Source organism: Meriones unguiculatus (genome assembly GCF_030254825.1).
Source record: "Meriones unguiculatus strain TT.TT164.6M chromosome 13 unlocalized genomic scaffold, Bangor_MerUng_6.1 Chr13_unordered_Scaffold_34, whole genome shotgun sequence".
Lineage (NCBI taxonomy): Eukaryota > Metazoa > Chordata > Mammalia > Rodentia > Muridae > Meriones > Meriones unguiculatus.
This window is the reverse complement of record NW_026843646.1, coordinates 12,062,085-12,206,263: the sequence shown is the minus strand read 5'-3', so window position 1 is coordinate 12,206,263 and position 144,179 is coordinate 12,062,085. Positions and strand designations below refer to the sequence as shown.

Below are 144,179 nucleotides of genomic sequence, written 5' to 3'. Positions count from 1 at the left end.
GTTTAGGTTAGGGCTGGGTAAGGGATAGGGTTAGGGTTAGAATTAGGGTTAGGGTTAGGTGTTAGGGTTAGGGTTAGGGTTAATGTTAGGGACTAAGGGTTAGGGTTAGGGTTATATCACTTTTCAGGTTTCCTGTTATAATAATTGAACAGGCGACACATATGTGAATTAGTTTACAAAGTTGTGCTTTGCGTTTCTGTTCTTTCAATGGAAACTTGTTTCTGTGCCTTACAGTGCGAGATAAAACTTTTCAGTTTTCCTGTATTCCTAATTGAGCGAGCGACACACAGGTGATTCCGTTTAAAAGTAGTGCTTTGCTTTTCTGTTCTTTCGTTGGAAACTTGTTCTTGTGCTGTAGAGTGAGATATATCACTTTTCAGTTTTCCGGTATTCCAAATGGAGCAAGTGACACACATGTGATTTAGTTTACAAATTAGTGATTTTCTTTTTTGTTCTTTCATTTGAAACTTGTTCCTGTGCTGTACAATATGATATATCACTTTTCAGTTTTCCAGTTATAATAATTGAACAGGCGACACGTATGTGAATTCGTTTACAAAGTTGTGCTTTGAGTTTCTGTTCTTTCGATGGAAACTTGTTCCTGTGCTGTACAGTGCGTTATATAACTTTTCAGTTTTCCTGTTATAATAATTGAACAGGCGACACGTATGTGATTTAGTTTAAAAAGTTGTGCTTTGCGTTTCTGTTCTTTCGATGGAAACTTGTTTCTGTGCCGTACAGTGCAAGATAACACTTTTCGGGTTTTCCTCTATTCTTAATTGAGCGAGTGACACACATGTGATTCAGTTTACAGAGTAGTGCTTTTCATTTACGTTCTTACGTTGGAAACTTGTTCCTGTTAGGAACAAGTTAGGGTTAGGGTTAGGGTTAGGGTTAGGGTTAGGGTTAGGGTTAGGGTTAGTGTTAGGGTTAGGGTTAGGTTAGGGCTCGGTAAGGGATAGGGTTAGGGTTAGGCTTAGGGTTAGGTTTAGGTTTAGGTTAGGGCTGGGTAAGGGATAGGGTTAGGGTTAGGGTTAGAATTAGGGTTAGGGTTAGGTGTTAGGGTTAGGGTTAGGGTTAATGTTAGGGACTAAGGGTTAGGGTTAGGGTTATATCACTTTTCAGTTTTCCTGTTAAAATAATTGAACAGGCAACACATATGTGAATTAGTTTACAAAGTTGTGCTTTGCGTTTCTGTTCTTTCAATGGAAACTTGTTTCTGTGCCTTACAGTGCGACATAAAACTTTTCAGTTTTCCTGTATTCCTAATTGAGCGAGCGACACACAGGTGATTCCGTTTAAAAGTAGTGCTTTGCTTTTCTGTTCTTTCGTTGGAAACTTGTTCTTGTGCTGTACAGTGAGATATATCACTTTTCAGTTTTCCGGTATTCCAAATGGAGCAAGTGACACACATGTGATTTAGTTTACAAATTAGTGATTTTCTTTTTTGTTCTTTCATTTGAAACTTGTTCCTGTGCTGTACAATATGATACATCACTTTTCAGTTTTCCTGTTATAATAATTGAACAGGCGACACGTATGTGAATTAGTTTACAAATTTGTGCTTTGAGTTTCTGTTCTTTCGATGGAAACTTGTTTCTGTGCTGTACAGTGCCAGATAACACTTTTCGGTTTTCCTGAATTCTTAATTGAGCGAGTGACACACATGTGATTCAGTTTACAAAGTAGTGCTTTTCATTTACGTTCTTTCGTTGGAAACCTGTTCCTCTTAGGAACAAGTTAGGGTTAGGGTTAGGGTTAGGGTTAGGGTTAGGTTAGGGCTGTGTAAGGGATTGGGTTAGGGTTAGGGTTAGGGTTAGGGTTAGGGTTAGGTGTTAGGGTTAGGGTTAGGGTTAGGGTTAGGGACTAAGGGTTAGGGTTAGGGTTATATCACTTTTCAGTTTTCCTGTTATGATAATTGAACAGGCAACACATATGTGAATTAGTTTACAAAGTTGTGCTTTGCGTTTCTGTTCTTTCAATGGAAACTTGTTTCTGTGCCATACAGTGCGAGATAACACTTTTCAGTTTTCCTGTATTCCTAATTGAGCCAGCGACACACCGGTGATTCCGTTTAAAAGTATTGCTTTGCTTTTCTGTTCTTTCATTTGAAACTTGTTCCTGTGCTGTACAGTGTGATATATCAGTTTTCAGTTTTCCTGTTAGAATAATTGAACAGGGGACATATATGTGAATTAGTTCACAAAGTTGTGCTTTGCATTTCTGTTCTTTCTTTGGATACTTGTTTCTGTGCCATACAGTGCGAGATAACACTTTTCGGTTTTTCTGTATTCCTAATTGTGCGAGCGAAACACATGTGATTTAGTGTACAAAGTTGTGCTTTGGATTTTTGTTCTTCGGTTGGAAACTTGTTTCTGTGCTGTACAGTGTGATATATCACTTTTCAGTTTTCCTGTTGTAATAATTGAACGGGCGACACGTATGTGATTTAGTTTAAAGTTGTGCTTTGCTTTTCTGTTCTTTCGATGGAAACTTGTTTCTGTGCTGTACATTGCCAGATAACAGTTTTCGGTTTTCCTGTATTCTTAAATGAGCGAGTGACACACATGTGATTCAGTTTACAAAGTAGTGCTTTTCATTTACGTTCTTTCGTTGGAAACTTGTTCCTGTTAGGAACAAGTTAGGGTTAGGGTTAGGGTTAGGGTTAGGGTTAGGGTTAGGTTAGGGCTCGGTAAGGGATAGGGTTAGGGTTAGTGTTAGGGTTAGGGTTAGGGTTAGATTAGGGCTGGGTAAGGGATAGGGTTAGGGTTAGGGTTAGGGTTAGGGGTTAGGGTTAGGGTTAGGGTTAGTGTTAGGGACTTAGGGTTAGGGTTAGGGTTATATCACTTTTCAGGTTTCCTGTTATAATAATTGAACAGGCGACACATATGTGAATTAGTTTACAAAGTTGTGCTTTGCGTTTCTGTTCTTTGAATGGAAACTTGTTTCTGTGCCATACAGTGCGAGATAACACTTTTCAGTTTTCCTGTATTCCTAATTGAGCAAGTGACACACAGGTGATTCCGTTTAAAAGTAGTGCTTTGCTTTTCTGTTCTTTCGTTGGAAACTTGTTCTTGTGCTGTACAGTGAGATATATCACTTTTCAGTTTTCCTGTATTCCTAATGGAGCGAGTGACACACATGTGATTTAGTTTACAAATTAGTGCTTTGCTTTTCTGTTCTTTCATTTGAAACTTGTTCCTGTGCTGTACAGTGTGATATATCAGTTTTCAGTTTTCCTGTTGTAATAATTGAACAGGCGACACGTATGTGAATTAGTTTACAAAGTTGTGCTTTGCGTTTCTGTTCTTTCGATGGAAACTTGTTCCTGTGCTGTACAGTGCGTTATATCACTTTTCAGTTTTCCTCTTATAATAATTGAACAGGGGATACGTATGTGAATTAGTTTACAAACTTGTGCTTTGCATTTCTGTTCTTTCTTTGGAAAGTTGTTTCTGTGCCGTACAGTGCAAGATAACACTTTTCAGTTTTCCTGTATTCTTAATTGAGCGAGTGACACACATGTGATTCAGTTTACAAAGTAGTGCTTTCATTTTCGTTCTTTCGTTGGAAACTTGTTCCTGAGGAACAAGTTAGGGTTAGGGTTAGGGTTAGGGTTAGGGTTACGGTTAGGGTTAGGGTTAGGGTTAGGGTTAGGGTTAGGTTAGGGCTCGGTAAGGGATAGGGTTAGGGTTAGGGTTAGGGTTAGGTTTAGGTTTAGGTTAGGGGTGGGTAAGGGATAGGGTTAGGGTTAGGGTTAGGGTTAGGGTTAGGGTTAGGGGTTAGGGTTAGGGTTAGGGACTTAAGGTTAGGGTTAGGGTTAGGGTTATATCACTTTTCAGTTTTCCTGTTATAATAATTGAACAGGCGACACGTATGTGAATTAGTTTACAAAGTTGTCCTTTGCGTTTCTGTTCTTTCGATGGAAACTTGTTCCTAGGCTGTGCAGTGCGTTATATCACTTTTCAGTTTTCCTGTTATAATAATTGAACAGGGGATACGTATGTGAATTAGTTTACAAAGTTGTGCTTTGCGTTTCTGTTCTTTCCATGGAAACTAGTTTCTGTGCCATACAGTGCTAGATAACACTTTTCAGTTTTCCTGTATTCCTAATTGAGCGAGCGACACACAGGTGATTCCGTTTAAAAGTAGTGCTTTGCTTTTCTGTTCTTTCATTTGAAACTTGTTCCTGTGCTGTACCGTGCGTTATATAACTTTTTAGTTTTCCTGTTATAATAATTGAACAGGCGACACATATGTGAATTAGTTTACAAATTTGTGCTTTGCGTTTCTGTTCTTTCGATGGAAACTTGTTCCTAGGCTGTGCAGTGCGTTGTATCACTTTTCAGTTTTCCTGTTATAATAATTGAACAGGGGATACGTATGTGAATTAGTTTACAAAGTTGTGCTTTGCATTTCTGTTCTTTCTTTGGAAAGTTGTTTCTGTGCCATACAGTGCGAGATAACACTTTTCAGTTTTCCTGTATTCCTAATTGTGCCAGCGACACAAATTTGATTTAGTGTACAAAGTAGTGCTTTGGATTTCTGTTCTTCGGTTGGAAACTTGTTTCTGTGATGTACAGTGTGATATATCAGTTTTCAGTTTTCCTGTTGTAATAATTGAACGGGCGATACGTATGTGATTTAGTTCACAAAGTTGTGCTTTGCATTTCTGTTCTTTCGATGGAAACTTGTTTCTGTGCCGTACAGTGCAAGATAACACTTTTCAGTTTTCCTGTATTCTTAATTGAGCGAGTGACACACATGTGATTCAGTTTACAAAGTAGTGCTTTCATTTTCGTTCTTTCGTTGGAAACTTGTTCCTGAGGAACAAGTTAGGGTTAGGGTTAGGGTTAGGGTTAGGGTTAGGTTAGGGCTCGGTAAGGGATAGGGTTAGGGTTAGGGTTAGGGTTAGGGTTAGGGTTAGGGTTAGGGGTTAGGGTTAGGGTTAGGGTTAGGGACTTAAGGTTAGGGTTAGGGTTAGGGTTATATCACTTTTCAGTTTTCCTGTTATAATAATTGAACAGGCGACACGTATGTAAATTAGTTTACAAAGTTGTGCTTTGCGTTTCTGTTCTTTCGATGGATACTTGTTCCTAGGCTGTGCAGTGCGTTATATCACTTTTCAGTTTTCCTGTTATAATAATTGAACAGGGGATACGTATGTGAATTAGTTTACAAAGTTGTGCTTTGCGTTTCTGTTCTTTCGATGGAAACTAGTTTCTGTGCCATACAGTGCGAGATAACACTTTTCAGTTTTCCTGTATTCCTAATTGAGCGAGAGACACACAGGTGATTCCGTTTAAAAGTAGTGCTTTGCTTTTCTGTTCTTTCAGTTGAAACTTGTTCCTGTGCTGTACCGTGTGTTATATAACTTTTCAGTTTTCCTGTTATAATAATTGAACAGGCGACACATATGTGAATTAGTTTACAAATTTGTGCTTTGCGTTTCTGTTCTTTCGATGGAAACTTGTTCCTAGGCTGTGCAGTGCGTTGTATCACTTTTCAGTTTTCCTGTTATAATAATTGAACAGGGGATACGTATGTGAATTAGATTACAAAGTTGTGCTTTGCATTTCTGTTCTTTCGATGGAAACTTGTTTCTGTGCTGTACAGTGCCAGATAACACTTTTCGGTTTTCCTGCATTCTTAATTGAGCGAATGACACACATGTGATTCAGTTTCCAACGTAGTGCTTTTCATTTACGTTCGTTCGTTGGAAACTTGTTCCTCTTAGAAACAAGTTAGGGTTAGGGTTAGGGTTAGGGTAAGGGTTAGGTTAGGGCTGGGTAAGGGTTAGGGTTAGGTTTAGGTTTAGGGTTAGGGTAAGGTTAGGGCTCGGCAAGGGATAGTGTTAGGGTTAGGGTTAGGGTTAGGGTTAGGTTAGGGCTCGGTAAGGTATAGGGTTAGAGTTAGGGTTAGGGTTAGGGTTAGGGTTAGGTGTTAGGATTAGGGTTAGGTATAGTGTTAGGGACTAAGGGTTAGGGTTAGGGTTATATCACTTTTCAGTTTTCCTGTTATAATAATTGAACAGGTGACACATATGTGAATTAGTTTACAAAGTTGTGCTTCGCGTTTCTGTTCTTTCAATGGAAACTTGTTTCTGTGCCGTACAGTGCGAGATAACACTATTCAGTTTTCCTGTATTCCTAATTGAGCGAGCGACACACAGGTGATTCCATTTAGAAGTAGTGCTTTGCTTTTCTGTTCTTTCGTTGGAAACTTCTTCTTTTGCTGTACAGTGAGATATATCACTTTTCAGTTTTCCTGTATTCCTAATGGAGCGACCGACACACATGATTTAGTTTACAAATTATTGATTTTCTTTTTTGTTCCTTCATTTGAAACTTGTTCCTGTGCTGTACAATATGATATATCACTTTTCAGTTTTCCTGTTATAATAATTGAACAGGCGACATGTATGTGAATTAGTTTACAAAGTTGTGCTTTGCATTTCAGTTCTTTCTTTGGAAACTTGTTTCTGTGCCATACAGTGCGAGATAAAACTTTTCGGTTTTCCTGTATTCCTAATTGTGCGAGCGACACAAATGTGATTTAGTGTACAAAGTATTGCTTTGGATTTCTGTTCTTTGGTTGGAAACTTGTTCCTGTGCTGTACAGTGCGTTATATCACTTTTCAGTTTTCCAGTTATTATAATTGAACAGGGGACACGTATGTGAATTAGTTTACAATGTTGTGCTTTGCATTTCTGTTCTTTCTTTGGAAACTTGTTTCTGTGCCATACAGTGCGAGATAACACTTCGGTTTTCCTGTATTCCTAATTGTGCAAACGACACACATGTGATTTAGTGTACAAACTAGTGCTTTGGATTTTTGTTCTTCGGTTGGAAACTTGTTCCTGTGCTGTACAGTGCGTTATATCACTTTTCAGTTTTCCTGTTAGAATAATTGAACAGGGGACACGTATGTGAATTAGTTTACAAAGTTGTGCTTTGCTTTTCTGTTCTTTCTATGGAAACTTGTTTCTGTGCCGTACAGTGCCAGATAACACTTTTCGGTTTTCCTGTATTCTTAATTGAGCGAGTGACACACATGTGATTCAATTTACAAAGTAGTGCTTTTCATTTACGTTCTTTCGTTGCAAACTTGTTCCTGTTAGGAACAAATTAGGGTTATGGTTATGTTTAGGGTTAGGGTTATGGGTAGGGTTAGGGTTAGGTTAGGGCTCGGTATGGGATAGGGTTAGGGTTAGGGTTAGGGTTAGGGTTAGGTTAGGGTTGGGTAAGGGATAGGGTTAGGGTTAGGGTTAGGGTTAGGTGTTAGGGTTAGGGTTAGGGTTAGGGTTATATCACTTTTCAGTTTTCCTGTTATAATAATTGAACAGGCGACACATATGTGAATTAGTTTACAAAGTTGTGCTTTGCCTTTCTGTTCTTTCAATGGAAACTTGTTTTTGTGCCGTACAGTGCAAGATAACACTTTTCAGTTTTCCTGTATTCCTAATTGAGCGAGCGACACACAGGTGATTCCGTTTAAAGGTAGTGCTTTGCTTTTCTGTTCTTTCATTGGAAACTTGTTCCTGTGCAGTACAGTGTGATATATCAGTTTTCAGTTTTCGTGTTGTAATAATTGAATAGGCGACACGTATGTGAATTAGTTTACAAAGTTGTGCTTTGCGTTTCTGTTCTTTCGATGGAAACTTGTTTCTGTGCTGTACAGTGCAAGATAACACTTTTCGGTTTTCCTGTATTCTTAATTGAGCGAGTGACACACATGTGATTCAGTTTACAAAGTAGTGCTTTTCATTTACGTTCTTTCGTTGGAAACTTGTTCCTGTTAGGAACAAGTTAGGTTTAGGGTTAGGGTTAGGGTTAGGGTTAGGTTAGGGCTCGGTAAGGGATAGGGTTAGGGTTAGGGTTAGGTTAGGAATGGGTAAGGGATAGGGTTAGGGTTAGTGTTAGGGTTCAAGTTAGGGTTAGGTGTTAGGGTTAGGGTTAGGGTTAGGGACTAAGGGATAGGGTTAGGGTTAGGATTAGGGTTAGGTTAGGGCTGGGTAAGGGAGAGGGTTAGTGTTAGGGTTAGGGTTAGGGTTAGGTTAGGGCTGGGTAAGAGATTGGGTTAGGGTTAGAGTTAGGGTTAGGGTTAGGGTTAGGGTTAGGGTTAGGGACTTAGGGTCAGGGTTAGGGTTAGGGTTATATCACTTTTCAGTTTTCCTGTTATAATAATTGAACAGGCGACACATATGTGAATTAGTTTACAAAGTTGTGCTTTGCGTTTCTGTACTTTCAATGGAAACTTGTTTCTGTGCCGTACAGTGCGAGATAACACTTTTCAGTTTTCATGTATTCCTAATTGAGCGAGCGACACACATGTGATTCCGTTTAAAAGTAGTGCTTTGCTTTTCTGTTCTTTCATTTGAAACTTGTTTCTGTGCTGTAGAGTGTGATATATCAGTTTTCAGTTTTCCTGTTGTAATAATTGAACAGGAGACACGTATGTGAATTAGTTTACAAAGTTGTGCTTTGCGTTTCTGTTCTTTCCATGGAAACTTGTTCCTGTGCTGTACAGTGCGTTATATCACTTTTCAGTTTTCCTGTTAGAATAATTGAACAGGGGACACGTATGTGAATTAGTTTACAAAGTTGTGATTTGCATTTCTGTTCTTTCTTTGGAAACTTGTTTCTGTGCCATACAGTGCGAGATAACACTTCGGTTTTCCTGTATTCCTAATTGTGCGAGCGACACACATGTGATTTAGTGTACAAAGTAGTGCTTTGGATTTCTGTTCTTCGGTTGGAAACTTGTTTCTGTGCTGTACAGTGTGATATATCACTTTTCAGTTTTCCTCTTGTAATAATTGAACGGGCGACACGTATGTGATTTAGTTTACAAAGTTGTGCTTTGCTTTTCTGTTCTTTCGATGGAAACTTGTTTCTGTGCTGTACATTGCCAGATAACACTTTTCGGTTTTCCTGTATTCTTAAATGAGAGATTGACACACATGTGATTCAGTTTACAATGTAGTGCTTTTCATTTAAGTTCTTTCGTTGGAAACTTGTTCCTGTTAGGAATAAGTTAGGGTTAGGGTTTGGGGTTAGGGTTAAGGTTAGGGTTAGGGTTAGGGACTTAGGGTTAGTGTTAGGGTTAGGGTTATATCACTTTTCAGTTTTCCTGTTATTAGAATTGAACAGGCGACACATATGTGAATTAGTTTACAAAGTTGTGCTTTGTGTTTCTGTTCTTTCAATGGAAACTTGTTTCTGTGCCGTACAGTGCGAGATAACACTTTTCAGTTTTCCTGTATTCCTAATTGAGCGAGCGACACACAGGTGATTCCGTTTAAAAGTAGTGCTTTGCTTTTCTGTTCTTTCGTTGGAAACTTGTTCTTGTGCTGTACAGTGAGATATATCACTTTTCAGTTTTCCTGTATTCCTAATGGAGCGAGTGACACACATGTGATTTAGTTTACAAATTAGTGATTTTCTTTTTTGTTCTTTCATTTGAAACTTGTTCTTGTGCTGTACAATATGATATATCACTTTTCAGTTTTCCTGTTGTAATAATTGAACAGGCGACAAGTATGTGAATTAGTTTACAAAGTTGTGCTTTGTCTTTCTGTTCTTACGATGGAAACTTGTTCCTGTGCTGTACAGTGCCAGATAACACTTTTCGGTTTTCCTGTATTCTTAATTGAGCGAGTGACACACATGTGATTCAGTTTACAAAGTAGTGCTTTTCATTTACGTTCTTTCGTTGGAAACTTGTTCCTGTTAGTTAGGGTTAGGGGTAGGGGTAGGGTTAGGGTTAGGGTTAGGTTAGGGCTCGGTAAGGGATAGGGTTAGGGTTAGGGCTAGGGTTAGGGTTAGGTGTTAGGGTTAGGGTTAGGGTTAGGGTTAGGGTTAGGGACTTAGGGTTAGGGTTAGGGTTAGGGTTATATCACTTTTCAGTTTTCCTGTTATAATAATTGAACAGGGGACCCATATGTGAATTAGTTTACAAAGTTGTGCTTTGCCTTTCTGTTCTCTCAATGGAAACTTGTTTCTGGCCGTACAGTGCCAGATAACACTTTTCAGTTTTCCTGTATTCCTAATTGAGCGAGCGACACACAGGTGATTCCGTTTAAAAGTAGTGCTTTGCTTTTCTGTTCTTTCATTTGAAACTTGTTTCTGTGCTATACAGTGTGATATATCAGTTTTCAGTTTTCCTGTTGTAATAATTGAACAGGCGACACATATGTGAATTAGTTTACAAAGTTGTGCTTTGCGTTTCTGTTCTTTCGATGGAAACTTGTTCCTGTGCTGTACAGTGCGTTATATCACTTTTCAGTTTTCCTGTTAGAATGATTGAACAGGGGACACGTATGTGAATTAGTTTACAAAGTTGTGCTTTGCTTTTCTGTTCTTTCTATGGAAACTTGTTTCTGTGCCGTACAGTGCCAGATAACACTTTTCGGTTTTCCTGTATTCTTAATTGAGCGAGTGACACACATGTGATTCAGTTTACAAAGTAGTGCTTTTCATTTACGTTCTTTCGTTGGAAACTTGTTCCTGTTAGGAACAAATTAGGGTTAGGGTTATGGTTAGGGTTAGGGTTATGGGTAGGGTTAGGGTTAGGTTAGGGCTCGGTAAGGGATAGGGTTAGGGTTAGGGTTAGGGTTAGGGTTAGGTTAGGGTTGGGTAATGGATAGGGTTAGGGTTAGGGTTAGGGTTAGGTGTTAGGGTTAGGGTTAGGGTTAGGGTTATATCACTTTTCAGTTTTCCTGTTATAATAATTGAACAGGCGACACATATGTGAATTAGTTTACAAAGTTGTGCTTTGCCTTTCTGTTCTTTCAATGGAAACTTGTTTCTGTGCCGTACAGTGCCAGATAACACTTTTCAGTTTTCCTGTATTCCTAATTGAGCGAGCGACACACAGGTGATTCCGTTTAAAGGTAGTGCTTTGCTTTTCTGTTCTTTCATTTGAAACTTGTTCCTGTGCTGTACAGTGTGATATATCAGTTTTCAGTTTTCTTGTTGTAATAATTGAACAGGCGACACGTATGTGAATTAGTTTACAAAGTTGTGCTTTGCGTTTCTGTTCTTTCGATGGAAACTTGTTTCTGTGCCCTACAGTGCGAGATAACACTTTTCAGTTTTCCTGTATTCCTAATTGTGCGAGCGACACAAATGTGATTTAGTGTACAAAGTAGTGCTTTGGATTTCTGTTCTTCGGTTGGAAACTTGTTTCTGTGATGTACAGTGTGATATATCAGTTTTCAGTTTTCCTGTTGTAAAAATTGATCGGGCGACACGTATGTGATTTAGTTTACAAAGTTGTGCTTTGCTTTTCTGTTCTTTCGATGGAAACTTGTTTCTGTGCCGTACCTTGCAAGATAACACTTTTCGGTTTTCCTGTATTCTTAATTGAGCGAGTGACACACATGTGATTCAGTTTACAAAGTAGTGCTTTTCATTTACGTTCTTTCGTTGGAAACTTGTTCCTGTTAGGAACAAGTTAAGGTTAGGGTTAGGGTTAGGGTTAGGGTTAGGGTTAGGGTTAGGTGTTAGGGTTAGGGTTAGGGTTAGGGTTATATCACTTTTCAGTTTTCCTGTTATAATAATTGAACAGGCGACACATATGTGAATTAGTTTACAAAGTTGTGCTTTGCCTTTCTGTTCTTTCAATGGAAACTTGTTTCTGTGCTGTACATTGCCAGATAACAATTTTCGGTTTTCCTGTATTCTTAAATGAGAGATTGACACACATGTGCTTCAGTTTACAATGTAGTGCTTTTCATTTAAGTTCTTTCGTTGGAAACTTGTTCCTGTTCGGAACAACTTAGGGTTAGGTTTAGGGTTAGGGTTAGGGTTAGGTTAGGGATCGGTAAGGGATAGGGTTAGGGTTAGGGTTAGGGTTAGGGTTAGGGGTTAGAGTTAGGGTTAGGGTTAGGGTTAGGGTTAGGGACTTAGGGTTAGGGTTAGGGTTAGGGTTATATCACTTTTCAGTTTTCCTGTTATTAGAATTGAACAGGCGACACATATGTGAATTAGTTTACAAAGTTCTGCTTTGCATTTCTGTTCTTTCAATGGAAACTTGTTTCTGTGCCGTATAGTGCGAAATAACACTTTTCAGATTTCCTGTATTCCTAAGTGAGCAAGCGACACACAGGTTATTCCATTTAAAAGTAGTGCTTTGCTTTTCTGTTCTTTCGTTGGAAACTTGTTCTTGTGCTGTACAGTGAGATATATCACTTTTCAGTTTTCCTGTATTCCTAATGGAGCGAGTGACACACATGTGATTTAGTTTACAAATTAGTGATTTTCTTTTTTGTTCTTTCATTTGAAACTTGTTCTTGTGCTGTACAGTGCCAGATAACACTTTTCGGTTTTCCTGTATTCTTAATTGAGCGAGTGACACACATGTGATTCAGTTTACAAAGTAGTGCTTTTCATTTACGTTGTTTCGTTGGAAACTTGTTCCTGTTAGGAACAAGTTAGGGTTAGGGATAGGGTTAGGGTTAGGGTTAGGTTAGGGCTCGGTAAGGGATAGGGTTAGGGTTAGGGTTAGGGTTAGTGTTAGGGTTAGGGTTAGGGTTAGGTTAGGGCTGGGTAAGGGATAGGGTTAGGGTTAGGGTTAGGGTTAGGGTTAGGGTTAGGGAGTTAGGGTTAGGGTTAGGGTTAGGGTTATATCACTTTTCAGTTTTCCTGTTATAATAATTGAACAGGCAACACAAATGTGATTTAGTGTAAAAAGAAGTGCTTTGGATTTCTGTTCTTCGTTTGGAAACTTGTTTCTGTGCTGTACAGTGTGATATATCACTTTTCAGTTTTCCTGTTGTAATAATTGAACGGTCGACACATATGTGATTTAGTTTACAAAGTTGTGCTTTGCTTTTCTGTTCTTTCGAAGGAAACTTGTTTCTGTGCTGTACAGTGCCAGATAACACTTTTCGGTTTTCCTGTATTCTTAATTGAGCGAGTGACACACATGTGATTCAGTTTACAAAGTAGTGCTTTTCATTTACGTTCTTTCGTTGGAAACTTGTTCCTGATAGGAACAAGTTAGGTTTAGGGTTAGGGTTAGGGTTAGGGTTAGGTAAGGGCTCGGTAAGGGATAGGGTTAGGGTTAGGGTTAGTGTTAGGGTTAGGGTTAGGGTTAGGGTTAGGTTTGGGCTGGGTAAGGGATAGGGTTAGGGTTAGGGTTAGGGTTAGGGACTTAGGGTTAGGGTTAGGGTTATATCACTTTTCAGTTTTCCTGTTATAATAATTGAACAGGCGACACATATGTGAATTAGTTTACAAAGTTGTGCTTTGCGTTTCTGTTCTTTCAATGGAAACATGTTTCTGTGCCATACAGTGCGAGATAACACTTTTCAGTTTTCCTGTATTCCTAATTGAGCGAGCGACACACAGGTGATTCCGTTTAAAAGTAGTGCTTTGCTTTGCTGTTCTTTCGTTGGAAGCTTGTTCTTGTGCTGTACAGTGCGTTATATAACTTTTCAGTTTTCCTGTTATAATAATTGAACAGGCGACACATATGTGAATTAGTTTACAAAGTTGTGCTTTGCGTTTCTGTTCTTTCTTTGGAAACTTGTTTCTGTGCCATACAGTGCGAGATAAAACCTTTTGGTTTTCCTCTATTCCTAATTGTGCGAGCGACACACATGTGATTTAGTGTACAAAGTAGTGCTTTGGATTTCTGTTCTTCGGTTGGAAACTTGTTTCTGTGCTGTACAGTGTGATATATCACTTTTCAGTTTTCCTCTTGTAGTAATTGAACGGGCGACAAGTATGTGATTTAGTTTACAAAGTTGTGCTTTGCTTTTCTGTTCTTTCGATGGAAAGTTGTTTCTGTGCTGTACATTGCCAGATAACAATTTTCGGTTTTCCTGTATTCTTAAATGAGAGATTGACACACATGTGATTCAGTTTACAATGTAGTGCTTTTCATTTAAGTTCTTTCATTGGAAACTTGTTCCAGGTAGGAACAAGTTAGGGTTAGGGTTAGGGTTAGGGTTAGGGTTAGGGTTAGGGTTAGGGTTAGGTTAGGGCTCGGTAACGGATAGGGTTAGGGTTAGGGTTAGGGTTAGGGTTAGGGTTAGGGTTAGGGGTTAGTGTTAGGGTTAGGGTTAGGGTTAGGGACTTAGGGTTAGGGTTAGGGTTATATCACTTTTCAGTTTTCCTGTTATAATAATTGAACAGGCAACACATATGTGAATTAGTTTACAAAGTTGTGCTTTGCGTTTCTGTTCTTTCGATGGAAACTTGTTCCTGTGCCGTACAGTGCGTTATATCACTTTTCAGTTTTCTTGTTAGAATAATTGAACAGGGGACACGTATGTGAATCAGTTTACAAAGTTGTGCTTTGCATTTCTGTTCTTTCTTTGGAAACTTGTTTCTGTGCCATACAGTGCGAGATAACACTTCGGTTTTCCTGTATTCCTAATTGTGCGAGCGACACACATGTGATTTAGGGTACAAAGTAGTGCTTTGGATTTCTGTTCTTCGGTTGGAAACTTGTTTCTGTGCTGTACAGTGTGATATATCACTTTTCAGTTTTCCTCTTGTAATAATTGAACGGGCGACACGTATGTGATTTAGTTTACAAAGTTGTGCTTTTCTTTTCTGTTCTTTCGATGGAAACTTGTTTCTGTGCTGTACATTGCCAGATAACACTTTTCGGTTTTCCTGTATTCTTAAATGAGAGATTGACACACATGTGATTCAGTTTACAATGTAGTGCTTTTCATTTAAGTTCTTTCGTTGGAAACTTGTTCCTGTTAGGAACAAGTTAGTGTTAGGGTTAGGGTTAGGTTAGGGCTCGGTAAGGGATAGGGTTAGGGTTAGGTTTAGGGTTAGGGTTAGGGTTAGGGCTCAGGGTTAGTGTTAGGGTTAGGGTTAGGGACTTAGGGTTAGGGTTATATCACTTTTCAGTTTTCCTGTTATAATAATTGAACAGGCGACACGTATGTGAATTAGTTTACAAAGTTGTGTTTTGAGTTTCTGTTCTTTCGATGGAAACTTGTTCCTGTGCTATACAGTGCGTTATATAACTTTTCAGTTTTCCTGTTATAATAATTGAACAGACGACACATATGTGAATTAGTTTACAAAGTTGTGCTTTGCGTTTCTGTTCTTTCGATGGAAACTTGTTCCTGTGCTGTGCAGTGCGTTATATCACTTTTAAGTTTTCCTGTTATAATAATTGAACAGGGGACACGTATGTGAATTAGTTTACAAATTTGTGCTTTGCGTTTCTGTTCTTTCTTTGGAAACTTGTTTCTGTGCCATAAAGTGCGAGATAAAACTTTTTGGTTTTCCTGTATTCCTAATTGTGTGAGCGACACAAATGTGATTTAGTGTACAAAGTAGTGCTTTGGATTTCTGTTCTTCGGTTGGAAACTTGTTTCTGTGCTGTACAGTGTGATATATCCGTTTTCAGTTTTCCTGTTGTAATAATTGAACAGGCGACACGTATGTGATTTAGTTTACAAAGTTGTGCTTTGCTTTTCTGTTCTTTCGATGGAAACTTGTTTCTGTGCTGTACAGTGCCAGATAACACTTTTCGGTTTTCCTGTATTCTTAATTGAGCGAGTGACACACATGTGATTCAGTTTACAAAGTAGTGCTTTTCATTTACGTTGTTTCGTTGGAAACTTGTACCTGTTAGGAACAAGTTAGGGTTAGGGTTAGGGTTAGGGTTAGGGTTAGGGTTAGGTTAGGGCTCGGTAAGGGATAGGGTTAGGGTTAGGGTTAGGGTTAGTGTTAGGGTTAGGGTTAGGGTTAGGTTAGGGCTGGGTAAGGGATAGGGTTAGGGTTAGGGTTAGGGTTAGGGTTAGAGAGTTAGGGTTAGGGTTAGGGTTAGGGTTATATCACTTTTCAGTTTTCCTGTTATAATAATTGAACAGGCAACACAAATGTGATTTAGTGTACAAAGTAGTGCTTTGGATTTCTGTTCTTCGGTTGGAAACTTGTTCCTGTGCTGTACAGTGTGATATATCACTTTTCAGTTTTCCTGTTGTAATAATTGAACGGGCGACACGTATGTGATTTAGTTTACAAAGTTGTGCTTTGCTTTTCTGTTCTTTTGATGGAAACTTGTTTCTGTGCCGTACAGTGCCAGATAACACTTTTCGGTTTTCCTGTATTCTTAATTGAGCGAGTGACACACATGTGATTCAGTTTACAAAGTAGTGCTTTTCATTTACGCTCTTTCGTTGGAAACTTGTTCCTGATAGGAACAAGTTAGGGTTAGGGTTAGGGTTAGGGTTAGGGTTAGGGTTAGGGTTAGGTTAGGGCTCGGTAAGGGATAGGGTTAGGGTTACGGTTAGGGTTAGGGTTAGGTGTTAGGGTTAGGGTTAGGGTTAGGGTTAGGGTGAGGGACTTAGGGTTAGGGTTAGGGTTAGGGTTATATCATTTTTCAGTTTTCCTGTTATAATAATTGAACAGGCGACACATATGTGAAATAGTTTACAAATTTGTGCTTTGCATTTCTGTTCTTTCAATGGAAACTTGTTTCTCTGCCGTACAGTGCGAGATAACATTTTTCAGTTTTCATGTATTCCTAATTGAGCGAGCGACACACAGGTGATTCCGTTTAAGTGTAGTGCTTTGCTTTTCTGTTCTTTCGTTTGAAACTTGTTTCTGTGCTGTACATTGCCAGATAACACTTTTCGGTTTTCCTGTATTCTTAAATGAGAGATTGACACACATGTGATTCATTTTACAATGTAGTGCTTTTCATTTAAGTTCTTTCGTTGGAAACTTGTTCCTGTTAGGAACAAGTTAGGGTTAGGGTTAGGGATAGGGTTAGGGTTAGGTTAGGGCTCGGTAAGGGATAGGGATAGGGATAGGGTTAGGGTTAGGGTTAGGGTTAGGGTTAGGGGTTAGGGTTAGGGTTAGGGTTAGGGTTATATCACTTTTCAGTATTCCTGTTAGAATAATTGAACAGGGGACACGTATGTGAATTAGTTTACAAAGTTGTGCTTTGCATTTCTGTTCTTTCTTTGGAAACTTGTTTCTGTACCATACAGTGCGAGATAAAACTTTTCGGTTTTCCTGTATTCCTAATTATGCGAGCGACACAAATGTGATTTAGTGTACAAAGTAGTGCTTTGGATTTCTGTTCTTCGGTTGGAAACTTGTTTCTGTGCTGTACAGTGTGATATATCACTTTTCAGTTTTCCTGTTGTAATAATTGAACGGGCGACACGTATGTGATTTAGTTTACAAAGTTGTGCTTTTCATTTACGTTCTTTCTTTTGAAACTTTTTCCTGTTAGGAACAAGTTAGGGTTAGGGTTAGGGTTAGGGTTAGGGTTAGGGTTAGGTTAGGGCTGGGTAAGGGATAGGGTTAGGGTTAGGGTTATATCACTTTTCAGTTTTCCTGTTATAATAATTGAACAGGCGACACATATGTGAATTAGTTTACAAAGTTGTGCTTTGCATTTCTGTTCTTTCTTTGGAAACTTGTTTCTGTGCCATACAGTGCGAAATAGCACTTTTCAGTTTTCCTGTTATAATAATTGAACAGGGGACACGTATTTGAATTAGTTTACAATGTTGTGCTTTGCATTTCTGTTCTTTCTTTGGAAACTTGTTTCTGTGCCATACAGTGCGAGATAACACTTTTCGGTTTTCCTGTTGTAATAATTGAACAGGCGACATGTATGTGAATTAGTTTACAAAGCTGTGCTTTGTGTTTCTGTTCTTTCAATAGAAACTTGTTTCTGTGCCGTACAGACCGAGATAACACTTTTCGGCTTTCCGGGATATTAGTCCTCTGTCAGATAAAGGGTTAGTGACGATTCTTTCCCAATCTGTAGGCAGTCGTTTTGTTTTGATGATGGTATCCTTTGCTTTACAGAAACTTTTCAGTTTCATGAGGTCCCATTTATTGATTGTTGCTCTTAGAGCCTGTGCTGTTGGTGTTCTGTTCAGGAAGTTGTCTCCTGTGCCAATGAGTTCTAGGCTGTTCCCCACTTTTTTTTCCAATTGATTTAGGGTATCTGGTTTTATGTTGAGGTCCTTGATCCACTTTGAGTTTAGTTTTGTGCAGGGTGATAAATATGGATCTATTTTCATTTTTCTGCATGTAGACATCCAGTTGGTCCAGCACCATTTGTTGAAGATGCTGTCTTTTTTCCATTGAATGGAATTGGCTTCTTTGTCGAATATCGAGTATTCATAGGTGTGTGGATTTAGTTCTGGGTCTTCTATGTGGTTCCATTGATCCTCCTTTCTGTTTCTATGCCAATACCATGCAGTTTTTATAACTGTTGCCCTGTAGTACAGCTTGAGATCAGGAATGGAGATACCTCCAGATGATCTGTTGTTGTACAGGATCGTTTTGGAGATTCTGGGTTTTTTGTTTCTCCATATGAAGCTGAGAATCTTTTTTTCAAGGTCTGTAAAGAATTGAGTTGGTATTTTGATGGGAATTGCATTGAATCTGTAGATTGCTTTTGGCAGTATGGCTATTTTCACAATGTTAATCCTACCAATCCATGAGCACGGGAGATCTTTCCATCTTCTGATATCTTCTTCGATTTCTTTCTTCAGAGACTTGAAGTTTTTCTCAAACAGGTCTTTCACTTGCTTGGTTAGAGTCACACCAAGGTACTTTATGTTATTAGTGGCTATTGTGAAGGGTGTTGTTTCCCTAATTTCTTTCTCAGCCTTTTTGTCTTTGGTATATAGGAGGGCTTCTGATTTTTTTGAGTTGATTTTGTATCCTGCCACTTTGCTGAAAGTGTTTATCAGCTGAAGGAGTTCTCTGGTTGAATTTTTGGGGTCGCTCATGTATACTATCATATCATCTGCAAATAGTGACACTTTGACCTCTTCCTTTCCGATTTGTATCCCCTTGATCTCCTTTAGTTGTCTTATTGCTCTGGCTAGGACTTCAAGTACTATGTTGAAGAGATATGGGGACAATGGACAGCCTTGTCTTGTCCCTGATTTCAGTGGGATTGATTTAAGTTTCTCTCCATTGAGTTTGATGTTAGCTATAGGCTTGCTATATATTGCCTTTACTATGTTTAGGTATGTGCCTTGTATCCCTGATCTCTCCAAGACTTTGAACATGAATGGATGTTGGATTTTGTCGAAGGCTTTTTCAGCATCTAGGAAGATTATCATGTGGTTTTTTTTCTTTCAGTTTGTTAATATGGTGGATCACATTGATGGATTTCCGTATGTTGAACCACCCTTGCATGCCTGGGATGAAGCCTACTTGGTCATGGTGGATGATATCTTTGATGTGTTCTTGGATTCGGTTTGCAAGTATTTTATTAAGTATTTTTGCGTCAATGTTCATAAGAGAGATAGGCCTAAAGTTCTCTTTTTTTGTTGGGTCTTTGTGTGGTTTAGGTATTAAGGTGACTGTGGCTTCATAGAATGAGTTTGGTAGTGTTCCTTCTGTTTCTATTTTGTGGAATACCTTGAGGAGAATTGGAGTTAGCACTTCTTTGAAGGTCTTCTAGAATTCTGTGCTGAAGCCATCTGGTCCAGGGCTTTTTTTGGAGGGGAGACTGTTAATAACTGCTTCGATTTCCTTGGGAGATATAGGGCTATTCAGTCTTTCTACCTGATCTTGACTTAGTTTTGGTAGATGGAATCTTTCAAGAAAATTATCCATTTCATTCAGATTCTCAAATTTTGTGGCATATAGGCTTTTGTAGTATATCACTTTTCAGTTTTCCTGTTATAATAATTGAACAGGCAACACATATGTGAATTAGTTTACAAAGTTGTGCTTTGCGTTTCTGTTCTTTCAATGGAAACTTATTTCTCTGACGTACACTGCGAGATAACACTTTTCAGTTTTCCTGTATTCCTAATTGAGCGAGCGACACACAGGTGATTCCGTTTAAAAGTAGTGCTTTGCTTTTCTGTTCTTTCATTTGAAACTTGTTCCTGTGCTGTACAATGTGATATATCACTTTTCAATTTTCCTGTTATAATAACTGAACAGGCGACACTTATGTGATTTAGTTTACAAAGTAGTGCTTTGGATTTCTGTTCTTCGGTTGGAAACTTGTTTCTGTGCTGTACAGTGTGATATATCAATTTTCAGTTTTCCTGTTGTAATAATTGAACGGGCGACACGTATGTGATTAATTTATAAAGTTGTGCTTTGCGTTTCTGTTATTTCGATGGAAACTTGTTTCTGTGCCGTACAGTGCGAGATAACACTTTTCGGTTTTCCTGTATTCCTAATTGAGCTAGTGACACACATGTGATTCAGTTTACAAAGTAGTGCTTTTCATTTACGTTCTTTCGTTGGAAACTTGTTCCTGTTAGGAACAAGTTAGGGTTAGGGTTAGGGTTAGGGTTAGGGTTAGGGTTAGGGTTAGCGTTAGGTTCGGGCTGGGTAAGGGACAGGGTTAAGGTTAGGGTTAGTGTTAGGGTTAGGTTAGGGCTGAGTAAGGGATAGGGTTAGGGTTAGGGGTTAGGGTTAGGGGTTAGTGTTAGGGTTAGGGTTAGGGTTAGGGTTAGGGGTTAGGGTTAGGGTTAGGGTTAGGGTTATATCACTTTTCAGTTTTCCTGTTATAATAATTGAACAGGCGACACATATGTGAATTAGTTTACAGAGTTGTGATTTTCGTTTCTGTTCTCTCAATGGAAACTTGTTTCTGTGCCGTACAGTACGAGATATCACTTTTCAGTTTTCCTGTATTCCTAATTGAGAGAGCGACACACAGGTGATTCCGTTTAATATTAGTGCTTTGCTCTTCTGTTCTTTCGTTGGAAACTTGTTTTTGTGCTGTAGAGTGCATTATATCACTTTTCAGTATTCCTGTTAAAATAATTGAACAGGTGACACGTATGTGAATTAGTTTACAAAGTTGTGCTTTGCGTTTCTGTTCTTTCTTTTGAAACTTGTTCCTGTGCCATACAGTGCAAGATTACACTTTTCGGTTTTCTTGTATTCCTAATTGAGCGAGCGACACATATGTGATTTAGTTTACAAAGTAGTGTTTTGGATTTCTGTTCTTCTGTTTGAAACTTGTATATGTGCTGTAGAGTTTGATATATCACTTTTTAGTTTTCCTGTTCTAATAATTGAACGGGCGACAAGTATGTGATTAATTTAGAAAGTTGTGCTTTGCGTTTCTGTTCTTTCGATTGAAACTTGTTCCTGTGCTGTACAGTGCGTTATATCACTTTTCAGTTTTCCTGTTATAATAATTGAACAGGGGACACGTATGTGAATTAGTTTACAAAGTTGTGCTTTGCATTTCTGTTCTTTCTTTGGAAACTTGTTTCTGTGCCATACAGTGCGAGATAACACTTTTCAATTTTCCTGTATTCCTAATTGAGCGAGTGACACACATGTGATTCAGTTTACAAAGTAGTGCTTTTCATTTAGGTTCTTTCTTTGGAAACTTGTTCCTGTTAGGAACAAGTTAGGGTTAGGGTTAGGGTTAGGGTTAGGGTTAGGTTAGGGCTGGGTAAGGGATAGGGTCAGGGTTAGGGTTAGGGTTAGGGTTAGGGGTTAGTGTTAGGGTTAGGGTTAGGGTTAGGGTTAGGGTTAGGTGTTAGGGTTAGGGTTAGGGTTAGGGTTAGGGTTAGGGGCTTAGGGTTAGGTTTAGGGTTATATCACTTTTCAGTTTTCCTGTTATAATAATTGAACAGGCAACACGTATGTGAATTAGTTTACAAAGTTGTCCTTAGCTTTTCTGTTCTTTAGATGGAAACATGTTCCTGTGCTGTACATTGCGTTATAACACTTTTCAGTTTTCCTGTTATAATAATTGAACAGGGGACACGTATGTGAATTAGTTTCCAAAGTTGTGCTTTGCATTTCTGTTCTTTCTTTGGAAACTTGTTTCTGTGCCATACAGTGCGAGATAACACTTTTCGGTTTTCCTGTATTCCTAATTGAGCGAGCGACACACATGTGATTTAGTTTAAAAGGAGTGCTTTGGATTTCTGTTCTTCTGTTTGAAAGTTGTTTCTGTGCTGTACAGTTTGATATATCACTTTTCAGTTTTCCTGTTGTAATATTTGAACGGGCGACAAGTATGTGATTAATTTACAAAGTTGTGCTTTGCGTTTCTGTTCTTTCGATGGAAACTTATTTATGTGCCGTACAGTGCGAGATAACACTTTTCGGTTTTCCTGTATTCCTAATTCAGCGAGTGACACACATGTGATTCAGTTTACAAAGTAGTGCTTTTCATTTACGTTCTTTGGTTGGAAACTTGTTCCTGTTAGGAACAAGTTAGGGTTAGGGTTAGGGTTAGAGTTAGGTTAGGCTTAGGGTTAGGTTAGGGATGGGTAAGGGATAGGGTTAGGGTTAGGGTTAGGGTTAGGGTTAGGGGTTAGGGTTAGGGTTAGGGTTAGGGTTATATCACTTTTCAGTTTTCTTCTTATAATAATTGAACAGGCGACACATATGTGAATTAGTTCACAACGTTGTGCTTTGTGTTTCTGTTCTTTCAATGGAAACTTGTTTCTGTGCCGTACAGTGCGAGATTACACTTTTCGGTTTTCCTGTATTCCTAATTGAGCGAGCAACACACATGTGATTTAGTTTACAAAGTAGTGCTTTGGATTTCTGTTCTTCTGTTTAAAACTTGTTTCTGTGCTGTACAGTTTGATATATCACTTTTTAGTTTTCCTGTTGTAATAATTGAACGGGCGAGAAGTATGTGATTAATTTACAAAGTTGTGCTTTGCGTTTCTGTTCTTTCGATTGAAACTTGTTCCTGTGCTGTACAGTGCATTATATCACTTTTCAGTTTTCCTGTTATAATAATTGAACAGGGGACACGTATGTGAATTAGTTTACAAAGTTGTGCTTTGCATTTCTGTTCTTTCTTTGGAAACTTGTTTCTGTGCCATACAGTGCGAGATAACACTTTTCGCTTTTCCTGTATTCCTAATAGAGTGAGCGACACACATGTGATTTAGTTTAAAAAGTAGTGCTTTGGATTTCTGTTCTTCGGGTGGAAACTTGTTTCTGTGCTGTACACTGTGATATATCACTTTTCAGTTTTCCTGTTGTAATAATTGAACGGGCGACACGTATGTGATTTAGTTTACAAAGTTGTGCTTTGCGTTAATGTTCTTTCGATGGAAACTTGTTTCTGTGCCGTACAGTGCGAGATAACACTTTTCGGTTTTCCTGTATTCCTAATTGAGCGAGTGACTCACATGTGAATCTGTTTACAAAGTAGAGCTTTTAATTTAGGTTCTTTCGTTGGTTAGGGTTAGGGTTACCTTTAGGGTTAGGTTAGGGCTGGGTAAGGGATAGGGTTAGGGTTAGGGTTAGTGTTAGGGTCAGGGTTAGGGGTTAGTGTTAGGGTTAGGGTTAGGGTTAGGGGTAGGGGCTTAGGGTTAGGGTTAGGGTTAGGGGTTAGGGTTACGGGTTAGGGTTAGGGTTATATCACTTTTCAGTTTTCTTCTTATAATAATTGAACAGGCGACACATATGTGAATTACTTTACAAAGTTGTGCTTTGCGTTTCTGTTCTTTCAATGGAAACTTGTTTCTGTGCCGTACAGTGCGATATAACACTTTTCAGTTTTCCTGTATGCCTAATTGAGCGAGCGACACACAGGTGATTTAGTTTACAAAGGAGTGATTTTCATTTCTGTTCTTTCATTTGAAACTTGTTCCTGTGCTGTACAATGTGATATATCACTTTTCATTTTTCCTGTTATAATAATTAAAAGGCAACACGTATGTGAATTAGTTTACAAAGTTGTGCTTTGCATTTCTGTTCTTAATTTGGAAACTTGTTCCTGTGCCATACAGTGGAAGATTACACTTTTCGGTTTTCTTGTATTCCTAATTGAGCGAGCGACACACATGTGATTTAGTTTACAAAGTAGTGCTTTGAATTTCTGTTCTTCTGTTTGAAACTTGTTTCTGTGCTGTACAGTTTGATATATCGCTTTTCAGTTTTCCTGTTGTAATAATTGAACGGGCGACAAGTATGTGATTAATTTACAAAGTTGTGCTTTGCGTTTCTGTTCTTTCGATGGAAACTTGTTTCTGTGCCGTACAGTGCGAGATAACACTTTTCGGTTTTCCTGTATTCCTAATTGAGCACGTGACACACATGTGATTCAGTATACAAAGTAGTGCTTTTCATTTACGTTCTTTCGTTGGAAACTTGTTCCTGTTAGGAACAAGTTAGGATTAGGGTTAGGGTTAGAGTTAGGGTTAGGGTTAGGGTTAGGTTAGGGATGTGTAAGGGATAGGGTTAGGGTTAGGGTTATTGTTATTGTTAGTATTAGGGGTTAGGGTTAGGGTTAGGTTAGGGTTAGGGGTTATGGTTAGGGTTAGGGTTAGGGTTAGGGGCTTAGGGTTACTGTCAGTGTTAGGGGTTAGGGTTAGGGGTTAGGGTTAGGCTTAGGGTTAGGTTTAGGGTTAGGGTTCGGGGCTTAGGGTTAGGGTTACGGTTAGGGTTATATCACTTTTCAGTTTTCCTGTTATAATAATTGAACAGGCGACACGTATTTGAATTAGTTTACAAAGTTGTGCTTTGCGTTTCTGTTCTTTCGAGTAGAAACATATTCCTGTGCTGCAAAGTGCGTTATATCACTTTTCAGTTTTCCTGTTATAATAATTGAACTGGCGACACGTATGTCATTTAGTTTACAAAGTTTTGCTTTGCGTTTCTGTTCTTTCTTTGGAAACTTGTTTCTGTGCCATACAGTGTGAGATAACACTTTTCGGTTTCCCTGTATTCCTAATTGAGCGAGCGACACACATGTGATTTAGTTTACAAAGTAGTGCTTTGGGTTTCTGTTCTTCTTGGAAACTTGTTTCTGTGCTGTACAGTGTGATATATCACATTTCAGTTTTCCTGTTGTAATAATTGAACGGGTGACAGGTATGTGATTTAGTTTACAAAGTTGTGCTTTGCTATTCTGTTCTTTCGATGGAAACTTGTTTCTGTACCATACAGTGCGAGATAACACTTTTCGGTTTTCCTGTATTCCTAATTGAGCGAGCAACACAAAGGTGATTCCGTTTAAATATACTGCTTTCTTTTCTGTTTTTTCGTTGGAAACTTGTTCTTTTGCTGTACAGTGAGATATATCAGTTTTCAGTTTTCCTGTGTTCCTTATTGGAGCGAGCGACACACATGTGATTTAGTATAAAAATTAGTGCTTTTCTTTCTTGCTCTTTCATATGAAACTTGTTCATCTGCTTTACAGTATGATATATCACTTTTCAGTTTTCCTGTTTTAATAATTGAACAGGCGACACGTATGTGATTTAGTTTATAAAGTTGTGCTTTGCGTTTCTGTTCTTTTTATAGAAACTTATTTCTGTGCCGTACAGTACGAGATAACACTTTTCGGTTTTCCTGTATTCCTAATTGAGCAAGTGACACACATGTGATTCAGTTTACCAAGCAGTGCTTTTCATTTAGGTTCTTTCGTTGGAAACTTGTTCCTGTTAGGGTTAGGGTTAGGGTTAGCGTTAGGGTTAGGGGTTAGGGTTAGGGAGAGGGTTAGGGTTAGGGTTAGGGGTTAGGGTAAGGGTTAGGGTTAGGATTATTGTTAGGGTTATATCACTTTTCAGTTTTCCTGTTATAATTATTGAACAGGCGACACGTATTTGAATTAGTTTAAAAAGTTGTGCTTTGCGTTTCTGTTCTTTCGAGTGGAAACATGTTATTGTGCTGTACAGTGCGTTATATCACTTTTCAGTTTTCCTGTTATAATAATTGAACAGGCAACACATATGTGAATTAGTTTACAAAGTTGTGCTTTGCGTTTCTGTTCTTTCAATGGAAAATTGTTTCTGTGCCATACAGTGCGTGATAACACCTTTTCAGTTTTCCTGTATTCCTAATGGAGCCAGCGACACACATGTGATTCAGTTTACCAAGTAGTGCTTTTCATTTACGTTCTTTCCTTGGAAACTTGTTCCTGTTAGGGTTAGGGTTACGGATAGGGTTAGGGTTAGAGTTAGGTTAGGGCTGGGTAAAGGATAGGGTTAGGGTTAGGGTTAGGGGTTAAGGTTATGGTTAGGGTTAGGGTTAGGATTAGGGTTAGAGTTCGGGGGTTAGGCTTAGGGTTAGGGTTAGGGTTATATTACTTTTCAGTTTTCCTGTTATAATAATTGAACAGGCGACACATATGTGAATTAGTTTACAAAGTTGTGCTTTGCGTTTCTGTTCTTTCAATGGAAACTTATTTCTGTGATGTACAGTGGGAGATAACACTTTTCAGTTTTCCTGTATTCCTAATTAAGCGAGCGACACACAGGTGATTCCGTTTAAATGTATTGCTTTGCTTTTCTGTTCTTTCGTTGGAAACTTGTTCTTGTGCTGTACAGTGAGATATATCACTTTTCAGTTTTCCTGTATTCCTTAATGGAGCGAGCAACACACATGTGATTTAGTATACAAATTAGTGCTTTTCTTTTTTGTTCTTTCATTTGAAACTTGTTCCTGTGCTGTACAGTGTGATATATCACTTTTCAGTTTTCCTGTTATAATAATTGAACAGGCGACACGTATGTGAATTGGTTTACAGAGTTGTGCATTACGTTTCTGTTCTTTCGATGGAAACTTGTTCGTGTGCTGTACAATGCGTTATATCACTTTTAAGTTTTCCTGTTATAATAATTGAACAGGGGACACGTACGTGAATAAGTTTACGAAGTTGTGCTTTGCATTTCTGTTCTTTCTTTGGAAACTTGTTTCTGTTCCATACAGTGCGAGATAAATTTTTCGGTTTTCCTGTATTCCTAATTGAGCGAGCGACACACATGTGATTTAGTTTACAACGTAGTGCTTTGCATTTCTGTTCTTTCGTGGGAAACTTGTTCCTGTGCTGTACAATGCGTTATATCACTTTTAAGTTTTCCTGTTATAATAATTGAACAGGGGACACGTACGTGAATTAGTTTACAAAGTTGTGCTTTGCATTTCTGTTCTTTCTTTGGAAACTTGTTTCTGTGCCATACAGTGTGAGATAACATTTTTCGGTTTTCCTGTATTCCTAATTGAGCGAGTAACACACATGTGATTCAGTTTACAAAGTAGTGCTTTTCATTTACCTTCTTTCGTTGGAAACTTGTTCCTGTTAGGGTTAGGTTTAGGGTTAGGTTTAGGGTTAGGGTTAGGGTTAGGGTTAGGTTAGGGCTGGGTAAAGGATAGGGTTAGGGTTAGGGTTAGGGTTAGGGTTAGGGTTAGGGGTTAGGTTAGGGTTAATGTTAGGGTTAGGGTTAGGAGGTTAGGTTCAGAGTTAGGGTTAGGGTTACGGGGTTAGGCTTATGGTTAGGGTTAGGGTTATATCACTTTTCAGTTTTCCTGTTATAATAATTGAACAGGCGACACATATGTGAATCAGTTTACAAAGTTGTGCTTTGCATTTCTGTTCTTTCTTTGGAAACTTGTTTCTGTGCCAAACAGTGCAAGATAACACTTTTTGGTTTTCCTGTATTCCTAATTGAGCGACCGACACACATGTGATTTAGTTTACAAAGTAGTGCTTTGGATTTCTGTTCTTCGGTTGAAAACTTGTTTCTGTGCTGTACAGTATGATATATCACTTTTCACTTTTCCTGTTGTAATAATTGAACGGGCGACACGTATGTGATTTAGTTTACAAAGTTGTGCTTTGCGTTTCTGTTCTTTCGATAGAAACTTGTTTCTGTGACGTACAGTACGAGATAACACTTTTCGGTTTTCCTGTATTCCTAATTGAGCAAGTGACACACATGTGATTCAGTTTACAAAGTAGTGCTTTTCATTTACGTTCTTTCGTTGGAAACTTGTTCCTGTTAGGAACAAGTTAGGATTAGGGTTAGGGTTAGGGTTAGGGTTAGGGTTAGGGTTAGGGTTAGGTTAGGGCTTGGTAAGGGATAGGGTTAGGGTTAGGGTTAGGGTTAGGGTTAGGGTTAGGTTTTAGTGTTAGGGTTATGGTTATATCTCTTTTCAGTTATCCTGTTATAATAATTGAACAGGCGACACATATGTGAATTAGAAACTTGTTTCTCTGCCATACAGTGCGAGATAACACTTTTCGGTTTTCCTGTATTCCTAATTGAGCGAGCGACACACATGTGATTTAGTTTACAAAGTAGTGCTTTGGATTTCTGTTCTTCGGTTGGAAACTTGTTTCTGTGCTGTACAGTGTGATATATCACTTTTCAGTTTTTCTGTTGTAATAATTGAACGGGCGACACATATGTGATTTAATTTACAAAGTTGTGCTTTGCGTTTCTGTTCTTTAGATGGAAACTTGTTTCTGTGCGTAAAGTTCGAGATAACACTTTTCGGTTTTCCTGTATTCCTAATTGAGCAAATGACACACATGTGATTCACTGTACAAAGTAGTGATTTTCATTTACGTTCTTTCGTTGGAAACTTGTTAGCATTAGGGTTAGGTTTAGGGTTAGGTTACGGCTGGGTAAGGTCTAGGGTTAGGGTTATGGTTAGGGTTAGGGTTAGGGGTTAGGTTTAGGGTTAGGGTTAGGGTTTAGGGTTAGGGTTATTGTTAGGGTTAGGGTTAGGGTTAGGTGCTTAGGGTTAGGGTTAGGGTTAGGGTTATATCACTTTTCAGTTTTCCTGTTATAATAATTGAACAGGCGACACATATGTGAATTAGTTTACAAAGTTGTGCTTTGCGTTACTGTTCTTTCTTTGGAAACTTGTTTCTGTGCCATACAGTGCAAGATAACACTTTTCGGTTTTCCTGTATTCCTAATTGAGCGACCGACACACATGTGATTTAGTTTACAAAGTAGTGCTTTGGGTTTCTGTTCTCCTTGGAGACTTGTTTCTGTGCTGTACAATGTGATATATCACTTTCCAGTTTTCCTGTTGTACTAATTGAACGGGCGACACGTATGTGATTCAGTTTACAAAGTTGTGCTTTGCGTTACTGTTCTTTCGATGGAAACTTGTTTGTGTGCTGTACAGTGCGAGACAACACTTTTCGGGTTTCCTGTATTCCTAATTGAGCGAGTTACGCACATGTGATTCAGTTTACAAAGTAGTGCTTTTCATTTACGTTCTTTTGTTGGAAACTTGTTCCTGTTAGTGTTAGGGTTAGGTTTAGGGCTAGGGTTAGGGTTAGGGTTAGGGTTAGGGTTAGGGTTAGGTTAGGGCTGGGTATAGAATAGGGTTAGGGTTAGGGTTAGGGGATAGGGTTAGGGTTAGGGTTAGGGTTAGGGGGTTAGGGTTAGGGTTAGGTTTAGAGTTAGGGGGTTAGGCTTAGGGTTAGGGTTAGGGTTATATCACTTTTCAGTTTTCCTGTTATAATAATTGAACAGGCGACACATATGTGAATTAGTTTACAAAGTTGTGCTTTGCGTATCTGTTCTTTCAATGGAAACTTATTTCTGTGACATACAGTGCGAGATAACACTTATCATTTTTCCTGTATTCCTAATTGAGCGAGCGATACACAGGTGATTTCGTTTAAAAGTAGTGCTTTGCTTTTCTATTCTATCGTTTGAAACTTATTCTTGTGCTGTACAGTGAGATATATCACTTTTCAGTTTAATTGTATTCCTTAATGGGGCGAAGGACACACTTGTGATTTAGCATACAAATTAGTGCTTTTCTTTTTTGTTCTTTCATTTGGAACTTGTTCCTGAGCTGTACAATACGATATATCACTTTTCAGTTTTCCTGTTATAATAATTGAATAGGCGACACATATGTGAATTAGTTTACAAAGTTGTGCTTTGCATTTCTGTCATTTCGATGGAAACTTGTTTCTGTGCCGTACAGTGCGAGATAACACTTTTCGGTTTTCCTGTATTCCTAATTGAGCGAGTGACACACATGTGATTAAGTTTACAAAGTAGTGCTTTTCATTTATGTTCTTTCATTGGAAACTTGTTCCTGTTAGTAACAAGTTAGGGTTAGGGTTAGGGTTAGGGTTAGGGTTAGGGTTAGGGTTAGGTTAGGGCTGGGTAAAGGATAGGGTTAGTGTTAGGGTTAGGGTTAGGGTTAGGGGTTAGGGTTAGAGTTCTGGTTAGGGTTAGGGTTAGGGGTTAGGGTTAGGGTTAGGGTTAAGGTTAGGGGCTTAGGGTTAGGGTTAGAGTTAGGGTTATATCACTTTTTAGTTTTCCTGTTGTAATAATTGAACGGGGGACACGTATGTGATTTAGTTTACAAAGTTGTGCTTTGCGTTTCTGTTCTTTCGATGGAAACTTGTTTCTGTGCCATACAGTGCGAGATAACACTTTTCAGTTTTCCTTTATTCCTAATTGAGCAAATGACACACATGTGATTCAGTTTACAAAGTAGTGATTTTCATTTACATTCTTTCGTTGGCAACTTGTTCCTGTTAGGAACAAGTCAGGGTTAGGGTTAGGGTTAGCGTTAGGGTTAGGGTTAGGTTAGGACTGGGTAAGGGATAGGGTTAGGGTTAGGGTTATGGTTAGGGGTTAGAGTTAGGGTTAGGGTTAGGGGTTAGGATAAGGGTTAGGGTTAGGTTTAGGGTTAGGGGTTAGGGTTAGGGTTAGGGTTAGGGGCTTAGGGTTAGGGTTATATCACTTTTCAGTTTTCCTGTTATAATAATTGAACAGGCGACACATATATGAATTAGTTCACAAAGTTGTGCTTTGCGTTTGTTTTCTTTCAATGGAAACTTGTTTCTGTGCCTTACAGTGCGAGATAACAGTTTTCAGTTTTCCTGTATTCCTAATTGAGCGAGCGACACACAGGTGATTCCGTTTAAAATTAGTGCTTTGCTTTTCTGTTCTTTCGTTGGAAACTTGTTCTTGTGTTGTACAGTGAGATATATCACTTTTGAGTTTTCCTGTATTCCTAATGGAGTGAGCGACACACATGTGATTTAGTTTACAAATTAGTGATTTTCTTTTTAGTTCTTTCATTTGAAACTTGTTCCTGTGCTGTACAATGTGATATATCACTTTTCAGTTTTCCTGTTATATTAATTGTACAGGGGACACGTATTTGAATTAGTTTACGAAATTGTGCTTTGCGTTTCTGTTCTTTCGATGGAAACATGTTCCTGTGCTGTACAGTGCGTTATATCACTTTTCAGTTTTCCTGTTATAATAATTGAACTGGCGACACGTATGTCATTTAGTTTACAAAGTTTTGCTTTGCCTTTCTGTTCTTTCTTTGGATAATTGTTTTTGTGCCATACAGTGTGAGATAACACTTCTTGGTTTCCCTGTATTCCTAATTGAGCGAGTGACACACATGTGATTTAGTTTACAAAGTAGTACTTTGGGATTCTGTTCTTCTTGGAAACTTGTTTTTGTGCTGTACAGTGCGTTATATCACTTTTTAGTTTTCCTGTTATAATAATTGAACAGGGGACACGTATGTGAATTAGTTTACAAAGTTGTGCTTTGCATTTCTGTTCTTTGTTTGGAAACTTGTTTCTTTGCCATACAGTGTGAGATAACACTTTTCGGTTTTCCTGTATTCCTAATTGAGCGAGCGACAGACATGTGATTTAGTTTACAACGTAGTGCTTTGCATTTCTGTTCTTTCGTGGGAAACTTGTTCCTGTGCTGTACAGTATGATATATCACTTTTCAGTTTTCCTGTTGTAATAATTGAACGGGAGACACGTATGTGATTTAGTTTACAACGCTGTGCTTTCCGTTTCTGTTCTTTCGATGGAAACTTGTTTCTGTGATGTACAGTATGAGATAACACATTTCGGTTTTCCTGTATTCCTAATTGAGCGAGTGACACACATGTGATTCAGTTTACCAAGTAGTGCTTTTCATTTACGTTCTTTCGTTGGAAACTTGTTCCTGTTAGGGTTAGGGTTAGGGTTAGGGTTAGGGTTAGGGTTAGGGTTAGGTTAGGGCTGGGTAAATGATAGGGTTAGGGTTAGGGTTAGGGTTAGGGGTTAGGGTTAGGGTTAGGGTTAGAGTTAGGGAGTTAGGGTTAGGATTAGGGTTAGGGTTAGGGGGTTAGGTTTAGGGTTAGGGTTAGGGTTATATCACTTTTCAGTTTTCCTGTTATAATAATTGAACAGGCGACACATATGTGAATTAGAAACTTGTTTCTCTGCCATACAGTGCGAGATAACACTTTTCGGTTTTCCTGTATTCCTAATTGAGCGAGCGACACACATGTGATTTAGTTTACATAGTAGTGCTTTGGATTTCTGTTCTTCGGTTGGAAACTTGTTTCTGTGCTGTACAGTGTGATATATCACTTTTCAGTTTTCCTGTTGTAAGAATTGAACGGGCGACACCTATGTGATTTAGTTTACAAAGTTGTGCTTTGCGTTTCTGTTCTTTTGATGGAAACTTGTTTCTGTGCTGTACAGTGCGAGATAACACTTTTCGGTTTTCCTGTATTCCTATTTGAGCGAATGACACACATGTGATTCAGTTTACAATGTAGTGATTTTCATTTACATTCTTTCGTTGGAAACTTGTTCCTGGTAGTAACAATTTAGGGTTATGGTTAGGGTTAGGGTTAGGGCTTAGGGTTAGGGTTAGGGTTAGGGTTATATCACTTTTCAGTTTTCCTGTTATAATAATTGAACAGGCGACACATATGCGAATTAGTTAACAGAGTTGTGCATTGCGTTTCTGTTCTTTCGATGGAAACTTGTTCCTGTGCTGTACAATGCGTTATATCACTTTTAAGTTTTCCTGTTATAATAATTGAACAGGGGACACGTACGTGAATTAGTTTACAAAGTTGTGCTTTGCATTTCTGTTCTTTCTTTGGAAACTTGTTTCTGTGCCATACAGTGCAAGATAACACTTTTCGGTTTTCCTGTATTCCTAATTGAGCGATTGACACACATGTGATACAGTTTACAAAAATGTGCTTTTCATTTACGTTCTTTCGTTGGAAACTTGTTCCTGTTAGGAACAAGTTAGGGTTAGGGTTAGGGTTAGAGTTAGGGTTAGGGTTAGGGTTAGCTTAGTGCTGGGTAAGAGATAGAGTTAGTGTTAGTGTTAGGGTTCGGGTTCGGGTTAGGGTTAGGGTTGTATCACTTTTCAGTTTTCTTGTTATAATTGAACAAGTGACACATATGTGAATTAGTTTACAAAGTTGTGCTTTGCGTTTCTGTTCTTTCAATGGAAACTTATTTCTGTGCCGTACAGTGCAAGATAAGTCTTTTCAGTTTTCCTGTATTCCTAATTGAGCGAGCGACACACATGTGACTTAGTATACAAAGTAGTGCTTTGGATTTCTGATCTTCGGTTGGAAACATGTTTCTGTGCTGTACAGTGTGATATATCACTTTTCAGTTTTCCTGTTGTAATAATTGAACAGGCGACACGTATGTGATTTAATTTACAGAGTAGTGCTTTGCGTTTCTGTTCTTTCGATGGAAACTTGTTTCTGTGCCGTACAGTGCGATATAACACTTTTCGGTTTTCCTGTATTCTTAATTGAGCAAGTGACACACATGTGATTCAGTTTACAAAGTAGTGATTTTCATTTATGTTCTTTCGTTGGAAACTTGTTCCTGTTAGGAACAAGTTAGGATTAGGGTTAGCGTTAGGGTTAGGGTTAGGTTAGGGCTGGGTAAGCGATAGGGTTAGGGTTAGGGTTAGGGTTAGGGTTATATCACTTTTCAGTTTTCCTGTTATAATAATTTAACAGGCGACACATATGTGAATAAGTTTACAAAGTTGTGCTTTGCTTATCTGTTCTTTCAATGGAAACTTATTTCTGTGACGTACAGTGCGAGATAACACTTTTCATTTTTCCTGTATTCCTAATTGAGCGAGCGACACACAGGTGATTACGTTTGAAAGTAGTGCTTTGCTTTTCTGTTCTGTCGTTGGAATCTTGTTCTTGTGCTGTACAGTGAGATATATCACTTTTCAGTTTTCCTGCATTCCTTAATGGATCGAGTGACACACATGTGATTTAGCATACAAATTAGTGCTTTTCTTTTTTGTTCTTACATTTGAAACTTGTTCCTGTGCTGTACAGTGTGATGTATCACTTTTCAGTTTTCCTGTTATAATAATTGAACAGGCGACACGTATGTGAATTTGTTTACAAAGTTATGCTTTGCATTTCTGTTCTTTCTTTGGAAACTTGTTCCTGTGCCATACAGTGCGAGATAACACTTTTCGGTTTCCCTGTATTCCTAACTGAGCGAGCGACACACTTGTGATTTAGTTTACAAAGTAGTGCTTTAGGTTTCTGTTCTTCTTGGAAAATTGTTCTTGTGCAGTACAGTGCGATATATCACTTTTTGGTTTCCTTGTATTCCTAATTGAGCGAGCGACACACATGTGATTTAGTTTACAAAGTAGTGCTTTGCGTTTATAGTCTTTCGTTGGAAACTTGTTCCTGTTATGAAGAAGTTAGGGTTAGGGTTAGGGTTAGGGCTAGTGGTTTAGGGTTAGGGTTAGGGTTAGTGTTACGTTTATGGTTAGGGTTAGGGTAGGGTTAGGGTTACGGTTAGGGTTATGGTTATATCACTTTGCAGTTTACCTGTTTTAATAATAGAACAGGCGACACTTATGTGAATTAGTTTACAAAGTTGTGTTTTGAGTTCCTGTTCTTTCGATGGAAACTTGTTTCTGTGCCGTATAGTGCGATATATCACTTTTCAGTTTTCCTGTATTCCTAATTGAGCGAGCAACACACATGTGATTTAGTTCACAAAGTAATGATTTGCATTTCTGCTCTTCTGTTGGAAACTTGTTTCTGTGCTGTACAGTGTGATATATCACATTTCAGTTTTCCTGTTATAATAATTGAACAGGTGACACGTATGTGAATTAGTTTACAAAGTTGTGCTTTGCGTTTCGATGGAAATTTGTGTCTGTGCCGTACAGAGGGATATAACACTTTTCTGTTTTCCAGTATTCCTAATTGAGCGAGGGACACACATGTGATTCCTTTTACAAAGTAGTGCTTTGCTTTTCTGTTCTTTCATTGGAAACTTGTTCCTGTGCAATACAGTGCGATATATCACATTTCAGTTATCCTGTATTCCTAATTGAGCGAGCGACACACATGTGATTCCGTTTACAAAGTAATGCTTTCCTTTTCTGTTCTTTCGTTGGAAACTTGTTCCTGTACTGTACAGTGTGATATATCACTTTTCAGTTTTCCTTTATTCCTAATCGTGCGAGCGACACACATCTGATTTAGTTTACAAAGTAGTGCTTTGAGTTTATGTTCTTCTGTTGGATACTTGTTCCTGTTAGGAAAGAGTTAGGGTTAGGGTTAGGGTTAGGGTTAGGGTTAGGGTTAGGTTTAGGGTTAGGGTAGGGTTAGGGTTAGGGTTAGGTTTAGGGTTAGGATTAGGGTTAGGGTTATTTCACTTTTCAGTTTTCCTGTGATAATAATTGAACAGGCGACACATATGTGAATTAGTTTACAAAGTTGTGCTTTGCGTATCTGTTCTTTCATTGGAAACTTGTTCTTGTGCAGTACAGTGCGACATATCACTTTTTAGTTTTCCTGTATTCCTAATTGAGCGAGCGACACACATGTGATTTAGTTTACAAAGTAGTGCTTTGCGTTTATGTTCTTTCATTGGAAACTTGTTCCTGTTAGGAACAAGTTAGGGTTAGGGTTAGGGCTAGGTTTAGGGTTAGGGTAGCGTTAGGGTTAGGGTTATTGTTATTGTTAGGGTTAGGGTTAGGGTTAGGATTAGTGGGTTAGGGTTAGGGTAGGGTTAGGGTTAGGGTTAGGGTTATGGTTATATCACTTTGCAGTTTACCTGTTATAATAATAGAACAGGCGACACTTATGTGAATTAGTTTAGAAAGTTGTGTTTTGAGTTTCTGTTCTTTCGATGGAAACTTGTTTCTGTGCTGTACAGTGTGATATATGTCTTTTCAGTTTTCCTGTATTCCTAATTGAGCGAGCGACACACATGTGATTTAGTTTACAAAGTAATGATTTGCATTTCTGCTCTTCTGTTGGAAACTTGTTTCTGTGCTGTACAGTGTGATTAATCACATTTCAGTTTTCCTGTTATAATAATTGAACGGGCGACAAGTATGTGAATTAGTTTACAAAGTTGTGCTTTGCGTTTCTGTTCTTTCGATGGAAATTTGTGTCTGTGCCTTACAATGGGAGATAACACTTTTCAGTTTTCCTGTATTCCTAATTGAGTGAGCGACACACGTGTGATTCCGTTTACAAAGTAGTGCCTTGCTTTTCTGTTCTTTCATTGGAAACTTCTTCCTGTTAGGAACAAGTTAGGGTTAGGGTTAGGGTTACGGTTAGGGTAGGGTTAGGGTTAGGTTTAGGGTTAGGGTTAGGGTTTTTGGGTTAGGGTTAAGGTTAGGGTCATATCACTTTGCAGTTTACCTGTTATAATAATGGAACAGGAGACATGTATGTGAATTAGTTTACAAATTTGTGCTTTGTGTTTCTGTTCTTTCGATGAAAACTTGTTTCTTTGACGTACAATTCGATATATTACTTTTCATTTTTCCTGTATTCCTAATTGAGAGAGCTACACACATGTGATTCATTTTACCAAGTAGTGCTTTGCGTTTCTTTTCTTTTGTTGGAAACTTGTTCCTGTTACGAACAAGTTAGGGTTAGGTTTAGGGTTAGGGTTAGGGTTATATCACTTTGCAGTATTTCCTGTATTCCTAATTGAGCGAGTGACACACATGTGATTTAGGTTACAAAGTAGTGCTTTGCTTTTCTGTTCTTTCGTGAGAAACTTGTACCTGTGTTGTACAATGCGATATATCACATTTCAGTTTTCCTGTTATAATAATTGAACGGGCGACACGTATGTGAATGTTTACCAAGTAGTGCTCTGCTTATCTGTTCTTTCGATGAAAACTTCTTTCTTTGCCGTACAGTTCGATATATATCACTTTTCAGTTTTCCTGTATTCCTAATTGAGCTAGTGACACACATGTGATTCCGTTTATAAAGTAATGCTTTGCTTTTCCGTTCTTACGTTGGAAACTTGTTCCTGTGCTGTAGAGTGCGATATATCACTTTTCAGTTTTCCTGTATTCCTAATTGAGCGAGCGACACACATGTGATTTAGTGTACAAAGTAGTGCTTAGCTTTTCTGTTTTTCCGTTTGAAACTTGTTCCTGTGTTGTACAGTGCGATATATCACATTTCATTTTTACTGTTATAATAATTGAACAGGCGACACATATGTGAATTAGTTTACAATGTTATGCTTTGCGTTTCTGTTCTTTCGATGGAAACTTGTTTCTGTGCCGTACAGTGCAATATATCACTTTTCAGTTTTCCTGTATTCCTAATTGAGCAAGTGATACATATTTGATTCTGTTTACAATGTAGTGCTTTGCTTTTCTGTTCTTTCATTGCAAATTTGTTCCTGTGCTGTAGAGTGCGATATATCACTTTTCAGTTTTCCTGTATTCCTAATTGAGCGAGCGACACAAATGTGATTTAGTTTACAAAGTTGTGCTTTGCATTTCTGTTCTTCTGTTGGAAACTTGTTTCTGTGCTGTACAGTGTGATATATCACTTTTCAGTTTTCCTCTTATAATAATTGAACGGGTGACACGTATGTGAATTAGTTTAAAAAGTAGTGCTTTGCTTTTCTGTTCTTTCGTTAGAAACTTCTTCCTTTGTTGTACAGTGCTATATATCACATTTCCATTTTCCTGTTATAATAATTGAACATGCGACACATATGTGAATTAGCTTACAAAGTTATGCTTTGCTTTTCTGTTCTTTCGATGGAAACTTGTTTCTGTGCCATACAGTGGGAGATATCACTTTTCAGTTTTATTGTATTCCTAATTGAGTGAGCGACACACATGTGATTCCCTTTACAAAGTAGTGCTTTGCTTTTCTCTTCTTTTGTTGGAAACTTGTTCCTGTGCTGTACAGTGCGATATATCACTTTTCTTTTTTCCTGTTTTCCTAATTGAGCGAGCGACACATATGTGATTGAGGTTACAAAGTAGTGCTTTGCGTTTATGTTCTTTTGTTGGAAACTTGTTCCTGTTTGGAACAAGTTAGGGTTAGGGTTAGGGTTAGGGTTAGGGTTAGGGTTAGGGTTATATCACTTTTCAGTTTTCCTGTTGTAATAATTGAACAGGTGACACGTATATGAATTAGTTTACAAAGTAGTGCTTTGCTTTTCTGTTCTTTCGTTGGAAACTTGTTACTGTGCCTTACAGTTGGAGATAACACTTTTCAGTTTTCCTGTATTCTTTTTTTTTGTTTGTTTCTTTTTTTTTATTTTTTTATCAGTTACATTTTATTAACTCTGTATCCCAGCCGTGTCCGGATCCCTCATTCCCTCCCGGTCCCTCCCTCCTTCCCTCATCTCCACCGTGCCCCTTTCCAAGTCCACCTGATAGGGGGGACCTCCTCCCCATTCATCTGATCCTTTTTTATCAGATATCTTCAGGACTGGCTGCAAAGCCCTCCTCTGTGGCCCAACAGGAGTGCTCCTCCCTTCGGGGGTCGGGAGACCAAAGAGCCAGTCATTGAGTTCCTGTTAGAAATAGTCCCTGTTCCCCTCACTTTGGGAAACCAATTGGTTACTAAGCTACCACAGGCTACATCTGAGTGGAGGTTCTAGGTTATATCCATTCATGGTCCTTGGTTGAATGTCAGTCTCAGAAAAGACCCTGTGCCCAGATATATTTGGTCCTTGTGGAGCTCCTATCCTTTCCCCATCAGACTAATTCCCCTTCTTTCTTATGATTCCCTGTACTCTGCCAAAGGTTTGGTCATGAGTCTTTGCTTTGAAAACACTGCTAGTTAGAGTCTTTCAGATGCGCTCAGTAGACTCCTGTCATACGTTCAATGCACATCCCATCTGTCTTTCTAAACGAGGATTGATCATCTTACCCCATGTCCGCTCAATTGATTATCTTTTTTAGGTGTATAGATTTCATTATGTTTATCATATCTTATAGGTCTATATAAGTGAGTATATCCCATGTTTGTCTTTCTCCTTCTGGGATATTTCACTCAGAATGATCTTTTCTAGATCCGACCATTTGCCTGCAAATTTCATGATTTCCTCCTTTTTCATTGCTGAGTAGTATTCCATTGTATAAAAATACCACAATTTCTGTACCCATTCCACCGTTGATGGACATCTGGGTTGTTTCCAGGTTCTGGCTGTTACAAATAGAGCTGCTATAAACATGGTTGAGCAAGTGTCCTTTTTGTGTACTTGAACAAAGTTTGGTATATACCTAGCAGTGGTATAGCTGGGTCTGGAGGAAGCACTATTCCTATTTGTCTTAGAAAGCGCCAGATAGCTTTCCAGAGTGGTTGTACCAGTTTACATTCCCACCAGCAGTGGAGGAGGGTTCCCCTTTCTCCACAACCTCTCCAGCATGTGTTATCGCTTGAGTTTTTCATCTTGGCCATTCTGATGGGTGTAAGGTGATATCTCAGGGTCGTTTTGATTTGCATTTCCCTGATGGCTAATGAGGATGAGCATTTCTTTAAGTGTTTTTCTGCCATTCGATATTCCTCTGTGGAGAATTCTCTGTTTAGCTCTGTTCCCCATTTTTTAATTGGATTACTTGGATTGCTGCTTTTCTGCTACTTATTTCTTTGTATATACTGGATATTAGTCCTCTGTCAGATAAAGGGTTAGTGAAGATTCTTTCCCAATCTGTAGGCAGTCGTTTTGTTTTGATGACGGTATCCTTTGCTTTACAGAAACTTTTCAGTTTCATGAGGTCCCATTTATTGATTGTTGCTCTTAGAGCCTGTGCTGTTGGTGTTCTGTTGAGACATGGTTTTAACACAGCCCAAGCTGTCCTCCAGCTAACAGGGTAGCCTAGGCTGGCATCAAACTCTGAATTTTCCTACCTCATCTTACAGAGTGCAGGGAAAACTAGTGTGTAATACTGAGCTTACAAATACTCTCTCTTTCTGCATTGCACTCATTAAATTTCCGAAGCTGTCAAGAAAATCTAAACCATTACTAAAATCTCATTTGATAAAAACCCAATGAACTGCTCCTGGCATCCACATCCCTCTATTCTTTTACCCCATTTTTAAAAAGATGTTCTTCTACTGCCAGTTTGTGTGCTGGCTTCTGTTGAACAGCATCAAGATGAAATAGACCTCCTCCTGAGACTGTAGCTCAGTTGGTAGAGTGACTAACTACCATTCATGAAGCCCTGGGTCTGATCCTCTGCACTTTTGTAAGAGAGATATGATAGTAAACACCTGTAGTTTCCAGCACAGGGGAGGTGGAGGCAGCAAGACAGAAATTTAAGGTCATCCTCAGCTACATAGAGAGATTTTGGCCAGTCTAGGTTACATGGAACCATGTCTACAAAGGGGAGGAGCACCTGACCAGATGGGTCATGAGTTTAAACTGATAGTGGCTCTTGCACAGTACCTTAGTTTGCTTCCCAGCAACCATATCTCATTGCTCATGGCCACCTCTAACTCCAGGTTTAGGGTATCCAATGCAGGGTAATTATTTTGAAAACTAATTTAAATTATCATATTCATTTATTTTTTTATTTGTTTGTTTTTGTTTTTCAAGACAGGGTCTCATTATGTAGTCCTGGCTGTCCTGAAATTACTCTGTAGACCATGGCTGAACTTGAACTCACAGGTATCTGTCTGCCTCTTTTTCCCCAGGGCTGGGATTAAAGACTGTATTTTTTTGTTTATTTGTTTGTTTTAGTTCCTTTCCTATGTTTGTCATCTGAGGAGATCAGAAGAATTCATGGGATCCTGTAGAGGTGGACCAGGTGCTGTGAGCCAGCTTAAGTGGATACTGTGAATTAAACTTAGGTTTATTTTTGGAATAGCCGGAAGTATTCTTATCCACTGAGCCATTCCTTTAGCCCTCTCAGTTTTTTTTTAAGTTGATATAAGTAAATTTGGGGAATCTGAGGATTTAGCTCAATGGAAGAAAGCATGCTCTACATGTATGAGAGCAAAGATTTCATCCTCCATGCTGCAAAAAAAAATGCTTGTTTTGTTTTGCTTTATATTTTCAGACAGGACTTCTTTTAGCCATTGATAGTCATAAACTCACTAGCCAAGGATATCCTTGAACTTCTGATTGTTCCACCTGTACCTCCTAAGGGCACTGATTACAGGTAATACCACTGTGTCAAGTTTTATGTGGTGTTGGGCATGAACCCATAGCTTCATGCATGCTAGGCAAGCACCATGCCAACTGAGTTCCATCCCCAGCCATTTTTTTTTCTGTGAAGTCACAGAAAAAAATAATCTCATTGCATTTTCTAAAACCTCTCTTTAATCTTTAATACTCTTGGCACCCTTCCACCTGTGGGACAGATTGTTCACTTTGCCACATGTTGACTAAGGCTGTACGGTATTCACCTTAATTCCAGGAGGAGGAGGGAAATTGCCTACTGAGTGCTGGAAGACAAAAGGTAGGCTATGAAACGACAGGCGTAAATGATACTGAAATAAAAATCTCTGAAGATCTGGAAAAGGTGTGGCCCCCAAATGGAATCCAAGGCCAGAAATCACTGAGCCCGTCCCTTCAGTACACTGTAATCCCAAGGCAGGTGCACATGTCACTTAAGACTCACTGGCCAAGGTGGCAGCGCCAGGAGAACACTACTTCTGAGGACCAGGACAACATTTTCTGTACAGCAACCAATTGACTGAACTCTGGGCCCTAAAACAATAGTGATCATGTTTCCCAGGTGAGAGGAAACCCCCACAGTGTGGGAATCAGTCAGGTCCACTCTCAGCTCACCCAGCCAGAACCCGGAAGAGATCCCAGGTCGTGCAGCCACTAGGTTGCCAGACCAGAGCCACATGCCTGTGTATCCTGATCACCTTCCCAGGCTGAATGGTGGGTACAAAAACACCAGAGAATGGGAGTCCCAGTTGCGAGAAAAACCCACAGGGAAGGAAGGAAAAGGATCTAGCCTCCGGTCAGCCAGTCTTTCCCTGGAAAAGATCTCACAGAATGGTGGGTGTGCACCACCAGCACTGAACTGGGCTCCAGCTGTGAGCACAGAGACTTGCTGCATGCCCAACTCTCCATCACAGACAGAACTGTGCACTGCAGGGCAACAGAGGCTGGGAGTCCCTGTTGGGAGAAAACCCCACAGGAAGGAAGCAGATGGGGACTGAATTAGGTCATCCAGTATATCCCTGGAAAAGGTCCCATAGACTAGCAGGCACTCGTGCTGTCAGCCCAGAGACCTGCTGTGCACAGTTGTTCAGTAGAGACAGAACTGTGTGCCCCAGGGCACTAGAGACTGGGAGTCCCTGTCAGGGAAAAAAACTTACAGGGAAGGAAGCAAATGCGGATGGATGGAGGCCACCCAATATATCCCTGAAAAAGGTCCCACAGACCAGCGTGCCTGGAAAGCCAGGGACCTGCTGTGCACCAGCTAGCCTGCTGCTCCCAGGAGAGCGGTACTCACCTGCCACTGATTACCACTTGGGTACTGGGGCACAGAGCCCCAACCTCAGACCTACAGAAGCCTGGGATCCCCGAGATCAACCCCCAGATACTTCTCCAAGGGGCAACCAGTTATCCCTAAACAAACCATACCACGGGCTACCCAGGTTACAGCAACAGCTCACTAAATTACAGCAAGAAACCCAGAAGCAGGGCAGCTGTGACTTCTCCGAGTGAGAGGAGAGCCCTCTCCACTAACAAGGACCACAGTTACCACTCAGGTCTGTACACCTGAGGTGATCTGTGACAACTCCTGAAAAACACCGGCCATTCAGTGACCATACCCAAAAAGCTGAGGAGGCTTCCTTCAGAAAAAAAGAAACATTCCTGCCAATGGGATTCTCTCCACCACAGGATTCCAGGGACCACCAAAAACTAACACCCAACACCGAAGATAGCCCAATGGGTAGAGCCAAGGTAAAAGCTCAACCAACAAAAGACAGAGCAGTATGGCATCTCCAGAACCCAGTTATACAAAGGCAAGTAGCCCTGGACACCCCAGCATAACTGAAATTCAAGAAGATGACCTAACATCTATGCTCATGAAGAGGAAAATAGAGGAAACAAAATGTGTAAAGACCTAGAAGAACATAAAGACATAACAGCTTATGACCATTTGTAAAGAAATAGAGGAAGATAAATACAAACAGATTATGGTCATCTGTAAAGAAAGATGGGAAGTTGCAGCCAGTTTGTGGCCTTTAAAGAGGAAATATTTAAATCACTGAAAGAAATAAAAGAAACAGAGGATTGTTCAAACAAACAGCTGAAGGAATTGAAGGAAAATACAGTCAGACAGGTGAAGGAAATCAACAAAATGGCTCAAGATCTGAAGATAGAATTGGAAAAATTAAAGAAAACACAAATGGAGGAAATCATGGAGAGAAAGAACTTGGGGAAGAAAATAGGTACTACACAGGTAAGCATAACTAATAGACTTCCAACAAGAGATGGAAGAAAGAATCTCAGGTGTGCAGGATAAAATGGAAGAAATCAATGTATCCCTCAAAGAAAATGTTAAATATTAAAAATTCCTGACACAGACCATCCAAGAAATTCATGACAACATAAAAAGACAAAACCTAAGAAGAATAAGAATAGAGGAAAAAGAAGACTCCCTCCTCCAAGGCCCAGTAAATATTTTCAACAAGATCATTGAAGAAAATTTCCCCAACTTAAAGGAGAGGCCAATAAGAATACAAGAGGTCTACAGAACACCTAATAAATCAGACAAGGAAATCTTCCCATCACATAATAATCACAACAGTAAGTATACAGAACAAAGAAAAAATACTAAAAGCTGCAAGGGAAAAAGGCCAAGTGACATATAATGGCAAACCCATTAGAATCACACCTGACTTCTCAACAGAGACTATGAAAGCCAGAAGAGCCTGGATGTATCCATCCAGACCCTAAGAGAACACAGATGTCAGCATAGGCTACTGTACCCAGCAAAACTCTCAGTCCTCATAGATGGAGAAAACAAGATATTCAATGACAAAAATTTCAACAATACCTACACACAATTCCAGTGTTACAGAAGATGCTAGAAGGAAAAATACAACCCAAGAAAACGAACTACTTTCAAAAAAAACAAAAACAAAAACAAAACAAAAACAAAACAGGAAATAAATAACTTCACTACAGCAAAACAAAAACAAGTAGCCAAACACACTATCGTAGCCAACATCAATATCAAAGGATCTAAGAGCCACTGGTCATTAATCTCCCTCAACATCAGTGGACTCAATTCTCCAATAAAAAGACACAGACTAACAGAATGGATGCGTAAACAAGACCCAACAATCTGTTGCATACAAGAAACACACCTAAATCACAAAGATAGACATTACCTGAGAGTAAAGGGCTGGAAGACGGTTTACCAAGCAAATGGACCCAAGAGGCAAGCAGGAGTAAGTAAGCCATTCTAATATCTAATAAAAGATATTTTCAACCAAAATTAATCAAAAGAGATAGAGAAGGACACTTCATAATCATCAAGGGAAAAAATCACCAGGAAGATATCACAATCCTGAACATCTATGACCCAAATGCAAGGGCACCCACATTTGTAAAAGAAACTTTAATAAAGCTTAAACCACACATAGACCCCCACACATTAATAGTGGGAGACTTCAACACCCCACTCTCAACAAAGGACAGGTCAACAAAACAGAAATTAAACAAAGAAACAATAACTCTGACAGGTCATGAATCAAATGGACCTCGTGGACATCTACAGAACCTTTCACCCAAACAAAAAAAAATTACCTTTTTCTCAGCACCTCATGGAACCTTCTCCAAAGTAGACCATATAGTGGGTCACAAAGCAAGACTCAACAGATATAAGAAGATTGCTTTTTTATGACAACAACTACATTTCAACTAAACATAAAGTTTAAATACATGGATGAAGTGTTGTTAATAAGGCACTTTAAAAAATACATATTAATATTTTTGCTTCAATAAAGAAACAAAAAGTTATCAGCATTCTCTTTTGTTTAAATTAGCACAGCTTTTGATTATCTGAAACCAGAAAATTATAAACATCTAAAAAATATTTTTCTTAGTTACGCTGGAATCTGCATCAGTTAATAGTGTTAATTCACTCTAAACTTAATAGTTAACACTCTAAACAAATAATTCAGAGTCAATTATATACTTATAAAGTCAACAAAAATAAGAAAATGTGTAACTACCCCATTTTTTAATTGGATTACTTGGTTTGTTGGAGTTTAACTACTTGAGTTCTTTATATATTCTGGATATTAGCCCTTTGTCAGATATAGGGTTGGTGAAGATCCTTTCCCAATCTGTAGGCTGTCATTTTGTTCTGATGACAGTGTCCTTTGCCTTATAGAAGCTTTTTTTTTTCCTGGGGTCTCATTTATTGATTGATGATCTTAGAACCTGTGTTCTCGATGTTCTGTGCCAGTGAGGTCAAGGCTCTTCCCCTCTTTTTTTTCTAATAGATTTAGTGTGTCTGGTTTTATGTTGAGGTCTTTGATCCACATGGACTTTAGTTTTGTGCAGGGTGATAAATACGGGTTTATTTGCATTTTTCTGCATGTAGACATCCAGTTAGAACAACATCATTTGTTGAAGATGCTATCTTTTTTCCATTGCATGGTTTTGGATTCTTTGGAACTTTTCTGGCATGAACCAAGTGGCAGTCTCTCTGATCCCCTCCCGTTTATTAGTTGATGGTCTTCATGTTTTTTGCATGTTCCATTTTAGTCCTGATCAGAAAATTCTTTCCTGAAAATTCCAACGTATCTCTTATTTTTCTTTTGTTAGTTTCAGGATATCATGAAAAAGATTGCAGTTCTTCTATGATACCTCTGGAATTGTTTTGTGCATGGTGAGAGATATGGACAGTTTCATTTTTATGTGGAGGTAAATAGTTCAGCAAGTACTACTGAAGGTGCTCTTTTCCCTAATTTTCAAAAGCTGTAGGAGTGCAGCTTTGTGTGGTGGTCCTCAATTCTATTCCAATGGTCAGTAAGCCCATTTTTAAGACAGTACCATGCTGTTTTTATTACTATAGCTCTGTAATGTAACCTGACACATGAAATGGAGATACCTGCAGAAGTATTTTTGATGTTAAAGACAGTTTTTGTTGTTTTGGATTTTTTTCTTACAAATGGATTTCAAGAACATTTTCAGTTTCTTTGAGGAACTATATTGGAAATTGGTGGAGACTGCATTGAATATATGAATAGCTTTTGGTAGAGTGGGCATTTACACAACATTATTCTTATAAAACCCTAAGCATGTGCAGTCTTTCCATCTTCTGGTTTCTTATCTAATGTCTTAAAATTTGCCTTGTGTTTGTTAGGTGCATTTGATTTATGGTGTCTTTAAATTCCACAGTTCCTTGGATTAGTTTGTTTCCAGATAACCAGTTTATTAGCAGAAGGGATTATTGATTATCACTGTTTTGGAGCAAATCTGTTGTTTCATATGTAATTTTTTCTTTTAGGAAACTGAGTACACTTGTTTTTGATGTCTGTGTGTTGGGATTGTAATATCTTTTTGTTTGTTTTTTTTTCCCAGACAGGTGTCTCTGTGTAGCTCTGGCTCTCCTGGACTTGCATTTTAGGCCAGGGAGGATTTGAACTCACTGTGACCAAGCCTCCTCTGCCTCCAGGATTGCTGGGATTACAAGTGCACACTGCCACCACTACCAAACTGATTGTAATATCTTTTGGTGGATTTTTCTTGAATGAGTATGAAGTGCCCCCCTAACTACTTTTGTCTTGAAGTACATTTGGTCAGACAATAAAATACCTATATATATGGTGGTTTTCTGGTTCCATTTCATTGGAATCTTATCAAATCTATTTCCACAAGTAAGTGTCTGTATTTAACGTTGATGTAAGGTTCTTAGAGGCAGAAAACAGATGTATCCTGTTTCTTATCCAGTCTGGTAGTTCATGCGTATTTATTGAGAAATTGAGACCAGTAATATAGTTATTATGAAAGCTGTGTATTGATTTTTGTTATTTTCTTGATTTCATGCTTTTTTCTTGAATATATTTGACAACTAAACATTGTACATGCAGTATTTTTTAGTACCTTGTGATATCTTGGTCATTCTTCTTTTTACATTGATATATTCCTCCTAATTTTTTTCATAGTGCTGTTTTGTACACATGAATTCTTTTAATGAGTGTTTACTGTAAAAGCTTATTCCTCCTGCAGTTTTAATACATATTTTTGTTGAGTATAACTTCTTGTCTAACAGTTACGATGTTTCAGGGGTTAGAGTATATCCTTTGATTTCCTTCTGTGGTTAAGTTTATGTGAAACTCTTTTGTATTATTCTAATAAGTGGGCTACCTTTTTAAGTTACTTTATCTTCCTCAGTGTAAAATTTAATACCATTTTTAAATTTTGTGTTTCTAGTATTTTAACTATACTACATTGTTAAAATCTCTATGCCAATCTCCCTCTTTCTCTCTCTGTTTGGCAGGGTTCCAATGTTCAGGATATGACTTGTGACAGGATGAAGAATCCCTGTTCAATTTATCTCTTGAGTGGTCAGGTAAAAGGGACTGGATACACTGTTGCTAAGGCAGAAAACTTAACCTGGCCACCTGTTTTGTTTTCACTGATTGAACTTGTCAAAATCTGCTCTGGCCCAAACTGGAAGAGTCCTACTCAGTTAGGTTCTGAATCTATTCACTTATTTGTGGATCGATAGGAAAAGGAAGAAAAAAAAAGGAAAGTAAGCACAGACTGTTCCTATACACATGCTCAACAGAAAGGGTAGATGAAATTAAAACCTTATAGTTCATCTTAAACAAATTTTCAAGAGTTTACATATGATGATGTTGTTGCTTTTAGCTAGCAACTCCTCTGCAGAAACTGCGTCAGGCTTCTGGTCCCACAGTACACACCCATATATACATATAGACAAACAATCAGACATATGGATTTGTACATATTACTAGACACATTCCATGGTTGATAAAAGTGGAGCTCCTGACCTGCAAACAATTGACATACACTCATATAAAATCACTGGCCATAAAAAACTCATTTATTATCTATTTATACTTTTATATTTCTGAGGCAAAGGAATTACCTCATAGTCAATAAGACAATTGATCACAAAATAAGATGAATTCTAAAATACAACAGTTTACACATTTTAAAACTAAACATTTCTTATTTATGTATCCTTTACATGTGTTCATAGTTTAGAATGACAAAGGCTGAAAAGGGTCTCAAAGTTCCAAGAATATATGTATTTTCAGTTAGGACTAACCTGGCTACACCTTTCAGCTCTCTCTAAGTTTATACTGAGTTCAAGATAATAATTCTTTTTTGCTTCAAATTCTAAGAAACAACGTTTATTTAAAATGATAGTATGCCATTAGTTGACAAGGTATAAGAAATTACAACAAAATAGTTAATATTTAATGGCATCAATATTTGTACTTGATTTAGACATTTTATGGTAGCTCTATTATATTTTGGGTTCATGGGAAGTTTAAAATGACTTGCCTGTACCTATGGTGTATACCAGGGTTCGTGGCATCATCTGGAATAAAGGCTATCTGAGAGGTCACAAATGTGCCTCATATCTGTCTCCTAGTAATGTATCTGGAGGTTCACAAAGCTGTTTATTGCAGTCATAAACATTCTAAAGTTGTTTTAGAAGTTTGAAAGCAATTTAACTTTAAAATTATTTGAATCAAATCAGGAATTCCATAATTAGGAAATAATCCAGTTAAAAAGCAGTACATCTTCAATAAGATTGTTCAATTAGAGTGGGTAAATCCCCAGAAAGTGATGGTTCAAATCATGCCAGGTTTTAGGGAGATGCAGCAGTGCACAAATGATGGTGTTGTTAGAGGTTGGAATCAGTTCTGTGGTGCATGACAGTACAGTCCTTGCAAAATACAGGATTCCCTTCCAGAGAGCTCTCCTACCTACTGAACTTTCCCAAATCAGTGGCTCTTGACATCATTTCAGATGCTGGAAGCATTTCTGTGGCTGCATCACAGTACAGATGCAAAATACTGGACAACCTTCCAGAAGGCTCACATTCCTAAAGAGCTCCTTTTACAGAAGGGCTCCTGACAATACGTCATGGAGAATTTGTTTTCTAGTCTTATGTAATTGGCATTCTGTAGTTCTCTCACAACTTGGTAGGCATCCCTTTTATTAGCTTTTGGAAATTTTCTTCAATACCTTTACTGAAGATACTTTATATGACTTTGCTAATGTTTTTATGCTCCTCTTTTTATAAATATACTTTAGGTGTTTGATATTTTCTTTGTATCCCCAAACTCTGTCATTTCCATTCATATATGCTTTTAAGTTTCTCATTTTCTTTTATTGAGTCTTCTGGTTCCTCTACTTGGTCTTCTTTCCTAAACTCTCTCTTTTCAACAAGATCAATTCTGTTAGTGTGACTTTACACTGAGATTTGTATTTCCTTGACTGGGTTTTCCTATTTAGCATTGTTTCAGTTTGAGTTTTTGAAAAAAAATTAATTTATTTTATTTTTATTATTACTTACATTTTATTAACTCTGTATTCCAGCTGTATTCCACTCCCTCATTCCCTCCCAACCCTACCCTCCCTCCCTCATCTCTTCCCTGCCCCTTTCCAAGTCCACTGATTGGGAAGGACCTCCTCCCCTTTTATTTGACCCTGTTTTATCAGGTATTTTCAGGACTGGCTGCAAAGTCCACCTCTGTGGCCTATCAGGACTGCTCCTCCCTTGTGGGGTGGGGAGGTCAAAGAGCCTGCCATTGAGTGCCTGTCAGAAATAGTCCCTGTTCCCCTTACTGTGGGAAACCAATTGGTTAATGAGCTACCACAGACTACATCTGAACAGAGGTTCTATGTTATATCCATACATGGTCCTGGGTGGAGTGTCAGTCTCAGAAAAGACCCCTTTGCCCAGATATATTTGGTCCTTGTGGAGCTCCTATCCTTTTCACGTCATAAAAACTCCCTTCTTTCATATGATTCCCTGCACTCTGCCAAAGGTTTGGTTATGAGTCTTAATATCTGTTTTGATACACTGCTAGGTAGAGTCTTTCAGAGGCCCTCTGTGGTAGGCTCCTGTCCTGTTACTTGTTTTCTCCTATGTCTAATGCCCATCCCATTTGTCTTTATAAGTGAGGAGTGTATAGATTTCAGTATGTTTTATCATCTTGTAGGTCTATATAAGTGAGTATATACCGTGTGTGTCTTTCTCCTTCTGGGATACCTCATTTAGAATGATATTTTCTACATCCCACCATTTGCCTGCAAATTTCATGATTTCCTTGTTTTTTTATTGCTGAGTAGTATTCCATTGTGTGAAAATTGCCACAATTTCTGTATCCATTCCTCCGTTGATGTTGATGGACATCTGGGTTGTTTCCAGGTTCTGGCTATTACAAATAAAGCTGCTACAAACATGGTTGAGCAAATGTCCTTGTTGTGTACTTGAGCAAATTTTGGGTATATGCCTAGCAGTGGTATAGCTTGGTCTTGAGAAAGCACTATTCTTAATTGTCTGAGAAAGCACCAGATTGACTTCCAAAGTGGTTGTACCAGTTTACATTCCCACCAGCAATGGAGGAGGGTTCCCCTTTCTCCACAACCTCTCCAGCATGTGTTGTCATTGGAGTTTTTGATCTTAGCCATTCTGATGGGTGTAAGGTGAAATCTCAGGGTCGTTTTGATTTGCATCTCCCTGATGGCTAAGGATGTTGAGCATTTCTTTAAGTGTTTCTCTGTCATTCTATATTCCTCTGCTGAGAATTCTCTGTTTAGTTCTGTATCTCATTTTTTAATTGTATTACTTGTTTTGTTGGTGTTTAACTTCTTTAGTTCTTTATATATTCTGTATATTAGCCTTCTGTCAGATGCAGGGTTAGTGAAGCTCTTTTCCCATTCTGTAGGATGTCGTTTTGTTCTGATTGATGGTGTCCTTTGCTTTACAAAAGCTTTTCAGTTTCATAAGATCCCATTTATTAATTATTAATCTTGGAGCTAGTAGTGTTGGTGTTCTCTTCAGGACATTGTCTTATGTGTAAATAAAGTCAAGGCTCTTCCCAATTTTTTCTTCTTACAGGTTTAGTGTGTCTGGTTTCATGTTGAGTTCTTTGATTCACTTAGACTTTAGTTTTGTGCAGGTTGATAAATATGGGTCTGTTTGCATTTTTCTACTTAGACATTCAATTAGACTAGCATAATTTGTTGAAAATGCTGTTTCTTTTCCATTGTGTGGTTTTAGGTTCTTTGTCAAAATTTAAGTTTTCTTAGATGTGTGGATTTATTTCTGGGTTTTCTGTTTGAGTACAATAATCTACCAATCTGTTTGTATGCCATTACCGTGCCATTTTTATTAGTGTTGCTCCATAGTACAGCTTGAGATCTGGGATGGAGATACCTCCAGAATTTCTGTTATTGTACAGGATTGGTTTTAGGAATTCTATGGTTGTTTTTTGTCTTTTTAATTTGTTTTGTTTTGTGAAATTGAGAATTGTTCTTTCAATGTTTGTAGAAAATTCTGTGGTATTTTTACGGGAATTGCATTAAATCTGTAGATTGTTTTTGGTAGCATGGACATTTTCACTATGTTAATCTTACAGTTCCATGAGCATGGGAGATTTTTAAATCTGTTATTGTACAGGATTGTTTTTAGGAATTCTGTAGGTTTTTTTTATTTTGTTTTGTGAAATTGAAAATTGTTCTTTCAATGTCTGTAGAAAATTTTGTGGTATTTTGATGGGAATTGCATTAAATCTGTAGGTTGCTTTTGGAAGCATAGACATTTTCAATATGTTAATCCTACAGCTTCATGAACATGGGAGATCTTTTCATCTTCTGATATCTTCTTCAATTTCTTTCTTTAGACACTTGAAGTTTTTTTTCCCCTGTGCTTCTTTCATTTTTTTGGTTAGAGTTACACCAAGGTTCTTTAAGTTCTTTGTGGCTATTGTGAAGGGAGTTGTTTCCCTAATTTCTTTCTCAGCCTTTTGTCTTTTGTATAAGGAGGGTTTCAGATTTTTTTTGAGATATTTTTTATCCAGCCACTTTGCTGAAGGCATTTATCAGCTGAAGGGGTTCTCTGGTAGAATTTTTGGGGTCACTGATGATCTGCCAATAGTGATACTTTGACCTCTTCCTTTGCAATTTGCAATTCCTTAATCTTAATCTTAATTCTTCCTTTGAAATTCCCTTAATCCCCTTTAGTTGTCTTATTGCTCTATCTAGGGCTTCCAGTACGATGTTGAAAAGATACAGAGTGGGCAGCCTTCCCTTGTCCCTGATTTCTGTGGGATTGATTTAAATTTCTGTCCAATTAATTTGATGTTGGCTGTAGGGTTGCTGTACGCTGCTTTTACTATGTTTCAGTATGTGCCTTGTATCCATGATCTCTCCAAAGCTTTAAACATGAATGGGTGTTGAACGTTGTAAAATGTTCTTTCAGCATCAAAGGAGATGCTCATGTGTTTGTTTACTTTTTCAGTTTGTTTTTATGGTGGATTACATTGATTTTTTTTTATGTTTAACTACTCCTGCATGGCTAAGATGAAGCCTACTTGGTTGTGGTGATCGATATCTTTAATATGCTTTGCATTCAGTTTACAAGTATTTTATTGAGTAATTTTGCATCAATGTTCCTAAGTGAATTTGGTCTAAATTTCTCTTACTTTGTTGGGTCTTTGTGTGGTTTTGCTATCAGCATGACTGTGGCCTCACAGAATGAGTTTGGCAATATCCCTTCTGTTTCTGTTTTGTGGAACAGTTTGAAGAGTATTTGTATTAGCACATAGTTGAAGGTCTGGTAGAATTCTGCACTGAAACAATATGGCCCTGGGTCTTTTATGGATCGGAGATTTTTGATGAAACCTTCTATTTCCTTATGTGATATAGGACTGTTTAATTTATTTACCTGATCTTGATTCATCTTTGGTAAATGGAATCTGTCAAGCAAATTTTCCATTTAGTTACATTTTCAAATTTTGTTGCATATAGCCTTTTGAAGAAGGACCTAATGATTCCTTAAATTTCCTCAGTGTCTGTTGTTATCTTCTCCTTTTCACTTTTGATTGTGTTGATTTGTACAATGTTCCTTTGCCTTTTAGTTAATTTGGCTAAGGGTTTGTCTGTCTTGTTCATTTTCTCAAAGAACCAGTTCTTGAATTTGGTGATTCTTTGACTCGTTCTCTTTGTTTCTAATGTATTTATTCCATCCCTGAGTTTGATCATTTTTAGTTGTATACTCTTCTTAGGTGGCTCTGCTTCTTTATTTCTAGTATTTTAAGGTGTGCCATTAAGTTGCTTGTTTGAGATGCCTTGAATTTTCTTATGAAGGCACTTAGTGCTATGAACTTTCCTCTTAGTACTGTTTTCATTGTATCCCATAAATTTGGGTGCCTTCATTTTCATTGAGTTTTAGGAATTCTCTGATTTCTTCTTTTTTATTTCTTATCTGATCTTGCTGTTGTTGAGTAGAGAGTTGTTTAGTTTCCATGCATATGTAGGCATGTTGTTATTTCTGTTGTTGTTGAGGTCTAGTTTTGGGCCATGGTGGTCTGATAGGATACAAACGATTGTTTAAATCTTCCTATATCTGTGAAGGCTTGCTTTGTGCCTGGCTGTATAGTCAGTTTTGGAGAAGGTTCCACGAGGTGCTGAGAAGAATGTATACTCTTTTGTGTTTGTGTGAAAGTGTCTATAGACATCTATTAGGTCCATTTGATTTAAGACCTCTGCAAGTGTCATTATTTCTCTATTTAACTTCTATCACAATGATCTATCCTTTGGCAAGAGTGGGGTGTTGAAGTCTCCCTCTAATAAAGTATTGGGATCAATGTGTGATTTAAGATTTAATAAAGTTTTTTTGACATATCCTTGTGTTTTGGTGCATTGATGTTCAGGATTGTGATGTTCTCCTGATGTATTTTTCCTCTGATGAGAATGAAGTATCCTTCTTCATCTCTTTTGATTAATTTTGGTTGAAAGCCTATTTTATTAGATATTAGGATGGCTACACAAGCTTCCTTCTTGTGTCCATTTGCTTGGAAAACTTTCTTCGAACTCATTACTCTGAGGTAGTGGCGACTTTTGTTGCAGAGGTGTTTCTTAAATGCAACAGAATGTTGGATCCTGTGTCTGCAACAAGTCTGTTTGTCTGAGTCTTTTTATCGGAGAGTTGAGACTATCAATGTTAATAGATATTAGTGACCAATGATTTTTAGTTCCTTTTATTGTTGAGTTGTTGATGATTTTGTGTTTGTGTGTTTGCTTTCTTTTGTTTTTTGATGTGAGGTGTGTTTATTCTCTGTATTGGGTGTACTTGATCTCATTGGGTTGAAATTTTCCTTCTAGTATCTTCTGTAGGGTTGGATTGCTGCATGTATATTGTTTAAATTTAGTTATGTCATGGATGATTTTGTTTTCTCCATCTTTGTTGATTGAAAGTTTTGCTGGATATAGTAGTCTGGGTTGTCATCTATGATCTCTAATCTCTGCATGATATCTGTCTAGGCCCTTCTGGCTTTCATAGACTCTGTTGTGAAGTCTGGTGTGATTCTGATAGGTTTGACTTTATATGTTACTTGGCTTTTTTCCCTTGCCACTTTTAATAATTTTTTTTTCATTTTTCTGTAGATTTAGTGTTTTGATTATTATGTGACAGGAGGAATTTCTTTTCTGGTCTAGCTTATTTGGGCTTGCTGATTTTGTCATATGTGAGCCAAAGTGTTGGAGCAATGGCAGGTAGATCTCTTTGCCTAGAACTGCCCCAGTGTCCCACAGGCTTCACTTAGATGGTGGGGAATAGAACCTTAGTCCAAAGCCTAGGTTAGCTCTGCTGTGTTCACTGTCTGTGCTGTGCTGGCTGATTCTGACCTGGGTGAGCCACACAGAAGAGGATTAGGCATAAAGGAGCTGTACGTTCTCCACAGCACCAGAATGTATCCCCTCCAATGGGCAGAGAGAGTCAGTTACACTAACTGCTGTGACTAGGAAGGTGTCCAAAGAATGTTGAGTGTGGTCTCCCGGGTTTGGAATCAGGAGCCTTTATTACCGAGAAGGTGTCCACAGTACTGTGATGGTAAGCATCCAGGTTTGGAGTCTCACCCACAATACAGGCAGTGAGTGCCCAAGGTCAGAGCTGTCTTACTCTGATTCTAGGAAGATATCCACAGAAAGTGGTCTTAGGCAGTGGGAGGCAAGTTATCCACAGATGGAGTGTTTTGGCAGGTGGGTGGCCTAAGGCTGTAGGGTTGGACCCCAGTGTGCTTGCTGCTTGTCCCAGAAAAGTACTCACTGATAGGGGGAGGGGTTCCAATGGTTTCCTGTGCTTCCGGGTCAGATCCAAGCCCACTGCTCCTGCCAGTATTTTAGCATCAATTTTCATAAGCTAGATAGGTATGAAGTTCTTTTTTTGTTGGATCTTTGTGTGGTTTAGGTTTCAAGGTTACTGTGGCCTCATAGAATGAGTTTGGCAATGTACCTACACATGCATGTCAACTAAACAACTCTCTACCCAATGACAGATTGGTCAGGGAAGAAAAAAAAAGAAATTAGACACTTCTTGAAATTCAATGAAAATGAAGGCAAAATTCACACAACTTATGGGACACAATGAAAGCAGTGCTAAGAGGAAAGTTCATAGTACTAAGTACCTTCAGAAAGAAGTTTGAGACATCTCATATAAGCAACTTAAAGGCTTACCTGAAAGCCCTAGAAAAAGAAGAAGCTGGAATACCCAGTAGGAGCAGACAGCTGGAAATAATCAAACTCATGGCTGAAATCAATCAATTAGAAACAAATAAAACAATTCAAAGAATCAATGAAACCAAGAGCTGGTTCTTTGAGAAAATCAACAAGATAGACAAACCCTTAGCTAAACTAACAAAAAGGCAGAAAGAAAATATCCAAATCAGCAAAATCATAAACAAAAAGGAAGATATAATGACAGACACTAAGGAAATTCAAAGAGTAATTAAGTCTTACTTCAAAAGCTTTTACACAACAAAACTTGAGAATCTAAATGAAACATAATTTTCTTGATAGATTCCATTTACGAAAGCTAAACTAAGATCAGGTAAATAAATTAAACAGTCCTATATCCCTCCAAGCAAATAGAAGCCGTCATCAAATGTCTTCCTGTCAAAAAAAATGCCAGTCTGATGGTTTCAGTGCATAATTCTACCAGATGCTCAAAGAAGAGCTGCCACCAATTCAAACAATTCCACAAAATAAAAACAGAATATTTGTTACTTTTAAACTTAATAGATTTGTCTAGAAACTTCACACAAAATGAATCGGAACAAGAGATATTGTATATATCATAATTTAAAAGTGGTAAGTAAGAATGCAATTGTATTTAGCAGGATGAGATCATGAAAACCACAAAATTGAGGAGCACTGTGACAGTCTACAAAGACTAAAGTAGGACTGTAGAGACTAACAATAAAAATATTTTAAGTAAAATTCTATTATGAAGAAATCTTAAATCAAAACACCAGGCACCAAAATTAACCAGACCAGAATTCTGTACATTTCAGAGAAATTGTATACATTTAATATGTGCATTCTGAGTCACATTAACAAATATAAATATCATGTATCTTTCATGTTTATTATCTATAATATGTATCAGGAAGCTACAAGATTGTATACTACAGAACTTAATGTCAAGACTCCATTGCTGAAGATACCAGAAAACTTGAGTTAATGAACATGGAGAAATCAAGCTATTAATCACCTGGATGCTTTATCTTTGCTGGCTATATTTCATAGTGCTGGAAGGTGCTATATATCCTACCAAAGGAACTAAAGGTAATATCACTTTATCTGTGAACCAAGAGGGATACAGTTATGATGGGCCTTATATGATATACAGTCTGGTTCAGTAATAGGCACACATATTTTATGTGTAATTAATCTTTCTCTGATTCGATTTTTAAGGTCCCCTCATGATATAGAACACATGCTTGGCATTCAAAATCGCCATAATCTGTGACTAGGTAGGTCATAGACTCAAGTGGTGTACAAGTTTATGACATACTATGGTTTTCAAAACATGAATCTAAAATAAAGTGGTGAAGTCTTCCATTTCTTTATCACTGCTGTGTGTGTGGAGGATTGGAGCCCCTCTGCTACTTTATCATGAACTATGAAGTAGTGATTGCAGTCTATAATGTGTTTGCAATCCTTTACTTACATGCATAAAGTTGTGTAAAATGATATATATCATATGTATGTAGATATACATTTGGATCTATGCTGTCCTTTGGCAAGAACTACTATTTATTTTTCTTGTTTCTCACAATTTCAACAATGCCCTTCCATCACACATTTAATTTTATTTTGGTCTTTAAATATATATTGTTTAATATTTTAGTGCAAACATTTTGGTCATATTCACCAACACCACCACTTCCATATCCGCCTACATTAAGCCCCCTACCTATCTGACTTTGTGTTTCCTTTATTCTCCCAGTCAAGGGCAGTGAGTGTTCTATAAGTACTATTTTAACTGGAGCCTTCTTGTGTGTGTGGATGGCCACCTAGTGATCATAACAGTGAAGAAACTCTCTTCACTTTTCCAGTAACTCGCAAATCTCAGTAACTCTCTTTCCCAGTAACTATCAAATCCCAATCAAATTTCAGCTAGCAGTGATATTTTCTTCCCCTCTCCTTCTTCATGCTGGTATTTTGTTTTGTTTAAGTACACATGATCTGGCACATCTTTTCATAATTATTGTGAATTTACATGTGCAAGTAGCCTGCTGTGGACAGAAAATGTTGTTTTCTTGAGGTTATCCAAGCCTCTGGCTCTTACAATCTACCCAGGTCTCTTCAGCCATGACCCCTCATCCTTATTGAAATGGGTGTGATATGTAAGCCACATTTGTGTCTGAGCACTTCATAGTCTATTATGATATGTACCATGAGCAGTTTCTATACCTTGAACAGTCACTGATTTCTGCATTATTTTCCATCTACTGCAAAAAGAACAAAAGCTACGCTGATGAAGGCTCAGGGATGCACTAATCCACGGTGCAACAACAAATGAGTTGATTTCATATATAGTCCATTTTGTAGAATAACAGCATTAAGTTCAATCCTTGGGTCTTTGCTGTATCTAGTCACAGATTCTGGCTATTTTTATGGTGCCAAGTGTGTGTTCCATTCCATTGAGGAGACCTTAAAATCAAATCAAACAAAGGTTGATTCCATATATAATATGTTTGCCCATTATTGGACCATAGTACATATGATGTAAAGCCCATCATAACTACATACCTCATAGTTCATGGAAGAATAGGAGTTGGTGTTACCTTTATTTTTATTGGTAGCAAGTGTAGAACCTTCTAGCATTATGAAATATAGCCAAGATAGATAAAACATTCAGGTGATTAATAGCTTGATTTCTCCATGTTTAGCAACTCAAGTTATGTAGTATCCTCAGCAGTGGAGTCTTGACATCAAGTTTGCAAGTTTCCAATATCGTATCTTCCTGACACACATTATAGATAATAAATATGAAAGATGAATGATATTTAAATTACCTTTTTATTAATTAAAATTTATATAATTTGTATCCTGGCTGTAGTCCCCTCCCTTGTCTCCTCCCAGTCTCCCATTTGCTCCTCCTTTTTCCCCTATGTCCCTCCACTAGTCCACTGATAAGAAAGGTCCCTCTCCCCTTCTCTCTGATCCTGGCCTATCAGGTCTCATCAGGACTGGCTTCATTGTCCTCTTCTGTGGTTTGGCAAGGCTAAATCCCACAAGGGGAGGTGATCAAGAGTCTGGCCAATGAGTTCATATCAGGTGTTTTTTTGAAATTTTACTTTATTTATTTTTAATAAATTACACTTTGTATCCCAGCTGTAGCTCCCTCTTTCATCCCATCCTAATCCCACCCTCAATCCCACAACACCTCCCAGTCCCCTCCCAAAGTGCACTGCTAGGGTGGTCCTCTTGCTTTTCCATTTGACTCTAGCCTATCAAGTCTCATCATGTCTGGCTGCATTGTCTTCCTCTGTGGCCTGATAAGGCTACTCCCCCATTAGGGGGAGGTGAGAAAAGAGCCAGCCACTGAGTTCATGTCAGAGACAGTCCCTGTTACTATTATTAGGGAGACCACTTGGAGACTGAGCTGCCTTGGACTACATCTCTTACCTCCATACATGGTCCTTATTTAGAGTATCAGTCTCAGAAAAAAACCCCTGTGCCCAGATGTTTTGGTTCTGTTGCTCTCCTTGTGAAACTCCTGTCCACTCCAGGTCTTTCTATCTCCCACTTCATTAATAGGATGCCCTGCCCAAAGTTTGGCTATGAGTCTCAGCATCTGCTTAAATACTCTGCTGGGTAGAGTTCTTCAAAGGCCATCTGTGCTAGACTCCTGTCCTATTCCCTATATTCTCACACTTCCAATGTCCATTAAATTTGCTTTTCTTAAGTGAGGATTGATCATCTTTCCCAGGCTCCTCCTTCTTGCTTAGCTTCTTTAGGTCTACAGATTTTAACATGATTATCCTATTTTATATGTCTAATATCCATTTATTAGTGAATATACACCATGTGTGTCTTTCTGCTTCTAGGATACCTCACTCAGAATGATCTTTTCTACTTCCCACAATTAGCCTGAAAATTTCATGGTTCCCTTGTTTTTAAAAACCGAGTATTATACCATTGTGTAAGTGTATCACAATTTCTGTATTTATTCCTCAATTGAGGGACATCTGAGTTGTTTTAGATTCTGGCTATTACAAATAAAGCTGCTCCAAAAATGGTGAGCAAATGTCATTTTTGTATACTAGAGCATATTTTGGATATATGCCTAGGAGTGCTATGGCTGAATCTTGAGGTAGCACAATTCCTAATTGTCTGAGAAAGTGCCAGACTGATTTCCAAAGTGGTTGTACAAGTTTACATTCCCACCAGCAAAGGAGTAGTGTTCCCCTTCCTCCACATCCTCTCCAGCATCTGTTGTCACTTGAGTTTTTGATCTTAGCCATTCTGATGGATGTAAGGTGAAATCTCTGGGTCATTTTTATTTGCATTTCCCTGATGACTAAAGATGTTGAGCATTTCTTTAAGTGCCATTTTATATTCCTCTATTGAGAATTCTCTTTTTAGCTCTGTATGCCATTTTTTAATTAGATTACTTGTCATGTTGGTGTTTACCTACTTAAGTTCTTTATTTATTCTGGATATTAGCCCTCTATCAGATATAGGGTTGTTGAAGATCCTTTCCCAACTGTACTATATTTTCTGTATCTAGTACTCTGGTTAGGGACATGTAGGGTTTTCCAGATTCTGGCTATTACAAATAAAACTATGAAGATGGATGAGCAAAGGCTCTTATTGAATGGTGGAGCATCTTTTGGGAATATGCCAAGGAGTTTTATAACTGCGTCTAGAGGAAGTACTATTCTAAATTGTCTGAGAAAGCACCAGATTGATTTCCAAAGTGGTTGTAGAATTTCCAACAGAAATGGAGGAGGGTTCCCCTCTCTCCACATCCTCTCTAGCATGTGTCTTCACTTGAGTTTTTGATCTTCATCTTTCTGATCAGTGTAAAGCGAAATCTCTGCGTCGTTTTGATTTGCATTTCCTGATTACTAACAATGTCGAGCATTTCTTTAAGTGTTTATCTGTCATTCAATATTCCTTGATAGAGAATTATCTTTTTAGCTCTGTACCCCATTTTTTAATTGGATTACTTGATTTGTTGCTGTTTAACTTCTTGAGTATTTGTAGATTCTGGATATTATCCATCTATCAGATAGAGGGTTGGTGAAGATTCTTTTCCAATCTATAGGCTGTCCTTTGGTTCTGACAACAGTGTCCTTTGCATTACAGATTTTTAGTTTCATGAGGTCCCATTTATTGATTGTTTAGGATCTTAGAACCTGTGCTGTTGGTGTTCTGTTCAAGAAGTTGTCTCTTGTACCAATGATTTCAAGGCTCTTCCCCACTTTTTCTTCTAACAGGTTTAATGTGTCCACTTTTATACTGAGGTCTTTGATCCCCTGGGTGATAAGTATGAATCTATTTGCATTTTTCTACATGTAGACATCCAGTTTTACCAGCACCAATTGTTGAAGATACTGCCCTTTTCTATTGTATGGTTTTGGGTTTTTTGTCAAAAAGCAAGTATCCATAGGTGTGTGGGTTCATTTCTGAGTTTTCTATTCTATTCCACTGATCCACCATTCTGTGTCTATGCCAAATACCATGCAATTTTTATTACTATTGCTCTGTAGTACAGTTTGAGATCACGGATGAAGATACCTCCAGACTATCTGTTGTACAGGATTGTTTTAGTAAGTCTGTTTTTTTTTTCCATATGAAATTGAGACTTGTTCTTTCAAGGTCTGTAAAGAATTGTGTTCGTATTTTTATGGGAATTGCATTGAATCTGTAGATTGCTTTTGGCAGGATGTCCGTTTTTCACTGTGTTAATCATACTAATCCATGAGCATGGGAGATCTTTTCATCTTCTGATCTTCAATTTCTTTCTTCAGAGACTTGAAGTTTTTTCTAACAGGTCTTTCCCTTGCTTGGTTAGAGCCAGACTAAGGTACTTTATGTAATTTGTGGCTCTTGTGAAAGTTGTTATTTCCCTAATTTCTTTCTCAGCACATTTGTCATTTGTATACAGAAGGGCTACTGATTTTTTTTTATTTAATTTTGTGTCCAGCCACTTTGATGAAGGTGTTTATCAGCTGAAAGAGTTCCTGAGTAGAATTTTTTGGGTCATTCATTATATTGTCATATCATCTGCAAATAGTGATACTTTGTCATCTTCCATTCCAATTTGTATCCCTTGTTCTCCTTTAGTTGTCTTATTGCTCTAGCTAGAAATTCAAGAACTATGTTTAAAAGATAACAAGAGATTGGCCAGCCTTGCCTTGTCCCTGATTTCAGTGGGATTCATTTAAGTTTCTCTCCATGTATTTTGATGTTGACTATAGACTTGCTATATATTGTTTTTACTGTATTTAGGTATGTGATTTTTATCCCTGATCTCTCCAAGACTTTAAGTATGAATGGTGTTGGATTTTGCCATATGTTTTTTAGGCATCTAAGGAGATGATCATGTGGTTTTTCTCCTTCAGTTTGTTCACATGGTGGATTACATTGATGGTTTTCCATATTTTGAACCACCCCTACATGCCTGGGATGAAGCCTACTTTGTCATGTTGGATGATATCTTTATGTTTTCTTGAATATGGTTTGCATGTATTTTAGAGTATTTTTGCATCAATATCCAAAGAGAGATAGGTCTGAAGTTCTCTTTTTTTGTTGGGTCTTTGTGTGGTGTAGGTATTAAGGGCTTCATAGACTGAGTTTGGCAATATTCCTTTTGTTTCTATTTTGTGGAATAATTTGAAGAGAATTGGAGTTAGCTCTTCTTTGAAGGTCTGGTAGAATTCTGCACTGACACCATTTGTCCCTAGTCTTTTTGTTTGTTTGTTTGTTTGTTTAAGAGAGACTTTTGATGACTCCTTCTATTTCTTTGGGGTGGATAGGACTATTTAATGTATTTACCCAATCTTGATTTAATTTTTAATTTGGAAAAGAAAATTAGAGATTTCATTTAGATTTTCACATTTTGTGGTATACAGGTTTTATAGTAAGACCTAATGATTGTTTGGATTTCCTCAGGGTCTATTGTTATGTCCCCCTTTTCATTTCTGATTTTGATGATTTGAATAGTTTCTTTCTGCCTTTTCATTAGTCTGGCTGTGGGTTTGTCTATCTTATTGATTTTCTCAAAGAACCAGCTCTTGGTCACATTGATTCTTTGATTTTTTTAATTTTTACTTTTTATATTAATTATAGGTTCCTCCTCCCCTTCCATCTGACCCTAGACAATCAAGTCTCATCAGGACTGGCTTCTTGTCCTCCTGTTTGGCTTGGCTCCCCTCTTAGGGGGAGGTGATCAAATGTTCATAGCAGCTTTATTCTTAATAGCCACAACCTGGAAACAACCCAGATGTCCCCCAACTGAGGAATGAATACAGAAATTGTGGTACATTTACACAATGGAATACTACTCAACAATTAAAATCAAAGAATTCATGAAATGTGCAGGCAAATGTTAGAATCGAGAAAAGATCATCCTGAGTGAAGTAGTTAACAAGCATAAAAACACACATGGTATATACTTACTTATTATTGGATGTTTTCTTTGTTTCCAATTCATTAATTTCACCTCTGAGTTTGATTATCTCTGATAGTAGTTATTACTTTTAAATTATGACATCACAATATTTTCATTTTGTTTCATATTTTTGTGAAGTTCCTAGACAAATTTATTAGATTTATAAGAAACATAACTCAGAAACACAATCTGTACATCAGAGCAGATTCATAGAAAAGGACTTTAGGTTTGGAAAGAAAAAAAAATACAATGTACTTGGAGCCTGTGTGCATGTCAGATATGTGAGAGAAATGCAGTTTTTCAAAGGAAAATTTTTTTAGAAAAGGAATAAGAAATCACAAAGACAGCATCTTCAACAAATGGGCTGGTCCAACTGGATGTCTACATGTAGAAAAATGAAAATAGATCCATATTTATCACCCTGCATAAAACTAAAGTCCAAGTGGATCAAAGATCCAGCTACACTAAATCGGTTAGAAGAAAAAGTGGGTAAGACGTTGGAACTCATTGGCACAGGAGACAACTTCCTAAACAGAACACCAACAGCACAGGCTCTTAGAGCAACAATCGATAAATGGGACCTTATGAAACTGAAAAGCTTCTGTAAAGCAAAGGATATAGTCATCAAAACAAAATGACAGCCTACAGACTGGGAAAGGATCTTCACCAGCCCTACATCTGACAGAGGGCTGATATCCAGAATATATAAAGAACTAAAGAAGTTAAAAAGCAGCAAATCAAGCAATCCGATTAAAAAATTGGGTACAGAGCTAAACAGAGAATTCTCAGTGGAGGAATACAGAATGGCAGAGAAACACTTAAATGCTCAATGTCCTTAGCCATCAGAGAGATGCAAATCAAAACGACCCTGAGATTTCACCTGACACCCACCAGAATGGCTAAGATCAAAAACTCAAGTGACAACACATGCTGGAGAGGTTGTGGAGAAAGGGGAACCCTCGTCCATCATTGGTGGGAATGCAAACTTGTACAAACACTTTGGAAATCAATCTGGCGCTTTCTCAGACAATTAGGAATAGTGCTTCCTCAAGATCCAGCTATACCACTCCTAGGCATATATGCAAAAGGGGCTTAAGTACACAACAAGGATATTTGCTCAACCATGTTTGTAGCAGCTTTATTCGTAATAACTAGAACCTGAAAACAACCCACATGTCCCTCAGTTGAGGAATGGATATAGAAATTGTGGTACTTTTACACAATGGAATACTACTCAGCAATTAAAAATGAGGAAATCATGAAATTTGCAGGCAAATGGTGGGACCTAGAAATGATCATCCTGAGTGAGGTATCCCAAAAGCAGAAAGACACACATGGTATATACTCACTTTTATAGACCTATAAGATAGGATAAATATACTGAAATCTATCCACCTAAAGAAGATAAACAAGAAAGAGGAACCAGGGTGTGATGATCAATCCTCACTTAGGAAGACAAATGGGATGGACGTTGGATGTAGGAGCAAACAAGTAACAGGACAGGAGTTGTACCACAGAAGGCCTCTGAAAGACTCTACCTAGCAGTGTATCAAAACAGATATTAAGACTCATAACCAAACCTCTGGCAGAATGCAGGAAACCAAAAAAAGGGGGGGGAGTTAATACGACCTGGAAAGAACAGGAGTTCCACAAGGACCAAATATATCTGGGCACAGGGGTCTTTTATGAGACTGATTCTCCAAACAAGGACGATGTATGGATGCAACCTAGAGCCCCTGCTCAGATGTAGCCCTTGGTAGCTCAGTATCCAAGTGAGTACCCTAATAAGGGGAACAGGGACTGTTTCTGACATGAACTCGATTGTGGGCTCTTTGACCTCCCTGCCTCCCAGGGAGAAGCAGCCTTGCTAGGCCACAGAGGAGGACTTTGCAGCCAGTCCTGAAGACACCTGATAAATCAGTATCAGATGTAAGGGGAAGAGGTTCTCCCTTATCAGTGGACTTGGAAAGGGGCAGGGAGGAGATGAGGGTGGGAAGGTGGGATTGGGAGGGAAAGAGGGAGTGGGATACAGCAGAGATTCAAATTTAACAAACTGTAACTAATATTAAAAAATAAAAATTAAAAAAAGAAAGCACAAAGAATCAGCAATACAAACAATGTAGAAAAACAGCAACAGAAAAAACTGTGACTAGAAAAACATAATTACGCAAAAATTCTACATCTAAGGGTACACTCTTTGTTTCTTTTCAAGTATGTAGAATTTAATCTTCTTTAATGTAGAATTAATCTTCTTTCCTATAGATCTTTCCAAAATATAAAAAAATATTACTTTTCCAGAAAACTCTGAAAATATATTAATATGTAGCATTTCTATCGAAGATCAATTTACTAAATAGAAAGTTAAGAAAACTTTTTTTGTGAACAGCACACTTTGACACTAAATGAAATGCTATTCCTGGTGTGTGGGACTTTTGGCATCATGAAGAATGTGAAATCTTTCCTCACCATATTATTGTTAGCATTATTATTACATAATAAGATAAATTGCTCCAGGTGCAAGTGTGAGGATCTAAGTTCAGATCTCCCCCCAAACATAAATGTACTATTATAATCCAATGATCACATAGCAGGAAGAACCCAAGAGAGGAGACCCTCTACAAGTTTGCTGTTCACAGTGGCAGGCTTATGTGGTGAAAACAATGAAGTCAGTTAGTGTGGTACTCTGCCTTCTGCACAGCAGTGGGTAAGGAGAGGCAGAAAGAATCTTAGTGATTTCAAGGCCAGAGTATGTTCCAGGTCAGCCAGTGCTACATGGTCAGACTCTGTCTCAGTCAATCAAATAAGTCAGTCAGTCAGTAAGTGAATAATTAACAAATGATAAAGAACCACTGTGAAATAATGTGGACAGCTAGGACTGACCCTGGATATTCTTTCTGCCTTGCACTAATAGTTATTGACACTCATAAACCTGTACATGCACAGAGAGACTCACATCTACAATAGTGTTGCACAGTTCATCAATACACAAAATGTTAACATAAATTTAAATATGGATTCACATGAATTAATCCCAGTAATTGAATGCAGAGACAAGAAATATTCCCATGAGATCAAGGGCATCCTTGTCTACATGCTGTGTTCCAGGCCACACTATTGAGAAAATATCATAGAAATGGCAACTGCAGCAATATATTATTTGAATTAACTTTGTGCTATACTTTAAGTAAGTTATTTTCTAAAACCTGAGTGATTGTATCAAGACATAATGACATTTCTTAATTGTTAAAGTAGAAGGGCCAAATTCCAGACACCAAAAGTTGTGATGTTTTGTCAGAACCCAATTTCTTATTCATGGACAGTTTAAGTTTATTTTTCTGCACATAAAAGATAAATAAAGCAATGTAATAAAAAATTATATTTCCTGAGACCATAAATAATAAAGGTTAATAATGTAGGATCTTACCTAGTCTTATCTACTTAAATTGCCCATGTTAATTCCAATCATTCATGAGAATATACTTAAAAAAGTGTTGTATAGAAACATGGGCTTTTGAGTTATAAAAGCCATTGCACTAAATATGTGGGTTTATATTCTATGTCTTTTTCCTATATGTTTTTGTATTGTTTTGTTTTAATCTGTTCAGGTATGAGTTTAAGAACTACCAGTTTGTTCTGGCCCTGGTACTTGCCATTGAGGAAATGAACAGAAACCGTATTCTTCTTCCCAACACAACTCTAGGCTTCGCTCTGTATAATGCTGCACCTTTGGAAACGAGTATCCTTTATGCTCCCTTTATTTGGCTCACACGTTGAGGGTACCTCTAGCTAATTTCAACAGTGGACTGAAGAGAATGTCATCTGCTGCACTCACAGGAACATCATGGAAAATATCTTCCCACCTTGGGAAACTGTTTCAAATTTACAAAATACCACAGGTGAGGGCTGGGGTGTTGGAACTCAGGGTCAAATGTCAGTTTTGATAGTATTGGTTGATTGAAAATGTAAAATAGGAGGTCTAGAATAAGTCATCTAACAAAGTAAAGTACAAAGGTGCTTCATGATAGATCCACATTTCCATTACTTGAAATATAAAGAAGGAGAAGTTGATGAGAACAGCTACCTTACTGAAACTTGAGAATAGTCAGTAATTTTTTTGGAAAAGTCTCCGTTTGGGTTTGCCTTTTAAAATATGACAAAACCATCTTCATACCAACTGTTTATGCTTGTTGATTCAGGACTGATAATCTGTTTGATGCCAATGTTTTTCTTCTTTTTTTTTCAATTTTCTTTTTCTACAGCTCACTTTTGGACTTTTTGATTCTAGCTTAAATAACAGAGGTCAGTTTAATTCTATCAGATGGCCCCCAAGGACACATTTCTGTCACTTACCATAGTTTCTTTGATGCATCGTTTCAAATGGTCCTGGGTTGGTCTGATTCTCCGATGGCCACCAGAGAGAATCAGATTCTTTCAGACTTGAGAGAAGATATGGAGAGTACTGGCATCTGCATAGCCTTTTTGAAAATGATTTGTGGTTCCTGGAATTCATATTCCAGTGCATTATGGAAGGATCTGGTAATGATTCCGGAATCATCAGCAAATGTGATATTTATGGGGATGTTGTTTCTTTGCAAGGTTTAATGCGACATATTGAGCAGCAGTTAGTGACATGGAAAGTCTGGATCTTGAACTCTCAATGGGATGTTGATCACAATTATGGTAGAGTCATTTCATGGGAGTCTCATTTTTTCACACCACCATGAAGAGATGGTTGACTTTACAAATTTTATTTAAACAGTTAATCCCTACAAATATCCAGAAGACACTTATCTTCCTAAGTTTTGGTTTCTGTTCTTCAAGTGCTCATTTTCTGAGTTCGATTGTCAACTTTTAGAAAACTGCCAACCCAATGCTACTTTGGAGTTACTGCCAAGACACTATTTTGACCCAGTTATGAATGCAGAGAGCTTCAATATATACAGTGCTATGCATGCTGTGGCCTACAGTCTCCATGAGATGAATCTTCAGCAAATACAGACATAACCACATGTTAATGGAGATGGAAAGGAATTCTTCCCCTGGCAGGTAATATCCCTTCCTGTGTTGTTTTAACATCAGCAATGTGAGGTATTTTTAGGCATTTAGGCATTTAAATTAGGTATCACAGGGTTTTTAGAATACATTGTCAACAAGCAAGGATGTATTCCTCAGAGCAGAGGTAGTAGCAGTAGATCCTTAAGGTTTAAAATGCTTCTGAGCACTACCACAGGATTATGAAGTTAAGGATCACTTTAATGTGTACTTTCCACCCCAGGGCCCTCGTCTAAGGATGGCAGCTTTGTATATATTCTGAAAGTTGGTTAGCTTTCCAAAGGAACTTGAATCAGCAGAATCCACATTACGTTGTTTATTGCTGACTTAGTTGTTCCTAGTGCAAGGTTTTATCTTGAAGAAAATGTGGTTTCCAAATTTTAATGCATTTCAGTCCAAGTATTGTTCATTTACTCAGCCACACGGATACCTCCTTTAAGGTGCTTTTTATTCTAGTTCCCACCGATGGCCTGCAAATGTCATGATTTCCTTATTTTAATTGCTGAGTAGTATTCCACCATGTAAATGTACCACAATTTCTGTATCTATTCCTCAGTTGAGGGAAATATGAGTTGTTTCCAGATTCTGGATATTAAGAATAAAACTGTTGTGAACATTGGCAAGCAAATGTCCTTGTTGTATACTTGAGCACATTTTGGATATATGCCTAGGAGGAAGTATAGCTGGATAGCTGGATCTTGAGGTAGCATTATTCCTCATTGTCTGTGAAAGCATCAGATTGATTTCCAAAGTGGTTGTAAAAGTTTACATTCAAAACACCAATGGTGGAGGGTTCCCCTTTATCCACATCCTCTCCAACATATATTGTCACTTGAGTTTTTGTTCTTACACATTCTGATGGATGTAAGGTGAAATCTCAGGGTTTTGTGATTTGCATTTCCCTGATGACCAAGGACATTGAGCATTTCTTTAAGTGTTTCTCTGCCATTCGATATTCCTGTATTGAGAATTCTCTGTTTAGCTCTGTACCCCAATTTTTATTGGAGTACTTTATTTGTTGCTGTTTAACTTGTTGAGTTCTTAATATATTCTGGATATTAGCCCACTATCAGTTATAGGGTTGGTGAAGATCATTTCCCAGTCTGTAGCCTGTCATCCTGAGTGAGGTATCCCAGAAGCAGAAAGACACACATGGTATAGACTCATTTAAAAGTAGATATTAGACAAATAATATAAGATAAATTATATGAAAATCTTTATACCTAAAGAATCTAAGAAAGAAGGAGGACTCTGGGTAAGATGACCAATCCTTATGCAGAAAGGGAAAGGTGAAATACATTAGAAGAGGGAGAAAACAGGGAACAGGACTGAAGCCTACCACAGAGGGCCTCTGAAAGACTCTAACCGGCAGGGTATCAAAGCAGATGCTGAGACTCACAGTCAAACTTGGAGCAGAGTACAGGGAATCTTATGAAAGAAGGGAGAGATAAAAAGATATGGAGTGAACAGGAGAGCTACAAGAAGAGCAACAGAACCAGAATATCTGGCCATAGGGGTTTGTTCTGAGACTGATACTCCAAAGAAGGGCCATTCAAGGAGATAACCTAGTACCCCTTCTCAGTCTTCAAGTGGTTCCCTAGTAAGGGGAACAGGGGCTGTCTCTGACATGAAGTCAGTGGCTGGCTCTTTGATCACATCCCACTGAGAAAGGACTTCCTTACAAGACCGCAGAGGAAGACAATGCAGACAGTCCTTATGAAACCTGATAGGCTAGGGTCAGATGAAAGGGAAGGAGGACCTTCCTTATCAGTGGACTAGGGAAGGCGCAGAGGACTAAAAGAGGGACATAGCAGGGGTTTGGGAGAGAATGAGGGAGGGTCCTACAGCTTGGATACAAATTGAATAAATAGTAATAAATAAAAAATAAATTTTAAAAATTATCCTTTTATAATGATTCTTTGTACTACTTTTTAAATAAAATGTTTTTAGTATCTTAGATGTACTTCAAACTATATTCCTACATCTCTTTCAGTTCCTTTATTTCCTAAAGAATGACCTACTGAAAAATCTCTTGAGAGGTCACAAAATACTGGATGGGAGAAAATGCCTAGATTCAGAGTATGACATTCTCAATTTTTGGAATTTTCCAAAGGGTCTTGGATTAAAGGTTAAAGTATGCACCATTTTCATATGCACCATTTTCTTCAGATGCTCCTCTTGGTCAACAGTTGTCTATGTGAGCAGATGATTCAATGGCCTACAAAGTTTATAAAGGTGAGTCATGACTTATCTCATTTTGATCTTTAATAAAAACAAAAGTAGTTTTCAGGATGTTATGATCCTTTGACACTTATTCAGTACCAATTATTATTCAGCAACCATTTAGGCAGTTAAACAGCCAACATAAACTGTTTTCTCATTTCCTGACTCTGATCAATGGAAAAGTTTGTTTTTAAATCTTAGTATGCCAACATATTTCTTATGAATAAGTTAAGTTTCTGTCATAGCCTGAAAACACTGATAGAAGATTTATTTAGTGACAGAGCCTTAGAAATTTTAGTGAGAAGTGGCATTTTTTTTTTCAATGCAGTTTATTCAGGAACATTGAACAATCCTCGGACCCTGGGGAAAGCCAGCCCACAGCTTAAATAGCCTCTGGGTAGCCAACCCAGGCGTGCCACGGGGGCAATGCAGATAGGTCCACATACATGGAAGCAAGCCAGATCCTCGGCCTTAGCCAAATGTGGAGTTGTTCGTGACAGAGAGCACTCACCATCGGGAAGGTGGAAGGCAGAAACCAGCTCCATCTTTAAGGCATAGCATTCCGCAGCTCTCTACAGTTCCCCCTTTTTGTTTAGACGCATCAGGCAAGAGTAGAGGTCTGATCTCTGATATTAGAAATATATTGGGACTTTGTACAGATGTTCATTTAGGTGTCATCCACCCAAAGAGCATCAGACCCGTCCGATACCTTTTTCTCAGAGGCGGGACCTGGGGCATCAACCCGCATGCAATCAGACATGCTCTTCTCTGGGTCCAAAGCGGCTGACCCTGAGTGCAGTGCTTAGCCTCGCATCCTGAGCGTACCATTTTAGCTTTTTATGGTATCTAACCATGCTTGGGGAGAATGTCCTGCTTCAATGGCTGTAAAGGCCTGAATGATCATGGCTGCCTCACACTGTTGTGAGACTCTAATCTTGCATATATACCACAGGCAAACCAAGGGGTAAAGTGGAATTTTTATTGTCAGCCTTTAAAAAAGATAGATTAGGATGACAAGTGAGTGTGTGTGTGTGTGTGTTTGTGTGTGTGTTTGCTTTGATACCTCAAATAAATAGTCAACAAAACAACTGAAGGGAGAGCAGGTTTGTTTTTGCTGACTCTGTGAGCAATCAGTCTTACCCTAGTGGGAAAATAATGTTTTAGGAGCCAGAGAATGTGATGACACTAAACTCACAGTAGCCAATTAATTATTGACCCCCATTTTGTGGTAGCTTTTTCCACATCAGGTAAATGTTTCTCTACAACTCCTCACAGAAATGCCCAAAGACTTGTTTCCATGATGAATCCAAGCCCTATAGAGTTGTCAATCAACATTCACAACTACATTGGATATTAAAGTTCCCTAGTAGCCAGTAAAATTGAGACAGTTTAAATCTGAAGTCATACTGTGACCTTCTAGAACACTACTTTAATGACAACAGCTTCATATATTGAACCAAGGTTTAAATATGTGGGTTTTGTATTGCAAAATGTTCTAAAATTAGTATCACTAATACCCATTACCTTTCATTTTATGTGTAAGCATTTCCAGATTAATATTTGATAATACTTAGAAACATGCCACTCACTCAAAAATTTCACAAAAATCCAAACATTTGCTAATAGTTTTCATTTCTCTTAGATTCCACAGTCTGTGTGCAGTGAGAGCTGTATGCCTGGATTAAGGAAGTCTGCCCAGGAAGGCAAGGCTGCTTGCTGCTTTGATTGTACTCCTTGTGCTGAAAATAAGATTTCCAATGAGACAGATAAATACAGGCTGATAGAGAACTTCCCAACTTGTCCATAGAAGTCTGAAATACCTAAGCCAAAGGAAAAGGACTAGCGAGAAGATATAGACTTTTGTTCCTTGATTAGAAATTTAAAGTTTCCCAAGAGGAAACAAAAGAGTCAGAGACACACTCATCCTCAAAGTCAGAAGTCTCATTGTCATACTAAGCTAAAATACATGCAGAAGACCAGGTGTACTCATGTAGGCCTTATGCTTGCTGTTTCGGTCTCTGTGAGTTCATATGCACCATTTTTGTAGTTGATTCAGAGGGCTTTGTTTTCCTGGTGCCTTCCATCCCCCCAACTTTTATAATCCTCCCACCTCCTGCTCTCAGTGGAATCCCTGAGCTCTGCAGGGAGGGCTTTGATGGAGACCTCCAATTTAGACACTCTTCACACAGTCTGGCTGTGGATTTCTGAATCCACTCTGAATTCTTGCCAGAGGAAACTTCTGATGATGATGATTGGATAAGGCATTCAACTATGAATGTAGTAGAATATCACTAGGATATTCTAATTAGGATATTCCTAATCATTAGGCATCATTTTATTGAGGTTTTCTTAGATCAGTTATATTTCATTTTACCCTAGGTTCTGGAATATCCAATCTCCTGCTCTTGGTTACCCAAGAAGTGTCATTCATGCTCTGCTTCTCCTTGAGTGGTCCTTAAATCAGATCAAATAATTCTTGGCTACTTCCATGACTTCTTTTTCATTTTTCATTTATTTATTTTTAATTTATTACAGTTTCTTCACTTGGTATTCCAGCTGTAGCTGTCTCCCTTGTCCCTGTCCAATCCCACCCTCTTCTCTTCTCCCCCTATGTCCCTCCCCCAGTCCACTGATAGGGGAGGTCCTCCTCCCCTTCAGTCTGACCCTAGCCTATCAGGTCTCATCAGGACTGGATGCATTGGTTTTTGTTGTTTTTTTTTTCCTGTTGCCTGGAAGGACTGCTCCCCCATCAGGAGGAGATGATGAAAGAGGCAGTCATTGAGTTCATGTCAGAGACAGTCCCTCTTCTCTGACTAGGGAAGCCACTTGGAGACTGAGCTGACATGGGCTACATCTATGCAGGGGTTCTAGTTTATCTCCTTGCATGGTCATTGGTTGCAGTATCAGTCTCAGAAAAGATCCCTGTGTGTGTGGTCAATGGAATGTTGTTTGGTTGTTATTAATCTAAGGGCTACTCTCCACTTTGAAGTGGTACTCAACAAACTTGTCTTTATAGGTCTGGATTATCTCACTCAGGATGTTTTTTTTTTCTCGTAATATCCATCTTTTTGCTAATTTCATAATGTCTTTTAAAAAAACAGCTGAGTAATAATCTAATGTGTAAGTGTACCAGATTTCTTTATCTATTTTTCTGTTGAGGGATATCTAGAATATTTCTAGTCTCTAGATATTATGGATAAAGCTACAATGAACATGGTTGAACAAGTGTTATTGTGGTTGGATGTTGCATTCTTTGGTTATATGCCCAAAAGTTATATGTCTAGATACTGTGATAGATCAATTCCCAACATTCTGAGGAACTGCTGTATTCATTTACTTAGAGCTATTTTTGTATTCACGTCAACATTTAAGAGATGTTCTTACTCCACATCCTTGCCAACATGAGGTGTCCATTATGGTAGAAATAGGAATGTCAAAGTATTTTTGATTTGCATTAGATATTTTGATGCCTAAAAATATTGAACACTTCTTTAAGGTTTTTTTTTTCCAGCTATTTGTATACCTCTATTACACACTCATTGTTTAGGTCTGCACATCAATTTTATTTTTGTTTTTTTGAAATCAGGTTTTTTAAGTCCTTTATATAATCTTTACAATTAGTACTCTATCAGATGTGAAGTTTGTGTAAATAATTTCTCTTTATGTAGGAAGCTGCCTGGCTTAAATAACTGTGTCCTTTGCCTTACAGAAATTTTCAATTCCATGAGATGCCATTTATTAATTGTTCACCTTGGTGCCTTTCCTTTCAGTGTTCTAGTCAGAAAAGCTTTGCCTGTTCCAATGCATTCATGGCTATTCCAAACTTTATCTTCTATACAGTTCAGTGTATCTTCTTTTATCTTGAGATCTTTTATCCACTGATAGTTGGGTTTTGTGCAAGGTGATGAATTTGTTATTTGCATTATTATATTATTATATATTATTATATATATTATATATATTTTATAGTAATCTAGTTTTAGTACTATCATTTGATGAAGATGCTGTTTTTTTATCCTTGTAGGTAACTTTGGATATTTTTATAAAAATATCAGGTAGTAATATGTGTTTGGATTTATATTTATTTCTTTAAAAATTTTTACTTATCTTTTATTAAAATTTGTTCAATTTGTATCACAGTTGTGGTTCTCTTCCTTGTCTACCTCCAGTTCCACCTTCCCTCCCTCTTCTTGCCATATGCCCCTCATCTAATATGCTGATAAGGGAGGTCCTCTTCCCCTTTTCTTTTGACTCTACTATCAGGTCTCATCAGGACCATTGAATTGCCTTCCTCTGTGGTCTAGCATGACTGAACCCTGCAGGGGTAGGTGATCAGAGAGCCTGCCACAGAGTTCATTTCATAGAAAGTCCCTGCAATCCTTATTAGGGACTCCACTTGGATGCTGAGTCTATGGGCTACATATGAGAGTGGGTTAAATGTCCTCTACACGTCCTTGGTTAGGTTATCAGTCTCTGCAGGCCCCCTTCCAGGGCTCAGATTTTTTGGCTCTGTTGGTCTCCTTTTGGAGCTTCTTTCCCCTCCTGGTCTTTCTATTTAATCCAGGCATTTTGCCCAAAGTTTGGCTACGAGTTTCTGCCCCTGCTTTGATACCTAGATCAGTACAGACTTTCAGAGGCCTACAATTGTAGGCTCCTGTCCTGTTACCTGGTTTCTCCTGCTTCCAATGTCTATCACATTTAACCTTCTGAATGAATATTGAGCATCTTCCCTAGGGTACTCCTTCTTGTTTACTTTCTTTAGGAGTATAGATTTTAGTATGTTTATCCTATATTATATGGCTAATATCCACTTACAAGTGAGTATATACCATGTGTGTTTTTCTGCTTCTAGGTTACCTAACTCAAGATGGTCTTTTCTAGTTCCCACAATTTGTCTGCAATTTTCATGATTTCCTTGTTTTTAATTGTTGAGTAGTATTCCATTGTGTAAAGTACCACAATTTCTGTATCCATTTCTCCATTGAAGGACATCTAGGTTGTTTCAAGCTTTTTATTTTTAATAATATAGCTGCTACAAACATGGTTGAAGAAATGTCCTTGTTGTTTACTTCAGAATATATGCTCATCTAATATGCTGATAAGGGAGGTCCTCTTCTCCTTTTCTTTTGACTCTACTATCAGGACTATCAGGTCTCATAAGGACCATTGAATTGCCTTCCTCTGTGGTCTAGCATGACTGAACCCTGCAGGGGTAGGTGATATACTTAAATTTACTTTGGATATATGCCTAGGAGTGGTATAGCTGGATCTTGCAGCAGCACTATTCCCAATTTTCTGAGAAAGCACTAAATTGATTTCCAAGGTGATTGAACAAGTTTAAATTCCCACCAGCAATGGAGAAATGTTCCCTTCTCCACATCCTTTCCAGCATGTGAGTTTTTGATCCTAGCCATTCTGATGGGTGTGAGGTGAAATCTCAGGGTTTTTTATTTGCATTTTCCTGTTGACTATGTATGTTGAGCATTTCTCTGTTTCTCTGCCATTTGATATTGCTCTATTGAGAATTCTCTGTTTAGCTCTGTACCCCATTTTTAATGGGATTAATTGGTTTGTTGGTGTTTAACTTTTTAAGTTTTTTATATATTCTGGATATTAGCCTTCTGTCAGCTGTAGGATTGGTGAAGATCTTTTCCCAGTCTGTAGTCATTTGGTTCTGATGACAGTGTCCTTTGCTTTATAGAAGCTTTTCAGTTTCATGAGGTCCCTTTTATTGATCTTAGAGTCTGTGCTGTTGGTGTTCTCTTCATGAAGTTGTCTCATGTAACAATGAGTTCAAGGCTCTTCCCCACTTTTTCTTCTAATGGGTTTAGTGTGTCTGGTTTTATGTTGAGGTCTTTGATCCACTTGGACTTTAGTTTTGTGCAGGGTAATAAAAATGGATCTATTTGCATTTTCTACATGTAGCCTTCCAATTAGGACAGTACCATTTGTTAAATATGCTATCTTTTTCCATTGTATTGTTTTGGCATCTTTGTCAAAAATCAAGTATCCATAGGTGTATGGGTTTATTCTGGGTTTTTTCTATTTTATTTCATTGATTCACCAGTCTGTTTCTATGTCAGTACCATGCAGTTTTTATTACTATTGCTCTATAGCACATGTTGAAAACAGTTTGTACCGGATTGTTTAAGCAATTCTGAATTTTTTTCCCCATATGAGACTTGTTCTTTCAAGTTCTGTAAATAATTGTGTTGGTGTATTGATGGGAATTGAGTTGAATCTGTAGACTGCTTTTGGTAGGATGGCCATTTTCATGTTAATCCTACAGATCCATGAGAATGGGAGCTCTTTGCATCTTCTGATATCTTCAATTTATTTTTTTATTTTTTATTCATTACAACTTATTCACTTTGAATTCCAGCTGTTAGCCCCTTCCCTCATCTATTGCTAATACTGCCCTCCCTCTCTCTTCTCCTCCCATGTCCCCCCTTGCATCTGACCCTAGTCTATCAGGTCTCATCAGGACTGTCTGCATTGTCTTCCTCTGTGGCCTGGTTAGACTGTCCCTGCCTTCAGGGGGAGTTGGTGATCAAAGAACCAGCCACTGAGTTCATGTCAGAGACAGCCCCAGTTCCCATTACTAGGGAAACCACTTGAAGACCGAGCTGCCATGGTCTACATCTGTGCAGAGGTTCTAGGTTAACACCATTCATGGTCCTTGGTTGTAGTATCAGTCTCAGAGAAGATCCCTGTGCCCAGATTTTCTGGCTTTGCTACTCTCCTTGTAGAGCTCCTGTCTCCTCTACATCTTTTGCTCTCCCCCTTCTTTAGAATCCCTGCACTCTGTCCAGAGTTTGGCTATGAGCCTCAGCATCTGCTTTAATACCCTGCTGGATAGTCTTCTTCAATTTCTTTCTTCAGAGTTTTGTACTTTTTAATATAGGTATTTCATTTGCTTGATTAGTCACACCAAGACACTTTATGTTATTTGTGGCTATTGTGAAGGGTGTTGTTTCCCTAATTTCTTTCTCAGCCCATTTGATTGTTGAATATAGGAGGGCTTCAGATTTTTTTGAGTTAATTTTGTATACAGCCACTTTGCTAAAGGTGTTTATTGGCTGAAGGAGCTCTCTGATAGAATTTTTGTGACTTCTTCCTTTCCAGTGTCTATTCCCTTTATCTCCTTTAGTTGTCTGAATGCTCTAGCTAGGATTTCGAGTACTATTTTGAAGAGATATGGAATAGGGGGCAGCCTTGCCTTGTCCTGATTTCATTAGGATTGATTTAAGTTTCTCTCTCTTTAGTTTTTTGTTGGTTCTAGGATTGCTGTATATTTCCTTTACTATGTTTAGTAAGTGCCTGTATAACTGATCTTTCTAAAAGTCTAAACATGAATGAATGTTGGGTTTTGTGAAATGCTTTTTTGGCATCTCAGAAGATGATCATGTTTTTGTTTTGTTTTGTTTTGTTTTCTCCTTCTGTTTGCTTATGTGCTGGATTACATTAATGGATTTCAGTATATTGAACCACCTCTGCACACCTGGAATGAAGCCTACTTGGTCATCATTGATGATATCTTCTATGTGGTTTAGGATTTGGTTTGCGAGTATTTTATTGAGACTTTTTTTTCTTTTATTGTGTCATGTTCATAAGAAGAGATGGGTCTGAAATTCTACTTTTTGTTGGATCTTTGTGTAGTTTAGGTATCAATGTGACTGTGTCCTCATAGAATGAGTTTGTTAATGTTACTTCTCTTCTTATCTTCTGGAATAGTTTGAAGAGTATTGGCTTTGGGTCTTCTTTGAAGGTCTGGTAGAATTCTTCCATTTCTTTGGGCCATGTAGGACTGTTTAATCTATTTACCTGATCTTGGTTTAACTTTCCTAAATGGAATCTATCAGGAAAATTGTCCGTTTCATTTATATTTTCAAAATTTGTGACATAGGCGTTTGAAGTAAGACCTAATGATTCTCTAAATTTCCTCAGTGTCTGTCATTATAACCCACTTTTCATTTCTGATTTTGCTGACTTGGATAGTTTTTCTCTGCCATATACTTAGTTTGGCTAAGGGTTTGTCTATCTTGTTGATTTTTTTCAAAGAACCAGCTCTTGCTTGATTCTTTGAATTGTTTACTTGTTTCTAATGTATTGATTTCACCCTGAATTTGATTATTTCCAACCCTTTACTCCTCTTGGGTGTGTCTGCTTATTATTTTCTAGAGCTTTCAAGTGCCATTAAGTTCCTTCTATGAGATATCTCCAACTTCTGTCTGAAGGCACTTAGTGCTGTGAATTTTTCTCTGATCGCTACTTTCATTGTGTCCCATAAATTTGGGTAAGTTGTGCCTTCATTTTCATTGAGTTACATTGAGTTTCTTTGTTTTATTTCTTCCATGACTAAACTGTCATTAGGTAGAGAGTTGTTTAGTTTCCATGCATGTGTAGGCTTTTTGTTATTTCTGTTGTTGTTGTTGTGGTCTAGTTTTAGGCCATGGTGTTCTGATAGGATTATTTTGATCTTCTTGTATCTGTTAAGGCTTGCTTTGTGTTTGACTATGGAGAATGGTCAACTTTGGAAAAGGTTGTGTGGGGTGCTGAGAAGAAGGTAGACTCTTTTGAGTTTGGGTGAAAATTTCTGTAGGCCCATTTTATTTGGGACCTCTGTAAGTGTCATTATTTCCCTATTTAGCTTCTGTCTTGATGATCTGTCCCATGGAGAGAGTAGAGTATTGAAGTCTGCCACAATCAAGGTGTTGGGATGGTTATGTAATTTGAGCTTTAGTACTGTTTCATTTACAAATACCAATGCTCTTGTATTTGGGGCATAGATGTTCAGGATTGTGTTGTCCTCATGGTGGAATTTCCCCTTTGATGAGTATGAAGTTTCCATCCTCATTTTTTTTTATTAATTTTGTTTGAAAGTTTATTTTATTATATATTAGAATAGCTACCCCAGCTTTTTTTCTGGGTCTGTTTGCTTTAAAAATATTTTTCCAGCCCTTTATTCTGAGGTAGTTTCTCTCATTCTTGCAGTGGTGTGTTTCTCGGATGCAGCAGAATGTTGGATCCTGTTTCTGCAACCATTCTGTTAGTCTGTGTCTTTTTATGGGCGAGTTGAGTCCATTGATGTTGATAGATAAACCAATAAATGCTAGTTCCTTTATTGTGGAGTTGGTGGTGATAGTGTGTTTGTGTGCTTGTTTTCTTTTGACTTTGTTGTTGTTGTTGTGAGGTTATCTATGTTCTTTATTTTCTTGGGTGTAGTTGTTTTCGCTAGATTGAAGTTTTCATTCTAGTATCTTCTGTAGGGCTGGGTTGCTATGAAGATGTTGTTTAAGTTTAATTTTGTCATGGAATATTTTGTTTTCTTTATCTTTGGTGATTGAAATTTTTGCTGGGTATAGTAGTCTGGTTTGGCATCTGTGTTCTCTTAGAGTCTGCACGACATCTTCCTAGGCCCTTCTGGCTATCATGCTTTCTGTTGAGAAATCTGGTGTGATTCTGCTAAATCAACCTTTACATTTTACTTGTCCTTTTTTCCCTTGCTGCTTTTAATATTTTTCTTTGTTCTGTAGATTTAGTGTTTTGACCTTGGAGCCTGGAATTTTTTTTTTTTTTTGGTCTATTCATATTATTTTTAGATTTTTTTTTCTTTTCATGATGTCCTTGATTTCTTGGATGTTTTGTGTTGGGAACTTTTCTGATTTTACTTTTTCTTTGAAAGAAGTTTCAATTTCTGCAATTGTATCTTCAGTGCCTGAGATTCTTTCTTCCATCTATTGTATTCTGTTGGTGATGCTTACCTTTTTTGGCTCCTGGTCTTTTCTCTAAGTTCTCCAGCTCCTGAGTTTTCATTGTTTGTATTTTTTCATTGATTCTAATTCTAATTGATTCTAATTCATGTCTTGCACCATTTCCTTCATCTGTTTGAATGTGAATTCCTATCTTTCTATGATGGCATCCATTTTTAAATTTGTTTCCCCTTTATGTGTCTATATTTGGGTTGCTATTTTTTGTTGGTATTTCTTTGAGAGCTTTGTTTCTTTCCTCTTTATGTGCCTCTATTTTTGTGTAGCTGTTTAAGAGTTTTGTTCATTTCTTATTCACGTGCCTCTAATAATTCAATAAGCATAGCTTTACAATAATTTTCCTGTGATTCCAATGAATTAAAATATCTATGTTTATTGGAGGTTGCTGGTGAATCCGTGATGTCCTAATTTATGTTGGATGTGTTCTTAAGCCTGCCTCTAGCCATTTGATGATCAGTAGCCTTTTCTGTTTGTTCCTTAGAGCCCATACTGCAGACTGTGTCTGTCTTTCTGTGGAGTCCAGGGAATTCTTCAGGAAGATTAGAGAGGTCCACTGGTTTGAGAGTGGGTGTTGGTGTTTCAAATGCAGCTAATCGAGGAAGGTTGCAGGTGCAAATGTGCAAGTGCAGGAGTGTGGGTGTAGGTGTGTCTGCCTGGAGAAGTGAAGTATAAGGACAAAGCTTAAGTACAGGTGAGGGTTCTGGCATATTTTGCAGGCTCAGTGTGCATGTCCAGGTGCCATGAATGGCTCAGTGGCCCACAGGCCTGTCCAAGCATTGTGCTTCAATCCCTCAGATCTGCCTAAGCTGCACTGTCTTGGTTCTAGGAAATGTTTGTCTGGACTCCACTGGGAAACCCAGAGAACAGGGGCTTCAGTGTTGAGGTTGTTGTCCCAGACATCCCTATGTTGCCCATAATGGGGGTGTGTGTCAGAGGAATCTGATGTCTGGCTGCGAGTGCAGAAAGACCCATTTTCCAGGCTCTGTATGCACTCTCTTGCAGAAGCACTCACTGGCAGGCTGTGTGGAAAGTGCTGAGGACCTGCGAACTCACTCACAGGCATGTGTGGGAGCACTAGGGCCCATGCACACTCACTTGCAGGTGGGTGTGCAAAGCATAAAGGGCCCATGAACTCACTTTCAGGCTTGTGTGGGAAGCACAGAAGTCCTGAGCACACTCACTCACAGGTGTATGTGATAAGCACAGAGAGCCCACAGATTTCTACTTTCAGATTTGGGTCCCTGTTTGGCTTTTAGAGTAAGGAGGTGCCCCATACCTGGGGTTATGCACTCCCCACCTCTGTTGCACCACCAGGGCAAGCTGAGCAAGCGAAGGTGCAGCTGGGAGTGCAGGGTTCCATAGTTGGCCACTTTTCAGACCCGGAGACATCCACGAAGAGGATGGATCCAGGGTGTCCCAGCACATGGGTCTAGCCCTGGAAACCTCAAAGTCAATGCTCTGGCTTCAGCTAACCATCCACTCACAAGTTTTCAAGTTTTTGGTGTTCTGCCCTTCAGAAATGGTGTGCACTGGTTGCCACCATCTTGGAACTCTCAGATAGATAGATAGATAGATAGATAGATAGATAGAGATCTATTCAATTACCTGTCTGTCAATATTTCTGTTTTTATGCCAACACCATTCATACTATATCTCTTAGTACAAATTCCAGTCAGAGGTAATGATATCTCCTATAGTTATTGTATTGTTCAAGACTGTTTTGAGTATTTTGGCTTTGTAATTTTCACGTATGAAGTCAAGATTTATCCTTGCATAATCTGTAAATAATTGTGTTGGAAATTTTAAGGGGAGTGCATTGAATCGGTAGATTGATTTTGGTATGGTGGTCATTTTTACTTTGTTATCCTATTGATTCATAACCATGGAAGAATTTTCCATTTTCTCATAGCTGCTTCAAATTTTTTTTCTTCAAAGACTTGAAGTTTTACCACATAATTATTTCCCTTGCTTATAGTTACACTAGGAAATTTAATATTATTTGAGGCTATTGTGAAATATCATGGAATTTTATTTGTGTTAATATGTAATATTATTACCCATCTCTTTTGATTAGATTTGCTGTGTAGTCTATTCTTTAGATATTGAAATGTCTACACAAGCTTCTCTCTTTTAATTTTTAAGTTATTTATTTATTATTTATTACAATTTATTCATTTTGTATCCCTGATATAGCTTCTACCTTGTCTCCTCTGAGTCACACCTGTCTTCCCACTTCTACCCATTTACCTCTCCCATTCCCCTAATACACTGACAGGGAAGAACCTCCTCCCCTTCTATCTGACCTTAGTCTATCAGGTATCACCAGGGCTGGCTGCATCATCTTCCTCTGTGGCCTGGCAAGACTGCATCCCCTAGAAGGAGGTGATTAAAGAGATGGCCACTGACTTCAAGTCAGAGACAGCCCTGTACTTGGAAATCACTTTGAAGCTGAGCACCTATGGACTTCATCTGAGCAAGGTGTCTAAGAAATCTCCATTCAAGGCCAATGGTTGGAGTTTCAGTCTCTGCATGTCCACTATGGGCCCAGGTGTTTTTGGCTCTGTTGGTCTCCTTGTGTAGCTCCTGTCTCCACATCTTTGTAACTCCCCCTTCATAAGTTTCCGTGCACTCTGCCCAAAGTTTGGATATGAGTCTCAGCATCTCCTCTGACAACCTGATGGGTAAAGTCTTTAAGAGGGCCTCCCTGGCAGGCTTCTGTCCTGTTCCCTGTCTTCTTTTACTTCAGTCTTGTTTGCCCTTCTGAATGAGGTGTCAATCTCTTCCCTAGGGTCTTCCTTGTTTAGCATTTTAGGGCTAGAGATTTTACTATGTTTATTCTATATAATGTGAAGAATATCCACTTATAAATGAGCATATACCTTATTTGTCTTTTTGTTCTGTGTTACCTCACTCAGGATGATATTATCTAGTTCCCAGCATTTGCCTGCAAATTTCATGATTTCCTTGTTTATAATTGCTGAGTAGTATTCCATTGCATAAATGTACCACACTTTCTGTACCCGTTCCTCTGTTGTGGGAAATCTGGGTTGTTTCCAGATTCTGGCTATTACTAACAAAGCTGCTATGAATATATTTTGAGCAAATGTCCTTGTTTTATGGTTAAGCATCATTCGAATATATGCCCAGGAATGGTATAGGTGGATCATGAAGTAGCACTCTTCTTATTTTCTCAGAAATGCCAGATTGATTTCCAAAGCAGTTGTACAAGGTTACATTCCCACCAGCAATGGAGGAGGGTTCATTCTCTTCCACAACCTCTCCAGCATGTGTCATCCATTGAGGTTTTGAGTTTAGCCATTCTGATGGGAGTGAGGTGTTAAAACTCTAGCCTTTTCTTACACACTGCACTTGTCTAACTCAGTTACCTTCCAAAATATGTATGTTGATAGCCAGGTCAAAGCAGTTTCTTAAAAATAAAATGGCCTTGTGTAGACAAACAGTCCAGGAAGTGCAGAGGGGCATATAGTCCCCAAAACTGCATTTAACTTCCCAGTTTTCCAAGAAAATCCTATATACAACCAGAAAGTCCTCATGCCTATTTGCAGGAACCCAATAGGTCAAACATTCCAGATAGTTTCCACAGACAAACGAACTACCGACTCTTCAAAATATAGTCTGGGAATGCCCTGCATGATATCCAGTATTGTTTTGTCAATCCAAAACTAAAAGGAAGTACCAGTTCAGTGATTTTGACACCCAGTTTTACCTTATTTCTTCACTCTTTGTCTATGGGCTAAGCCAACAAAGCTCCATTTGGTAAACCTCAGACTGGTTATATTTGCATGTCTCTCAGTTCTATTGTGACTTCAATATACATTGAACAATGGCTATTTATAGCCTAAATTTGAAACTTTCAATTTTAAAGTCTAAATTGATTTAGAATAGTTCATAAGATGGAAAAATTTCTGAAATGTATTCAGTATATCCCAGGTATGCTCCACCCTACTAATGCTTATTACTCTTCTCATCCTTAACTGTCCCTTTACCAGTTGCACGAATTTTTTTTTTCATTTTTCTGTGACATATTTGGTTTAATCTTCATGACCTTTGGATTCAGAATGTGCCTTGGAGCCAGATACAGTCATCACTTGTTACACATTTACCTCTCCTTTTTAAAAATATCTTTACAGGCAATACTTTAACAGGGAAGGGAACAGTAATTCTCTCATTCTTCATCTCATCCTTATGAAGAATCAACCAGCGACATTATCCGTAATTATTGAGAGTTCTTTAGTGCAATACATATGATGCCTAGACACAATTAGCAACCATCATCTTGTGTACATTTTGCATTTATTTCCATTATATTTCTTGAATGTTGGAATAGATGGTTTAAAAGTCATTCTTTATGGATGGGCATTAATGCATCACTCATTCTCAGGATCTTTCACAGTCATATTTCTTGGCCTTCTTCATAGATCACAGCAAAGAGAGGCTTCTTAGAGTAAGAATGAGAGTATTACTTTTCCATGTGCATAAACAAGAACATTTAGAAGTTTGTTTGACAATAAGTACATTAAACTAATTGGCAGCATCAAGTTCCTCCTCTTATGATATGGTCTCCCACCTCCTGAAATTGTGTGTGGTCTATAGGACCAGGTATGTAATACTCTTTTGATAAATGTCCTTCCCTGTATTTCAGATATATGGTAAGTGCATAAATATATTCAATATGCACAGAGTAGGAACACGTCAGTCATGAATGCAATATCCTGTCTTTGTGACTATATTTTGAAATACAGTAAAATATGAGTGAACACATACATGGTCAAAATTAAAATTTCAAACTAACAATGATTCAATATTGCAGAATATGAAAAACTTATTTTTTAAAAAAAGATGTTATCCACATATATATATTAGTTAATGAAACATATAAATAAAAGCTTAAAGCATACATTGTACAATAGAAAAGCAACAAAAAACACTCATAACAGAAGCAAAGGAATAAGCTCTGAGTGTGAAATTATCTTGAGAAAAAATTACTATTCAAGATCACTAAAGAAAACATATATCAAAATACAGATTTGATTTTTCTGACAATAAACTTGATAATGTTTAGTTCAAAATGTAAAACAGAAAATTATTTGATGAAGTGATAATTTTTAGAAATACAGAAAGGTTTAATATAATAAAAATATTTCATTGCAAACCAAGGAGTATATGTTATTAATTCAAGATAAATGACACAAATGTTAGAAGCAGAGTATTTCAAACTTCTTTTTTGAATATATAGAAATACTTCAAAAATTTTCTTCTTTTATGTTAAACATAAGGCTATAGTTAAATGTAAAAACATATATTAGTGAAGGTTTTAAGCTTCAAGGATATAATGGTATTTATTATTTCAAAATCATACATAATATGAACCAAATTGGGTGTATCCAGGGGATTTGGGGAAAATAATTTAATATGGGTCCTGAATCTTAGAACAGTATATAAGAAATTAATTTCAAAGCCTATTGTCCATACTGTACAAAGTATACACCTAGAAATTAGCAATTTCTTCATAAAGTGAAGTATGAATAAAATTAGCATTGTACAATATTATTCTGTCATCTTATGACTTATAAAATAGATGCTGGCTTGCTTCCATGTATGTGGACCTATCTGCATTGCCCCCGTGGCACGCCTGGGTTGGCTACACAGAGGCTATTTAAGCTGTGGGCTGGCTTTCCCTGGGGTCCGAGGATTGTTCAATGTTCCTGAATAAACTGCATTGAAAACAAAAATAGATGCATGAAGCCATAAATTTAAGCCAAACATACAAAAACAGCAAAGATCATTGGGATTCTTTGATTTTTGTCACCATAGACAAAAATGGCTTCATAGATTTGAGATGATTCACAGGCAACCTGGTATTTCTTTCTGAAACAATAAACAATAAAGGAGGTGAATCAGGAAACATTTTGATGAGCTGAGGCTGAGTAACAACTTAGGGGAAAAGGGAACACCTGAGGATTGATTCACAGTCACCTTTATTTCTGAACAGATATCGACCAGTGTGTGATGTGTCCAGAAAGTCACTATGCAAACTCAGAGAAGAGTTACTGCCTCCAGAAATCTGTGACCTTTTTGTCCTAAGACTTCTTGGGTATGGCTTTCACCACTGCAGCACTGTGCTTCTCTGCACTCACAACTGTGGTTCTTGTAGTCTTTGTGAAGCACAGAGACACATGCATTTTCAAGGCCAATATTCAGGCTCTCAGTTACATCCTGCTATTGACACTCATCATCTACTTCCTCAGTTCCTTGCTCTTCATTAGCCCACACAACACAGCCACCTGCATCTTGCAGCAGACAGCATTTGGAATTCTGCTCACTGTGGCTCTCTCCACAGTACTGGCCAAAGCTATCACAGTTGTTATTGTATTCAAGGTCACTGTTCCAGCTAGATTGGTGAGGTGGTTAATGGTATCAAGGACCCCTAACTTCATCATTCCCATCTGCACACTGATCCAACTTGTTCTCTGTGGAATCTGACTGGTTACCTCTACACCATTCATTGATCATGATGCTCATGCTGAACATGGCCACATCATCATTGTGTGCAACAAAGGATCAGCAGTTGCCTTTCACTGTGTCCTGGGATACCTCTGCTCCTTGGCACTTGGGAGCTATGCCATGGCCTTCTTGTCTAGAAATTTGCCTGACACATTCAGTGAAGCCAAGTTCCTGTCATTCAGCATGCAGGTATTCTTCTGTGTGTGGGTCACCTTCCTCCCTGTCTACCACAGCACAAAGGAGAAGATTATGGTGGCTATGGAAGTCTTTTCTGTGTTGGCTTCCAGTGCAGCACTCCTTGGTTTGATCTTTGTCTCCAAGTGCTACATAATTTTGTTAAGACCAGATAAGAACTCCCATCTTGATATCAGGCACACAACCCATTCAAAAAGGAATTTTAACTTAAAATTTAGTTAAAATGAAAATTAATCTGTTAGTAAATTATAAACAAAAAATAAAACCAGTGCTACACTATTATAAATCTTTAATTATGTATAATACCATGTGAATATTTAATTAATTGTACTAAAATCTCTTGAAATGGAACCATTATTTTAATCTTATGTTTGAGATTTATGTTTTACACTTTTTCACTAATAAAATTTCTTTATGTTTCTTTCTTTTAGCTGAATCCCCATAATTAGAACAGTGTGGCATAAACTCATGGATAGATGATTTCCTTTGGCTACAAAGTGCTAGTTTTGAAGTTGAGTCACCGTGTGTCAGCCATGATGTATTTGTTTTATCCTTCTCTCGTTAAAAACAAACCATTAAATTTTGTGTAATTATTTCATTTTTGAACTCCAGAAGATTCTGTTTTTTCACAGGTTATTTTCAATGAAATTCAGAAGAAATTTTATAGTTTAGCATGACTGTATAAGATCCTATTTTCTCATATTAGGGAAAATAAAAGCTCTTACTATGGGAAACTACACCGGATGCCTGATTTGTAACTAGTAGTTGTTTAGATACACAGAGATCAGAAAAGAGATATGACTGACTGATCAGGTGGTTCATATTGTGTTATGAGAACAAGGCATTGGAGTAGAGGCAAGCAGAGCAGTAGGAACTATGGAAGATGGAATTATTAACACTCTACAGCAGAATAATATGGAGGGTATATTCTTCATTGTAAAAAATTAAACGTCTTTCTTAGAGGAGTAGAAGTTGTGGATAATGGGCAATGGAAATGGAAATATCATTTTAAATGACCTCTTTGACTATGATCATAGAAACCACATTTGGATATTCAAAATATCTGAAGAAAACTCATGTCTCTAAAAACAGGGGTGTTAGAGTCTCTTATGTTGGTAACATCCTTGATGCCGAAAATATGAATGAACAGTAGCTGAAGCATTTGGACATGTGAAATCCCTTACAGGTTTTCTGTTTGAAGCTTTGTTATCTTTGTGGTATGATTTAGAGGTAAGTTTTCAGAGGTTTGTTAGATAGTTTTAACTTCAAGAATCTGAGGCAATTTAGTAAGTGAGACTACAGAAAGTGACTAGTCTTCCCTCAGCAGAAGTGGTTGTTTGTTTTTAATAACAGAGATAAGACATTTTTCAGTGGGAAAAGGGGTATTTTTGAACAGGGATGGATTCACATAGAGTTTATGTAGGGGTTTTTTTTTGGTACAGATGCAGATTTAAATATAGATTCAGATGCCTTCATGCTAGTCTCTACCTCCTCAGACATTTCTGTCTTCCTGGGACATGTTATCTATTATATATTTGGAAATTGTCTTGTCCTGACTACCATAATGCATGTTGGAATGGATGACTGATTTAGGCAAGGGCAGTGAATGTGAAGAGGCTGGGGTTTCAATGTAGAATCAGATTTCAGCCAACCTTTGTAGAAGGTACTTGGCTTGATGTACTTATGTGCCAATCCAGGGTTACCTGAATTAGGTCAGAGGGAACATTGTCTATCTAGCAAAGGTTAGTGCAGTCAAAGTAAGATTGATGATTGACAAATTTATTGCATGAAATCAGATTTTTACATATTTATCAGAAACAGAATGTAATTGCAGCTCCCCTGAAGAATACAGTCATAGTTGCTGACATTTGCAAACTATACAGGGCACACAGGATTAGTATATAAGACTAAAAGTTCTTTCAAGCTTCAATATGCTTTTCTGACTTCTAGGAGATGCACAGATACACAGGTGTCCTGAATGCTTCAAAGCCTGAGGGAGTGCTTCAGGTCTTGGGAACTGAAATGGACAGTGTCTTAGGAGCTCCTGACTATAAACTGAAAATCCCATGGCACATGCTTCTCAAGGCATCTAGATCAGACCAACTCCATGATTCCCCAGAGTTATCTCTTTTTTTATTTTTTAATTTCAAAGTATGGAATTCAAACTTCAAAGCAGGCATGGAGTAGCCAATCAACCTCAAGGCTATAATGTTGTCCAGCATAATCAACAAAAAAAAATTTCCAGAGACATTGCTGTGCACCACATTTTAGAAGTCCAACTAGAATCAGAAAAAATAATGAACAAAAGTTTTTGCTAGTTTTTGCCCAGCAATAAAGGAGGGTGATTCATCTAAATTTCAGTGTTGAATAGCTAATATTTTATCACCCAAGCATGAACATCAATGTTGTCGTGTGACCATCTCTGCCAACGAAACCATATGATCATCAGTAACTTATTCAAAAGAGACAATATAGCAAAAAACAGCAATTTATCAGTCACACCCTTCAGCCTTAGATTTCACCAACTATCTTCCTTCAGTCACTAGTTTCTACATCTGAGAAGTTGGTAGAAAGACTGTTTTTCAGGGCTCCATGACTCCATTACCCCATTCATGAGCATATTTTAATTTCCACAAACTGGGGACAAAATTAACATCTCCACACATATGATTTGGCAGTAATCCTCTGGGAGTTTACATCACAAGAAGGTAGAAGTTTTATATTAACTCTTACACATAAAGGACATTTGTTCACAATCAAGGGAGCCTGCACTTTAGTTAGTGAAAAGTGATATTTCAATCCTGAAACATTCTGATGAAATTATTCCTGGGATTCTTGTGCTCCCTGTGGTTTGTTACTTCCTAGGAAAACAGGCAGTGTCAAAAGGGAATATTCCTTTGCATTTCTCACTGATGAAAGTCCTGAAAGATTAGAATGTGATCTTATATGACAATAAAAAAAAACTGGACATTCCTGTGTTCTTAATTTCTGTTGAATCAATTTTACTAAATCATGAGTGGAGGTGCCCGGTGAGGAAATCCACCCTTATTCTAGATGCTGCACTGCCATCACTGGTACTGTGTGTCAGAATATAAGTTGGGAGGTTGAAGGTAACATTTTAAGGCAATGCAATCATGTGTAATTCCATTTGTTGTACAGAAGCACTTATATGAAAAAAAATCAGTGAATCATCTTTGGTGACATCTACAAATACTACTTTGTGTGGAGAGTATCCTCTGAAGCCTGATGTGTTTTTAAAATACAGCCACTGTCATGACTGATTTTTCTTCCTGTTGTTTGACTGCCCATATTACATTACTGTTTCCCCCAAGAGGGCTACAGTAAGAAATATATTCAGCCTTGAGTATATAAAGGCCCTATATTAGTACAGAGACAATATAATCATTAATACCTTCTTTATTTCCAAAGGGACACATGGCTGACTGTCTTAATTAAAATTCTAATACATCAGTTGCTTGAAAATAATTACTGCTCTCTGTCCATCAACCATTAGGTGACTGAAAGCCTACAAAAGATGAGAAAAAAAAGACTCTTGATTTGGCTCATCAGACCCCTGTCTAATTTTAGAACGCTCTGTCTTTCTTTCAGAATCTATTAACTTACAACATGCATGCAGTGCCAAAGCATTTATTTGCCCATAAGCCTCTGGATATGTAATGTGTCATTACATGTATCATTACTATACAAGCCTTCTCCTGGTAACATCTCCAAAGTTATAGTTACATTGTTTCGGTGATTTCTGTCAGTGTAGTCTTCACATGTTTCTTTTTTTTTCTTTTTTTTGCATCCCCCCATAAGCCCCTCCCTCCTCCCCTCCCAAACTCACCCTCCCGCCTCCCTCTGCATGCATGCCACTCCCCAAGTCCACTGATAGGGGAGGTTCTCCTCTCCTTTCTGATCTTAGTCCATCAGTTCACATCAAAAGTGGCTGCATTGTCCTCTACTATGGCCTGGTAAGGCTGCTCCCCTGCAGGGGGAGGTGATCAAAGAGCAGGCCAATCAGATTATGTCAGAGGCAGTCCCTCTTCACATTACTATGTAACCCAATTGGACTCTGAACTGCCCTGGGCTACATCTGTGCAGGGGTTCTGGGTTATCTCCAAGAATAGACCTTGGTTGGAGTATGAGTCTCTGGGAAGTTCCCTGTGTTCAAATTTTCTGGTTCTGTTGCTCTCCTTGTGGAGACCCTGTCCTCTCTAGCTCTTACTATTTCCCAGTTCTTACATAAAATTCCATTCACTCTGCCCAACAGTTGCCCATCAGGCTCAGCATCTGCTTTGATAGTCTGTAGGGCAGAGGGTTTCAGAGGCCCTCTGTGGTAGGTTCCTAGGTTGTTTCCTGTTTTCTTCTTCTTCTGATGTCCATCCTCTTTGCCTTTCCGGATGGGGATTGGACATTTTAGTTAGGGTCCTCTCTCTTGCTTAGTTTCTTTAGATGCACAGGTTATAGTGGGTTTGTCCTACGTTGTATGTCTATATGAGTGAGTATATACCATGTGTGTCTTTTTGCTTCTGGGACAACTCACTCAGGATGATCCTTTCCAGATCCCACCATTTACCTGCAAATTTCATGATTTCCTTATTTTTCATTGCTGAGTAATATTCCATTGTGTAGATGTACCACAATTTCTGCATCCATTCTTCAGTTGAGGGGCATCTGGGTTGTTTCCAGCTTCTGGCTATTACAAATAAAGCTGCTACAAACATGGTTGAGCAAATGTCCTTTTTGTGTACTTGAGCCTCTTTTGGATATATGCCTAGGAGTGGTATGGCTGGATCACGGGGAAGCACTATTCCTAGTTGTCTGAGAAAGCGCCAGATTGATTTCCAGAGTGGTTGTACAAGTTTACATTCCCACCAGCAGTGGAGAAGGGTTTCCCTTTCTCCACAACCTCTCCAGCATGTGTTGTCACTTGAGTTTTTGATCTTGGCCATTCTCATGGGTGTAAGGTGAAATCTCAGGGTTGTTTTGATTTGCATTTCCCTAATGGCTAGTGAGGTTGAGCATTTCTTTAAGTGCTTCTCTGCCATTCAGTATTCCTCTATAGAGAATTCTCTGTTTAGCTCTGTTCCCCATTTTTTAAGTGGATTACTTGGTTTGCTGCTTTTCAGCTTCTTTAGTTCTTTATATATACTGGATATGAGTCCTCTGTCAGATAAAGGGTTGGTGAAGATTCTTTCCCAATCTGTAGGCAGTCACTTTGTTTTGGTGATGGTCTCCTTTGCTTTGCAGAAGCTTTTCAGTTTCATGAGGTCCCATTTATTGATTGTTGCTCTTAGAGCCTGTGCTGTTGGTGTTCTGTTCAGGAAGTTTTCTCCTGTACCAATGAGTTCTAGGGTATTCCCCACTTTTTTTTCAAGCTGATTTAATGTGTCAGGTTTTATGTTGAGGTCTTTGATCCACTTGGACTTCAGTTTTGTGCAGGGTGATAAGTATGGATCTATTTTGATTTTTCTACATGTAGACATCCAGTTGGACCAGCACCATTTGTTGAAGATGCTATCCTTTTTCCATTGTATGGTTTTGGCGCCTTTGTCAAAGATCAGGTGTCCATAAGTGTGTGGGTTTATTTCTGGGGCCTCTGTTCGGTTCCATTGATCCACTATTTTGTTATTATGCCTGTACCATGCAGTTTTTAAAACTGTTGCTCTATAGTACAACTTAAGATCAGGGATGGAGATACCTCCAGAAGATCTTTTATTGTAGAGGATTGTTTTAGCAATTCTGGGTTTCTTGTTATTCCAGATGAAGTTGAGAATTTTTCTTTCCTGGTCTGTAAAGAATTGTGTTGGTAATTTGATGGGAATTGCATTGAATCTGTAGATTGCTTTTGGTAAAATGGCCATTTTTACTATGTTAATCCTACCAAGCCATGAACATGGGAGATCTTTCCATCTTCTCATATCTTCTTCTAATTCTTTCTTCAGAGACTTGAAATATTTTTCATACAAGTCTTTGACTTCCTTGGTTAGGGTTACTCCGAGGTACCTTATGTCATTTGTGGCTATTGTGAAGGGTGTTGTTTCCCTAATTTCTTTCTCAGCCCTTTTGTCTTTTGTATATAGGAGGGCTACTGATTTTTTTGAGTTAATTTTGTATCCGGCCACTTTGCTGAAGGTGTTTATCAGCTGTAGGAGTTCCCTGGTACAGTTTTTGGGGTCACTCACTTATACTATCATATCATCTGCAAATAGTGATAATTTGACTTCTTCCTTTTCAATTTGTATCCCCTTGATCTCCTTCAACTGTCTTATTGCTCTAGCAAGGACTTCCAGCACTATGTTGAAGAGATATGGAGAGAGTGGGCAACCTTGTCTTGTCCCTGATTTCAGTGGGATTGCTTTAAGTTTCTCTCCATTCAGTTTGATGTTGGCTATAGGTTTGCTGTATATCACCTTTACTATGTTTAGATATGTGCCTTGTATCCCTGATCTCTCCAATACTTTAAACATGAATGGATGTTGAATTTTGTCAAATGCTTTTTCAGCATCTAGGGAGATTATCATGTGGTTTTTTTCTTTCAGTTTGTTAATATGGTGGATCACATTCATGGATTTCCATATATTGAACCACCCCTGCATACCTGGGATGAAGCCTACTTGGTCATGGTGGATGATATCTTTGATGTGTTCTTGTATTCGGTTTGCGAGTATTTTGTTGAGTATTTTTGCATCAATGTTCATAAGGGAGATTGGCCTGAAGTTCTCTTTTTTGGTTGGGTCTTTGTGAGGTTTAGGTACCAAGGTGACTGTGGCTTCATAGAATGAGTTTGGTAATGTTGCTTCTGTTTCGATTTTGTGGAATAGTTTGAAGAGAACTGGAGTTAGCTCTTTTTTGAATGTTTGGTAGAATTCTGGGCTGAAACCATCAGGTCCTGGGCTTTTTTTGGATGGGAGACTTTCGATGACTGCTTCTATTTCCTTAGGACTATTTAATTGATTTACCTGGTCCTGATTTAGCTTTGGTAAGTGGAATCGATCAAGAAAATTGTCCATTTCATTTAAATTTTCAAATTTTGTTGCATATAGACTTTTGAAGTAAGTCCTAATAATTGCTTGGATTTCCTCAGTGTCTGTAGTTATGTCCCCCTTTTCATTTCTGATTTTGTTGATTTGGATGGTGTCTCACTGCCTTTTAGTTAGCTTGGCTAAGGGTTTGTATATCTTGTTGATTTTCTCAAAGAACCAGCTCTTGGTTTCATTGATTCTTTGAATTGTTTTATTTGTTTCCAATTGATTGATTTCAGCCCTGAGTTTGATTATTTCCAGCCGTCTGCTCCTTCTTGGTGTGTCTGCTTCTTCTTTTTCTAGGGTTTTTAAGTGAGCCATTAAGTTGCTTGAATGCGCTGCCTCAAATTTCTTCTTGAAGGCACTTAGTGCTATGAACTTTCCTCTTAGCACTGCTTTCATTGTGTCCCACAAGTTTGGGTATGTTGTGTCTTCATTTTCATTGAGTTCTAGGAAGATTTTAATTTCTTTCCTTATTTCTTCCCTGACCCAGCTGTCTTTTAGTAGCAAGTTGTTCAGTTTCCATGTATGTGTAGGCTTTTTGCTATTTTTGTTGTTACTGAGGTCCAGCTTTATTCCATGGTGATCAGACAGGATACAAGGGATTATTTCAATCTTCTTGTATCTGTTGAGGCTTGCTTTGTGACCAACTATGTGGTCTATTTTGGAGAAGGTTCCATGAGGTGCTGAGAAGAAGGTAAATTCTTTTGTGTTTGGGTGTAAGGTTCTGTAAATGTCTGTTAGGTCCATTTGATTCATGACCTCTGTTAGAGATATTGTTTCTTTGTTTAATTTCTGTTTAGTTGACGTGTCCTTTGTTGAGAGTGGGGTGTTGAAGTCTCCCACTATTAGTGTGTGGGGATCTATGTGTGGTTTAAATTTTATCAATGTTTCTTTCACAAATCTGGGTGCCCTTGTATTTGGGGCATAGATGTTCAGGATTGTGATGTCTTCTTGGTGGAATTTTTCCTTGATGAGTATGAAGTGTCCTTCCCCATCTCTTTTGATTAATTTTGGTTGAAAGACTATTTTATCAGATATTAGAATGGCTACTCCTGCTTGCTTCTTGTGTCCATTTGCTTGAAAAGCTGTCTTCCATCCCTTTACCCTCAGGTAATGTCTATCTTAGGTGTGTTTCTTGTATACAACAGATTGCTGGGTTTTGTTTACACATCCATTCTGTTAGTCTGTGTCTTTTTATTGGAGAATTAAGTCCATTGATATTGAGAGAGATTAATGACCAGTGGCTGTTAGATCCTTTGAGTTTGATGTTGGCTGTGGTCATACGGTTGTGTGCTTGGTTGCTTTTTGTTTTACTGTAGTGGGGTTATTTATTTTCTGTGTTTTCTTGAATGTAGCTAGCTTTCTTGGGTTGTATTTTCCCTTCCAGTGTCTTCTGTAATGCTGGATTTGTTTGTAGGTATTGTTGAAATTTGTTTTTGTCATTGAATATCTTGTTTTCTCCGTCTATGAGGACTGAGAGTTTTGCAGGGTATAGTAGCCTGGGCTGACATCTGTGTTCTCTTAGGGTCTGCATGATATCAGTCCAGGCCCTTCTGGCTTTCATAGTCTCTGTTGAAAAGTCAGGTGTGATTCTAATGGGTTTGCCATTATATGTTACTTGGCCTTTTTCTCTTGCAGCTTTTAGTATTTTTTCTTTGTTCTGTATACTTACGGTTTTGATTATTATGTGGCGGGAGGATTTTCTTTTCTGGTGTAATTTATTGGGTGTTCTATAGGCCTCTTGTATTCTTATTGGTCTCTCCTTTAAGTTGGGGAAATTTTCTTCAATGATTTTGTTGAAAATATTTTCTGGGCCTTGGTGCAGGGAATCTTCTTTTTCTTCTATTCCTATTCTTCTTAGGTTTTGTCTTTTTATGTTGTCTTGAATTTCTTGGATGGTCTGTGTCAGGAATTTTTTAGATTTAACATTTTCTTTGACAGATACATCTATTTCTTCCATTATATCTTCCACACCTGAGATTCTTTCTTCCATTTCTTGTGTCCTATTGGTTATGCTAACCTCTGTAGTTCCTGCTTACTTCCCTAAGTTCTTTCTCTCCACAATTTCTTCCATTTGTGTTTTTTTTAATTTTTCCAATTCTATCTTCAGGTCTTGAGTTGGTTTCCTTCCCCTGTCTGACTGCATTTTCATGTTTTTCCGTCAATTCCTTCGGCTGTTTGTTTGAACAATCCACTGTTTCTTTTATTTCATTCAGTGATTTAAGCATTTCCTCTCTAAAGGCCACAGACTGTTTGGCTGCAGCTTCCCGTATTTCTTCACGGATGGCCATAATCTCCTTGTCTTTAATTTCCTCCATTTCTTTACGGATAGCCATGATCTGTTTGTTTTTATCTTCCTCTAATTCTTTTCGTATTTTATTTGTTTCCTCTGTTATCTTCTTCATGAGCATAGATGTTAGGTCATCTCCTTGAATTTCATTTATGCTGGGGTGTCTAGGGCTATTTGCCCCTGGATAACTGGGTTCTGGAGATGCCATATTGCTCTGGCTTTTGTTGGTTGGACTTTTACGCTGTCCTCTACCCATTGGGCTATCTTAGTTGTTTGAATTTAGTTTCTGGTTGTTCCTGGACTCTTGTAGTAGAGAGAATCCCTTTGGCAGGAAGATGGTTTTTCCTGAAGGAAGCCTTTCCAACTTTTTGGGTATAGTCACTGGATGTCTGGTGTTTTTCAGGAGTTGCTACAGCTCACCTCAGGCCTAGAGACCTGGGTAGTAACTGTGGTCCTGATTAGTTGAGAGGGCTCTCCTCTCACTGGGAGAAGTCCTGGAGACAGTTGCCCTCCTTCTGGGTTTCTTGCTGTAAATTGAGTGATCAACTGCTGTTACCTGTGTGTCCCGTGGTTTGGTCGGTTTTGTTAGGGATAACTGGTTGCCCCTTGGAGCAGTATCTGGGGGGTTGATCTCAGGGTTCCCAGTCTTTTGTAGGTCTGAGGTTGGGGCTCTGTGCCCCAGAACCCAAGAGGTAATCTGTGGCGGGTGAGTACTGCTCTGGTGTCTTGGGGTGCACAGTTCTGCCTGTAAGGTGTATTTGGTACAATGCAGGCCTCTGGGCTGGTGGAGTGTGCGCCTGCCTGCTAGTCTGTGGAAGCTGAGTTTCTGATCACTCTGTGCTCCCTGTTTGGGCCCAGATCTGTGATGGCTGGGAGTACTCACCTGTCTGCGATCTGCAGGCTGCTAGACTTTCCCTAGGTGACCCCAGCAGCACGGTTTCTTCCTTCCTTGTGGGGTCCTCTCTGGACAGGGGTTCCCAGTCCCTGTTGTACTGGGGCGCGCATCTTGTCTGTACTGCTGAGCTGAGCGTGCAGCTCTCTGCGAGGCAGGAGCTCAGTTGTGTTGGTGGTGGGTACCCGCCGTCCTAGCGACCTTCCGGGGATAGACTGGGTGACCCGTGATCAGTCTGGCAAGATTGCTTCCCAGTGGGGTCCCCCTGAGGCTGGGACTCCCAGCCTCAGGCACCCTTGTGCTCACAGATCAGCCTGGGAAAGTGATTGCGGCAGGGACACTTGCAGCTCCAGCCCGGAGACACAAAGCCTGTGTTACCCGGGATTTCTTCCAGGTTCTGGCTGGGTAGCCGTGAGTGGACCCGACCGATTCCCACACCGTGGGAGCCTCCCCTCACCTGGGAAACAGGATTGATGCAGTTTCAGGGCCCAGAGTTCAGTCTCCTGGTCTCTGCATGGTGAGTGCTGTCCTGCTTCTCAAACGCGGTGCTCTCCCGGCGCTGCCATCTTGGCTCCCCATACTTATAATTTTTATACATCTGACTTTTTTTTCACTTTTTTAAAAATAAGCCAACAATGTGGTAGCCAGGCTCCCCTTGAGCTCAAGCCTTTGGGATGTTTTCTAAAGTAAGCAAAGCTTGTGTAGTCATGGCGGGAAGGGGTGAGTGGGTGGTGGCAAGTGGCTCAGAGAGGTACTCTCCGCACATGGAACTGTCATTCTCCAGGGCTCTGCACAGAAGAGCAACTCTGGTAAGCTGAGGAGAGGGATGGGCTGCATGGCTGGGGAACCATGGCAGTTGCCATGATTCCCTTGTTGGAATGTTTTCAAGCACAAGCCTCAAAAACTGCACCCCTGGCCTGCACCATTGAGTTCTTTCACACCACTGAAGCTGTGGGAGGAACCTGCGGGCACCTTAATGTCAGCAGCCGTTCTCCTGTCTCTCTCTCTCTCTTTAAAGATTTACTTTTATGTGCATTGATGTTTTGCATGCATGTATGTCTGTATGAGGGCTCCAGATCCTCTGGAACTAAAGTTATTGACAGTTGTGAGTAGCTATGTGAGTGCTGGGAATCGAACCCAGGTCCTCTGGAAGAGCAACAAACACCCTTAACCACTCAGCCATCTCTCTGGCTCCCTCCTGTCTCTCTTGTCATGTGCTCAGTGGCAATGCAAACCAGACCTGTGGCCACCAGATCATCTCTGTTTGTGAGCATTGTCTGCTTTTCTTGGATGAAAATCTGAAAATTACTGGGAACTTGAAAAATTCAATTTAGTAGTTTATGAATAAAAGGTCTAGGATGCACCAAGTATTTCTTATCTTTTAAAAATTTAAGTATGACAAAAAGAAGTGTCAGAATACCATTTTATTGAGAAAAATGAGATTAAATGAAAGGACTCTGTTGGAAACAAAGATCCTTGGATGATTTTTGAGAAGAAATATAAAGACTGAAAAAATATGAATGTATCTTTATTTCCTTCATTCTTTTGTTTCTCTTTCATTATTTCTCGTTTTTATTTATTTGGTCTCTTTTTTTCCCTACTACCGGGGATTAAATGCAGGGACTCCCACTCATTAGGTCACCACCTTACCACCGAGCTACACATCCAGACCTTTTGGGGACCAGGGGGAGTCAGGGTCTTACTAAGATGTCATGCTGGAAGTGAGCTCTGCATCCCACACTGGCTGTGGCAAATTCACAGGTCTCCTGCATAGCTCTTAAATACAATCCTTTGTTGCCTGTTTTGATTAGCAATGAGAACATCTCTCTTGGCTTCTTGTAGTCTTCTTTTTGTGATTTACTGCCCAGACTGGGGCTCCTACCTTCCCCACCCCAGTTCCTGGCAAGGGAGACACAGTCCTCAGCACTGGCTGAGCCCCATTACAACTTCTCTGCATCATGAGAGAAGACAACAAGATGATGTCAGAGTTCTGCGGATGTCAGTGTGAACAGGGAAATCGCTGTTGGGTGTGCATTTGGTGTGTGCTGCGTCGACTTTCAGAGGCAGTGGGTATTTGGACTGGGTTTCCTGGTCGAGTCACTGTGACTGAACAGGGTACAGTTCAATCTCTGGGGTGTAGTGTCAGTACTAGACCTATTGAGAGAACGCCTGTCGGTTCCTCAGCTGTTCATGTTGTCTTCAGTCAGCTTTCTCCTAGCACCGGAAATGAAGAGGATCATCTAGATCGCACGCCATTTAGCTGTCATGGAGTCTTCCTGGTAGAGTTTTACAAGAAAAGTGAGTCTTTAGCTAGCTACAAAGTCATGTTCTTCAAGGATTTAGTCAATTAAAAGTTATATCATTATATGCCAGAAACTATGTTTAAGAGGTATGTGGTAACCATGTGGGTGACATAGGTGGGTAGAAGGAAAAATAACTCAGAAGTCCAGCCAGCAAAAGTGAGGGAAAGCAGTTTGCTTTGCACTGAAAGACTTGAAACTCTAATCTCATCACCAGACTGAGTCAGCATGAGCTGCTCTGTGCCTGCCTCTGTGGCTTGCACCCTGTGAGGTCTGAAGTGGACGTGAAATAAAGACACAGATCCTTGGACCATAACTGTCATTGTCAGTGCTGTTGCTTGATCGTGTTTGGGGTAGTTTTCAGCCTCACCACACACCTCATCTGACCCATACTGCATAAGGTATTGTTTTACATACGTGAATTTGTGGCCCAACCAGCTAAATGACATGCTCAGGGGATCAAGTGAGTATATGACAGAAGAGGGACCACTACACCTGATGACCTGAGCTTGACCCCCAGGATTCACATGACGGGAGAGAAACAGCTCCCACAAATTGTCTCTGACCTCCACAGGCTTGTATATACACAATAAATGAATACATTTAATTAGAAAAAAATAAAGAACAAGAATTAAAACTTACACCTTTAACCTCAAAACCCATATCTTTTGCTCACCACCAACCACCCTTCTTGACTCTTAGTATTTCTGAATTCTGTGTTTTCACCAGAAACCAAAATCCTCCTCAATGATGTTCCCTCTCTGAGCATCAGTGTCTTTGCTGTAACATGAGATAAGTAGGTCACAGACTCAGGGAGGTTAGCTAAAAGGTGGGTGTGGGGATTCTTGATAAATTGCACAGGATTACAAAGATTCTCGAGTTCCATTCATTTCACTTATATGTGGCATGGTGTGCCATAGTGAACAAAGCAGGAACTTCAAGTTCCCTGTGACTGGAATTCAACTCTGCCCTCAGCTCATACTCTGTCCAGTCTTGAAGAAATTATCTCATTTCCCTAAGCCTTGGTACCCTGTCTGTGTAGTGAGGTGCGCTATTCTTTCCCCACAGGGTTGTCATGGGGATTAAATGACACAGTGTACAGAAAACATTTAGCAGGTGCCAGGACGTTGAAAGGTGATGAAGCGAGAGTGACTCTTAGGCTTGGGGTCATAGAGATGCATTGCACAGCAGGTCACGCTGGTAAGGGCAGGTAGCCAAGAAAGAATAGGCTGTACCACTCCCCACTGCCCTCATCCCCCTCCCATTCCTGTGGACCCTTTCTCCCAACAAGTCTTCTTCTGCTTTCTCTCTCTATCTCTCTTTCTCTCTCTCTCTTTCTTTCTTTCTTCTTTTTTTTTTTTTTTGGTTTCAGTATATTTACATCACAAGGGTGCCCATCCCTCCTCTCCTCCCAGCCCCACCTTCCCTCCTTTCCCTTTCCCCTCTCCCTTCCCTTCAAAAAAGGGGAGCCCCTTCCTCCACATCAATACTCCCACCATACCAGTCCTCTTCTTGTTTGTGACCCACTTGAGCTTCTTGGGATTATTTATAGGCGTGTGAAGGTTACTTACTAGATTATGAGCACTTACCACTGTCTGCATCACTGAAGACATCACTGTCCCTCCTTCAGCAACCATTAACTTCAGAAAACCATTCAGGGAGCAGTGGGGCCTCGTGAGCGCCCCACATCTGTGATGGGCAGTTGATGGTGCCTGGCTTTTTTTAGTGTAGGTTCTGGGGATTGAACTCTGGTCCTCAAGCTTGTAAGGCTGATGGGACCATCTCCCCAAATCCTAATTTTGTATTAAAAAAATCTTTGCAGAGTTTGTATAAACTGTGTTGGAAAGAAAGTGTTGGCTGATTCTCCTCACTTGAGTCTCAGCTGCCAGTTTCAGTACCCATTTCCACACCGTCAGAAACTGCCTGGGCCCTTTTCAGTCAAGGCTTATGTATATTTTAAGCAAGAGATGTGTATTAGGGTTCTCTAAAGGAATAGAACTAATAAAATAAATGTGTGTATGTGTGTATAGAGATAAAATTAATATACATGTGTATTTTCATTTTAGTATTTAACAAATGATTTCAACTTAATATTTAATGAATATGGTCATTTTAATATATATAATTTCTTAGAGTGTCTTAAACTCTAAGACCCAGCTAGTTCCATAATGGCTGTCTCCTGACAGGAAGGCTGAGAATACAGGGGTTGTTCAGTCCCCAAGGCTGTTTGTCCAGTCTGGTGCTGGAGTCCTAGAGGAGTCCTACAAGTATTCCTAAGGAGTTGCGGGTCGTCAGTCTCTGCTGGAACACAGATGAGCTAGGTTCTAACATAGTGTAGGAGTGCCTGCCTCAGCAACAGGCAGATGAACTCGTCACAGAGGGTAGGATGAGCATGCAAACAAGCAAAGCTTTCTTTTTTCCATGTCCTTTACGTGGGCTGTCACCAGAAGGTGTGACCTAGGTCGGCAGTCCCACCTCAAATGATCCCTCAGGAATGTCCCTCACAGAGCTGATTCCAGATGTGGTCTCATGGACGGCCAAGGTGACAGGTTGAAATAGTGAAGTGCATCTTTATGCAAAAGAGAAAACATAAACTATTCTGAATTGATGGAGGAGCGTGAATAATAAATTTGAGGTATTTTCTCCTCTTTTAATTACTAAATTTTCTCCTCTTCAGATTTATTTTTCTTATTTTTTATTATGTGCCTTTGACAGTGTGTGTGCACATGAGTGCAGGTGTCCCCTGGGACTCACAGGTGTCATTACCCCCTGGATCTTAGTCACATGGGGTTATGATCCACCCAATCTGGGTGCTCGGAAAGGAGGGTCCTTCCTAGGAGAGGTGTTTGCTCACTACCAACTGCTGAGCTGTTTCCTCTTTTGCTGCTTCTAGTCAGGTCTTCTCATCCTGCTGGTGAGGACTCCTAGTGAGCTGGGAGTGAGCTGTGTCCCTCCGTTTCCCTGGGCAGCCAGGAAGGCCTGGCTTTCTCAAGCCCATCCCGACCCCCTCCACTTACCCCAGGGTACTGCATAAACAGAGCCCCTTTCCTCTCTATAAAAACGGCAGGAGGCCTAGCTGTGGATGCCGGGTGAGTCTGATTGTTTCCTGCTCCCACGGTGGGGATACAAGTTAGCGGACATTCTCATAGGCTGTTTCCTGATTGAGTTTGACCTTGACAGTGAAGACATATGGCAGATAAACTAACATCAAATCAGGATGCCCGGCCTACCCAAAGTTCCGAATGGAAAGATGTTCTCAAGCTTCAGCAGCAGAAGCTTTAAACCACGCACCAGGGCTGAGGACGAGACCCTGTGGGCAGGGGCCAACCCATAGAATGTGGCTGATCTTGGGCTAAGCATGCCTAAGCCCAGGGCTCAGTCCCAGCACCCAAAAACAAAGTCAGGGAGAAGGAAAATCCACTGAAAGTTCTGCCTAGTCTAACTGCCTGTTAGCTGGGGAGAGAGACTTCTTGGTTATGTTGCGGTTATTCCCAAGTGAACTTTGAATTACCTGATGTGAAGCTTTGGTTTTCTTTGAAAACAGAGTTATTTAAAGTTTGATCATATTTACCCCCAACTCTTCCCAGATTCCGTTCCCACTACCATTCAAGTTAATGTCCTTTAAAGAATGTTCACACACACACACACACACACACACACACACACACAAACACACACACTGCAATAAATATAAAACTCTCCAAATCCAATTTGTGCCGTCTGTAACTCATAGGTGTGGGGTGATCCAGTGGAACGTGGTTTACCTACCAGCAGCCATATCCTTAAAGAAAACCAATTCTCCCTTCCCCAGAAGCCGGCAACTGCCTTTGCTAAGGGTTGTGGCTCATAATCACCCCCTCCCCATTTGACTTAGCTTAATCTAATCATTGACAACCTTAAGCTACAAAAACATCTTTAAATGCTTCAGAATCTTTGTAAACTAATGAGGACCAAGACAAGGACCAGGTTATTGTACTAAGTGAATATCACTGTTGAAATACAGTTTTTAATATTTTGAAAAATGGATCTAACTCACTTTTAATCCATGGCACCTGCTCACACGTAATTTGTACTGGGCTTCGATATCCTTTTATTACCAATTTCTCTTTGAATACAATCAAATCTTCCTTTTGCATAACTTTATGATGATGGAAAGTGCTACCCTTAAAGAAACAAGCAACTGGCCTGGAAAATTGGAGCTATGTTTTCTATTATTTCATGCACTGTCACACATCCCCAGGGGCAGGGGAATATTGGCAAATCCATGCCCCATTACTCAAACAGAGTCACTGCTCACCATACCACACCCTGCCTTTACTGCTTTCTCCTTCTACAAAATTGTTCACATTAATTTCACATTGCCTTCTGGTATTCTTTAGTTGTAATCATCTTCAAAGTCTGAATTTGGCTGTGAGAGCAAGCATATTGGAGTCTTCAGAAGAATTAGGCCATCACTTTTACCCATTTGCATTATGGTTTTATTTGTGCTTCTGAGTATGTGCTCTGCTTACCTCATAAATTTAAGGTGTTTGCTGGTTATGCATGGCAAATGCACCACTCTAATGTCACTTCTGCTGAATTCATCTTTGCAGCTTGCCACAGAGGCTGTACTTGCTGGTGCCATGGCTGCTGAGATGCACCTGCTACTAAACTCTATTCAAGCAAGATTAAGCTTGAATGACCAGAAGTTACATTGATCTAGAAAAGACAGAAAATGGTTTTCTTTGCACTTGCCTTTAATGAGGTCAGTACATTTCCAGGACCTGCAATTCAGACATTTTTAAGTGTGTGACTACCTATATGTGGGGGCCAAAGGCAACAGGGTGTTTCTGCTTGGCCAGGCCTGGTTAGCAGAGGGGCAGGTGTTAGGGTTCATCTGTGCATCCCACATGCTCATGTGCTTGACCACTTGCTCCCAGATCGTGGTGATAACTGTAGAACCTTATGGACATGGTTCCTACCTGGCAAGCTAAGCCACTGCAGGGGGCTCTAAGGGCATTCGCTTCTGGTTTCTGCCTGAGATCTTTATTTCTAATTGGCCTCCATGAAGTGAGCAGTCACCAGCTCCACCACCACAGACTGAGCCGCTCCACCATAACGGGCCGTCCCTTTGAACCATGAGCCAAAATAAATCCTGCTCAAGTTGCCTCTGTCAAATATTCTGCCACCACTATGAAAACAGTAACTAATGCTGTAAGTCTGATACTGCCTTAGCTGTCCTCAGCTCAGGTGTGAGGGACAAGAGAAGCACGGAACCTTGTTTGACCTACTTACAGACACTTGGAAACCTTTCTTTCTTCCTTCATTCCTTCCTTCCTTTCTTCCTTCCCTTTTTGATTGACGGCTTGATTGATTTATTCTAGTGCTGTGCCCTATCTGATGGCATTTGCTGTAACATGAGGACTGGAGACATCCATGGGAGTTCAGGCAGACTCTTATTAGCATCTAGAAGGAACAGGAAACATTTTTGAACTCTCTGGTGTGACAGTGATGAGGTGGGCTCACACGATGATCTCTGAGTAAGCCCACCCAGACATACCAGAGGTGCCCTAAAAATAACGCTGGTTTGTCCTGGTTGCACCCACAGCTTGTCCTTCAGATGCTGGAGCCTTCACTTGGATGCATTCTAATTACTTTGTGGCTATACATTCAGCATGGATTCCTTTAGATTTTACTTTCTCTGAATATGGAATAAAAATAGCAACCAGAGAGTACACAAACAAACAGAAAGATGTGTGCGCACACACACACACGCACACACACCATCCTCCCTAAGCCTCTACTCTGATTTCTTCCAGTCCCTGTGCTGACAAAGGAGAGTGCAAAGCATTCTGCCTCTGCCACTGACCCTCGGCTACCTAACCTTAGGCTAATACTTAAATCTTTACTCTGATTCTTTAATATGGAGATTCTCTTTCACACAATATTTCAATCATCTACTGAAAAAATAGTGTGAACATTCTGTAAATTTATACAAGAAGGTACTATATTTCACTTGAGTTTGTTACGCAGGGCACTGATAGGCATGTGCTCTGAGTCAGTCAATGTTGGTGTAAGAATGAGTGTATTTAAAACATCAGCTGGTTTGATTGTAAAAGTAGTATTCTCTGTTTTACTAAGAATTTTTATAAGCTGAACAGAAGGCTGAGAAGCAAAAAAGAACAAATCAAATGCAAACTGAGTTATAAGTCAATCAATAGGTTTTTATTGAGTAACTAGTTTGTTCTAAATCTTGTCCCTCAGTATTGGGATTGTGGGGACTGTGAACAAAACAAAACCAAATCTGTGACTTCATGAAGCCTCCATTTTAGTAGAGAAAGCTAAGCAATAAATATAATAAAGCTGTTAGTGTGCTGGAGGTTGAAAGTACTAAGGCAGACAGTAAAGTACTCAAGGAAGACCTGTCGTTACGATTTTAACTAGGGATCTGAGGAGAAACACCGCTGGAAAGGTGATATTGGTGTTATCGTGAAAGAGGCGAGGCATGGGTAGTGAAGATGGGTTCTCTTCTAGCTGCTTTGAACTGAGAGCAAACTCACGATAGGACATGTAGCCAATATTAAGTCTTCTCGGAGAAGACCATAAAGGATAAGATTAGAAACACTATGTATTTTTCTTGTCATGTGAGTAGAAGAGCTGTGGTGTGGTCCTGCCTGTACAGTGTTGGTTCCTTGTTAGTGTGGACTGGGTTCTTCAAGGAATGCATCTCTTTTTCCGTAGCTATGTAAGAACAGAGTACTGTATGCCTTTGTCCAGGTGGGCAAAGAGCCCAACCTTGAGTGGAATAAGGGAGCCACAGCAGAAGAAATGCCTGTCCATGACAACAGTCATCAGCTTGTCAGTGACAGCAGATACCTCCTAAGCAGGCATCATCTTCTTGTCTCTTCAAAGAAAGACTTCAGCTGAGAGACACATGGTTTAAGCAAAGCAAATTACACAAGTGAGTTCTCCAGTGTGGACATTTAAGAAGTTTCTTTAGGCCCCTACCTCCTTTGACATCAGTGCTTAGTTCTTCCTCTTGGGTACCACCTTCATTTCACCCCATTGCACTCAGCATGCTCTGGAGCTAAGATGTTGCTCACTGTGGCTTTTCCTCCCTTGGTTGTTGGGATCTTCTCTGGTGGGCCTATGTGGGCCACAAGAAAGTGCCCTATCCTTTCCATTTCTAAGATGGTGGCACAAAACTACTTCACCTCAAGATGTCAAGCCACAAAGCAGTATTTTACCTACCAGGAGACAGTAGTTTCCCTGATTACCTTGTGTGTTATTCTCTGCCCGCCTAGTCAGGATGTACTGAACAACAAAAAGGACCTATCTACATGACACCCCTTCCCTCCTGCTCATCATGCCTGCCTCACTACTTCCTCTCACAGTATGAGAAAGAAAACACAAAACAAGACAGACTCTCCTGCAATTGGTTTAACATCTGGCTGGAGAAGCTGATCTGGAACAAAATGTAAATAACTAATTCCAGATGTAGCTAAATGCAAGATGTGACTGCAGTGTGTAAAGGAAGCCCTCTGGATGACCAGAGGTCTCTGGAGAAAGAGCTGTTCTATTTGGGTTGAGTATGTGTGAGTTGGGTCAGTGGGCATTTAGAAAATGGAGGCAACTAGGTAGAAAGAGCAGCCTTTTGGGGTACAGAACATGGCTACCATATATAAAGGAGATCTGATGGAACAGGAGCATCCAGGAAAGCCAGTGGGGGGCACCACTGGTGTCAGGGAGCTAAAGGCTCTGCCTGCAGAAGGTATTCAGCACCACTTTTGCTCTGTAACTCCAGAGTCACATGGCTAAAGTCATTGTTTTGTGGCGCTCATCAAGCATCCATGGTATCTTGCTACAGAGCCATAGCCTCCCCAGAACCAGAGGGGAAGGCAGGATGAAATCCAGAGCCCTTCTCATCAGCTACAACTCCCAGGGGACCCATGCACTTCATTTCTGGTTGTCATAATGACCACCACATGGAAAACATTGACCTAGGGGCTAGCCTCCTGGAGTACAGACCCACAAAGATTTTTCATAGCTAGGTAATGACCCAAATGGGAGTCAGGCTAGAGAGAAATGGCTCCTGCTCTTTTTCTTTGTGCATCACCTTCCTGGACACTGGGCAAGAGGAAGAATTCCTTCACACCCTTGGAGCACTTGTTTCTATAAGTATGCCAATGGGACAGTACCCTTATCTTACTTAGGTTAATGGTGTTTATTGAACATCTGCTGGAGCCAGGCATGATGTTGATTTTTTTTTCCATCGCTCAGCAGCAGGAGGTTCTCTTTCTCTCATTCAGTCCTCTGGACAGCATGAGGACATAGGTGTCAATTGTGCCTAATTACTGTATAGTAACTAAGAGGAGGAGACGTGTCCCCAGGGCCACATGATACACTGCTATAATAGTGACTCTGATTTAGTTGTCACCTACCCTGCAGGAGCATCACATAAGGCACTCCATAACTTCTCCTATCTGGTCAATGGGTGTCTCGTGCTCTACATCCAAAACACAACTGTTGCACGTGTTTTGTAGATAGATAGTATATCCTGCCATGCTAGTCAGGATGAGGAATCCCAGAATACATTTTAGCATAATCAGCCATTCAAACAACAGAAACCTCCCAGCCAGGGGAAACAGCAGGGGTGGAGGTGGGAGCAGATAGGTCACCCTCCCCTGGGACCACAGCTGCATGTCACGGCTGTTCATTGCTTCATAACTCTCATCCTTGGAGTGAAATCACAGACTTTCAAAGAAAAATATTAATAAAACTTCTATGAACTATGTCCCAAACCGCAGACTCTTGCTACTTCCTTACCCCATGTAGGAGTATTTTTATAGAACTATCCCTTCTAAGCCCGGAAGCCATATGCCAAATAAATTTTAAAAATTATGAACTATTCTTGGACTCTATGGGGCCTGGAGCCATTTACTAAATGCATTTGTGGCCCCCAGAGGAAGTCTAAAATTGGGGACATGAGCCTCTGGTCCTCCAGCTGCTGGTAAGCAAATTGGCCTGGATGGCTGAAACTGATCTGTTTGCTCCCCTAGTCTAGGAAGCTCTGTGCCCTGTCTGCTGTCACAGTGATTACTGTTAAGCCATAGTTTGTGATTAAAAATAAGAATATTTAGTGCCTTAAGCTGAGCAGACATTGCTTGAGATCAGAATTCCAAGCAACTCCATCTGGTTGGACTGCAGCAACCCTGAGAGACTATTGAGGCCACAGTGTACCCCCAGCCTTACCCCATAATGTGGCTGTAGTCAAGTCTGCCACAGCAGTCAAGTGGCCATGGACATAGGGACTTTCTCCAAAGCTCTTGACTTCTGACACTCACACGGTCTCTGTGCTGGGTCAGCTGTATAGTACGAATAGGCCTGGACAGTGACCATCTCATGGGGCCTGTCCACTAACTCATGGCTCATTTACATGGACGGGGTAAATGAGCCTCCAAATGCTGACCATGGATTATGCAGGAAGGGTAGAACCAGACATGAGCTGGATGACCAGCTGACGGCAGAAGGGATGCCTGAGAAGCTGGCTGTTTTCTCTAACGTGCTTTCAGGCTAGTTGGTTTCTCATTTTTTACAGCCTCTTATTCCTTAGATTTTTTTTTTCAAAGAAAGTTATTCACCATATGACTCCAGCTGGCCGAGAATGCACTAGTAGACCAAGCTGGTCTGAGCTTGCAGAGCCCTCTCCCCCCCACACACACACCTCCTGAGTGCTGGTTAAGGCGTGAGCCACCAAGCACAGGTTGTGAAATGTTTTACAGCCAGTCACATTGTTCCTCCACCTCACCTGCTGGCAGTGTCTGTTACCTATGTCCACCTATATCCAAAACTGCTTCATGGAAAACTCTAGCAACAAACAATTCAATGGCCTTTATTGCAGTACAATTGCCTTATTTTCTTGTAAGTTTTTATTAATCTCTTGTTTCCAACTTATAAATTAAACTTTATCATTGATATATATGTATATGAAAACCAGCATAGCTATGAATAGGATTGGTACTCTCTTTGGATTTAGGCATCCACACAGGATCTCAGAATGTATCCCATGCAGATAGCAAGAAACTACCAAAATGATGCAGTCTTTGGTGATGAGCTTAGTTAAAAGTAATGTTTCTATATTTTAAGAGGAGGTTAGAATATTGTTAGACAATGCTTTATTTAGATTTTTTTATCAAAATACATGTTTTATTGACATTAATGTAAAAAAGAAAACTTTGGAAAGAGCCAAAGGCCAATCCTTGCCTAGCCTAAAATGCAAGGTCTCCAATGCCTTAGAAACTGTTACCCCTGAGCTCACCCAGAGCAAACCTGGGCCTCATCTCATGCCTCAGGGGACATAAAAAAAACTATCAATCAAGCCTCCAGGGCAAGAGCATTTTCTGTGCCAGTTCAGCTGATGTCCTTTTGCAGGGAAAGTGGGCGCAGGTGTGTGACATCACTCAAGACATACGGGCCATTCTCCTGGGAAAGAGACTTCACTGTAAGCAGTGGCTTTGTACATTTGTTCAAATGACTTCAGCAAGCCACATAAGTTTTCTTTTTCTTTATCATTTTTGTGTGCCAGCCTGTGTGAATTTATGTGTATCACCTGTGTGCACGGGTCCAAAGAGGCCAGAAGAGGTCCCCTAAAACTGTAGCTGTGAGCTGCCATTTGGGTGTGGAAACTGAATGGTCCACTTTTCAGTGAAAACTGAAATGGTCCTCTGCAAGAGCAGCAAGCTCATTTAACTGTGGTGCCATCTCGCCAACCTCTTCAGCAAGCTGCGAGTCCTGTGCCCATACCACAGGCTGGAGGAGAAAAATGTGGTCGAGGGCTATCACACAGCTCCCCAGTCCTCCTTTCATACCTCACCTCTTCCTTGAGGCATCACTGTTTAATTTCCTAATCTGCCTGTGTCCTTGTGTTGGTTTGGGTGGCCTCCTGTCACACTCCGCTGAGTTTATTGAAGGGAAGTTCTGAGGGAACAGAGGTCCCTCGGCTTCTTGTCCAGTCATGCTTTTCTCCACTGAGAACCATAGACAGACAGCCTAGAAATGAATTTGAGGATTTTAACCATCAGTCAGATGGCATCTAAAACAAGTCATGAAAAACAGCACACCTCTCCATTCATCCATAGCGTTTATAATTTTCCTGACATTTTTCTAGTTGTGTTTTTGTAGTTGAAACAGAAGAGTCAAAACCATGCTTAGTGGACAGGATGAAGCTTCCACAGGGGACAGACGTTTTTCATCACCCTGCTCTTTTCTGGGGATTCTTTGTTTTGGATGCAGCAGACTTGACTTCAGCTGCTAGCACCTTACAAATACCATTTTAGGAGACCACAGTGCAGCTTACATTGAGACTTCCCCTCCAAAGTTAGCCAGGCTGTCTAGGGTAAGTTATGGGCTTTTCCTTGGAAAATCTAATTCTGGGAGCTGAGGAATGAAGCTACAGAGTTTTCAAAACCTTTTGGGGAATCACAGAAGTGCAAGGCTTCCTCCTTCCCTGCTCAGATGCAGAAGGGAAGAAGGGAGGTCTTGCCCTTGAAAGAACATCGGCTAGTCGCCATTGCCTTTACTGGAGGAGGGGTGGGGTTTTTGTTTATTTTGTTTGGGGTTGTGATTTCTTTTCTTCTTTGATGGAAAAACTGGCTTCACATGTTTTTCTTTTCCATCTCTGACCAAACTCTACACTTTTTTCTTTCTTCCTTCTTCTTCCTTCCTTCCCTTCCTTCCTCCCTCCTTCCTTCCTTCCTTCTTTCTTTCTTCCTCTCTTTCTCTTCCCCCTGGAAGATTGGGTGTAGCCCAAAATAAGTTAAGAAATTCCACACTACCCTTCTTGGAGGAAACTATTGAAAATAGGATGTCAGTGTTTAATGAAGCACCTGCGGGACATGGACCCACCTGGGGAAAAGCGGAACTGAAACAAAGATCATTAAGTGAGCCAGGTGTCTGCAGTGGAAAGACTGCAGGAGTCTACTCAGGATCTGCACAGCTTGTGGGCAAGCAGAGGGAGTACAGACCACACAATCTGAGGGTAATGGGGAGCCCTGTAGGATTTTGAGAAGACAGGCATGTGGCACAGAGAACATTTCAAATTTGAAGCCAACTTCTGCTCCTACACCCTATCTCGAAATCCAAAGCAAGCAAGAGAGAGAACGTAGCAGTGGTATGACATAGTATGGCTTGTGTTTTTAGAAAGTCATCGTAGGCGCTGAGTGGAAAATAGATGAGAACTGGGATAAGAAGAAAGGAAATTAGATGAAAAGAGCTCAGGCAAGGAAGGTCTTAGAGGAGCAGTGAGGACCACTGTCGTCTTCACTGGGGTGGTGATGAAGATGGTAGGCAAGGTGGATTTGAAATTTTGATTAGAAAATCAATGTCCCATGCCAATGGAATTAAAGTGAAAGAAGTCACAGGCGATCCTTGAGTCCTGGGGTGAGCAACTGGAGGCAGGGGGGAGGCCTTTACTGAGATGGAGCAGATGGGAATCTGGGAAAGCTGACAAGATTCAGTAGGAAGCCAGGAGCTTTCAGGGCAGCCTTGAACTAGGGTTGATGGGCAGAACTGGGTGTGAAGCATGCCCACTGAGGGGTAGGACTCAGACTCTTTGTATGTTCCCACTAGCTCTGCCTCCTCACTCTCCTTTGCCGGTTCCATCCCATTGTTTAAGGTCCGAATGTCACAGTGATAAGGACCCAGTCTTCAGGAGAATTGGCTTCCGAGACTGAGTGTTGTAAGCTCTGTCTGCTGCTGGCTCCATGGACTCCTGACTCCAGACTTCTGGGCTCTCAGCAGCTCGTCTTCTGCAGCTGCACTTTTAGTAGACATCTAGGGATTACCATGTGCCCTGACTCACCGAAAAGCCCTGTTTCTGTATTTTCCCCAACTTTGTGTCAATCCTTGGAGCTACTGAGGCCAGACACTCAGCATCCAGCTGAAGTTCTGTTTGTTGCTATTGTTCTCTACTTTACAACCCAAGGCCGCTGCCTAGAATCCAGCTACATGTCCCTTCTCCTGCTGTAACCACCCTTCCAGCCAGCACAGCCTGTGTCTAGGTCACTGAAGGGCTATAGGACTTCCTCCAACCCACCAGTGGTAAATAATGACACAGAGACTTTTATAAGTCTAAAGTTGAGGACTTCACCTGGGCAGATTCTCATCTACCATCTAGACTTGACCCAACTATTCTTGCCTATGACCTCTGCTCTGCTCTGCCCTTCTGCTCTCTTCTGTGTCTGTTCCAAAACCTTCATATTTGCCTTCTTATCCCAGACTTCCTCTCTCTCTCTCTCTCTCGAAGCTCTGTCCTCTACTTCCTGCTCCAGAAATTGGTCATTAGCTCTTTATTATAACCAAACAGCAGTAAGAGAACACTTGAACATCTTTTAGAGTGCCTCTAGGTAAATGAGGAAAGTCAAACATTCACAAACTAGAACACCCAGTGGTGGGACACAGAATTGACAATAGCAGTATCCTGCCAGCACTGAGTTCTCTGTCAGAACAGTCCAGAGACGTTTCCTCACACAATGTGAAGGAAGGTTACTCCAACACAGGGCCTTCCTCACTGGCCCCCCTCGGTTTTTCTCTTTTTAGTCTGTCTCAGCACAATGTCCACAGCACTGGCCCAATGGCCCCACTGTTCTCAATTCTCATGTTTCCACTCTGCCACATTCTGGGTCATGCTAAGACCCTGTTCAGAACAATTTAGCTAGCTGCTCTCACTACCCATGTGACCTTCTCACTGCTCTGCTCTGGCCATGGCACATTCTCAGTGAGGTCTTCTCTGACTTCTCATTTGAAATTCTAACCCTCCGGGCACTCCCCCTTCTACTCTTTACCTTCTCCACTGCACATGTACACCCAACACTTCTCTTACTGTTTTTTTCTTTCTGTATGTCTCTTGCCGCCAACTATAAACTCCATAAAAGGCTCTTTGCCTACCTGTCCCCTGTCTTGTGTCTCTCCCGACAGATACTCAGTACCTATTTGTGGTGTAAAGGGGTTACAACAGGAGACTGTCTGCTCCTTTTCATCTGCTTCCTTCTAACTCTTTATTAAACTGTTGTAATTTCTGCATGTTCATAAAGGATATAGGGCAGAGTGAAAGCCAATGGACAGCAGTCTAGGCTCATGGCTTCTCCACAAGCTGTTTGACCTAGGTCGTGTCAATTAGTTTTTCTGAGTTTTGATCTCTTTGCTAATAAAATGGAGAAAGCCTGCCCTGCCTATCACAGGTGGCTAAGATGCTACAGAGTAATGTGTGAGGGACCATTGTCTTAGTCTCTTATTTTGCGAAAACAAATATCTGGGGCTGTATTCACACAGAAAGGACATTTACTTCATAGTTTTAAAGGTTGGAAGACTACGATTAGGTGGTAAATATTGACACAGAGACTTTTATAAGTCTAGAGTTGAAGATTTCACCTGGGCAGATTCTCAGATTCTGTCTGTTTGACCTCTGGTTAGAGCCTTCAGATCATATCACAACATGGTAGAAACACATATGACAGAGAGGGAGGTCACATGGCAAGGTGAGAAACCGGGATCTGGGAAAGAGGCCAGGCCAGCTCTTTTGTAATAACCCATTGTCTCAGGAAGTAATCCATGGGATTCACCCTCTCTCCTTCAAAGGAGCATTACATCATTTGTGATGGAGGAATACCATTACCTACCTACCTTCTACTGGACCTCACTTTTAACAGCTCTTTCATTTCAGTACCACTGGGGACCAAACTCGCAACACACCAGTCTTTATGGTTACGATGAAAACCATTCCTAATTCAATACTATAACTTTATATGTGTGACCACCTCATTGAATTCTCATATCAAGGCAGTGAAATTGCAGTATTGAATTCATTTCACTGAGATGCACCCCCAAATTAAATGGTTTGTTCAACCATTAAACAACAGAACTAGCCTTTGAACCTAAATGTTTTCTTTTTAAAAGAATCTTATTTTGTTTATGTCTATATATGTGCATGTGTGTGCCGTTGTTCATGGCAGATATCCTAGGAATGGAGGTACAGGCAATTGTGAGCCTCCTAATGTGGACTGTGGGTGGTAGGAACGGAACTCACGTCCTCTGAAAGGGGAGTGCTTCTTCCTAATGAACTCTCTCCAGTCCCTGAACACAAGCACTTCACTTCTATGTCCTGAGCAGTTGTCCCATTATGCTCAAAATCAGTTAATGACTGTGTGCAGAGATGAAGAAGATTTGACCCAAGGTGAAACTGTTGCTTCTGCAGTTTTTTTCCCCGACTGTTATTTAATGTAGTATTTCCCTGACAGTATTCTCTGTGCCCTTCTTTGGATTCAAATAGGCACACAGTCCTGTTTCCCACAGGCAAACAACCTTCAGGCCTCTCTACCCAGTGAACGAAAGCCTGTCATGGGTCTCTCAGGCTTTTGTCGTGTGTCCGACTAAGCAAGGGTAGATGGCTTCCTCAGGTTGAGACACCAGTCCTCAGTCAAGTATTTGTTGACAACTACAGAGATGAAGACTGGACTAAGCTGCAAACACCTGCTTCCCAAACAACCAAGCTATGCTCTATTCTTTGTGTTACGGTCTTTCTGTGTTAATGAGTTTGTTAATGTGCTTTAATTAGTGTTTACTGAAAAATAGCTGCACACAGATTAGTCTTGTGAGAGACTTAGCCAAAATGTTGAGGCAATTTGTTCCTTGTATAAAGCAGCTAATAAGTGAGAAGTACTCTGTAAAGGTTGGAAAAGGACATTAAGTTGGTTTTTAAGAAATAGAACTTTGTTTCTACAGGAAAAGAAATGATTTATTTGAATAGGTAGATTGAAATATTAAAATAGCAATCCCCTCCTAACTCAGGTACCAGATGATTTGCATATAACAAAACTGGATAGTGGCAATCTGATTGGAAGCCATGGCATCCACCAAGAGGGGAGGTCTACAGAGATCCTGAAAGAACTTGAAATCACTTGTAAATTTCATTAAGTGTTTTGGTTCCCTTCAAACCTATGCATTATGTATCAACTTTTGTTTCTGAATTCTGGCCTCAGGCAAATTGCCAATGTCACAACCAAATGAGGGTTTTAAAATTCTCATAAACTGCTCCCTCTTCATTTGGGAGGATTTTCACTTCCAGAGGAGGAAAGTGAACGTTACTGGATTGTTATTCAATCTGGGCTTCATCTGTAAGTTAATTTGTCTCTGTATAAATGTAGGGACCTGGATGAGGTCTCCTTGCAGCTGTTGTAGGTTGAAGGAACACCCTCTTCAACCTACCCCTCAGAGGTAGCTTGTATGTGAGCTGAGTCGGGTTCCCACCTCAATGCAGAACTCAGATCCTAGAAAGGAGTGAGATAGGGTGTGCCACAGCTCGATGGGGGGCTTAGGCTCCGGTGTTCTGCAAAGTAGGGGGTATCATTAATGTATTGTGTTTTCAAATAGCTAGGAAGGAAGATGAATGCTCTCATCACAATGACATGGTGAGTGTTTGCGAGGCTGAATATGCATATGCCCAATTTAATCATCACATTAGGCATGTCTCTATAAAAACTTCACATTGGAAGCCACATATGTTCAATTTTATGTATCAGTTACAAGTACCTAAAGTCAAAACTAACCAGTCAGGTGATTGATGACGATCCCTATTTCCTGATCTATGGATTTTACAAACGAAATTTGAGCCCTGTGAGCCACACAAATGCTGCCCGGTAGGAATTTCGTGAATGAGGGCCTCAGAAACAGTTTGGTATCAGAGGCCCTGAGACCAAGGTGTAACTCCAAGCACCTGGTGCTTTCCAGCACGATGAATAGCACCAGAAAGCCAGCCTGCTTCCGGGAGACTAGTCTTCCAAGTCTAGCATCTGTGTCCATCTAGTAATTAGTCATCCTTCTGATTACCCATGATGCTTTTCCTACTTGTTCTTTAGTTTTGTTTTTTGTTTGTTTGTTTGTTTGTTTGCCTTTAGTTCACAGTGTGTTTTGTGATGGACCTTGGAGAGGCAAAGCCTAACAGCCATTAAGATCTGCCTGCAGAGTAGACAGCAGCAGGAGAGACAAATACAAATGACAAGAATCCCAAAACGAAAAATCAGAGGTCAGGTTGTTGTCCTTCAGGTCGTCTGAAGTGAAAGGGCAGAGCCGCTTCTGTGTGAAGGGGTATATACAGACTACAAGTCCTACTGAGCACTGCCTGTCACCCAAGCATCCTAGAGGCAATTGGGAGAGGAATTGCCTAGAGCAGATTGGCTTATGGGTATATTTTTGGAGAATTGTCTTGATTGCTAATTGATATAGAAGGCCTTACACCACTGTGGGCAGCACCATTCTCTAAGATGGTTTGAGCCTTCAAGGAAGCCAGCAAGCAGCAGTCTGTCACAGTCCCTGCTTCAAGTTCCTGCTTATGTTCCTTCCCTGGCTACCCTCAGTGGAGGAGTGTGGCCTGCAAGCTGAAACAAACCCTTCTTCCACTAAGTTGATTTTCGTTAGAGAATTTTATCATTCACAGACAGGAAACTAGAACACTACACAACAGTCCGAAAGCTCGTGACTAAAGTCAGGCATTATCCCCTCTGAGCAATGTCCTGTGATGGCACCTCTGCCCCTTTCTAGCCTCCCCCAGAGTGTCCCTCCTCCATGTACCACCCATGTACCACCGCACCGGACCCAGTCTTCTGCCTCCATGGGTCCCCTCACTGCCACCACCACCCCCTGTGTACCGACGGCTGAGTGTCCTAAGGGAAAGGTCACATCTCACTCTTGGCATCCACATCTCTGGAAGTCTGAGAAAGGCTGAATGAACACTAACTGGATATGTGAGTGGAAGCCAGTATTGAGAGCGACACCTCCACCCCCATGGAAGGCACTTCCTCCCCCACACCGTGCCAAGAAAAGAGTAACACGGGAGTGTATACTTCTACTTTACAAATGGAAACATGGTGCTAGGGAGGCAGCTCAGCAGTTAAGCCCTTGCTGTATACCCATGAGGTTCCCAGCTCAGATCCAAGCACCACGCAATCAGTGGACATACAGTACAGATCTGTAACCCCATCTCTGGGAGAGGCGGAGACAGGAGGATTGCTGGAACTTGCTGGCTGGTTTCCAGCCTAGCCTAAAAAAAACCTGCCCCCACCCTTTCTTAAAGAAATAGGTGAAGGGTAGCAGCAAAGACCATGTGATACCCTCATTTGGCCTCTGTATATTCAAACATATACGTACACATAAGTGAATAAACCTTTTTCAATGAAAAAATACTTAAAAATACAAACACTCCTTAATGTACAGTGGAGATAAATCCTGCTAAACCCATGCATGCTGTGAGACTGTGATTTGTGTGGAAAATGCATCAAATAATCTCACCTGCCCAGCATCCCGGCCTCCTGGGCCACTGTAGGGCAAAGCTCTCTGCTGTAGGTCAGGACTCCACAGAAGATCCCACCAGGGAATATGGAGGATGTGAGCAATTGGCAATATTAATTCCAGGTCTGGAGAGGTGGCTCAGGGCTTAAGAGTACTTGCTGCTCTTCCAGAGGACCCCAGTTCAGTTCCCTGGATAGTCTGCTCACAACTATCCATAATTCCACTTCTAGGGGATCCCTCTTCTAACCTCAGGCACTAGCCACAGGAGGATGAAATCAAACACATTATGCAGACTAAACTCTCAAGCACATAAACAAGTAAATCTAAAAATAGTTTTCAATTAACTCAAAATCAAACACATAGTGAATCTGAGATGTTCCTGGTGAAGCTTGCTTGAGTTGCATCATGGGACTCCACTGTAGCATTGGCTCCGGAGGTGCCATGTGAGCACTTTGCACCACACAGGCTGCCACACACCGCACACACACACAGACACACACATATGCTGCCATGCACACACACACACACACACACACATGCTGCCATGCACACACACACACACACACACACACATGCTGCCACGCACCGCACACACACACACACACATGCTGCCCCCCCACACACACATGCTGCCATGCACACACACACACACACACACACACACACATGCTGCCACACACCGCACACATGCTGCCTCACACACACACACACACACATGCTGCCTCACACTGCACAATGCTGCCTCACACACACACACACACACATGCTGCCTCACACACACACACACACATGCTGCCTCACACACACACACACATGCTGCCACACACACGCACACACATGCTGCCACACACACACACACACACACACACACACACACATGCTGCCACACACACACACACTCACACACACACATGCTGCCTCACACACACACACACATGCTGCCTCACACACACACACACACATGCTGCCACACACACACACACATGCTGCCACACACACACACACACACACTCACACATGCTTCCTCACACACACACACACACACATGCTGCCTCACACACACACACACATGCTGCCACACACACACACACTCACACACACTCACACATGCTTCCTCACACACACACACACACACACACATGCTGCCCCTCACCGCACACAGTCAGGGAAGGCTGCATGAAAACGCTCTTTTCCCTCTTCCCAAGGAACAACACCTGATAATCACGTAGGACAGCTCTACAAACTATGATGTGTATTTTCTTTTCTCTCTGCAGTTGAATTTTCGTGGCCAGAATGGTGAAGCAGAACAGCAAGCTGGGCCCTGAAGTCATGCAGGACTTACTGGAGATCACGGACTTCCCGGAGCATGAGATCCAGGAGTGGTACAAAGGCTTCTTGAGAGACTGCCCCAGTGGACACTTATCAATGGAAGAGTTTAAGAAAATATATGGGAACTTTTTCCCTTATGGGGATGCTTCCAAATTTGCAGAGCATGTCTTTCGTACCTTTGATGCAAATGGAGACGGGACAATAGACTTTAGAGAGTTGATCATAGCCCTGAGTGTGACCTGAGGGGCAAGCTGGAACAGAAGCTGAAGTGGGCCTTCAGCATGTACGACCTGGACGGTAATGGCTACATCAGCAAGGCAGAAATGCTGGAGATCGTGTAGGTAGGGGCCCTGGCATGTTAGAGGGAGAAGCATGTGTCACAAGAAAGACCCAAGAGGCACCCGGAGAATTGGGACTGAGTGTGTAATCTGGTGTGTTTCTGAGGCAGTTAACTTTTTGAAAAGTTTGAATTTGCATGCCCAAAAATGGCATAAAAATCTCCACTGGTCAGAATTTCCTGCAAACCCAGGAGCTGCAACTCTGCTGCCTGCACATGCTCTCCTGTCAGCAGTCACCTGGGCTTTGGGGTGGCTCCCACACTGCAGAGAGACAGGGCTCTCCCTGGTGGCCACCCTTGTTATAGTCTTCCCATTGGTCAATATAACGACCTGCTCAGTCATAGAGTTTGCGGTCACGTCTTCTGAAGTTGCGTGAGTAACAAAGCCCTGGCTTGGGTCCCCACCTGCGTTTTTCAGGGACCACCTCTGTGGCTTTGATCAGCAGTCAACGCAAGCAGTGTCTTCACCTGTGAAGTGGGACTGCCTGTCATGGGGCTCGTTTAAGTTTAGATTTACCTCCCCATGTGAAATGCTGTCTTAGTTACCGTTCTGTTGTGAAGAGATACTGTGACCAAGACAACTCTCATAAAAGAAAGCATTTAATTGGGGGCTTGCTTACAGTTCTGGAAGGTTAGTCCGTGATCATCAAAGTAGGAAGCAAGCAGACAGGCATGGCGCTAGGGCAGTAGCTGAGAGCTTTGCATCCTGATCCATAGGCATCAGGGAGAGAGAGACTGGACCTGGTGTGGGCTTTTGTACCCTCAGAGCCCAACAAGACCACACCTCTTAAACTTCTCTAAACAGTTCCACTGTGCACCAAGATTTCAAACATATGAACCTATGGGTGCCATTTTTATTCAAATCACCACAAATGCCCAGGACCAAACACATAGTCAAGATCACTGTTCTTAATTTACAGCTTTGTAGGGTCTGGACTCTTTATCCTATCCAGGATGCAAATACAGAGAGCTTCTTCATTTTACTAAGAAACGCTGAGTTTGGCCTCCCCAAACCACTCAGTTTGAGTAAATTCACTGAAGCAAACAGGAGAAGGTGGTGCTGGTAGGCTCGTGGTAATGGCAGCTTGCTGAGCAGTGGGTGGGGTCTGGGGACAAAGCTAAGGAGATTCACTGAGGGCTCAGGAGAGACTTGGAGAGCTTCTGCTACCGCCATTACTAAGAACTAGATGATGACAGAGACCACGGGAGCTGGCTGCCGTTCACCTCTAGGTAGGTGAGGGAAGCTCGGTAGAGAACCACGTGGTGGAGGTGGGTCAAGGGCGTGGGTTTTGGATTCTTGGAGGGCTCAGCTCAGAGGTCACATTCATTGCAGGGCTTCTGGGCAAATGTCCTATTGAGATAGAGCTGCTGCCCTGGGAAAATGGTAGCGTTGGGTAGGAAGGGATGGAACAAGGAGATGAAAGAAGTCAGCTGCTGTAGGAGTGGGGTTAGCATATTAGGATAGAGGATGGCTAGCTTGCGGAGAATGTTGGGGACCATGACAAGGGAAACTGGACAGAGCTGAAAAGACTACAATAGAGCTGTGACTGAACAGTAGTCATGTTCAGGTGGAGCCTGCATGGGCAGTTACAGCACAAACGTTAGGAAGATGCAAGATGAGGGTTTCTGGTGACACTGCCTCACCCAGGAATCGCTCTCCAAGCACTTCTCTCTTCTGAATGGCCACCAGTGGCTCTCCTTCCACCAGAGGGTAACAGGCCATACCAAAATAATCACTCAGTGATATAGATCTTAAGCATTTCCCCTCCTCTGCAGAGGGGGACAGCTAATGTAAAAGATGGACAGATAAAGGGGTGGGCTTGAGAGATAGTTTAGTGGCTAAGACCACTGACTGCTCTTCCAGAGGACCAGGGTTCAATTCCCAGCATGGTGGTTCCCAACAGTCTGTCACCCCAGGCTCAGGAGATACACTGTCCTCCTCTAGCGTCCACAGGTACTGCAAGCACAGGACATACATGCACCCAAAGCACCCATATTGTACAATAAAGCAGAATATTAAGAGAAAAGTATTCATTATTCCATCCTACCCTCAATTTTTTTTTATTTTTAAAAATTTTTTGTGGGTAGGACAGTTTCTTAAATGATATATTTCTTGATAATTTTTAATATGATGATTTTTAAATTATATATTTCCTGGTCCTCTTACCATGCATTAAAAATATTCAGTTACGTCTGTAAGGTGTATGTTATTTTCTACCTTGCCATTTTCATCTTGCAGAGTAACACAAGTATTTCTGTGTTTATAATGATGTCTTATAAAAATATTTAATAAAATGCATAATAATCCTACAGTATATTAAAATTACTTAATTTTCTACTGTTGGATATTTAGGTTACCTCCAGTTTTCATTATAAATGATTTATTCTTTAAAAATAAAATAAATCTGCCAGGTACAGTGGTGCATACCTGTGATCATTTCAGGCCAGTCTGATCTACAAAGTGAGTCCAGGACAGCCAAGGCTACACAGAGAAATCATGTCTTAAAAAAAAAAGTCAATCTTTCTATATAAAGTTTTTCTATATAAAGTTTTTCTTTCCATTCTTAGGATGGAATCCCAAAAGCTGGGTCAATATTTCTAAGATCTCTTGATACATCTTATCAAAGTAGTTTTTCTAATGCCCCCACAAGTGGAGGTAGGACAACTGCTTATCATTTTGCACCTTAGATTTCCCTTATTTTTTGATAGTTAAACAAAAATTAAAATTCCAAGGTTTGATTTCTGTAACTATAATGAATGCCTGAAACAATCAACTTACAAGGAGGTTTGTTTTGACTTACAGTTTTGTAGATTTCGTCCCCTCTGTGAGTCTGGGCCTGTGGCAAAACATTACATCAGGGTCGGGAGTGTGAAGCAGAGAAAAGCCATTCACCTCATGGCCAGCAAGCAGTGAAAGAGAAAAAGACTGAGGTTCCGCAGTCTCCTTTGAAGACTCACTCGGACTACCTGAAGATGAGCCCAGCAGGCCCCCTCTTAGAGAGTCTACCACTTCTCAGCAGGGCCAGACCTTCAGGCGCAGAGCTTCGGGAACACATGACATTCAGTTGTAGCTTTCATCCTAACTAGGCTTTTTTGCTATTATGTGTTGTTTTACTATTTGGTACTGGGAACAGAACCAGGGGGTTCATGAGTACTAGGCAAACTCCCACACACCCCAGTGCGGACTTTGCTGCATTCCAGGCCTTTCTATCTCAGAGCGCTGGGCTCTGCCCTTGGAAGAGTGGAAAGGGCTATACTCATTTTGGACAAAACTTCTTCCTAACTGGAATCTGAAACAGAAATGCCCAAGAGCCATGGTGTTATCTTCTAATGTTTTGTTTTTTGTTTTGTTTTGGTTTTTGCCCAATTTTCCTGGTGGTTTTTGCAGCCATTGTTGATGAACCTGTAGATAGCAAGACTGTAAGGAACATGAGCTTACGAGAATGGAGATGCAGCTATGCACTCATCTGCTATCCATAGCTCAGCAAAGGCCCTGGCAAGGGGAACAGTGTTCAGGAAGGTCACATTGCCCCGTGCTTTGGAATGTGGCTTGGAAGAGCAGGTAGGAGAACGCTGGGACATGCAGAACACGACAGCAGACCCCAGACCCTGAAGGGTCTTCCACCATGTTCAAGCCTGGTGAGAAACATGAAGGTGTGCTCAACCTGATGGAGGCCTGCCCCTCACTGTAAAGTGCCCTAGGCCACTCCCAGGCCCTCATAAGTGTCCAGACCTGAACTTCAGACATGCGTGTGTAAGGCTGAGGTTCTTAAGAAGCCTGTCAATAGAAGACTCAAATTCTTCAACCGTTGGACACCCCCATGCCTTTGATGGTTAATACTCATGGCTGCAAACACCACAAGCACCTGAAGTGACTTTAGATCATCGAAGAGATTAAATTAAATCTCAAACCATTTTCATACCCAGGGCTATTTTGCAAGCTGACAGTCCACACAGTCCATCACATTCTTAGGCTGATCCCTATCATCAGTTATTTGGGATGAACTGGAATTCAGTGTACCTCACTGAGCTCCACGGTCTGGTTTTGTTTTTGTTTCTGTTTTTTGTTTTTTAATCTTTTATTCCTTCCCTTTTTGAAAGCCTACACTCTCTAAGCCCTGTCGCAGGAAGCTATTTGTGGGGATATTCTTGTCTTTGTCCTAGCTGGTCTGCACCACTTAGGAAAACATTGATTACTTCAAAGCAGTCACTGTCTGCTGAGTGTCTGTGGTAAGCTGGGCAAACAGCTGTTCGGAAGCAGGGAGGCGGGGCCAGCTATGCTAGGGAGCACCATAAACGGACTAAGGGTCTCATTGTTGAAGGAACACTTGTAGCTTAATAACAATCTCTGAAAGCAACTTCCTAGCTGAATCACCATCCCTTCAAGACTCAGCAATTCAAGCCATTTAATGGGGAATGAGGGGAGGAAAATTTATGATCATTTGCCTACAAATGCTGACAGGGTCAGGGCGTAGACCAGGATGAAAGTGAGTCTTTAATTAGGCTTTGCATAGAGATGGAGGGACGTACGCTGTTCAGAAATCATCCATTTGTTGTACTTAGATCTTTCCCTCGACTTAGTTTTGGAATAGTATTAGTGACAAAAAGGCTAGAATTCATTTCCGGATATTGGTATGAAAGACTAGAATTTACCACACTACCATGAATTCTGTGCTGAAGCCAGCTGAATTAGTCTTTATGGCTGCTACAGCAAGGAGCCCCAAAGCTCATGGCTTACAAGCCCACAAATATATTATCTTATAGTTCTGAAAGTCTGACCTCAGTTTCACTGGACTAAAATTAAAGTGTGCTTATGGTTGTGTCCCCTTCTGGAGCTATTTGGAGAAAAGATTTCTCATCTGCCCCAGTTCTTAGAAGAAGTTTACATTCCCAGGCCTGCTCATTCACCTTCAAATCCAGCTGCACAGATGCTGGCTCCCTGGGACTGCAACCCTGATCGTCTCTTCCGTTCATGCATGCATTTGTGTAGTTATGAATGTTAATCATTGGTTCCTGTGTTTTCCGGGGCCATGTGTGGAATCCAGGTGTACCCTCCCATCTCCAGATCTGTGATTGATTCATCCAGTTTTGAGAAGTCTCTTTGCTATGTAAGGTAAGACATCTCCAGGCTTCAAGCGTCAGGACACAGACATCCACAGGGGGTGGGGGGGGTTCATTACTCAGTCTACCACATATGCTGGAGGACAGTTGTGGCTCTTTTTAAAGAAAACTATTTATTTTCACTATTTTTTGATGTACCATCATCTGGATGAATAAATTAAATTTGGTGAATTTGGTTTAGAGCCTTAAATGAACACTTCTTTTTTACAGTTATGTGTCTGATTTCCTGTAAGTTACAAAATTTAGGATCCTGATTTAGGCTGGTTTTTAGTATTGTACAGAAGCACTTCCTGCAGCTTAAAGCAGGCTGAAACGGGGACCTTTCCCCACCATACTCTGAATTCTCTGCTCTCCATGGGAACAGCTGCCTGTCACTTTATGAGGAAGGAAATTCCTTTCTTCCTCTCATAGTTCCAGCTCCCTGCCCTGCTTGGGGGCAGTCTAAATGCCCACACACCCACCATGGCACAGGCTGAGTCTATGGAAAGGGCCAAGTGATACCTGAAAGACATCACCAGTTCTCCTGTGGCCTAGAACTTCCTGGAGCTGTCAGAGACAGAAGCTGGGATGGGAATACAGCATCCAGTGTAAGAGATGGAGTGACGCTTGCCTCCCGTCTGTTCGCACGTAGTCACTGAGCAAGGCCGATGTGACGGCAGGACTGTCATTGGTTACAGGGACAGGCGTCAGCCTCATAACTCAACGTGAGCAACAAACAAGTGCAGGCAACAGCCACCTTTACCCAAAGTAAAGATGATGGCTAGGCATCTTGAGGAAAGCAGGCCAATGTCCCCTTCTTTTTAAAACTTCAGGTTCCCCTATCCTCCTTTTGCATCTATTATGTGCTCCTTGCAGGTCCCTTAAGAAGAAATTTAACCATGAGTCTACTTTCTTGACTAGTGGAATGCACAAACTATCTAGTTCCTTCTGGATGCTATGTTTTTGTCTATCAAAGTTTTGATCTGTAGACTTATGGTTTTTATCAGATTTGGAATGTTTTTAGTAATTATGCTTTTGGCTCTCTTTCTTCCCTCCTTCAGTCTTTAATTATGGACATACTGTACAGCCTGAAGCCCACACACAATCCACCAGCATTGCAGATGCTAACTGTTCTCCCTTTGATCTTGGGTAACTTAGCCTCATGTCTACATGAGTACTTGTTTTACTAGTAGATCTGATTTGCCATCAATCTCACTCTGTGCATTTTCCACCTCAAACATTGTAGAATTCATTGCTAAAAATTCAAGTTGGGTTCTTTGTAATGTCTTCTCCCATCTCTTTTGGGGAAAGATGGAGCACATTTTTGTATGGGTTTAAATGGCTTTCTGCTAATTATAACATCTGTGGCAGTTCTGGGCCACTGGATGGAGTTACTCCTCCTTCTGTGTGGATGATACTGCTTCCTTAGGAGACTGATAGCTTTGGGTGGGAGGGCACAAGACATTGTGAATTTTACCCGTTGAGAGGTATATTTTGTAAATATAAATTCTGTCCAGCTTTTTAATGTCCTTATGCTTTGTTCGGAGAAGTAGTTAAGTTTCTAGGAAATGGCTCGAACTTTCCAGATCTTGGTTTTAAAATTTGAGCAGGGATCACTGGGAGTAACTATTTCCCAGTAGACAGACCCCACAAATCAGGAGGTTTTCCATGGATGGTGACATTCTTCCTGACCACAGCTGACGGTCAGGCTCTCCTCATCCATCTTCCCATTTGATTCTTTCAACCCTGTTTTTTGCTAGTTCTCATTCTTCTGCACAGGAACTCAGCCAGACACACATGGGGAGCCTCAACAGTGCTCTGGACTCCTGCCTGTGTGGTTTTCTCCTTTACACTGTCTTTGAATGACTAAACACCTTGGTCTGTCCACCCGCCAGTGAGTCTATAAAGCTCCTTCCATAGGGGTGAGTCAGTCACTGTCACAGCATCACAGTGGAGATGTCCAGGGCTTACTTCTTCTGGTTCTAGTTTCTCAGGAATCACTGTCATTGGCTGCCTAATTTACAGATCTTATAAGCTTATACATCAGGTTCGATGTATTTCGTCTTTGTCAAATCAAAATATTCTTCAACCATTTCTTGTGTGTAGATGATCCATTCTGATTACTCACACCTCGATCTCTATTACCTCCTTCCTGTCCTCATACCTACCCTCCCCCCATGTAAGTTGTTTTCCCATTTTCATGGTTTTTTTGCTTTGTGACCCGTTGGCTTTAACCAGTGCCATCTATGGAACATGTTTGGTTTCTGTTGGTGATGGCTTTAACTGGGAGGGTAGTCCAGTCCCTGAGAATCCTGGTTGGAAGTAACCTTCTCTGTTTCCATTTTCACATTCAGTCTGAATGCCTGTCTCTCTGCCCCCTGTGAGTTTCTTGACCTGGACCATGCTTTCCTTTTCTAAATCTGAAAGATATTGTACGGTCCCTGTGCTTATCACAAAGCCAGCATGCATTCATCAACCAAAGCAAATACTAAGCCACAAAACATACACAGATGAATAAACATCCTATGAAGCAATGTAGATTCCACTGGGAAGAGAAAACTCATGGAGAAGCATCATGGGTCTTGGATCATTAGTTCTGCCAAGAAGAAGAGGGAAAAGAACAGAGGATTCCAGGAGAAGGTGTTAGCATCAGACTTGGTCTTGGCTCAGAGAGACTCTCCTTGGGGTGCTGATTTTACCAATGCTTTGTAACAAAAGGATTGGTCAAACCAGTTTGGGAAGTGCTGGATTCAACTTAGTGGGCATCTTCAGTGCAGAGATTCTAAGGGCCTTTTTAACATTTGCGCTGTGGTATTCTTACCCTTCTTTAATACTTGTAAGCTTCATTTTCACAGATCTCTCTTCATTTCTATTTCATTCATTTGTTCACATTTTATAATATATTAATTTTACAAAAAAATTGACTCTGGTCAAGTCAGAGACTTTCTCATTATTCTTCTATTAAAACTTGATTTTATTTAAAGTATAAGAAATATACATTGTTCAATCTCTGTAATCAGAAGTGGAAAGGTAGCCTATCTCTGCACTTGAGCCCCTAAGTACTCTACTTTCTACATGAACTAAAAGTCAGTGTTGTCTGCTATTATATTTGAAAAGCTACAGATAGGTAGAATTGAAGTATTTCAAGATAAATATGAGCTACGGACTCAGTCAAAACTAGCACCCAGTGCATCGAAGGGTGCTGGCACAGAAGCCCCTGGGGTGGTGCTAGGGACCACCAGCACTCAGTAATTTTCCAGTTAATTCTCTCTGTCCTAATACATTTCAGTCAGCATAAACCAGTGTTTCTCACCTTGTTTGGGTGATGGTGGTCTTAGGGCATCTTGAAAGACACATTTCTTAAAAAGAGCTGTAGGGGCACATTGGCACTGGCTCACACCTTAATCCCAGGGCTTGGAGGGAAGAGGCAAGCAGAACTCAGAGTCTGAGGCCAGCCTGATTTACAGAGAGGATTCCAGGACAGCTAGGGCTCCACAGAGAAATACAATTTTGGGAGAGAAGAAAAAACAAAACAATACAAAACAAAAAACTTTAGTGAAAGCACTGTATCGCAGAGTTTGTCCCGCTTATGTGTGTATAGCTTTAATTTCCACACACTTGGTTCTATAGATTATCTAATGTCTATCACCTTTAAATGATAAAAAGGCATCGTGCTGGCCTTTTAAATAGTAAGCTGTTGTGTAGGAAGGAAGAGTCAGTTTATAAATCTGTACTTAAGATCTTCAAAGTTCTCAGGCTTGTATGGGGAAAAATATGCAAAGTGGACAGACCCTATTTTGAACAGGAAAAACTGATAGTTTATTTTTTCCTAAGTAAAAACCTTCATGAAATGTAGTATAAGAATGAGATGTCATTTATGGAGAGGGAGCAAGAGGGGCTGAAGAAATGACTGACTGGTTAAGATCACTGCTCTTCAGAGGGTAGAGATGGAGTCCCAGCCCACATGGCAGCTCACAGCATTCTCTAACTCTACTTCCAATGGATCTGATGCCCTCTTCTGGCCTTCGTGGTCACCAGGCAAACACTCATGCACATAAATAAAAAATGTTTCAAATAATAAAATAAAAGAGGAGATGGGAATGCTGTTCTCTTGTCAGAAATGGTACTCAAATACCTCAGCAGGACATGGTGATGGACATTGATGTAGTTTACCTTTCCAGCTGAATGACATATCATTCCAGCATGTAGACACTGACTGCAGTTTAAAATTATTACCAGAAAAGGTTTTCAGGGTCTCTTATCCTGGTGTAGAAATCTTTCTAAGTAGGATGCTTTTCCTTATCTGCAATCCACAGACAGCACTGCTCAGCTAACCTCCGCTGCCATCAGAGAGCACTGAATGTCTGGTGCTTTATAGGAAGAGTCTAAATTCTCTGGTGAAAAGAGTCGCTTTGGTGTCTTTCAGAGAAAACGCCTTGATTCTTAAAATTGTGCCTGGCCTTGGTCGATCCACAGCCCTGTCAATCCAGATGTGACTGTTTCTAAGAGTTTGTTCTTTCAGGATGGAAGGAATGGAGGGAGGGAGGAAGGAGGGAAAGTAAGGAGGAGTGAGGAAAGACCACAAAGAGGAAGGCCACAGTGAGCCTAACAGGGAACAACCTTACTGGGCTTCTGAGTGTCCCAAAGGTCCACATATACCCAGGGACAGCGTCCTTCTAACAGGACTTAAAAATAGGCTACCTCTGCCAGGTCTTCACTGACATTGCTAAAACTAACATGCGGAAGCAGCTTGGTTTCTCTATGGCTTAATCCCATTAAGTTTGGGGGAAATGGTGATAATAAAAGACATGGTTTGCCTCAGAGCACTGGTTGGGACTGTGTCTTTTCTCTTGAGGCTCTAGAGCCCTAGACTGAAGCTCAACAGTAGTCAGTTTTGGTTGTTCCTGCTCTGGGGAACAGAAGGAAGCCATCATCCCTCCAAGCTAAGCTTGTGAGACTGACACCACTGGGGCCTGAAGCCCCACCTGCCCTATCTTCTCTGTCCTGGGGCCTGAAGTCCCCCCACACCACTGTCTGTGCACTGCCCTGGGGCCTGAAGCCACCCCTGTCTGCTCTGCCCTGGGGCCAACCACATTACAAACTTGGTTTGGGGATCACTGCATTCATCCTATTGGCTAATTGATGCACAAAGAACAAATCTAATCTAATTGCCATAACAAAGCCATTATGCTTGGCCAAAGACCAGCCTCTTAAAGGAAACCTAACCATCCAGACATCCAGGTGCCCAGTTTGCAACTGCTACTAATGCATCGTCTTGTGGAGGATTCAGTGACTGTTCTTTGTGGGCTGGTGATGTGGCGAGGGAGCTGTTTGTAGAGCCCTCATTTCTCTGAGCCAGTTCTATTCCTTTGTAACAGTTCAGGACCCTGTCGGCTGTTCTCAGCTGTTCTCACAAGCCTCCATCTGTGTCATCACCTGTGCTGTGGTTTAGAACCACAGGCCAACCTGTTGGCTGTAGAGGTAGTCTCCTCTTACGCCCTGTGTTTGTGTCAGCTTTCACGCCTCCACTCTAGCAGAAGTGTTAAAGGACTGACCTCCATACTGCTACTGCTCGTTGTCATCAAAGTCCCAAGAAGGAGGATTCCATTTAGCCCTAGCCTTCCAGGCCCAGGGTTCTTAAAGGGTCAGTGGGTTTCTAAGGGAGCACTAGGGACTGAGAAGAACGGAAGTGAAGGCTTTCATGACAACTACTAAGGCGTTGCCGGTGTGCCTAAGCCCATCTAAACGGTGGTCTCTGGAAAGTGGGATACTTTTCTCAGTGTGGTAGCATCCAAGCTCTTTCTAAAGGGCAGATGAGATGTGAGAGGACAAACCCCGCCAACTGCTTTTCTTTGGAAGGTCTGTGCTCTTTTCATGTCTTGCTTCATAGTCAGCCTTCAGGGCGGCCTGCCCTAGCCTCCTTTCAGACTGAGTCCCACACCTCTTGTCATCATGCCACACAGTCCCTTTGCCCATCCCACAGTGGGCATCTCATCCTTCTGCCTGCTTCCTGGTAAACCCCTCAGGACAAAGGCAGGGCTGGGCGCAGTATCCTGGTGTGTCAGACTCAAGACAGAAAATGACAGGTGAATGAGTGGGTTGGGAAAATGAATGGTAACTGAGACCTGTGGAGGGGATAGTCAGGAGCAGAGGCTTACAGGGTTGGGGTGTTGGTGGATATGCTCCTAAATCCGCAGGTCTGCATAGTTGTCTGCAGTGATAGATATGTATCCACAAACATTTGCGCCAAAGGGGGAAGCTGCAGCTGTTGGCAGACTCCGAGAGTGTAGGGAGCTTACAAGAATTAGATTTTATGTATAAATACACATTTACAGAGGGAGAGAGACATGGGAAACAAAGGGTGGGAAACAAAAACTGTGAGACAAAGAGGGAACCTTATATAGAGAAGCAGAGTAAAGGAGAAGAGAGGAAGAATATGAGAGCTGGGCTGGAGAGATGGCTCAGTGGCAAAGATTCTCTCTGCTCTTCCAAAGGTTCTGAGTTCAGTTCTCAGCACCCACATGGCAGCTTTCACCTGTCTGAACCCTCTTCTGGTGTACTCATATACATAAAATACACAAATAAATAAATCTTAAAAATGTATATATGAAAGAAGACAAGTGAGGTGGGGCTCTCACTCTGGAACAAATTCTTTACACTGGTGCTATACAAGACCTTGCAGTAGCCACTGCCAGTAGCCTGATGAGTAGCCAGGCATGATCGCCCGTCACAAAAGGAGGGTGTCCTGGCCAACTATAATTGAGGGTAAGTGGAATGAAATGCTCCCAGAGACGTTGCAATAGAGCCATTTGTTTGTGCAGAGGAAGGGAGAGTGCACGCTGAAGAGGAAGGAAGGGAAGGCATAGGTGGCTTCCTGTGGTAGGGTCCCGTTTTCTTTTATCCTTAGTACATGGGCCAGGCTTGGGGGTGAGCAGGTGAACACTCAGATAAGAAATGAGTGCGAGTGAAGCCACTCATCTAGGAAAACAGGAGAGCACCTGACTGCAAGACAGTCACAAACACAAACCAGGAAGGAGCCCCCAAGAGGCAAAAAGACTCAGGAGAGAAACAACTGGGTCCAAAAGAGATTGGGGAAAGACAATCACAGTATGCTGAAGTCTTGAGGCAAAAAATAAATGCCTCTGTTGTCTGTAAATATTCCTCAGCTGACACCTCTACGCATGCTGACGGAGCAGTGCTTGCCCTGGACAGAGGCTGTGCTGGGGTGAACCGGTGGGGTCCAGACACTGCACTGCTGTTGCTGTTCTGAGATCCCTGAGATTATGAACTCACAGAACACAAAGAAGCTCAAAGTGTGTGTGTGTGTGTGTGTGTGTGTGTGTGTGTGTGTGTGTGTGTCGCCTGGTCCCATCTTGCCTTGTTCTGGAGTTAGCAGGAAAGCTTTCCCACTTTTAAAAAGAGCACTACCTCTATGGCCAACAGGTTGGCCTGTGGTTCTAAACCCATAGCACAGGTGGAGACACAGATGGAGGCTTGCGAGAACAGCCGAGAACAGCCGACAGGGTCTGGGACAAGAACTAATTACAGCCCTATTCTTGCCTGCAGGAACTCTTTAGCAAGCACTTTTCAGGAAAGCTGGATGTGGCTGAGTTTATCCAGTGTTGGCCATCACTCTAAACTGGGCCACGGTGCTGGCCTTGACTGTCTTCCTAGAGTGACTGACCATGGGGTGTCCCTGGAGTTCAGCAAGGGACGTGGAAGTCTGCCGCAGGGGTCTCTGAGGGATGGTATCTGCCCAAGGGGACCTCTACTGGGTGAATCCACCTTCATTCTTATTTTGTTGGCTGGGATTAGAACATGTCTACAATATTTTAGGTATTTCTGATAGGATTGATCCTAAACAAGAATGTAAAGCAGGGAAATTTAACCCTTACTATCACCTTCGCCTGGCATTTCCTCTTCTCTTTAGTTGTCTTTATTTCCCTGTTTTTCCCAGTTACACTGATGTACCTAGAACTCCAGAAAGTTCCAGAACTTTCTGACAAAATCTATTTTTTTAAACGTTTTCACCATGCTGAAGTGCCCAAAGTAAAATTGATTAACAATGTCATGATCTAAACAATGACTTCATCTTGCTCTTCCTAAATACAAAGTACCTTTGATGAGTGAGGCCCTCGAACCTTTCCTGTGCATCTTCACTTCCACTTACTCAGTCCTTCAGTCAAATCTCTTTTTCTTCTATCATATTTCACAGAAGTCTATCTCAGCCTGAGATTGCAAAGTTATTATAATCCAAAACTCTAACAGCACCTGCCTTCCCTCTCAGAGCTACTCATTCAGAGAATGAGTGAGCCCATAGCCACGCACTGTGGAGAAAACAGTGCTGCACAGGTTGAGAGGACTGATAGGGTCTGCCAGGGGGAAGATAATGACATACACATGACCACCCTCACCCCAGTTCCTGTAATAATGACTCTGAGACACAACTGCTGAGAGCTCCTTTACACGTATAACACATCAGAGGCAGCAGGATGGGCTTTTCTGCCAGTTGGCACTACCGAGGGTGTCGTTGGTGGAGAGCAAGTTTGAGGGCCTGGCTTCTACCACAGACTTCACATTCTGTCCTGTAAAAGGCTCAGGGACAGACGGCGCTCCAGCAGAGCAAAGGGCCCTTCCCCTTACTCCAGCATCTGACTCTTGATAGAGCTACTGTTGGCTTGAACTGTTTCCATATCACAACCCGGCTGCTTCTTTCCCTAGGCTATCTACAAAATGGTTTCCTCTGTCATGAAAATGCCTGAAGATGAATCAACCCCAGAAAAAAGGACAGAGAAGATCTTCTGCCAGATGGACACCAATAGAGATGGTAAGAGGCTAAAGGACTTTGCTTGGGTCAAGCTTCTGGTGGAGTCCGGGCAGGGTGGCTTTATAAAAGGACCAAATGTCAACCACAGGGACCTTATGCACAGTGATATGTGACAACCACCTATGCTGGGTGGGGAGGAATAGAAGTGGGTAGACCCTGGAGCTGGTCCCAGTCTAGAGCAAAGGCCTTATTTTCTAGGCCCTTCTAGCTTTCTCCTAAGTTAGCCTTCCCCAGAATAGAATGGGTCCTGTGGAGCAGAAATAAAAGGACCCAAGAAGCCACTGAGGTAGGATGGGCCTTTTCGAGAAGTCTGGATCCTTGTGGCCAATAGGCCAGAGTATGGGGATGTGCCTGCTGTTTCTTAAAGACCCCAACAGCTTTTATCCCAACCTGCCTGAATGATCTTATGAGCAGACTCTACGATGCTGCGTCCAAGTGAAAGCTCAGGTAGTGGGAAGCAGGTTGGAGTGGTCTGCTGGTTCCACTGGGTGAGGGTGCTGCCTGGATGCAGCCAGCAGGTGCACAAACCAAAGAGCGCTTGGTGACACAGGAGGACCACAAGTCTGAAGCTATCTGCAAAATCAAATAAATAGATATGGTTTCTGCATGTTGGGCTACCAAGTAAGCTACAGGATCCCCAGGCAATTGAAAAATAATGACTTCTTTATAGCATCTCTATCTGTGCAATATTTGGGGCATACGTATGCTAAGTAATTGATCGTTATTCAACTGAAATTTAAAGTTATTTTAGAATCATTATTTTTATTGCCAAATCTTGAAATGCTATTCAGAAATAGTTCCTGAGTTTACAGTGCTAAGTCAAGGCCTACCATTGATGACCCAATGCTGCCAAAAGCTTCACAGCTCTTTAAACAAACATGTATTTCTTTATTGTTTACATGCATGTATGTTTGTACCTGCACACATGTGTGAGTTTATATGCATCACACGCATGCAGAAATCTGCAGAGAGCATAAGAGGATATACAGTTCCCTGGAACTGGAGCTGCAGGTGGTTGTGATCTACTCAACATGAATGCTGGAAATCAAACTGGTCCTCTGCTCTTGACTGCAGAGCCATCTCTCCAGCCAACTCATTTTTAAAACATAAAACTCATTTTAATATTACAGTGTAGAATTTTGCAAGTATTATTACATGACATGTATGAGTGTGCCATGGTGCACACATGCAGAAGACATGTTTATGAAGTTCGTTTTCCCCCACTTTCCTTTACATAGTTTCCAGGAATCAAATTCAGGTCATCAGGTTTATGCATCACATACTTCTATTCACTGAGACAGCTCACTGGCCCCAGACCCTCACACCTGATGTTTAATAATTCTAGTGAGCTGTGTTCAAATAGACCAGGTCCTTCGTGGTGTGTATGATAGCATGTTCTGCATAGAATAAGCCTCCTTTTCCCCCCATACATGGGGCGCCAGCTCCCTGAGAATCTTGGTTTGGTGGCACAGCCAGCTTGTTCACTGCTAGAAGTTGCCTCCATGAAGCTGCCTGACATCCTCTGAGAGCTGTTTTCCCTCATGTGCCCTGATTCACAGCACATAGTTTGTTTCACAAGTTTAAACAAACATGGGATTGTTTTTATGATATTGAACCACAGGTTTTGGTCATCTGGGGAACATGATGGCTTTAAGACCCAGCCTCTTCCTTAGAGGAGGACTAAATGATGGGGGGAAAGACACTTCTGGATATCTGGCTCAAGGCAATGGCATAGCCTCTCCACTGGGACTGTTTCTATGGGATCAAAGAGCTCTGCCTGGGCCCTTGCCCAATGCACAGCCGAGTACTACTGCCCTGGGCTTTGAGAAGGAAAGATTTGTTTAAACAAGGAAAGCTATGGGGATGGAGGCAGTGAGGGCAGGAGGGCACGGACTGCTGAGCACCCGAAAAACACACTGCTTCAGCTCAGGGCTTGGCTTCAGTGCTTCGGGCATGAGCCTCCTGTCCCTCCTCACTTGGAGCAGAGCCGGCGTGGTGTGAAGCCTGCTGCCACCAGAGTCTCCTTAGATAAGGGTCTTTGCATCCCACTGCTGGCCTCTGCCATGGAAAGTCTGCACCTACAAGCAAGTCAATCTGGGAGTCTGTGCAAGAGGCAGAGTTCATATGGGGTACCAAATGCTCTACAGCTTGTGGTGCCCGATGCCTGTGCTTGTGCCTGCAGCTTTAAAGTGTTTAGAAGATGCTGCTTCCAATCCCATCCCCTCATTCTCATCCTGCAGGGGCTGAGCAGGTAGCATGGAAGAGCAGCTAAGGAGGTACTGAAGTGCACAGGCCTGGAGGAGCCTGGCAGCCTCGTATCTGTCTTTGGAAAAACAGATGGGGCTAAGTCTGCAGGGAAGGTGAGAGGGCAAAGTTAGGTAGTTAGGTAACAGCTCCCAACAGTTCTATTTCCAACTATCAGTCAATGAGTCACTTCAATCAAATGGTCACCATGGAAGTGCCAGGAATGAGGAAAGCCACCCCCACCCCCATTTCTCCAAAGTGATAGTGACAGAGACCTTTACTGGCAGAGAGTTGAGGAGGAAGGATACTGAAGATCCAGGAAATTGAGGAGCCTGAGGTAAAAAAAGGAAGCTTGGGCTACACAGTAGAGTCCATATCAAAAAAGAAGAAAGAAAGCCGTCTGGTGAGAGATCCAGGTTTTTGGCTTCCTTCTCAAGCCGCCTGGGTTGACAGAAGTGTATCACCTTCTGTCTAGAACACACTCCTTTATCCTCCCGACTTTGGATGACGGTGGTGCTATCCTCAAAAGTTGTTAAAAAGAACCTACACTCCTGCTCTGCCCACTGGGAGCGGGGTGGGGGGAGGAGTCTTCTGCAAACCAGAATACAGCAGTACACAGGGGCTGAAGGGCCTGAGCCTGGCACACGCAAATGAGCTAGGGCTACTCAGTCCTCAGAAGCTGAGCATGAGCACAGGGGCTCGAGGAGTGGGGTGAGGCCCCGGTATAGGTAGAGGCAGAAGAGCCACTAGGGCAAAGATTCAGGTCAGGGTAAGCCAGTACCCTCCCAGGCCCTGGGTCCTGTCCTGGAGGTCTTGTTAAATGGCCCTGTGCACTGAGTGAGGTGGGGGAATGCCATGGTAAACAGAGAATTGGGGTCTCTGCCTCATGGTCTCCTGGCTTCTGGTGGGTGAAGCTGTGGGCTTCTGCTGTGCCCCGTGTGCAGTGCAAAGGACCACAGGCCGTCACTCACTGGTCCTCTTGCCTTCTAGGAAAACTCTCCCTGGAAGAATTCATCCGAGGGGCCAAAAGAGATCCATCCATAGTGCGTCTCCTGCAGTGTGACCCCAGCAGCGCCGGCCAGTTCTGAGCCCCGCACCCTAAGGACGCTACAGCTGCCTGGGTCTCTCCCAGTTGGCTTTTAAACTTATTTTATTTGTATTTTTTTGCCAAACAATATTGATGGTGAAGCTGTCCCCTCTTCAGTCAGACGCGCTCTGCTGTGACACCCTTGCCCCTTGCTTCTTTCGTCGTGGACGTGAATGCCCAGAGCGCTTGTGGAGAGCATGAACAGACTTCGTGGTGTTCCCTGTTGGATGACTTTTTAATCATCATTACTTTTTCCCCTTTGATTCTAATGTATCTGTCTTAAAACCCAAGACTGGTGGGGCCAGAGAAAAGAATTCCATTCTGCCCCTGAGATCCTTCAGCAAGCTTTGAGGGGCTTTGTTTGAAAGACAAAACTCCTAATCTGGGTGTGTTGTCACGCATGCCCTCAGGGCTATGGCAGGCACCCGGAGGCTAGGTTTTCTAAGAGCAGGTTACCCCCTGGGGTAAAGCTATTAAAGCCAGCTGGGACATTCCCCTCCACCCCAGCAGGCTGTAGTTTCCAAGCTGTGAACATTACAAGGTAAATTAACAGAGATGGGGAAAGATGACTCAGCGGTTCTCCCACCCCACAGGTTTACAGAGGTGAGCTAATATGAAGTCCTTTGAAAAATCAAACACAGATGGTAACATTCTAAAACCAGACCCATCTTGCTACCTACTTGTGATTTATAAAAAGACTGCTGTATATAAAATATTGGGTATTGCAGACCAAATTAAGTGTTTTGCCTTGTAAATGCATGTTTAGTGAGCGCTAATGCAATCTTACTACAGAAGACTTGTTTTAGCAGTTTATTGTGAAGCCAACTACAACGAATGTCAGTGTCTTGTTTTAAAGTCCTGTCTTTGCACAAATGTATCAGTCAACAAGTGTATTTTATATACTCCATAAAATTACAAAAGAATGATGACAAGGGCCTGCAAAACCTGCACTCCCGGTGCAGGGTCCGTACCGCTCCCTCCCCCAAAGTGACTCACAGACCGCGGTTCCATGCAAAAGCAAGAGGCAGTTTATTCCAATCGCGATGGGGGTCGTCCCTTCAAAGCAGGAGATGACCCCGAGCATACAAAGCACAGAGTTTTTATTTCAGGCCTTTCCATTGATTAGTTAGCAGAAAAGATAGCAGTTATGTGGTTGGCAGCTGTAGCGGGGAACTCATAGCTTCAAGGACAGTCCTCCCCTAAATTGCCTGACTTGCTCTTTCTTTTTAGCTGGCCCTTATTCAAGATCCAGTTGTTTTTCTTTCTAATTTGGGATGGTCCCATTTCTCAGGCCCAGCTTTGATTTCGAATGGTTTTACAGAGTCAAGGTGGCCAGAGGAAGGCAGTTTCCAAGCGTCTTGTCCACCAGCAGCTCTGAGAAGGGGCCAAGGTCCAGCAGCGCACTGGCAGGTGCAGGTGTGCTGTCTTTCTAAGCAGATGAATGTTCCATAGACTCGGAAAAGCAGATTGGTCCTAACAGTGTAACCTACATCCTCAGTGGGTGAGCCACGCCTAGAATCTTCTTTTTCTGCCCCCGGGTATCTTTCATGTAGTGAGGTGTGGGCCAGCCAGGCAGTTCACCTGTAGGTGCTGGCTAGGGAGCCTGCAGTGTCTGAGGCTACCGTGGGTCCCAACAGCACTCCCTTTCACTGTGTTATTTGAATCTAGCAAAGGTGAGTTGTTGCTTGGGCTGGTCACCTCATATACACTACTTTGAAATAAGGGTTGGAAGCAAAAGCTTCTGGCTACAGGCAACCAAAGCCTCACACACAAGTGGCATCAACAAGGCCCAGACACTCAAGGATGTTGGTGGCAGAGTCTGCCTAAGAGGAGTCAGGAAGGTCTCTGCTGCCTGTAGCCACTTCCTGTAGAACAAAGCCGCAAAAAGTTAAACATAGCTATAAGAAATGATGCCCAGGCAATTCTTGCTGGCTGAAGGTCCCCCCGCCATGGCGATACTCTTAACTGGCAGAAGTTCAAACTTTAATGGTGTCTCCATAGGTTGAAATTTTGTGACCTAGATTTTGTAATCTTAATTTTTCCTAGTGTCATTTCCTTACCTTTTGTAGCAAGGCTTGCCAAATGATAAAGTCTGTTTTTGGAAAGCAAAATTAACCCAAGTTGGGATGGAAACCAGAGGTGGCCTCCAGCTCTTCAGAATTCAAGAGCCAGATGCACAGGTTATGAACCCTGTGGTCCCCAGAAGGCCTGGAGAGCTCCAGACCAGCTAGACACACAGACATAACAGACCTATCTGTATGTTTCCTCCTCTTCTCCACCTCTCCCAGGAAGGCATTGGGTGTCATTTTATGCATGCATGTTTGACCAACGAACATCACAGCATCAGGAGGGCCGAGTGTCTGAAGACATCTGTCACTCCTGTGGCCAGGCAGTGTTTGTGCTGTGTTCAGGGGCCTCTGGTGGAGGTAGAGCCTGTTTTGTTCCAAGTAAAGGAAGTCTGTGCTGTCCACAGGACTGGAGGACATTTCAGAGTGCTTGACTGTTCATACCTCGCTCAGGATGGAGAAGGGGCGGTGTGGTACTCCCCAGGGGGACTTTCTGGAAATGGATTTAATTACATATATATGTCATATTATGTGAAGTGGTCCCATTCTCAGTTGATTGTATAGCTCTTGCCTGGCATTAAAGCATGTTTATTATTTAATATCATTGTCTGGAGCATGAGATTTTTTTCTTACTAAGCTGCCTCAGCTGACAGTGTGTGTCAGTGTGTCAGTGTGTGTGACAGTGTGGAAGCTTGTGTCTTCCAGGTTTGAGGGTGGAAGAGTTTGAAAGCAGTTCTGGTCCATGTGTGGCTTCCTTACTTCCTTCTCAGCTTGGCCTTCACTCCCTCCCACTTTGTGCCTCTCCAAACATGAAGCACCAAAGCAAAACTCAGAAAAACTCCTCAGTAGGATCAGGGAAGCACTCAGGAAGCAAAGCAGGCAGATCTGTAAGTTCAAGGCCAGGCTGGTCTATGTAGTGAGTTCTAGAACACCCAAGGGTACACAAAGAAATCCTGTCTCAAAAACCAACCAAACTAAAAATACAACAGCAATATAATCCTTTCCCTTCCCACTCTGTTGGAGATTTAGTGGGAGAGATAACTAAATGTTCCCCCAAAGCCATCACATCAAGCTTTTCTCGTCTTGTTCCTATCACTGGCCTTGACTACAGCCCCAAAGGCTAATGCTGTATGAACAAGAGCTACTAACTTGCTCCCTAGATTAGGAGGTACAATAGGCTCCTCACAGGCCAGCTAGACCTTTGGGGTACAGATGTGGAGGAGACTCTTTTCCTCCTCCACAGTTAGTCTCTGTGTGTAAGCAATATCTGAAACACAACACGTGATGATGAGGTGATGATGGGAATGTGGCCAGAGCCCTGAGGAGCCTGTATACCTACAACTCAACCATTTCCCCACTTTTGTAGCATCAATATGCCTGTTGCCTAAGACTTTCTGTACTGAGTGTTAACGTGTGGTGCATAGTTCCAGACCTTCCTTGGGTGCAGAGATAGTGACCATCAGGAGCTAACTAGGGGACAGCTTGGAGCACCCAGGCCATAGGAAGGCATTAGCGCTATGAATTTCCAGGGAATATTTGATATTTTAGTATTTCTCTGTGACAAACAGTAAAAACACTCTAAGGTACAATGCAGCTGGACTTGCCAACCCCACTTAGTTAAATATTCCCTCCTATGCCCAAGATTGGGCCCATGGACATTCTAACATGGGTGGGGTTTGGGGTAGGGGGTAGGGACAGGGAAGAGACTCCACCCCTCCCTGAGGAGGAAGGGGAGACATTTTCCTTAGCAGTGTAACTTGGTGTAACAGTGATACTAAGTTGCCCATGCCCATGCTCTAAATAACTTTCTCCCCATGCTCACATAAGCAACTCTAAACTCATTGAGTCTACACACACACACACACACACACACACGGTGCACATGGAAACGTGGGAGACATGTGAACGAGCCTGGTTAGGAAAACTGAAGGGATCAGCAAGAGTGGAAGGGGAACAAACCAGAGTAATGAGGTATGAAAATGACCAAATCAGACATGTGTGTAAATATCTAAATTAGTATATGCTAATAAAAATCCTCACCAGTACACACCACCCCCAGGAAGACAGGCAAATGGCCAGTCAGACCTCTCGCTGAACCTCAATAGCAACATCTCATCATTTGGCTGGACTCATACCGAGTGTTTGATGGGGCTGCCAGTCAGCATAAGTGTGGCAGGCTTGGAAGTGTATGTGTGAGCTAGAGAGGCCTTGTTAGCAAAGGAGATGGCCGGAGGGGAATACCTAACTCAGGATCAAATACCACTATAAACACTTCATGGCGAATGGGAAATGTTCTTTCCCAAGTACCACGTGATGGATACTGATGCCCAATGAACATGGGTGGTGCTCACCCTTGGTGTCTTTTCACATTTCTCTTCTCTGCCTCTGGCTCATCAGAGGCCCCCACCATCTTTCCTCAAATTCTTGACTTCCCAGTATTAACCATGGACCCATTTAGAGTTGCTTAGGAGTACAGAGCTGAAGAACCCTTTGGAATAGATGGAATATGTCACCAAAAATCTCCCCCAGTTTGGGGAGCTTGGGGAGGGGGGAGGAGGGGATAAACACAGTTCACTGATGTCCACAGGGAAAGGAAGATGTGATAACACTCACATCCCCCCAAACGACCCATTCAGGCAGATATGAAGAACAATCAGACCCAAAGATGAGGAAGGACATGGGTAGCAATAAAAAAAAGACCATGGCCCATTTCTAATTACATGATCTTTCCAGAACTTTCCGTAATAAACACTCTCCATCCACCCCAGGCCTGTTTTTCCCTAGCACTGATCTGAGAACAAAGGGCAGGGATCCCATTGGGGGTGAGGCCAGGGAAGGCTTTTTTGAGGCAAGATTTTAGTACTGTGCCTTAAAGAAGGGTGCTGTAGAAAAATGCTAGCATTCTGCCTCTTGGAATGGCTGCTCCTGGAGATCATTGACGATACCAGCTGGAGCAGTGTGAATGCTGCATAATAAGGTGGCTAGCACAGGAGCCCCAGTATGGGTTTTCAAGGGTCAGAGCGTGTGGAGATGGAACTGAAACAGGAGCCGTGCGGTTTCAACCTCTCTGTAGCGGTTGGCACAGATCTAATGAAGCAGAAATAACCACAAAGTGCCAGAGAGAAGGGAGTGGAAAGAACCCACCTGAGAGGCCAGTCAAGGGCAGCTGTGCTGGCAGCCACCCTGGAGGCCTCTTGTTGCCCTTTGGCCCTCTTCTTTTGCAAGCCTGGCATAAGGAGGAGGGAGAGCACTGGTAGGCAAGTCTCCACTGTATGAAGGACTGAAGGGGCAGGGACAGCCAAGACCCCAGGCTGGTGACTCTTCCCCACACCAGCAGCCACTGCCCAGAAAGCAGCAGACACAGCTGTTTGACTCATATTGTGAATATTTATTTTTTTTTCTTCTTAAAAATGTACAAAAAAATAAAATAACATATTTATAGTTTATAGATTCCCCTCTCCCATTTACAAAACTATTAAGTTACATTTACTTTTTTTTATGTGGGAGTAGATTGTATACAAATCAGTCTCCCCTTGTTTGTCTTTCAGAAAGGGCGATTCTTAGAATTTGGCATAAACCCTCTTTTCCTGTTGCATGAAAAATAAATGTTTTAACTCATTTCATGCTTCCCAGGTTTCTGCTTTGGGACATGCCTTAGTCTTTTAGGAACTGATTTCAAGATGGCAGCCCATTGTGTATTTTTGTTGTTGTTGGTTCCAATTTCTAAACACTGAGGAAGTTTCAGTGGGGCGTAGAATGAAAACACCTGCTTCATGTATTCCCCAACCTTTTATGGATTACAAAAAAAAAAAGTTTGGGTGCGGTTAATTCGGGAACAAAGGAAAGACAGCTTTTCTATCTTGCTATTTTTGTTCAGGAAATGATGCTCAGCAAAGCTCTGCTAATACAGCGAGGGACGGATGCAGAGAAGTCCACCAACAGACACTCCTGGACCTGCCGCTGTACCCCTATTTGTGGTCCTGGCTTCATGTCCCTTGTTCTGGCTACCACAAGGACTGTAGTGACTCAGGACAAAGGCAAAGCTATCTCCAGCTGGTCCTCTGCCTTGGGAGAGATGGGCAGTTTGCCAGAAACCGGAGAGAAGAGCTGGGAGCCTGTCAGATCACTACAGATCTGTCTCCCTGGAATCCTGAGCCACCCTAAGGTCTGCCATTCATGTTTGGAGCTAACCCCAAGTGCTGTAGCATGGGAAGCGCATAGAGCATATATTTCCAACACTGAGTTTGTCTGCCTTAGATCAGAGCCCTGCTAGTACCCTAGAGGGTCCCCAAGCTGCTGGTTCAGCAAGTGATGTGGGGTGGAGCAGAGGACTAAGCAGAGCTGAGCCCAGGATACAAACCTTTGGCAACACAGAGGGATTCGGAGCCCAGTGGGCTCTCAGAAAGGTGCCCCTGCTATTCTTTGGATCCTCTTGGTCATAGCACCTACTCTCCAGCCCATTCCTCTGCAGCTTTGGGTAGCTAGGCTAGAGTCAGCCTCGGCTGCCCAGGCTCTCAGGGGAAGGTGGGGCAAGAAGGCAGGAGCTGGAGAACAGAGCCTCCAGGTAAGACATCAAAGTGCTTCATAGACAAATTTGGACCTTTCCATGGAAGCTGCCCCATTATCCAGGCTTTGGGGTGGGATGTGCCTGACTATCCCAACTAGTGCTCAGCCCACAGTGTAACAAAAAAATCCCCAAGCTACCAACCTGTCCTCTCAAAGAGAACTGAGGCCCACCATGGGGCATGCTGTTCAGGAAAGCCGTTTTCTCTTGCCCTCCCAAGGGCCAGGAGAGGAGGAAACAGCCTTAGCTCTCCAGTGTGCCTCTCAAAGCCAGTCTCAGAAGTGCCAGAAATCCCACGCTTTCCACAGCCAGGGTGGACAGCCTCACCTCTTCCCATCTTCAGAAGCCAGAGGAAGCAATGTCTGCTGGTCACAGCCCAGCCGAGCTGCTGGCTCGCTTCGAAAAGCTGCAGCTGGGTTTGCAAAGGGGCCACTTGAGATGAAGGACATGCTTGTAAACTATGAGGCACTACTGTGTCCATCCCCATGTAAGCCAAGCAGTTCTGCAGCAGGCCCCAGGGATAGGACCCCAGTGCAAACCCTTGCGGAAACTTTGCATAAGCTTCAAGGTGTCTCACTCCAGTGCTAAAGAAGGCGCTGACAGCATGATCTTTCCTGAACAGCTCAAAGGACACTCTTAGACAACAGATCACCATGAGACAAAATGTGATGGCCTCAAGGGAGAGTCATGTCTGAGGGGAGAGGGCTCCATTTGGGGAAACAAGTCCTCAGCATGGCTCAGTGGAGAGTCCATCTTGGCATTCACCAGTCACATGATACCTTAAAGGCCTCTTTCCTGGCCTCCTCTCAGATAGAGCAGAATGCTCTGAGTCTCCAGGTATGTCCCCTCCAGGGCAACGGCAGTAAACATGCCCACACACCACAGGTAAAATATATTATTGCAATATTATGTACAAATTATGTACATGGCTGTCAATCATACTTTGTGCTCCTTATTACTGACATGGTAGCGGAATGTCTTCCTGAACAAGGCCCAGTGGCTATTTGCTGAGATCCCCTGGAGGTATTTAAGCAAAATGACCTTCCTCAGAGCAACCTGAAGGTTCCAGGCCAGAAAATGGGTGTCCTCTTTACCCCACCCATGACGACTGTGCCAAGAA

The 144,179-nt window shown here is 40.7% G+C and overlaps 1 pseudogene; it reads left to right on the top strand.

The window, feature by feature from the left end:
* The first annotated feature begins 40,322 nt into the window (after positions 1 to 40,322).
* LOC132650889 (neurocalcin-delta-like) lies at positions 40,323 to 137,397 on the top strand (annotated as a pseudogene).
* The last annotated feature ends 6,782 nt before the right edge of the window (positions 137,398 to 144,179 follow it).